Here is a 144,179-nt window from a genome sequence, read left to right as displayed (position 1 = left end):
TCTGTAAATCAAAGTGATGAGAAATGTACACATTGTTGTTTGGCAATGAGTAACTCAGGGCCATTAGAGGGGGGAAATGTGGTGGACATTGATGTTGGATCATTGTTATTGGGACAGTTGTAGATTGTTTGGCACAGAACTTGAACTCTGGGAAGCTTGACATGAGTAGCTAAAAGATGGATTTAAAATCAGATAGAATTGGCAAGAATTAAACATAAAGAGAGAATCCTAAAGGCTGCAAGAGAAAGGCAACAAGTTACATACAAAGAAAATCCCATAAGGCTATCGGTTCACTTCTCAGCAGAAACTCTACAGGCTAGAAGGGAGTGGCATGATATATTTAAAGTGCTGAAAGGAAAAAATTTACAGCCAAGAATACTCTATCCAGCAAGATTATCATTCAAAATGAAAGGAGAGATAGAGTTTCCCAGACAAGCAAAAATTAAACGAGTTTATCACCGAGAAAACAGCTTTACAAGAAATGCTAAAGAGACTTATTTAAATGTGAAAGAGAAGAACACAAATCAAAATAAGAAAATAGTCCAAAAAAGGCAATAAAATCACTGATAAAGGCAAAAATACAGTAAAGGTAGCAGATCAACCACCTATGAAGATAATATGAAGGTCAAAAGACAAAAGTACTAAAATTACCTGTTTCCATGATAAGAGGCTAGTGGATACACACACAAAAAATGAGGTTAGATATGATATCAAAAACATAAAATGTGGGAGGAGGGGAGTAAAAGAGTTGAGCTTTTAGAAAGAGGTCAAACTAAAGAGATCATCAACTTAATATAGATTGCTATATATGTACATTATGATATATGAACCTCATGGTAATCACAAACCAGAAACCTGTAATAAATACACAAAAATTTAAGAGAAAGCAACCCAGACATAATACTGAAGAAAGCCATCAAACCACAAGGGAAGAGAGCAAGAGAAGAAAGGAACAGAGAAGAACTACTAAAACACGCAGAAAGAAGTAACAAAATGGCAATAAGTATATATATATATATCAGTAGCTACTTTAAATGTCAATGGACTAAGTGCTCCAATCAAAAGGCATAGGGGTGGCTGATTGGATAAAAAAAGAAGACCTGGGGTTGGCCTGGTGATGCAGCAGTTAAATTCACATGTTCCATTTTGGCAGCCCAGAGTTCACTGGTTCAGATCCCAAGTGGGGACCTACACATTGCTTGTCAAGTCATGCTGTGACAGGCGTCCCACATGTAAAATAGAGGAAGATGGTCACAGATGTTAGCTCAGGGCCAATCTTCCTCAGCAGAAAGAGGAGGATTGGTGGCAGATGTTAGCTCAGGGCTAATCTTCCACAAAACAAAACAAAAAAATAAGACTCATATATATGCTGCATACAAGAGACACAATTCAGGCCTAAAGACACACAAACTGAAAGTGAAGAGATAGGAAAAGATGCTCCATGCAAATGGCAATGAAAAGAAAGCTGGGGTAGCAGTACTTCTATCAGACAGAATAGACTTTAAAAGAAGAACTGTAACAAGAGACAAATAAGGGCAGTACATAATGATAAAGGAAACAATCCAACAAGAGGATATGACACTTGTAAATATCTATGCACCCAACATAGGAGCACCTAAATACAAAGCAATTATTAACAGACATAAAGGGAGAAATAGGAACACAATAATAGCAGGAGACTTTAACATTCTACTTACATCAATGGATAGATCATCTAAGCAGAAGATCAATAAGGAACCATTGGCCTTAAATGACACATTAGAACAGATGGACTTAGGAGATATATTCAGAACATCCCATCCCAAAACTGCAGAATACACATCTTTTCAAATTTACATGGAACATTCTTCAGGATTGATCACATATTAGATCAGAAAATAAGTCTCAATAAATTTAGGAAGATTGAAATAATACCAAACATTTTTCTGACCACCAAGGTATGAAACTAGAAATCAACCACAGAAGGAAAATAGAAAAGCTACAAAAATGTGGAGATTGAACAAAATGCTACTAAATAACGATTGGGTCAATGAAACAATCAAAGGAGAAATCAAAAAATACCTGGACACAAATTAAAATGAAAATACAACATGCCAAAATTTATGGGATACAGAAAAAGTGGTTCGAAGAGAGAAGTTTATAGCAAGACAGGCCTACCTCAACAAACAAGAAAAATCTCAAACAATCTAACAGTGCACCTAAAGGAACTGGAAAAAGAAGAACAAACAAAGCCCAAAATCAGTAGAAGGAAGGAAATCATAAAAATCAGAGTGGAAATAAATGAAATAGAGACTAGAAAAATATCAAAGAACCAACTCTTGGTTTCTACCGGGGTTAAAGCTTTCGCAGGGGGTGACTTTATCAAGCCAACATCCCAAGAAAGCAGATAGTGAGAGCAGAGGGAGAAGACCTTGAGAGCACAGACAAGAAAGTGCCCCTCCACCCACCCACTCAGCACAGCTCCAGCCCCTGGGATCTCGGCTGCAGGCAGAAGGCTCAGAGTATGCGGCTCTTGATCCCCCACCCAGTGGTGCTAGGTGGTAACTGTGACTTAACAACACCAGGATGTGAAAAAACAGAGCCACTCCCTCTGGCAATATCAGATTATATTAAATTTCCAGACCAGAGAGAAAATGACAAGTCCCCAGGAATCAGTCCCGAGGATGCAGAAATATGTAATCTAAATGACAAAGAATTCAAAACCGCTATTATCAAAAAACTCAACAAGGTAAAAGAGAATGTAGAGAAACAATTCAATGAGTTCAGGAGCTACTTCACCAAAGAGATCGAAACTATAAAGAAGAATCAATCAGAAATATTAGAAATGAAAGAAATAAAACAAAATACAGATTCCCTGAACGCTCAAGCAGACACCATAGAGGGGCATATCAGCATAGTAGAAGACAGACATGTTGAAATGCTCCAGATAGAGGAGGAGAGAGAACTAAAACTAAAAAGAAATGAAGAAAGTCTCCAAGAAATATCCAACTCAATTAGGAAATGCAACATCAGGACTATAGGTATTCAAGAAGGAGAATGGAGTAGAAAGCTTGTTCAAAGAAAAAGAAAGAAAAGGGATCCAAATTGGAAAGGAAGAAGTGAAACTGTCACTATTTGCAGATGATATGATTTTATATATAGAAAAACCTAAGGAATTCACCAAAAAACTTTTAGGAATAAAAAATGAATACGGAAAAGTTGCAGGATACAAAATCAATATAAAAAATCAATTGTGTTTCTATACACTAACAACAAAGTAGCAGAAAGAGAAATTAAGAATACAACCCCATTTACAATTGCAACAAAAAGAATACAATACCTAGGAATAAACTTAACAAAAGAGGTGAAAGATCTATACACCGAAAACTATAAAACTTTGTTGAAAGAAATTGAAGAAGACACAAAGAAATGGAAAGATATTCCAGGCTCTTAGATTGGAGGAATTAACATAGCTAAAATGTCCATACTTCCTAAAGCAATCTACAGATTCAATGTGATCCCTATCAAAGTTCCAATAAGATTTTTCACAGAAATAGAACACAGAATCCTAAAATTTATATGGAACAATAAAAGACCCTGAATAGCAGGGTTGGCCCAGTGGCATAGTGGTTAAGTTTGCACACTCTGCTTCAGCAGCCCAGAGTTTGCCAGTTTGGTTCCCTGGCGTGGACTTACACACTGCTCATCAAGACATGCCATGGCAGCCATCCCACATATAAAATAGAGGAAGATGGGCACAGAGGTTAGCTCAGGGCCAATCTTCCTCAGCAAAAAAAAAAAAAAAAAAAAAAAAAGACCCCAAATAGCCAAAGGAACCCTGAGAAAATAGAACAAAGCTGGATGTATCACACTGCCTGATTTCAAAATATACTACAAAGCTATAGTAACCAAAACAGCATGATACTGGCACAAAACAAGCACACAGATAAATGGAACAGAATCAAGAGCCCAGAAATAAACCCAGACATCTATGGACAGCTAATTTTCAACAAGGGAGCCCAGAGTATACGATGAAGAAAAGAAAGTCTCTTCAATAAAAGATGTTGGGAAAACTGGACAGCCACATGCAAAAGAATGAAAGTAGACCATTATCTTACACCATAAACAAAAATTAACTCAAAATGGATTAAAAATTTGAATGTAAGACCTGAAACCATGAAACTTCTAGAAGAAAACACAGGCAGTACGCTCTTTGACATTGGTCTTAGCAGCATATTTTCAAGTACCATGTCTGACTGGGCAAGGGAAACAATAGAAAAAATAAACAAATGGGACTACGTCAAACTAAAAAGCTTTTGCACAGCAAAAGAAGCCATCAACAAAACGAAAAGACAACCTAACAATTTGGAGAAGATATTTGCAAACCATATATCTGATAAGGGGTTAATTTCCAAAATATATAAAGAAATCATACATCTCAACGACAAAAAACTAACAACCCAATTAAAAATGGGCAATAGATCTGAACATACATTTCTCCAAAGAAGATATACAGATGACCAACAGGTACGTGAAAGGACATTCAACATCATTAACTATCAGGGAAATGCAAATCAAAACTACAACGAGGTATCACCTCATGCCTGTCAGAATGGCTTTAATTAACAAGACAGGAAACAAGAAGTGTTGGAGAAGATGTGGAGAGAAGGGAACACTCATACACTCCTGGTGTGAGTGCAAACTGGTGCAGCCGCTATGGAAAACAGTATGGAGCTTCCTCAAAAAATTAAGAACAGAACTACCATACGATCCAGCTATTCCACTGCTGGGTATTTATCCAAAGAATATGATAATATGAATGCATAAAGATACATGCATCCCTATGTTCATCGCAGCATTATTCACAATAGCCAAGACTTGGAGCAACCTAGGTGCCCATCAAGGGACGAATGGATAAAGAACATGTGGTACATATACACAAAGGAATACTACTCAGCCAAAAGAAATGATGAAATCTGATCATTTGTGACAACATGAATGGACCTTGACAGTGTTACGCTAAGTGAAATAAGTCAGAGGGAGAAAGTCAAATACCATATGATCTCATGCATAAATAGAAGATAAAAACAACAACAATCACATAGAGACAGAGATTGGATTGGTGGTTACCAGAGGAGAAGGGGGAAGGAGGAGGGCAAAAGGGGTGATTGGGCACATGTGTGTGGTGATGGATTGTAACTAGTCTTTTGGTGGTGAACACGATGTAATCTACACAGGAATTGAAATATAATTATGAACACCTGAAATTTATATAACATTAGAAACCAATGTTACTGCAATAAAAAAATAAATAAAAATAAAAATTAAATTAAATTAAAAAAATAAAAATAAAATCAGATAGACTTGAGGCCAGGAACAAAACTTTTGATGTGACTTTCGCATTATTATCTTCTTAAGATAGTGAAAGGAATATAGCAACAGTAATCCCGTTCTGAGGATTAAGTTGAATAATGCTTGTAAAATTCTTAGCATAATATTGACATATACAAAATACTCAAGAAATGGGAGCTTTATTCTCTTACAGCTTTTCAAAATCAAGTGTGTTTTGTACGAATTTGGATATTTTTTTCCTGAAAAACAGCTAAACAAGAAAAAACTTCAGGTCTACTAAAGTCATTTCAGGAAGAATGTTTTATCTACTGTAAAAATTGGGCTAAGGAATAGAGATGAAAAAGCTATATTTTATCCTAGGAGAAGGAAGATCACGAAAAATTTTGCTTGTTACTTTTTTCTTCCCTTTTAAAATTTTCTTCTCTCTCTTATAGCTAGAGCTCTAGGAATTATTATCTAAGCCCCTTTTTAATATTTTAGTGTATGTCATCAACAAATATTCATTGTTCATTCAACTAAAAAGCTGAATTTATATTATCAATAATAATGATAATCTAAAGGTCTGTGGTGTTTCAATCCAGAAATATTACCTTCCCAAGTATTCAGAAAACTGTGAGGATTTTATTTTTACTATTATTGTAATAGGTTACTTTATATATTTGTTTATTTTAACTTGATTTTTAGTAATGATTTATTGAAAGAGTATTGCTTTCCAAACTGATATATTGCAGAAATATATGATGATTGTAGTTAAGCATGATACAAGTAAACTTGTGATAAAATTGGTATGATATACCTATGTTTGTTTCCTTGAGTAAATCAAGCTATAACAACCCAGGGAGCCAAAGTCTCAGAATGTCCAGGGATGGGATTGCCTTTTCCAAGGTAGTGCCCAATGGGCTCTTGTTGGATTCTGCCAGGTTCAGTTGACTAACCCATCATTCTGATTTTTGAGATGTGATTACTCCATTCATCCTTTTGTGGGATGAGGAGGTTCATTGACTCAGAAGAAGCCAAATTCTTTTCAATTCCATATCTGAATCCTTCAGGGATTTTTGTCACCTACCTGACAAGGGAGAGCTTTAGGGAAATATTTTCACTTAATAGGAAACTACATTCATTCATTTATGAATAGATGGACACAATATTCACTCAAACAATTTAGTTAGAAGAAGATGGACCGCCATCGTGTAGGGTGTGGTTGGAAACAGCATAGATGTGGAAGAGGAGGGGCGATCAAGGAGAAAGCAGGGAAATCTTCTGAGAGGTCAAGCTTGAGTGGGGCTTGGAAGTGAGAAGGGCATGTGCCCCAAGGACTTGACAACAACAGCTGGTTTCAGAAGTAAAAGAAGAACTGGAGCAGGCTGAGGGATCTCCTTGGAGAAAGACCTATTTAGGAGATCTAAATAGGACAGCAAATAGAGTGGGAAGGAAGGTTCACACTAAGCTAACATCTGTTGCCAATTTTCCTCTTTTTTATTCCTTTTTGTATGTGAGCTGCTGTCACAGCATGACCACTGACAGACAAGTAGTGTGGGTCTGTGTCCCAGAACCAAACCGAGGCCACCCAAGTGGAACATGCCTAACTTAACCACCAGGCCACCAGGGCTGACCCCAAATAGGGTGAATTTTGCCTAAACCAACAGAGTTGGAATTTTTGGACTTACTTAAAATAAATTCCTTCTTTTTCAGTTGACTAGAAATAATAATAGCTAATCTGTCATCATTAATATATACCAGGCACTGTGCTTAACCTCTAAACAAAGTATCACATTTATTCCTCACCATGACTCCCTGAAGCATGAATGTTCCCATTTTGCAAAGGAAGAAGTTTGAGACTCAGAGAAGTCAAGGACCGGAGTCATGACTGAAACCCAAATTTGTCTGGGTCCTTAGCCTGTACTCTGATTTGACTATGTTTTTATACTATTTCTCTGTAATTCAAAGGATGGTTCTTTGATATTCTTCTCAGAGTAAGAAAGCAGAATAGACAGAAGAAATCAACAGAGGTTCTTAAAAACTGAATTATCGGCATGGCCTTCTATGCTATTTCACCCACACACAAAGGAAACATATGCACTCAGCCGCTTACTCACAAAGCAGGCACATAAATGATTTATTCTTGCTCCCTGTTTTAACGGAATTATCCAGTAGAGAGGAGAAAAGGCAACAGCAATTCAGATTTTTATCTAGCGGCATATTCCCAGAAAACAGAGTTCATTTGAAGAGCTAAAGTAGAAATAGTTGTCCATACAACTCAGTTTTTTTACTGTTTGCTGTTTCCAGGTTTTTGGTGGTTTCTTTTTTTTTTTGCATCTGAAAAGGAGATTGGGAGCTTTGTTGTTAAATACTTTGGGTGTTGAAGTCCGTGTCTTAGTAGGTCAACGTTATAAAGATTTGCGGGTGGCTGAATTTGTTTGTGCTGAAGATAAGAAAGCAGGGAAGAACATGACAACTAGGCAAATACACCGTCAACTGAATATTAAGACCAAGAATTGAAGACAGTTTTACAGGTTCATTTTTTCACACCACAAGCTGCATTTGGAGCTCAGCTGAAAATCCCAGTCTTCGGATAGTCTGTATTTCCACCAGAGGGCAGTAATATCCTCTACTATATCATCAGTGATGGGGCGGATTCACCAGTCTGATGACCAGTGAGAGAGCGATTCACCTGTCTGCACTTGCAGAGCAGGGTGGATTTGGAACCAACCCCTGATAGAAGACAGAGCAGCAATATTACAGCAGGAAATCTAGAGCTACAAAGGATCTTAAATTAAAGTTACAACCAGAATAGTAAAATTGCCATGGTTTATTGAATTGGGATGGTATCCAGAACTCTGAGAACTGTTGATCCTGGAGGACGCTATCAACAGCCTTCAGTGAGACTTGTAGATTGGCAACATCTTTGTGTCCCATGAAACCGTGGGGATGTGGCAGATCAGAAAAAGAAGTAGGGATAGGCATTCCTTCTGAGGAGCTCAAATGTCTACATCACTTTGTCTTGTGCCACGGAGCAGGTCCCTTGTCTCTACTTGCGCTTGTCTCTCATTCTACTGTTGCAGGTTGGCTTAATGGAACTAGATACTGAGATGGAATCTGAAGTGCAAAATGCTTATTAGGGATCAATGCTTGTGGAAGGTGGGGAGAGAAAACAAAACTAGGCAGAGCCTGAAGCTGAACTGTGATGCAGGCCTGGCAAAGCCTTGGCCAACCTGGCAGGGAGCTCTGGAGCAAGAATTGCCCTTCAGTATCCTGCGTTAGGCTGAATTGACTTTATATCCCCTGGGCACTCAGTCAAGGATGTGAGCTACACAGAGACGCTGAGGAAGATGCTGAAGGAGATGTGAAGTATAGACTGTGTGAGTACCTCAAAGGGGCTCGACTGAATGTTTGTGCCCTGCTAAAATTCCTATGTTGAAGCCCTAATCCCCAATGTGATGGTATTTGGAGGTGGGGCCTTTGGGAGGTGATTAGGTTTAGATGAGGTCATGAAAGTGGGGTCCCTATGATGAGATTAGTGTCTTTGTAAGAATAGAGACTAGAGCTCTCCCCCTCCACGTGAGGATACAGCAAGAAGGTGGCCATCTGTAAATGGCTTTCACAGGACCCTGAATCTACCGGCACCTTGATCTTAGACTCCGAAGCCTCCAGAACTGTGAGAAGTAAATGTTTGTTTTTAAGCCCCCTAGTCTATGGTGATAGACGGGTGATTTATTATAGCAGCCCAAGGTGACTGACACAGGCCTTTTCCTATTATGACAGATAAATTCAGTCTTTGGATGAGAGGTAAATTTAGTAAAGGGCTTCCTCCATGTCATTCTAAAAGACTGCTTGTTCAATGCAAGTTTCCTAAAGAGTAGTTCTGCCCTGTGATCATGATAGGTTTCCTTTTGCACAAAATTACAGAGCTGAAAGAATGAGAAAAGCTTATCCAGGCCAACCTACTCATTTTACGTATGTGGATAGCGAAGTCTGGATGAGTTAAATAACTTGCTCAAAATTACACAAGTAAGTCAGTAGCAGAGCTAGAATTCAGATCTCATTCCAGTACTTTATGTAGTACTCACTCTAAATGCCAACATGTGCCAATTTGCCATATACTATTGCCAGGTATCTCCTGTAATTAGTAATGTCAGTAAAATACTAGCATCTGTAGAATAATAAATGACAATGTTATGGAATGTATCCATTTCTTATTAATAACACTTTTGTTAATAGTAATTTGGCCTCAATCTTTGTTTCACCTAATTTCCCTCACTCACTAAACTGTCTCCTTTTCACTGCCATAGACTGAATATTTGTGTTCCCCCAAAATCCATGTTAATTCTTCAACCTCAAAGGAATGGTTTTGGGGGTGATTAGGTCATAAGGGGGTGCTCTCGTGAATGCAACTAGTGCTCTTATAAAAGAGACACCAGAGAGCTCTCTTGCTCCTTCTGCCATGTAAGGACACGGTGAGAAGATGGCCATCATGAGCCAGTCCCTTGATCTGGAACTTCTTACCTTCTAGAACTGTGAGAAATAAGTGTTTGCCATTTAAGTCACCCAGTCTGTGATATTTTGGTATAGCAGCTCAAATGGACTAAGACATCTATAACTCTCCATTCTCTCAGCAGTTGATGACTCAATCTGGATATCCACCCTGGCGTCATTTTCTAGCTGTTGACATCTTTCTATCAAGGCCAAGTTTAAATGCTGTCTTCATTCTGTTTGGTTGAATTTTCCTTCACCTGGTGAGAAAGGAAGTATCAAGTGATGCAAGATTCTTCCTAATTGGAAGCCAACTGAGAGTAGATTTAATGGAACTCCGCATGCATGCCATTAGTGTGGGAGGCAAATGAGAGAAAAATAGGAGTAAGAGAGGAGAGGAGGATGAGAAAGTCGATAGCTAAGGAAAATTCGAGTTGTGTCTTAAGCCTATCCACGTTACAGGAATCAATTCCTACGTATGATAATGGGTTTTTGTGTCACACACTGTACTTACATTATTATACTTTGATCCTTGTAGCCACCAAGTGAGGTGGGGCACATTGTCCCATGTCACAGGTGGGCGAACTGAGGCTGGGATAGGTTAAATAGTTTGAACAATATCAAATAAGAATTCCCTTCCTTCCCTTCTTCCTTCCTTCCTTCCTTCCTACTTTCCTTCCTTCCTTCCTCCCTTACTTCTTTGCTTCTTTCTCCTTTCCTTCTATTATTTCATTCAATCTTTTAACACATATTCTTTGCCTATTATGTGTCAAACACTCCCATGTATGTGTGACCTACATTGGACTGTGATGTGTGAGAGAGAAATAAACTTGTATTTCTTAAGCCCCAGAGATTTGGTGGTGGTGGTTCTTTTTTTTTTTTTTTTTTATAGTCTGCCCTGACTAGGACAAAAAGAATTGGTCAAAATCTGTCTTTGTGACTTAGTACATTGAAAAAATTGGTATATAAGATTGGTTTTCTTCTAAAATGAGAAATACCTTTGAAATGCTTTGATTATGGCGATTGGAATGTGTGAGAGTTCACAGCAGTACTCACAGTTCTAATGGAGTGTTTCGCATGTTATATGTTTACATTTATTATTAGGCTAGTTTATTTATTTTAATTTGATACTTGTATTCTATTTGTACTACATTCAGTGCTTTGGTCTTCTCTCTTGTAATCATTTGTCTCTTTCTATCCATTTGGACTCTGTCTTTACTGTTTTAGTGTTTCTTTTAGTCTAGTAGTCTACTTGATCTCTTCTACAATGTTTCTTTAATTTTTCTTTATGATTTTTTAGAGTTCTTACTTACAACTTAGCCTTTTTATCTTTCTCACAACTTTAAAACTTTGATTGATTAAATGTTCCATGATGCATACAATTTTTGATTGAAAATATAAACACTCTGAAACACACTTTTAATAAACTCTTTAATGTGGTGTATTAGGTTCAAAATCAGTGATGCATGTTTAACATTACACGCTTAGGACATTCCAAAATTGATGTAAAAATATTAAGCCAATGCATGCTCAGAAACGCATTCAATTTTTTTTTGACCTGAGAGTGTCAACATTTATAATTTTTCAGGACTATCTTTCACATTATCACTGGTTACTTATCTTTCAGTTAGTGGATATAATCATTTGAAAACTCACTGAGCTAAATCCTGGGAAAATATAGGGTTTAGATTTTTTTAGGTGGTTCTTAAACAGCCCTATGAGATTATTATATGAGGAAGAAGTAAAAAGCAGAAAGACTGAAAAACACTGGAAACTATAGTTGTTATTTACTTTCTACTCTTAACAAAGCAGGAAAATAAAGGACTTATAGATTTGTTGGAAAAATAATTGTCAGAGGAGAAGATTTCTAGAGTGAACTCCACCAACGTAATTAATTAATTCAATCATTCAGTAAATTTGTATTGCGGCCGACAGCTCTGTGCTAGGCACTAGCAATATAACGACCAATAACACGAGTCCAGGCCTCAAGGCGTTCATAGATGGAGTCAGTGGGAGGTAGAGATGCGAGGAGGCAATTACAATACAATAGTTAACATCGCTAATAGAGCAAATACGGAGTGCCTTGTACAAAGAACAAACCCTTGACCTTCTTGGGAAAAACAGGGATGCTCCATGTCGGATGGGCTGATAATGAAAGGACTAACAGGATTTTGTAGAGGGACAGGGCATGCAATACTGATAAGGTAGTATGAACGGCTCTGGGCAAAGACAGGGAAAACCTTGAGGGTTTGAGAAACTGCAAGCAATTTGGTGTGCTTAAAGTACAAAGTGAGAAGAGGGAGAGGGTGCTGGAAGGGAAGGGTGAAGGTGGAGAAGATAAGACTGTAGGTGATACTGGGATGGAATCACCCTTAGGAAGTGGGATGTCATTGTGTGATTTTGACTCAGGGAATCATAGGATCACAGTTACATTTTAGGAAGGTCACCTGTCGGTAGGGTACAGGGTGGCAGATGTCAAGGATGAAGGCTGACTAAGGCAGGGCCAGAGGGAAAGAGAGGAAGGGGTAGAAAGAAAAGGTATTTAGGAGGTAGAATTGACTGGATTTGGTATTTCATTAGATATAACTAACAAGGAGGAAAAAAGAGTCCAGGATAAGTGTCAGTTTTCTGGCTTGGCTAATTGCATTCTTAACCTTTTTATTCATGACAATAGGGAATGCAGAATGTTATAGACTGAAACTGGTCCCCTCAAAATGCATATATTGAAGCCCTAACCCCCAACATGACTGTATTTGGAGAGAGGGCCTTTAAGGAAGTAACTAAGGTTAACTGAAATCCTAAGGGTGGGGCCCTAATCCAATAGGACTTGTGTCCTTATAAGAGGAGGAAGAGATCTCTCTCTACATTCACAGAGGAAAGGCCACATGAGGACACAAAGAGAAGGTGGCCGTCTGCAAGCCAGGAAAAGGGGTCTCACCAGAAGCCATCCCTGTTCGCACCCTGATGTTGGACTTCCAACCTCCAGAGCTATGAGAAAATAACTGTTTATTATTTAAGCCACGCATGTGTGGTATTTTGTTATGGCAGCCTAAGCTAACTAATGCATAGGGCATGTGGCAGGTTTAGGGGTGAGGTTCCTTTCTTATTTATTTACTAATTATTATTTTTTTATTGAGGTATAATTGACATAGAGCATTATATTCATTTAAGGTATACAACATCATAATTTGATATTTTTATATATTGTGACATGATCACCACAATATGTTTAGTTAAGATCTGTCACCATATATCATTGCACATTTTTTTTCTTGTGATGAGGACTTTTAAGATCTACTCTCTCGGCAACTTTCAAATATGCAATACGGTGTTATTAGCTGTGGTCACCACACTGTACATTACATCCCCACTACTTATTTTATACCTGGGAGTTTGCACCTTTTGATCCCCTTCACCCGTTTTACCCACCCCCTACCTCTGCCTCTAGAAACCACCGATCACTTCTCTGTATCTATGGGCTTGGTTTTTTTGGTTTTTGTTGTTTTTAGATTCCAGATATAAGTGAGATCATATTGTATTTGTTTTTCTCCGTCTGACTTATTTCACTTAGAATAAAGCTCTCAGGGTCCATCCATGTTGTCACAAATGGCAAGATTACATTCTTTTTTTATGGCTGAATAGTATTCCATTGTGTATGTGTGTGTGTGTGTGTGTGTGTGAGATATATATATCACATTTTCTTAATCCATTCATTCACTGATGAACACTTAGGTTGTTTCCATATCTTGGCTATTATCAATAATACTTCAATGAACACAGAGGTGCATATATCTTTTTGAATTAGTGTTTTCATTTTCTTTGAATACATATCTAAAAATAGAATTGGTGGATCATACAATAGTTCTATTCTTAAGGTTTTGAGGAACCGCCATACTGTCTTCCATGGTGGCTGCACCAATTTACATTCCCACCAACAGTGCACAAGGGTTCCCTTTTCTCCACATCCTCATCAACACCTGTTAGTTCTTGTCTTTTTAATGATAACCATTCTAACAGGTGTGAGGTGATTTCTCATTGTGGTTTTGCTTTGCATTTCCTGGATGATTAGTGATGTTGAGAGGTTCCCTTCCGAAACATTTGAATCAATCTGAAGTTCTTTTGGAACAACTAATGGAAGATTTCTAGTAAGTAGGTGAGTCTAGGGAGAGTTCTGGGCTGGAGATACAAATTTGGAAATCATTGGGTAATATGCATGGTAGCTAAAGCCTTGAAAATGGATGAGATGGCTCCCAAGTTAACATGCTGATTCGTCCATTCATTCAACAAATAATTAGTGAATATTTTAACGTATTCCAGGAATTCTTCTACATACTTAGAAACAGAGTGAACAAAACAATGATCCCTGAGCTTCTAGAGCTTGAAGAAATATAGTATACAGTAACTATGTTATTAAAGTAAATTATATAGAATATTAGAAGATTATAAGTGATACAGAATAAGACAAAGTAGGCCTGGGTAAGAGGGATTGGGAATGCTGGATTGGGGTTAAGCTGCAGGTTGCAGTATTTTACAGGATGGTCAGGAAAAAGGGATTTGAAGGAGAGAGGGAGATAGCAAGTGCTTACATGTGTGAAGAGCATTCCAAGCAGAGGGAACAGGTGGTGCAAGAGTTTGAGTCAGGGTTAGGTTCAAGGACCATCAAGTAGGCCAGTGTGGCATGAGTGGAGTGAATGAGAAGAGTGATGGTAGATGAAGCCAGAGAATTTTGGGTTGGGGTAGGTGTTCAGATCAAAGCTCTATGTAGGCCAAAGACTTTGGCTTTGAGCCTAAGTCAAATGTAATGTCCTTGGGGATTTTAAATAGACAGTGATGCTATGACTGACTTATGTTTTAAAAGGATCACTCTGGCTGCTTTGTTGAGAACATACACTGTAGGGATGCAAGCGTTGAAGCAGGAGTTCTGGGTAGGAGGCTATTGCAGAGTTCCAAGGGACTGAATTCCAGGTGCATTTTGAAGGTAGAGCCAACAAGATTTATTGCTTGATTGGCAGCATTTAAGAGAAAGGGAGGAGTCAAGGATGATGCCAGGAAGGATGGAGTTACCATGTACAGAAAGGGAGCAGATTTTATGTGGTTTTATTGGGCAGGGTGGGGTAAGAGAGAAGGAATTCTTTGGACTTGGTAAGTTTGAAGTGTCCATTCCATAGCCAAGTACAAATGCCGTGAAGATAGTTGGGTTATTTGAGTTGAGAATCAGGGAAGAAGTCTGTTCTGGAATTATAAATTTGGAAATTATCAATATATACGTGATATTTAAAGCTGCAAGACTAGATGAGACCACTAAAGGAGAGATGATGGATTGAGAAAAGAATGGGCCAAGGCTTGAGTCATGGGGTCTGCTAACAGTAAGAATTTGAGGAGAAGAGGTAGAAACAGCAAAGGAGATTGAGGAGCTATGACCAGTGAGGTAGAAAACCAAGAAAGTGTGGGGGTGTGGGTGCTGGGAACTGAGTGAAGGAAACGTAAAGAGAAGGAGGGACTGACCAACTGTGTCAAATACTGCTGATAAGAACTGAAAGACAGCTTCCTAGACTTTCTTGGTTCTTGTCACTCTTGGTGTCTCAGAATGTTTTTACGGCTCTCCTAGGCTGAAAGAAATACATAACAGTTTTGTTTATTAAGTAGTCTTGCCCAAATAACTTAATAAATACTTGCGACCTATCAACTTAATAGCCATTTGAAAACCTAACACACACACATTAAAAGAAAAAAACCTAAAATTTAGTTTTGTTCTTAAATAACCACAATTACCTTCTAATGGGATGTTTGTATATGTTGGACACTACACAACTTCTAAACCTTGGAATCTCTTTGGACCCCACTGTACTCATTTCCTGTTCCACATTGATTTTTACACAGTCCTTACTTTTTATCACAACAAATGCTAAATATCCGGTTTTGCAAAGTCTGACTTTGTTGAAAGGAAAGCAGTGCAATCTAACATCGAAACTCTGAACTAAGTTGAACTAGTACTTTGTGCTATATTTGACAGATGTATTTCCCTCAAAATTTGAAAGTGTCCCGTGGGGCCCTGTGAGTTTGCTGCGGTACTTTAGGGAGCCTTGGAACACAGTATGAGAACTGAAGTGCTGAGAATTGACCATGGGATTTTTCAGCAGGAGTCGTAAATAGGTAGACCATATATTTTATTGTCGAAACAGGGATAACAAATGTGAAAATAAAAAGGGGCACTATCATTATTAAGTTATGACAACTAGAGCAAACTCAGGTTGTTTGGAGAAACCAGGAGCTGTTAGAGTGAACCTTGATGTGAGTGACTTAAAGCAAGAATGGAAGAAGAGATATAGGAAACGGTGAGCGCTGAAGAAAACTGAGAGCTGAGAACACAGCCCAGGATTTAGGGAGCTGATGGAGGAAGAAAGAACAAAATAGTGGGAGGAAAGCAAGAGACAAATCAAAGGAGAAGAAAATTGCAAGGTGGCCATGTTTAATAGTATCAAATACAAAAAGGAAGCAAGATAAAAAAAATAACTGGAATGTGTACATTGGCACGCAAGCAAGACAAGCACAGTTTTTGTGGAACTGTGGGAGTTAAGCAGCATTCAGTGGATTAAGGCATGTGGAGGAAGAGTGGAAAAGAACAGTGAAGTAGATTTCACTTTCCGGGAGAGATGGCTAGACCAATCGCTAGAGAAGGTTGCATGGAAAAGGGCTGAATTACCTTAGAATGCAAGAGACTTGAGAATCACTTAAGATTTTTGTTTTTAAACATTTGGTGGGATAAAATCTCTTATCTTCGTAATTACTTTATAACTTTTGTAAGTGCTTATGGTCATGACTTTATTCCTGTGGGAAAAACAGCCTTAGAAACACTTCAAGGCCCATTTAAACTCTCTTCTCCTCCTCAGAGCTTTCAGAAATCCTTTGAGATTTACTCCATTTCATTCTTTTTGAAACTTGGTCATTTTCATTTTTGCATATCGTCCTTGGTTGATCTCTTATTTTTAGGATGTATATCTGGCTTTCCCAGTAACTGGAAACTTTCTGAACTGGGAACTTCCCAGTACCCACTGGGCATGCTCTAACTTTGGGCTCTTGCACTGGCTGTGTACAAGGACTCCTTTCGTCCCTGCTTCAGATCTGTGCTCAGATGTCCCCTTCTTAAGGAGACCTGCCCTGGACACACTTATGTAAGTTGCAACCTCCTCTTTCCTCATCCCAATAGCTGTATCTCAATCACCCTTACTCTGCTCCATTTTTTTATAGCACTTTCAATTTCTGATATATAACTATTTGTTATGTTTGGGGTTCATTTTCTGCCTTCCTCCAAATAGAACATAACCTCTACCATGGCAGGGGTTTTGGGAGGGGAGGGGGTGTGTCGGTGGAGGGTGGGAAAGGGGTCTCTTTTGTTCGTTGATTAATCCTAAAAGGCTTATACCTAGAAGAGGCTCCAGAAGTCACTTGATGAGTGAATAAATTTGTTCTTTATGCATTTCCTTCAACGGAGAAAGTCTGTCTGTGGCCTCAATAAGTCCTTGTTAATTTCAAAGAACTGACTTGTATTGGTTCAACATCTTAAAAGTTACATAAATTCCCAAAGCAGTGACAATTGCTTCTTTTATCCTTCAGTGCCAGAGCATACTTTTCTGTCTAGTTTGGGCAAAGTTTCTTTTTTTTTTTTGTCTTGAATGAAATGCTTATTGAAATTACATGGACTGCTTTTATGTTCCACATTTTTATTTAGAATTTCTTTAATTGATTTTATCTTTTTTATTTGTCTCTCTTTTGTCCCCTTATACTTTTCATACAGGTTGCTGCCTCACAATTGTGTTTGATGCTACTGGTTTAGAAAATAGAAAACCGATTTTTCTTTTCCCCAAAGAAATAGAAAACTTTCCTCTATAGTCCAAGGGATATACAGGAAGAATACAGGTATGAATTCAAAGCCGTGACTAAGAATCAGCATGCACTTTTCTTTTTCTAGAAAAGAAAAGTTGGAAAAGTTGAGTTCAGAAGCATTGTTTGGTGTGACTGAGTCAAGTGAGACTATGTGAAAAATACAGGCCCTCAACATCTTTTAAAGAAACTGAATTTTGCTCTTTCATGTAAGAAAAAGCACCCTCACCTTTATTTTTTAAAATGTCCTGAGTTGAAGTAAATAGGATCTATTTTTTCCATCAAAAATTTATATTTCTGTCTGATATTTTCCCTAATCCATAGAAATCAGCAGGACACCTCAAGAGAAATTAGTATTAAAATGCAAAAGCACTGTAACCTCTATAATAGATATTGATTTTATGAATTGAATTTAATCTATTTTCTCTTTCACTTCTTCAGGTAATTTACAGTTTTTATTTATAGTTTGTTATGTAGGAGAGCAAGAGAATTCCTCTACCCATTCTAGGTCCTTCTTGCTGGGCTACAAATTAAATTCACATGAGACAGAATAACAGGAGAAAATCAAACAAGTTTAATAACATGTATACATGAGAGAAACCCAGGAAACTGGGTAGCTTGGCCCTATGGCCAAAGCTGCCACCTTAAGTATTATCTTCAGCTAAAGTCAAAGGAGGGCTTTGCTAGTATTGGTTTGGGGTTTCAGAGGGGAGGAAGGCAATTTACATGGAGATGGAAATGCAAATGTTTGTTAAACAAATTTTGCTGGGCCAAAAGTAGGCTTGTTGGTGCCTTTCTATCGCACCTATTTTACATTACATTATAGTTACCTTATGGCGTCAGCTCCTTCCTGGAATGGGCCTTCTATGTTACATTCTTTCAGGCAGTTTGGGGGAAAGTCAAATGTTTTCCTGAGTTTTCTGAGCTTTTATTGTCTTCGGCTCAAAATAATCCACATACCAGAATGGTGCATCTTGGATCAGCCTGCCCTGAACCCCATCAGTTAACACATTAAATACTTCTTTTATGGTTTTGGTTTTGTGTATGCAGTAGTCCCACCTTATCTGTAGTTTCGATTTCAGTGATTTCACTTACCTATAGTCAACTGCAATTCAAAGATATTAAATGGAAGATTCCAGAAATGAACAATTCAGAAGTTTTAAATTACCTGCTGTTCTGAGTACTATGATGAAATCTCGAGCCATCCCTCTCCGTCCTGCCCAGGACATGAATCATCCTTTGTCCAGCAGATCCACACACTATATGCTACCCACCCATTAGTCACTTAGTAGCCACCTCGGTTATCAGATCGACTATGGCGGTATGGCAGAGCTTGTGTTGAAGTAAGCCTTATTTTACCGAATAAAGGCCCCACAGCACAAGAGCAGTAATGCTGGCAATTCAGATATGCCAAAGAGAGCCGAAAAGTGCTTCCTTTAAGTGAAAAGGTGAAAGTTCTCAACTTAATACGGAAAGAAAAAAATATCATATTAAACTTTATCATAGGTATGTACATATGGGAAAAAAACATGCTTTAGGTAGGGTTTGGTTTTTGAGGTTTCAGGCATCCACTGGGGGTCTTGGAGTGTATTCCCCGTGGATAAAGGGAATATTGTACATAATATTTTAATTATATTAAAGATGAAACTCCTGATATGTGTTTACTGCCTGCTGATTTGGTGTCAGTCACTGGTGTAAGCTAAGTTTACATTGCTGTCGGACCCCCTTAGTTGATGGGGTGCACTAGCCAGTGTGTTCAGGCACACCATGTTCGGTATATCATTACAGGCTTTAGGGTTTTGTAGGTCAGCCCATTGCTTTATCTCTTTTAATTAATAGACTTTATTTTTTAACGTGGTTTTAGGTTCACAGCAAAATTAGCAGGAAGTTTCCATATATTCCTTTCCTCCTTCTCCTGCACTCCCCCGCCACACACAGCCTGGGATCAACATCCCACACCAGAGTGGTGCATTTGTTACAATCGAATAAACCTCCACTGACACATGATTATCAATCAAAGTTCATAGCTTACATTAGGATTCGCTCTTTGTATTGTATGTTTTATGAGTTTTGACAAATGTATGATAGCATGTATCCATCGTTAGAGAATATCATACAGAACAGTTTCACTACCCTAAAAATCCTCTCTGCTCTTCCTATTCATCCCTCTCTCCTCCCAAACCTCTGGCAACTACTGATCTTTTTACTGTCTCCATAGTTTTGCCTTTTCCAGAATGGCCTATAGTTGGAATCATACAGTATGTAGCCTTTTCAGACTGACTTCTTCCACTTGGTAATATGCCTGTAAGTTTCCTCCATGTCTTTTCATGGCTTGATAGTATTTTTTTTTAGTACTGAATAATCTCATTGTCTGGGTGTACCATCGTTTATTTATCTATTCACCTATTGAAGGACATCTTGGTTCCTTACAAGTTTCAGCAATTATGAACAAAGCTGCTATAAACATCTGTGTGCAGGTTTTTGTGTGGACATAAGTTTTCGCCTCCTTTGGGTAAATACCAAGGAGCACGATTGCTGGATTGTACTATAAGAGTATGTTTAGTTTGTAAGAAGCTGCCCAACTGTCTTCTAATGTGGCTGTACCATTTGCATCTCTACCGGCAATGAATGAGAGTTCTTATTGTTCCACACCCTCACCAGCATTTGCTGTTGTCAGAGCCCATCATTTAAAAAGCTTTTTCTAATCTCATGTTAAGATTTCCAGAAAAGAGTCAAGAGTGAAAAGCCAAGGATCGATTAATATTTTTTTCCTTTTTTGAGGGAGAGAGAAAGCAGGAGGCGGGGAGGGGGAGGTGTGGGTGGGGTGGACTAAAGGAAGAGTGAAGGGAGGGGAGGGGAGGGGAGAAGAGGAGATGGAATGAGAGAGTTCTTCCCTTTCCTTTTGTAATATTTCTTAGTTGTGAGGTTTCCCTGGAAACTTGTAGACCATTCCAGGAAGAGAAAAGGTACTCACAAAATTAATAACTATGAAGAACTGTTTGAAGATGATGGGCGAGTAACAAGTGTCTAGATTTTTGGTTCTGTGTTGGCAAATTTTAATATTATTTATTTTGCAGTGAAGGATTAGAACTATAAACTTGACTTCATATTCACTTCTACTTGCTACTTTTTTCTTTGTTTTAATAGCATTCAAATCAGATAAGAGACTTTCGCTGTAACTTATACCAGCATTCAAGACTGATTAAATAACATATATATTGAATTCATTACATTGCATCCTTGACTTTTTGGAAAATTACTGTCATTAAAATAATTAACAATAAAAATAAATTCATAATTTCACAAACAATATAAATCATTTTGCAATCTCCTTTTAACATGAATGTGTAATTTTTACAGTACTCAAATTCTAAATTGTACTTATGGGAGGAAGTTGGCAAAATGAATAGAAAATATTGGCTTTGGAAAACTCAAGTAGTCGGGACACCTATTTCCCACCTGGGGCCCAGGTCAAAGCACTGTCTTTGGCAGGCTCAAGGGCCCTGCAGGCAGGTGATGGTTTGTGAACTTCAAGAAGCCTGGAGCTTTCACTTGGTGATTCATAAATCTGCAGACGTGTAAAAAGGGGTTACTGTGGGTTCATGAATTAAAAGTGTCAATGGCATCTCTTTAATTTCTACTAATAAAAACTAACAAATGAAGTCACTGATAATTTTGTACTCTTTTTAAATTGGACCAATGTGGTAGTCTCTGAATTGGGTGAACACACGATGAGTTGGAAGTCAAGATCAGAGGAGGCGCCAGCCCTGTGGTCTAGTGGTTAACTTCGTGCGCTCTGCTTTGGTGGCCCAGGGTTTTGCTGGTTCAGATCCTGGGTACGGACATGGGACCACTCATCAAGCCATGTTTAGGCAGCGTCCCATATAGCAGAACTAGAAGAACCTACAACTAGAATATACAACTCTGTGCTGGGGAGCTTTGGGGAGAAGAAGAAAAAAAAGATTGCCAGCAGATGTTAGCTCAGGGCCAAAATCTTTAGAAGAAAGAACAAAAAAAGATCAGAGGCGATGAGAATAACACACTCAGGACTTGGATCCTCCGTCAAGTTATTGGTCAGCTTAACAGTGATTTTAAGTGTTATAAGGTTTTAAATTGTTTTTATTCTCATATATTGTTCACTTTATATCAATAAAGGGTAAATAACCTAAGTCAGAAGAAAAAGGAATGCAGATGCTACAATGCAAAAAAAAAATAAAAATGTTGAGGAGTGAAAAAATAATCCTTCATTTTCACCTAAAGATAGTATTTCTCAGATCTTTACCTTGTGTCCATCAGATCAAATTCTTACTCAAACTTCAGGAAATCTCTTGCACTTCAAAAAAACAGTGTTAAAAGGAGAAAGTATAATATTTATAGACAATTTACTTTTTTGTTATTTGAGAATAAACATTTTCGGTAACAGCAATGCATTACTTGAAGATGAATGTTATTTTTTTAAAAGCCTATAATTCTCTCCTTTAAAACATTGTTAAAAATAATTCACAAAATTTAATTTTGTAAGTATAATGCCAATAAAACTACTGACACTAATTTAGCTAAAAATATGCAAGTCCCTTTGGCAGAAAAATGTAAAATTCTGATCAAGGGTGTGAAAGATGATTTGGATAAATACGTGACATTCCAGGCACTTGGATGGGACAACTTAATATTATAGAAAATATTAGTGGGGCAGGCCCCGTGGCCTAGTGGTTAAGTTCGGTGTGCTCTGCTTCAGTGGCCTGGATTCAGGTCCCGGATGCAGACCTACAGCACTCATTGGTGACCATGCTGTGGTGGCGCTCCACATACAAAACAGAGGAAGATTGGTGCAGATGTTAGCTCAGGGCAAATCTTCCTCAAGCGAAAAAAGAGGAAGATTGGCAAAGAAGTTACCTCAGGACGAATCTTCCTCAGCCAAAAAAAATATATATTATTTTTTAAATATTATAAAAATGTTACTTCTCCCCAAATTAATTTTAAATTAACGCAATCCCTCTCAAATTTCCAGTTGGATCTTTGAATAAGTTAGTAACCACAGTGTAAAATTTAGTTGGAAGAATGAAGATCCATGAAGAACGAAATCATCTTTAACAAGAACTGTGGAAGCTTGACCTCCCAAATTGCCCTACTTTTTGTAATGATTTTTCTCCTGCACTGTATGTACATCCACATACATATATAAATAATAAAAGCTAATAATACACTCTTGATTGAAGAAAATAGCATCTTAGATTTTTTTTTATTTTAAGCAAACCATTTCACTAGAAGCTTTCAGATATGATACATTAATCATTATGAAAAAAAGATATTTCCACATATGCCATAACTTATAATCAGAGCATGCATTGTGACGAACTTCAGCTTTGCTAACGAGGGGAATACTATTCTGGCCACTAGATTCCGCTTGTATGGTGTCTGTATTCGCTTAGCTAAGCTACTATCTTTTGTTTGACTCAGATCTCCTCAGTTTGTTGTAGTTCTGCCTTCACCTTATTAAACAGTGACACTTGACTTTCACATGTATGTGTGAATTGCCACAGCTTTGATTTGCTAACAAGGGCCTACCCTAGTGAGAAGTGTCACTGGATTACGTCCCCAGAAGTATCAAGTTCTCACTTAAACTAATAAAGTGCTTAATTAATGAAGCTGCCAATGGCAATTTCCTTTTGTAAAACACTGACTGCTGTTAGACCTTTCACCAGACTAGAAAATAACCTTGCTTTTTCCCATTGGAACTCTTTCTCCTAAACTAATAAGTCCAACTTTTAAAAGTCAGATCCATGTACTTACTTTTCTTCTGGTTATGCTCTCTCTTTGGAAAATATGAGAGCGACTGACTTAGGATGTACTTCAGAAAATGTATTAAAACAGAAAAAAAGAATAGAGCAAACGTTGCATAGATTCTTTGCTAAAAGTCAGATTTTGTGGTTTGTCTCTTCTGCTCAATAGTAGCTCCTTATCAGGTCAACATAAGACAAATGTGAGCTGCTTTAGAATACGCATGGTGCATTCTTATAGGCACATCCCATTGTCTCTATTCCTCCATCGTTTTTCCCTGCATTGGAAATTTGGAATGGAATTTGTAATTCATGTTAGTCATATAGTCCCCTCTTTAGCTAAGAATTGACAAAGGAAGACTTAGTTTACTTTCAGCCAATGTAATTTTCTTTTATTTGCTGAAATAATTGACAGTCTTTTGAAGAGAATTTAACCTACATACAAGCAATATCAACAGCTTTAGCCTACTATTGTAACTTAAATGTAAAGGTAATAGGAAAACACGAAGTATGAAATGAAAGTTTGAATCTGTCTAGAAATACATTGACGACTTGTTACTATAACCCAATTAAGCCCCTGATTGACTGGACAGAGCTGTGCCTTGTGGATCGGGTGGGTCTCCTATGCTCTCCCACTGCTTCCTGGAGGTCCCCATTCATGGCACTTACCACCTTGCTTGGTTTGGGTGGGCAGGATTTGTGTCTATCCTGTTCAGACTTATGTCCCCACTGCCCAGGCAGCATCTGGCCCACAGGAGGCTCTCAGTAAATATTTAGTGACTGAATAAATTTTCTTAAATGTACCTTTTGAAATTTGTTTTTTGAACAGAAACTATACCCTTGGGAAATATCTATGCATAAATGTGGAAGGAGGCTATATATAAATGTGATTAAGAGGATTTTCGAGTTGTGTAAGGGTCTGGAAAAGAGAAATATATATATATACTGTCATATGTTGGTGCAATGACTGCATAACAACATCGTGTGCAGTGCATGACTGTGTATATATATATAGAGAGAGAGATAGCCCAGATTGATTATATTATTCATATGCACATGATAAATAAAAAGCTGTCACCTGTCTGCTTTCTCATTTCTCCATCACCAAATCACTGGTATATTAAAGATAAAGTTTGAAGCAATTGCCGATTTCGCTCTGACCTTCTTTCCCCATATCCCATTGTATTATGAGATCCAGCTATTTTCCTCATTAAACTATCTCCTGAATATTCCATTTCAATATCTTTCTTATTTAGATTTAATATCCAGAATGCTCTCACAAGCAGGTTTTCCTACTTAAATATGCTGAACCCTGGAAAGTGATGGATGTTTCTGATCTATATGTCAAAGTGAAAAATGAGAGATGGAGCATATTAGGATTACTATTTATATATGCTTAAGATAGCAACTTCCTGTTAACGTATAAAAAATGTGGTGCTTTATATCATCAGCATAATGTGTTGATGAAATTTTCAGAAAGGGATGACTATAATCAAGTTAGTAAATATGTACCACAGTAAATATTTAAGGTATTAAATTTTTATTTTAATTGGAATTTTAAGATAAATTATTTTAATAAACTTTTGGGGAAAGATCTGATTTGTCCTCAGGCATTCATATTGTAAAAAGTGATTTAACACAGTCGACAAAGCTTGCAAAATCACACAATTCTTTATCCGAGAGGTATTGCAACTAATTAAGCATGATCATAGCACACATTTCTTTTTACACATCTGTTTCTTTCTTTGAATGTATTAAGCAAATAGAAATAAATAATTAAAATATGTAAATACAGACAAGGATTTTGAGGATACCTCTAGGATAAAGATAAATTAATATACGTATACATACGATGTTTTGCTATCCAATGGAAAATATCATATGAGCTAAATAGTTATGGAAATTTTAAGTTTATGACAGGAAATGTGAAGAACATTCTTATTACAAGTCATCCATTATTTCATTTTTTTAAAACTTAGTTAAAATTTATACGTATGCAATACCATATATGCAAGAAGCATTTCTAGGCATATTCCTGAATTCCAGCAAATAACGCAGACTTCAAAAATCGTTTTTTGAAAACACACTGAATTTGACCCTACCACAGATTTAAAATTTTAATAAAATATGTGCTGTGAATAAATGTATAGTTGATATTCCTGACCAGTGACAAAGTATGTTACACTGAGCATAAATCAAGTCTAAGATTTTCTTGTATGTAAGATTTTTTCCAGTCTGTCTGAATTTTAAGTATTCTCTCAGTTTCCTTATAAAGGCAAATTTGTTTTATGTTATGTCCTACTTTTTGATTTAAAAATAAGGGTGCCACAGATATATAAGAGTTTGACAAATTTTTAAATGTATAGAAAATTTTTCACATAGTTTATTGTACTTCTTAATTTATGTAACTGAAGAGTGGAAAATTCAAGTTCCTTTACTTCATTTGGACTATGTACCTGGACATTTTACATTACTCATATGAGAAGTAGTGCTTTGAAGTTGAAAGTATATGATAAACAAGTGGGCCACTCTTCTCAAGGGCCTTGGTTGGGTCTATCTCACATGAAAAATAAGTATGATTGTTTTACTAGCAGAATTACTCACCTGGATGATAAATGTGAATGCTACATTTGTTGGATTTTTAAATGTCTCCACCCTTGGGGGCCAATAATTCCTTTAGAGAAGCTATCTCATATGTCGTCATGTTACAGGAGGACTGGGTCATACATTCCTATCTTGTAACCCAGGATTCCATGTTCTCAAGGCTTTTTCTTGTCAGCTTGAATTACAAAGGAAAGACAGCACTATGATGTGGCAAACATGCAGATTTCTTCCTGCTCACACTTCAGCAGCCCTGTTTAAATCATGGAGTTGTAGTTCAGCTTTGATTCAGATCTGGGCTGTGCTGTTTGGTGCTGGGATTCTGAACTCCTCTCTTCCATTCAGAATTCTGTTGTGTCCAGGCAGGATTTATTATAAGTGTAGGGGAGGAAGACATTTCCTCTTCCTGCTCTGGGTTCTTCTTGCCAGAGAACAAATTAAAGTCACATGAGCCCGAATAATAGGAGAAAATTAAACAAAATTTTATAACATGTATACATGGGAGAGGCTCAGGCAACCTGAGCAACTCACCAAAATGGCTGAAGCCACCACCTTAAATATCATCTTCAGCTAAAGACAAAGGAGGATATTGGGCGTGGGGGGAGTCAGTTACGGGAGATTACCAGACAAGCGCAGTAAACAAGGGTCAGGTTATTATGCAGATTTAAGTCCTTGCCTTCTGCATTGATAAGAGTTTCTAGAGATAAGGTCATCCCCTCTTTTTCCTGTACAGAGAGGGAGACACCTTTGCAGACGGAGATTTCCTTTACAATGTAAATGTTTCTTAACAAAGGGTAAGTAAACTCTGCTTTTCAGAGTTTCTTTCTTGTCTGCAGTTTTTAAAAGTAACCAGCCCAAAATAATCCTCATGCCAAAGAGACATATCTTGGGGTGGCCAATTCCAGTCCCCCACACAAGGAACCTAGTTCTTGGGAAGCTCTCGTGGAAATATCACTATATTTGCCAACAGATTGAGTTTCCCTCTTAAGCTGATTAAGAGATTCTTTGGTAAAAGTGTGAGAGACCACAAGTTTATCTTAGGTTTTTTCCTTTCTTGTGCTTTTCACTGTTTGATGTCAACTGCTCCCCCTTCCCCCTCTTTCACTACCAGATTCCAGGCTTCTTCTGATAATAATTAACTAATCCAATCAATTAGTCTAAATGGACTGGTGGAAGGTCCTTTGACTTCTTCTCTCAGGATTCTTCCTTTCCACTTTAAAAAAAGTTAAACTTTCCCTGTCTGTTTTTTTAATTTAAAATTGCTTCCAGTAAAAATACAGCTTCTAGCCCTGATAACCCTAAAGCTGAGACCTTCTGGTTGGGAGAAAAATTCTCACGCTGTGGTTTGTTAGTGTGGGGGAAAAACACTAGAAGATACCTTCCTAGATTTCACCACATCTGGAGTTGCCCATTTGTTTCCATGTAGAGTGATTATCCATCAGTGAATATTGATGGGTTAAAAAACGATTATCTTGTGATCTTGGTTAACTTGTGTTGTCCACTAACTAAACTCTTTTTCTCAACCTTACTATGCTGACCCGCAAAGTATTGATTCAAATTTCTGGTCAACCAGAAATAGCTTAAAATACCCACAGAACTAGAAGTTTCAAAGTTTGGAAAGGAAAAGAATTAGAATCCATTTGCAACTTCTCTCACCTAGTTCTTCATACCTTTAGTAGGGCATGTAGGATGAGAAAATAGCTGATTTCTCATTGACGTTTGCTTTCTTATGTTAATGTTATAACTCTGATCTTTATTCCAACTCCATGAAACAGACGGGGTATGTATTAAATATGTTTTACAGATGAAGACTCAGAGCTTAAATGACACATGCAGGCTATCACAACCAGCAGAGAGCCAGATTAAACTCCAGGCCACCTATATGTGGATCTCACATCTTTCCATTACACAGTAGTACCAGCCACGGCTAATCTTGTGGGAAGGCTTTCACGGAGTGCTTGGCCTCATTGCTCTGTAGAAAAATTCAAGGCCAAAATGATTTATTCAAATTGTGCCATATAAATACATCACATACTGTATCACTTTTCTGGTACCATGAAGGCCATAAGACTCCCCTGTTTTTGTTCCATGGTTCTGGCAGTTAAGTGACTTATCCACTGATAATTTTTCCTTTAAAAAACTTTTAATTAAAACTTACTCCCAGAAAAACCCCAACTGGTAAATCACCTATTTGATTTTTAGTGTTTAATATCTCTTGACTTTGAAGGATTTCCAAAAGGAACTTAAGGATTTCCTATTTATTAGTAGTAACAATTAAGCATTTTTAGCGTATGCCAGTTTATTTTGCTAAGCACTATATATACATAAAACAACAATTATACTGAGAGGGATGTGCCGACTGCTAATCAAAAATCTTTCCATGTATTAACTGATTTAACCTCTCAAAACCCCATGAGGTAGGTGCCATTTCTATTCCGGTTTTGCAGATGAAGAGCTACAGCAGAACGAAATAAAGAACTTTGTCCCAGGACATAGCTAGTAAGCGCTACAAGTGAGATTTGAACCTGGAGAACGCGGCTCTAGGGTCCAAGCCATTGATCGTGATTTCCACATATTACCTATTACTATATATTCTGCATTAATTTAGATAGTAATCATAACAAACTTATGAGCTAAGATTTATCCTTGCTGTTTTAAATGTGATGGAACTAGAGTTTAGAAAGTTTGGGTAGCTTATCTAGAGTCTTCCAGCTCATACATACCAGAGCTATGGTTGACGCCAGGAGAAAATCCCTACAGTTGGTGCAGAATAAGGAGAGAGAACTGGGAAAGAACAGTGGGGCAGTGCTGGGACTTTCAGTGACCAGCAGGAGAAACTGAATGGGAAGATCAAGTAGACAGAGGGATAGATAAAATAACAACCTGAGTACAGACTGAACTGATGCTCTGACGGCAAGTTAGGATGATGCCAAATCTCTACGCATGAACTTGCTCATTTAGTGATATTATTTACTTGGCTTGAATTTTGCAAAACAGAGGTGAGAGAATGGAGTTTTCCATTTGTTGGGGTTGACATTAGATATAGAAAATTGCAAAGATAAACATTCCCAATTCAATCACGTGATGCAGAGCAGTGGTTTTCTAACAGCAACTTCCATACTCCTGTGTATACATGATGTTTTTACTGGTGGTAGGTGGGTACACATAGTTTTGGGGGGTTCTGAACAACTGTGTGTATGAGTGTATGTGCATGTGCCTGTGTGCACACCCGTGTGTGGTTATGTGCAGTCTAATGAAGTGTAGCAACCTTTTCTTAGAAGAGCTTTTAAATGCATAAAATAAAATACATAGGACCAAAGAAGAAACTAATTATATTGAAAACTTCTCAACAAAATATTTAAGGGGTCAGATGGGTGGCACAGTGGTTAAGTTCGTGCACTCTGCTTAGGAGGCCTGGGGTTCCCAGGTTCGGATTCTAGGCATGAGCCTAGCACTGCTCCTCAAGCCATGCTGCAGGGGCATCCTACATAAAAAACAGGAACATTGGCACAGATGTTAGCTCAGCAACAATCTTCCTCAAGCAAAATGAGGAAGATTGGCAACAGATATTAGCTCAGGGCCAATCTTCTTCACCAGAAAAAAAAAAAGCAAAAAAAAAATTTGTGATATACTAATATATTTGCTTCTTTATTAATGCATTAAATAATAAGACTCAGCATCAGGTCTCATAACCACCATAATTTCAAACTTATGGTGAATTTAAACAATATTATGAGATATATACAATGACTATAATGTGATACAAAAATATCTGAAATAACTGATTTCTAATAGTGGTAAAGTGATATGTACTGTGAATACTGCTATGGTTTGTTGCCTACTTTCATAATTGAAGGAAATCCTAAATTTTAGTTAGAATTAGTGAAAACAGCTGTAATTGTTTTCCGTTCAAGTTCCTGGATCTCCTCATCGCATTTGGTTGTTCAGGCTCTTATGTCTCTTATTCTACAAAGGTCTTCCCTACCACCACCTTCCTTTCATGCCATTGATTTGTTGGAGAAATCAGGGTATTCCTTTTGAAGGAAGTCCCCATTCCAGATTTGGCTGATTACTTCTCCATGGTGGTGTCTTCTATCCCCAATATTTTTTCTGTTCCATTTACTTCCTATAACTTGTCATTGGTTCTAGAGACTCCAGTAGGTTCATGTTCAATAATTTTTGACAGGACTATCTCACAGGTAGTACTGTGAACCTCCTAGGGCATCACATGAGGAGGCAGGTAAGACCGCTGGTTTTCTTACTTTCAGTGATGCTGAGATTTATCGGTGGTATCATATGGTGGCAGCCTTTCCTTCACCATAAAGGTCCCCATCAACTTTCACTTTATGTTTTTACTACCCATTAATGATCATTGCTTATATAGATTATTTCAATAGGAGTTGTAAAGTGGGGTCTAATTCTATAACTTCTTGTGCACTTACTAGCTGGGGTTCAATTTTTAAAAAATAACTTTTCATCATCAACTACTTGGAAATCTTATAACAGAGTTTCTATAAGAATGAGAGGCTAATGTGTGATTCTTTCTCTTCAGTTATCAATTGTCAGAGTCATCAATATTCAATTTTTGCATCGGGAGACACACACATACACGTTATTTATGTATCTGTGTGTCTGTCTATCCATTGAAGTCAGTGAGTCTTTTGGGTGCTCAAATTACTCCATCTAATGCCATTGAGAATCACTTCAAGTTGACACCAGTAAGGTGTGATGTTTTTCTTCATTTTTTAAATATAAGGATGTCCTAGGCTCCTCTTAAGTGTTCCTTGCCCTAGATAGAGGACCCGTCATTTTCCCCCAAGAGTCTTTTTCTTCTAATGGCAGATAGAAGCCACAATCTTGATGCTAGAGGAACTCATTGCTCCTGGATTTTCATTGCTTCTAGTTTTTTTCAGTGGACAGAGCTAGAAAATATGCATATTTGATAAGAGAATGATTAATCGTTATTTCATGCTAATATTTTCAAATCTAATAAAATTACAGAATTTTAAATGATTTTTGAAAATTTTATAGTTATTTTTTCTCTCACGCTGCACTATTATATCCTAAAAATGTTAACATTATTACTTATTTGCTTTACACTACAATATATTCATAATAGTTTCAAAATAAAAATACCAGTATTAATGATAGCAATAAGACCACTGGATTCACGTTAAGATTTCTTTGCGATTTACCTTTTGAGTATTTACCATCAAAGATAAAAGTCAAATACTTATTTTAAAATCATTTGAAGTAACTCCTTTTTTGTGTGGACATGCTGCCGACATGATGAGTGCAACTCTTTCGGTGTTTGCTCAGCTTACAGCAATTTTTTAAAACATTTCTTTTAATATTAATTTTGTTTTCTTTAAAATTAGATAAAAACATTGACATGATTTCAAAGTAAAAACTGTATAAAAAGATAGAGCTAAAGATTGATCCTTTTCTTCATCTTGTTCCCTCTTTCCTCCAATACGTAACTATTTTCGTTATCTCTTGGTTTATCCTTCCATTGTTTCTACTTGAAATTATAAAGAAATACAAAGATATATTGATTATTTCTCCCCCTCCTCTTTCCAACAGAAAAGGTAGCATTCACAAATACTGTCTGCACTTTGTTTTTTTCCTTCTTCATATACCCTGGAGGGGTCAGCCCCGTGGCCGAGTGGTTAAGTTCGCGTGCTTGGCTTCGGCGCCCCAGGGTTTTGCTGGTTCAGATCCTGGGCGCCCACTGGGCACAGCTCATCAGGCCATGCTGAGGCAGCATCCCACATGGCACAACTAGAAGGACCCATAACTAAAAATATACAACTATATACTAGGGGGCTTTGGGGAGAAAAATAAAATCTTAAAATATATATATATATATATATATATATATATATATATATATCCTGGAGGTCACTCTATATAATATACAGTATAGAAGTTTCTTCATTCCTTTTGATGACTTCCCAGACTATAGTTTATTCAATTAGTCCTCTAATGAAGGGCATTTTAATTATTACAAATAATAGTTCACTAAAGATCTTTGTGTATCTTTGGGATAAATTCGTAGAAATGGTATTTCTGGTCAAAGAGTAAAAGCATACCTAATTTCATAGATATTGTCAAATTCCCTTCAATAGAGATTGTGCAATTTTGCATCCATCCCCACCAGCCATGTACAGATGAGAGGGCTCATTTCCCAAAAAGTATGTTTATCAATTTGATAGGCAATTCTGAGGCAGCTGTTGCATGGACCTGACTTGCAAAAACAGTTTAGAAATTATTTACCAAAAAATAAAAAAGAGATCAGAATGTTGTTCATGACTGTTCTTAAAAAATTGATTAAACCATAACTATGTTCAATTTGATTTTGGAGTTTAAGAGATGAAATGTATTTATCAGATATTTCATCCAATTTATGGGAGACAAAGATTAGTAATCCATGAAATTGACTGTACTAGTACAACAAAACTCCCAAGTACCAAAGATGGGGAAAACATCGCTATCTGCAGCACAAACCTAGGATTTTTAAAAATAGGAAGCCACAGAAGAAAGAGCATGAAAAAATACACCAGTACGACTGCATTTTTGAGGGTCTAATATCTGTCAGTTTAGAGGAAACATGTATAGACATTTGTGCACTATTATTATTAGAGGCCTGACAACCGGGATCCAGTCTATAAATGAAGGAAAGTATAGCAAACAGAAAAGAAACAATTATATTGACTTCTGTGAAATCCATTTGTTAACATTAGAAGATGAGAATGAGTAGACACCTAAGATTGTGGGGACAATAAAGGACGTGCGTGCTGAGAATATTAGGAGTGATGAACTAAAATGTTAGTGCTGTGTTTTTAAGGGGGAGTTTATTGCTTTGCTGGGTTTTACCTAGGCTGACAAATTTACAGTACTGTTTAATATACACTAACTATTCCACTTATAATCTTAGCATTTTGAAAGACCTCTTTTTTTTTTTAAGTTCTACCAAAGTGTCTTGATGATAATTATGTTTTCTACAGATCTTTTCATTTACTTTGCCCTGTTTTCATTCTAGATTTAGTTCTTGTCCAGCCTGTTAATTCAAGTTCGTGCTCAGTGTCTCTAGACCCCCATCCATAAGGACTATCACTCTGATCCTGGAGCTTCTGGAGCCAAGTGTCTGGCCTGGCATTGCTACTGGTCTCCATGGAAAACCCCAGAGATCCTTTGGTGTGTTGAGAAGGTTGATTCGTGTTCTATAGCAGCTGCCTCTGAGTGAATTGACTGTCATCCGGTGTCAGGAGCAAATAAAGCTGCCTGTCTGAACTGGGGAGGTCCCTGATATGCCTCTGAGAACACTGCTGGGTTTTGCTTCTATAACTCCAAACAAGAGGCTGCTTATTCCATGACATTTCCCCTTAGGAAATGCATTGATTGCCTTCCTCAACCAGGAGGGTCTCAAAAAATCTGTAAAGCTAAAAGTTGATTCTGGTATTTTACAACCATGGCCAATGTTCCCTGGTTCTTCTACCCGGTTGATGGTCCATATGGCTACACTAGAAAAGGTCTACTTCAAAAGACAGCTCTAGGATGGCAGTACATACTTTCTAGATCTTTTAATAATCACTTCTACCATCTAAAACTTCTGATCCAGCCTCATGAGTTTGTTTGGTACACATATCACCTCGGTGATTAGATTTTATTTTTGTTTGTAATATCCTGACAACTCTAAGCCTTCATGGTGAACCAAAAAGCCGAAAATACATCATAGCCTTTCGCTTCCGCATCATTTTTACTTCTAAATCACTGTCACAGCTCCCCTGTTGTCTTCAATGCGGTGGTTACACCTCTCCTTGTTTCTCAATCAGTTGTGCAGGCCGCGCCAAATAGCTGGAAACACTCATTATTTTGTGTGCTGGGCTGATTCATTGCAAACAAGTTGGGCTAAGGTAAAATTCTTTTATGCTGTTGTGTAAATCTTTTAGAAAGAAGCTTTTGCTTCTTTTTGTTGCATATCTTTCGTGAAGCATGACACAGCACTTAATTTTCAATGAAATGATACGAAAACTTAGAATGTAAAATTGACCCGAACAGCAACTATTTCATAACATCAGAAATTACACTTTAAAGTCATCAGAGTACTTACTCTAACTAATAAGTACAAAATTAACTCAATTACAAGTGATATGCTTAACTTTTGTAAGGAAAAAGGGACAAAGAGTCATTTTCCTTTAATCAAGATTCTCAAGAGAAAAGCCAGATTCGAAGGGTCAAATCTCACTTAAAAAAATTTTTATTCATGCGTTGGTTTTTAGAGACTAGATCTTGATTTTGAAGATACTTTTCTGGGAAATGTATAGAAGGTGTAAAATTATGGCATTTACTTAGTTGGAGCTTAGAGGGTATTATGAAAGTTGACCTTACCTCAATTTCTATTTTGAATCTATGAGCTATTTCCTCTTTACATTGTAGGACCGGGGCTTAAGAACTATGTAAAATGTGTTTTCCAGTTACCTTTCTTACCAGGCAGTGATGTAAAATTTAATGATGAAGCTTAGGAGTAGGGATTTGGAGGGCCATCCTCTTTAAGGACAAAGACAAATAATGACTGTTGAGACACTAGCTATAAGCAGGAGGTCTGGGCTGAGAGGAGCTGGTTTATGGCGGCATGGGACAGGGTAGTCTCAGAAATATAATAAATTCTAAATTGAAAGAAGAGAAGAAAAATATCATTACATTTTGTTTTTATTGCTACTGAACCTTGAAAGGGCTCTGCATTGGAGAAACCAGGCTGTTTTATGGGCTCAAAAATAGAACTTGATTGAGCTGACTTACATTATATGCTATTTTCTGTTATTCTAAATTTGCCCTTGGTTTGAGTTTTTACGGATTTTAGCAGAGACCATCATGGGAAAGGTTTTGAATACAGATTAAAATCTGAAATGAAAATAAAAAGAGCTCAGGATGAGTAAGGGCAGTGAACCATAAAATTGAATAAAATAAATAAAAACCAGATAAATTAAATTATAACTAACAAACTCTAACTGGGAACAGAGATTATATGGAAAAGGGAGTCGTAGGAGAAGCAGAAGCACTCTGGGCAACTCACGAAGACTCCAAATGTAGTGTTTTCACTGTCTGGGCTGCCTTTGGCTTATTTGTAATGTGTACCCAGCTCTGCACTTCACTCTGGGCCTGGGAGATCTCATTACTTCTCAATTTGGCCATCAGATCATTTTGCTTGCTGAATTCAGACAACTTTTCAAATATTGGTGGAGTCTTTGTAAATCAGGAAAGAATGTTCTACAGCAAAACAATGTAACTAAGTGGTGCTTTCCCACACTAGACAAAAAATGGTGGACCTAGCCAAGCCTTTAGCTGAGGAAATAGGCCTTTCCCCTGAATCTGACATTGGAAGGGTTGGTTGGAGTGGGTGATAGTGGTGATGGCAGTGATGGTAGCGTTGAATTGGAGATTTAATAGCTGGGATGTGTGTGGTAGTTTCACACACATTTGTTCAGGGTTAGGAGGGAGGACAAGAACTGAGAGGAGAGGGGCTGTGTCTGCAGCTCTGGGTACGTGACTGCCCACTGATTACTTCTAAGCCTAATTGTTAGAAGTCACTGAGAGCCCATCCTGACTGAACATGGCTGGAGGAAAACCTGAGGTTCATTATTTTATTCTACTCCAGGGAAGTAGATGTCAATATCTGCTAAGACCTTTGTTTTGGTTCTTGCAGCTTTTCCTCTTCCTAGAGATGTACTGGGAAGGAAATTAGTTGATTTTCCTTATCACCATTCCAATATTTAACATCTACTCCTCAATGTTTCTGCTTAATGAGACATTTCTTATCAATTTTTTTTCCTTATTAGAGTAAGTTGTTTATGTCCCTGTTTATCAACATTCTTTTTACGTGAGGAATTCCACTCATTTGTAAAAATAAATATGCTTCAACTGGGCTAATAAAATTGGTTTATTTGTAGGCTAATATTAAGGAAATATGACCTTATATCTCTGTTTGGAAATAACATTTTCCCAATTGTAATGGACATAGAATTTCATACTAAGGATTGGCTCTGATTCATGGTAGGTGTAACTGGTGGTCTGTTTTTCATTAATACAATGTTTATTAATGGGAGCTTTTAAATGTCATAACATCATTTGATTAAGTACCTCATGATATATTGTTCTGAAGGTAACTATATTCCCCATTTCACTTATTGTTAACATTGGAATTAGATCATTTAAAAAAATTAATACATTTTATCTAACCAGTTTTAGATTTATGATCTTGATAATAAAGAGTTTGAAGTTTCGATCAATATTGGTTCTTCCTCAAATTAGGCTGTTGACCTCAACTATGATGTTGAATTTATAAATGATACATTCCTTCAGTTCAGAGTAATAAGAAAGAAGACAAGAACAGTACTGCAAGGACTGTTCACATAAATATGCTCTTAGTTTTGTCCTTAGAAACAACACATGCTTGGAGAAGTTATGAAGGATATTGAACGAACAAGCTTAGGATGTTAGAAATATATAGTTTAACTTAAAGCTATGTGTAGGGTAGGAAAAACTTTTTATTTAGCCCCCAGTTAAATTGTGTATTCAGGAGAATTGAGTTGTAAGGACGATTGCTTTTCACAGCTTTAAAATTCTGTGTTCCTTTACAAAATTTAAATTTAATTGAACTGGTACATAGTATATGTGCAATTAATATCAGTTGTTATTATTTTCACTGGTTTTACTATTAATCAGTGATTTTTGAGCATTGTAATAATCAAAAACACATCCAAGGTAATGTGATTATTTTTTAAAATTTAGGCCACATTATTATTATTATGCAAAAGAATATAGTGCCATATTTAGCTTTGGATTTCCAAGTAGGTCTACATAACCCTGACCATTCAATTCCTTTCAATATATGGCCTTGAATTACCATGAATTACAGTGTGGTTATGCCTATACAGAATGTAAAACTATCCTTGGTTCAATAACTCAGATGATCAGCTTCTGGTTCTAATAGTGCCACAGCTTTCAATGTTGACAAAGCTCACTTAGCCATCTTTATTCCATGGGGCTACACTGAGTTCCTCACTGTGGTGGATTAAAGATGACCACAAACAGGGGCCAGCCCCATGGCTGAGTGGTTAAATTTCCATGTGCTCTGCTTCAGTGGCCCAGGTTCACAGGTTAGGATCCCAGGCATGGACCTACTCCACTCATCAGCCATGCTGTGGAGGTATCTCACATACAAAATAGAGGAAGATTGGCACAGATGTTAGCTCAGGGCAAGTCTTCCTCACCAAAAACAAACAAACAAACAAAAATGACCACAAATACTTTACAGCTCCTCCTGTCAAGAGGTGGAGTCTATTTCTCACCTCCTGATTTGGGGCTGGTCCTATGTTATGCTTTGAACAATAGAATGCAAGGGAAATGTCATGTGACTTCCACAATCAGGCCTCAAGAGGCCTGCAGCTTCCTCTCTCACCCCCTTGGACCATTTTTGCCACCATCTGATGAAAGTCTACATAGAAAGGGAAGCCCAGCTATTTCACTTATTCCAGTCATTCCGGGTGAGTCCTCAGACTTATGAGTGAGGCCCTCTTATACCATCCAACCACAGCTAAGCTGACAGCTGATTCCTTTCTGACCACAACGCATGCCAATCCCAGTTTATGCCTATATTAGAGGTAAGATCAAAATCACTGCCTAGTCAACCAACAAAATCATGAGAAATAATACTTTTTTAAGACACTAAATTTTGGGGTGGTTTGGTATGTAGAAATTGATAACAAGTAGAGACAATTTGTTACAACAGCACTCCCTAGAAATAGGGTGTCATTGGCAACAAAAGCATAAATTATTTATCATTGGTTTGGGGACCTGATGACAGGCAAAGGCTGGAAAAATGGTTGGGAGTTTGTTAGCAGAGGTTGATGGGTGGTGAACAAACTGTTAACGGAAGCTGAAAAGATGGCTACCCATGTTTTGTACTTTTGCCTACAATAATTTGGAAGCTAAGAAATATATCTAACGAACTTGTGTATCTGTGAAAAGAGGCATAATTTTGAAAATATTAATTGATCTCTTTTAACTGTATATAATGTTGTAAGAAGAGAAAAATACAATAAACAAGGACAACACAGTTTTTAAGCAGAATTTAGAAAAAATATAGAAGGCTAGCTTTGCTGGTTGTAATATAAAACCATTCCTCATCCTCATTCCTCCAGCAAGCAAAAGATTCCCAAAAGAAAGAAACAACCGTAAGTAAAGATTGACAAGTGTGTGACTATAAAGCCATTGTTGAGACTATGGAAAGATTTAACATTGTGCCTGATAGACCCTCTCAACCAGACAAAAGGGCTTCTAACAATCCTAAAGGCATTTTCTGACAGCACTATGCCCACAATAAAAAGGGCACTGTCTCAAAAAGAATCATAAATATGGCTTTTGGAACATAGAGTAGACCCCAATCATATTTATAAAAAACCCACAAAGATTTTAAGGGCAGTATATGAGCCTGGACTAGAAGAGCCAGAGATGGTTCAATGCAAAAAGATATCTCTGAAACTGTACTTTCTCTGGCCAGTAAGTAGGACTAGATAGCTACTCAGCTATAAATATGGGCCACTTTTTTAAGGATGAAAGAAGGATCTCTCAAAGCATGAAACCAGGAGTCCTGAGGGGGACCCAAGAGTCATAGGACAATGGATTAGGGACCACTTCTTAAGGAATAGAAATGGACTTGAATCAAGAAGCATTTCCTACCCCCAGAGTAGGGGACCCTGACAACATGTGCCTTTGGATTTCAGAATTACTGTGGACTAGAAATTGCTTGTGCTCCTATTCTTCCCCATTTTGGTTAGGGATGATTACTGCAATTCTGCTATGCTTGTTCAGTCATTGTATGCTGGGTACATGTGAACTGATAATCTGTCTTTGGAACAAGGTGCCTGTACCTGAGTAGCCTCATCGTGATCATGAGATTGTGGACGTTGAGTCAGAGGCTATAATGGGTTGAACCTTTTGAGGATCTTGGGAGAGGGAAACTACTTGTGCATGTGGCTGCGATATAAATAATTATTGCCAGAGTGTTATCTATAGTGGATTAAAAACTAGCTACAAAACTTTTCAACTCCTCCCATCAAGAAGTGGAGTCTAATTCGTCATCTCTGGACTCTGGCTGACCCTGTAACTTGCTAGAACAAATAGAATGTGACAGAAACGTTGTTGTATGATATCTGACCCCTGGCCTTAAGAGGTCTTACAGATTCCACTCTTGTATCCTTGGAACACTTCTGCACTATGTCGGAAGCCTGGGATGAAAGGGCATGTGGAAAGAGAAGCCCAGTTATTCTGTCTATTTCAGCCGTGTTAGCCAAGGTCTCAGATTAATCAGCTCCTGCCAAAACCCCAGCTGACTGCACCTACATGTGTAATCCCAGGCAAGACTGGCAGAAGGACTGTCCAGACAATTGTGAGGAACAATGCATTGTTAATATTCTAATTCACTCAGTTTCGGGTGGTAGGATGCATAGCAATAGGAAACTGACACAATAACCTTGAACACGGGCTCCCAGCCTCACGTTCTTGGTCACAGAGGGCAGAGTAAAAGAGAATGTGGTGGCTAAAAAGCTCACAATCATGGAAGGAAAACGAGCTCAAAGCTTATGCCTTACAGAACCAGGAAGTGGTAGTATAACCTTCTCAGGGATAGAGCAAACATCCAGAAAGAGACATTCTCTGTAATCAGGAGTATAGTCTTTGGGTCGGCTGAACCGGGGTCCAAATCTCTGCTTTTCCATTTGAGTTACTGTGCAAACTCGGGAAAGTAACTTCAATTCTCTAAGCCTACCTTCTGTTTTTTTACTAATGCCTGAATGAAATAATGTAGGCAAAGCTGTATTCGCTATAAATGGTAGTTATTTTATTAGACAGTTAAAAAGCAGACTCTCACTTTCCTTCACCCTGTATCACAGATATATATTTTATCTTCTTATCAATACTTGAAAATTTTTTATGAATGTGTTGGTTTATTTTATGTGTTTATTATCTTCTACTAGAACAAATTATCCACGAGGCCAGGACCTCCATCTATTGATTTCCCTTCAGCATCCCCAACATAGAATAATTGGTGCTCAATAAATATATGCCAACTTACTGACTAACTGTAAACTTGCATATACTGAAATTTCACTACTTATATACATTGAGAAAGCCACATACAAAAACAACCTTCAATAAGTTCACTTTTACTCTTTATCTCTTCTGTCTGCACCGTTTCCCTTGATAATGGTCTTTCTGGCTACCTCTGTTCTGCAGACCTCTTAAACCTCCATGGCAAGACTTGACACACCCCAATTCCATACTTTCAGCTTCCTCTAGGACAACAGGAACTTATTATTCTGTTAGTCCTTCAACTTTACAATGTCCAAAACTTAATTCACCTCCATACCCCAACCAAATTTCCCAGTGTTCTCCCTTGTTCATCTTACTTCTAGCCAAACTGGGCTACTGGCTTTCTATTTCTGGGACCTACTCTACACTTTTCTTCCTTTCCACATTTATTCAAACTATTTTCTCTCTCTTGAATGCTTTTCTCTCCTACCTCTGTTTATCAAAATTCTTCCCGTGTGTAATTTACTTTCTCACGAGCTTTGCCTGATCACAATACATGGAAGTATCTCTCTTTCTTTTTAACTCCAGTAGCACCAAATCTGTACTTTTCTTTAAAGTCTTATATCTATATTTTGCATCATATTCCTTTACTTTATTATCTTATTTATTTGTCTACATTTTAATCTCCTTTATGTCAGAATCAATGTCTGGTTCATTTTAGCATGTTCCACACATCCAAGCATGTAGTAAATCTTCAAGTAAATATCGGTAAATACTTGTCCATTATCCTATCTGTACATTTTAGAGATGCAAAGATATAGCAAGACACAACTGGACTGAAATTAGTGAAATATGGAGTTTCTTCACTTAAACTAAAGAGAATGCAAGAAGTGTCTCAGGAAGGAGGATTTGGTCCATCAGCGCTGCGAAAGATGAAATAAGATGAAGACTGAGAATTGAACATGGGTTATAGCAATAGATGTCATTGTTCATCTTTTAAAAAAATTGTTTTATTTTGTTATAGTAAGAACACTCAACATGAGATGTCCTCTCTTAGCAGATTTTTAAATGTAGAGTATGTTATTGTTGACTATAGGTACACTGCTGTGCGGCAGATCCAGAGCTCATTGTTCATCTTGACAAGAGCTGTTGCAGTAGGGTATTGTGGAGGTGAAGGCCTGAGAAGAGTATCTTCAAATGCAAGTGGGGAGAGAAATTGGGAAAACAGAATAAACAGCTCTTCTTGGAAATTTGATTTTAAGGAAGAGAGAAACGAAGTGAAATGAGAACAGGAGAGGGAATATAGGTTTTTTTTCTTAAGATGAGAAAAATAATGATGTGTTTATATTGTGGTATGAAAGATGACGTACGAAAAAGAGAGGAGAAAGGCGGTAGTCCAGTGAATCGCCAGAGGAGTTAATCTGTGGAGCGCAGGTAGTCCATCCAACACAACAGACGAGAAGGTCAAGTCAGAGCACACGGCACAGAAACAGTCGACTTGGTGGCTGCTCTAAGTTTAAAATGAAATTCTTTTGAAACTGCTTGGCAACATGTCGGAGGTTCTATACGTTTAGACTGAGGCGTAAAAAAGCGATCAGGCTCTCTCCTCTTTAGCCTGTCATTCTATAGAAGTAAATCCCAGAAACCTGAAGAAAGTAGTCCATATGAATTAATAATAGAAATGGGATTAGAACTGAGATTTGCTCTCTTTCTCTTTGGATAGCACTTCCCCTGTATTGCCTTGTCCAAGCAGACTTTCATCCTTTTAGGAAAGTGTCCCAGCTGCGTCAAGCCTGGTGGATGAGGCTGTGGCTATGAGTGTTGCTTTGATATCCCCTGTGGCAGGATGGGAACTCGTGGAGACCAGTGGCCCTGACGCCCAGTGGTCGTGTGTGTGCTACCATTCATGTTTGTAGTAAACATATCCTCTATGTCCTTACTCCACTCCCATTAGTCAGCTTTGTAGGGCTTCCTCCAGGGATGTGAGAGTTAGCATGCACCCAAAGAGAGAGGGGAAGGAGGAAGCTTCCTATGCTCTCTATAAAACCTTTCCCATAATAGATACTCATTACTTTTTGTTGCATCTTCTGTTTTCTGCCAGTATAGAGAGAAAATTATATTTTCTCAACATTCACTTGGTGCTTGTTATTGAGAATAAGGAGGAATAAAGATATACTACCTGCTCCCAAAAGGGCTAACTAAGACAGCTAAGAGAATGAAAGAAACGCCAAATGAAGGTGTGAGGAATGTAGAAGGAGATTTAAATTCTGACGAGAATTACGTAAGACCTCAGGGAGGAGTTGGTTGCAATGAGGCCTATTGTGTTTAAGGAAACTACGTAAGAAAGTCACAGAAGAATAAAAAGACTCTGGAAATCTTCTGGTTTTAAAAGGCAAGTATGACAGGAAGTACAAGGAGGAATTATGAAATGGTTTCATAGTTTGTATCAATATATAGCCCATATGTTACTGTAGAGGAGGAAAGAGCTTTCCTTGACTCTCTTAGAGTCCCTGGCTGGGTCTGAAAATTAAACTGACGAAGACAAATTAACAGGAGAAAAACATACAAATTTTATTGAATTTTTACATGTACAGAAGAGCTTTCAAGAGAGAATGAAGACCCAAAGAAGTGACCAGAGCAGGAAGCTTTTTTATCTTTTAGACAAAGAGACAATAAATTTGACAAGAATTGACAATACAAAGGGGTTGGGACTAGCAGTAGTAAATGGTGAAGAAGTAGCTAGAAAGATAACGGTTGGTTTGACAAGGTTTGTTTATGTAGATTTCTCAGCCCCAACTTCCCTGTCCCTGGTATGAGAATGTCTTTCCTCCTTCTGGTACAGGTCGTTGTAGGAACTAACCTAACTCTGGTAGAAGAGTTTACTCTTCCCTCTAGGGCATAGTCTTCGAGAAGCTCTTTTTCCCTCCATGCGCTCCTCTCTCAGATAGTTATGTGATACCTACTATATGACAACATATTCATTTTTAACAGATACACAACAATTTTAATGGTATGTTTGTGACAATGTTTATTTCTATTTTTTAGCATAAATCCTGAGGTAGAAAATTATTTCCTTAAATGTATTAAAGAGAGAGGTTTAGGGGTGGGGTGGGAAAGTGGTAGTGCTATTGATAATTTGTTTGAAGACCTAAGGAGAGCCTTCTATTTTGAATTAGAAAAGATGGCTCTGAAAGTTTCTCTCACACCTGTAACTGTTATAATACTAGACTGAGCACACTGATACCAATTTGTAATAAATTGGAATATTTCAGCATTAAAGCTTTGTACTTTGAGCATTATGGATAATGTGATTGGAGGCATTCTGGAATGTACTCAGTAGTATTAACTGTAATACATGTAATTAGAATTCCATCATCTATTCATATATCCAAAAGATACATCTTGCCCAGACCAACTCCGTTTTTCCCCCACATTCTAAAAAGATAATATTTCCTTACATAAGTCACCATGTGTGCCTCTCTGGTTAGTTGAAAAGAGACATTAAAATATATAGAATTAATGTATAGATACATTAGAATGTATATAGAATTACATATAGAATTAGAATTATATATATAGAATTAGAATATATAGAATATATATAGAAATATAGAAATAACATATATATTATAATATAATACATTACATTATAATGTAAATATAAAGAATTAATAAAAATGAGGAATTTCTTATAACAAATACATTATAGAGAGCTATCTCTTTGGAAAAAATAAAATACTAAGGCAGTTTTATTTTTCTTTTAGTAAACTTTGATTTTTATCTGCTCTACTCAATTTTCTTTCATTTATAAAATAGTTAAGAAGAAAACAAGATGGTATTATTTTATTTTATTTTTTATCTGATATTATTTTAATTGCACTCAAATTATTTTAGCTTCATTTGAACAACGAGAATGCTGTATATGAATATCATTTTAAAACTCAGTCAACATTGTTGTCTTTTTTTTATTTTTTTACTTTTTAGAGTCTAGTTTGTGGACTGATAAAGTCTTAGTTTTTAGTGTTTAATGTAGGTAATTTCTAAATAAATAATGAAATTTCCTCCTTTATTCAGGAAGGTTTTTTCCTTCCTTTGCCTTGTTTTATAAATAGAAATATAGATTATAAATATAATTACATATAGTTAGTGTTTAGGAAAGGGAATGAGAAATAGGAAAGAATATTTGTTAACGTGGTTTATGAAATCTTGAGTGACTGCGGACCCTCTGTTGTAGCCGCCCCTGACGCAGGAAGGGTTAATAATCACTGGAAAAGGCTTGCCAACAAACTGTGACCCGGAGGTGAGAAGGCCGTTAGCCAATGATGGGTAAGACCTCCAGGGGGAGGCAACCTAAGCCAGGCACTGGTCGCCCGGGGGCACAGATGGAGACACCGTATAGGGAGCAGGAGGGGCCATTGCCTAGGAGGACTTGCATGCTCCGAGATAAAATATACGAGAACAGCAATAACATGATAATATCAAAACAGAGGCCGAGGGAGGGCTCCTTGAGAAATCACTAAGAATTCTTGGCATTCGCTAATTGCATTGTCCAGAACACCTGTGTATGTTTAACAGCTGTAAGCTATGTATATATTGAAATGCTGGTTATAATAAACTCAGAGCGGCCATCAGCGCTCTCTGCATCTATCCTGATGTGTACATTGGATTGCGACACCGACATCTGTAATGGTGCTAACCCTTTGAGGATGTTGGGAGTTATAACAAGAAGCAAAAGAACGAGGACTGACACAGCTTATGCCTCTTAAATCAATTATTCCAGTCCTAGTGAACTGGCAATAACAGCTCACAATATGCCACAAACTTATGGCAACCCAGCTGTTTTAAAACAACTGACATGAGAATTCTATGGTTAATGGTTAGACTCTTTTTCTGCTAAGGAAAAGGAGGCCATAAATGTGCACTTAGTAGAATATATATAGGGGGTTGCGTCTCAGGTTTGTGGTTAGAACTAATGAGACCTGTAGCAGGTTACCCTTGGTTCTGCTTGCCTTATACACAGTATAAATAAATGATATTTCAGATAAATCCAGGAAAACCAGATTCCTCTATAAATAGTAGCATAGACTTTTTGAAGAGTCATTGATAGTATACTACTAAAGCTTAATTGATAACGTTCTTTACACAGAAGAGTCAAAGTCAAAGGATTTTTCTCAAATGATATTTTCTGAGTGATAAAGTTACATTTAAGGTTGATGGCAAATTGAGCTAGAAAATAATTCCTTACCTCTAAGGGATGGCGACTGTCCTTTAGAGACAGGCACCATTGTGGTCATAGCTGCTGTTAAAATGTTGAAATGTTTCCATAATATTGTAAATAGCTGTTCCCTGAGCTGGCCCTGGGTCCCTCTTGTTGATCTGTTGCCCTCCTCAGCCCTCCACCAGGACTCTCAGATCTCCCTAAGTTCTAGCAAATGACTGCTACCTGTCATCTCTGGGGTCTTCAGGTCTCTTCTTCAGCTCTGGCCCATGTGGGTTCTGACTGCTCAGCATGTCCTGACCTAATGTTTAATATTTTACATATAAGCCTTTCTGAATAATTTCTTTGGAGCTCAAACTCTCAGTAATTTCTTAAGTACTATTAATATTCCTTTACGATCTTTGAAGCAAATATATATGTATTTTTTTTTTTTTTGAGGAAGATTAGCCTTAAGCTAACATCTGCTGCCAATCCTCCTCTTTTTGCTGAGGAAGACTGGCCCTGAGCTAACATCCATGCCCATCTTCCTCTACTTTATATGTGGGACGCCTGCCACAGCATGGCCTGCCAAGTGGTGCCATGTCCACACTCAGGATCCGAACCGGCGAACCCTGGGGTTGCCAAAGCGGAACATGTGAACTTAACCGCTGCGCCACCAGGCTGGCCCTGAAGCAAATATTTAATAGTCAAAGTAAGAGCACATTTTTTCCTCTCCTTAATTTTCTTACATAATCTTTGAGGCAAATGATTACTATTGATGTCATCAATTAATCAGAAAGCACTACAGTAGCATTTTGGTCTTTATTTCAGGTCTTTGTGGCTAAGTGAAACTTTCAATGAACTTTCAGGAAATTAAATGTTGAGGTTTTGATACTTGTAAGAGAAAAAATGAAAGAGAAATCTTGTTCTGAGGCTTCTGGTGACTTGAAAAATTAAATGTGTTTTCTTGTTTATTAGGGTCTGAAAAAACTGTGTTCAACTAAGAACACAGGGAAAAGATAATAAAAGCTTTTTTCCTATTGGAAACAGAGTTGATACATACTGGTACTCTTCATATACAGTACCCTTCCTGCTCATAATAGTTTCTCCTGACCCTGCACCTTCTTGGGCGGTGATATGTGCCCTGTGCTGCTCCTCTATCAACGTGTACTTGTTTCTCTCCACACATCCCCTTGTGTTGTAATTACCTAGTTGTTCCTGCTTCTTATTCCTCTGTGTATTTTTCCAATGCCCAGAAGGGTGCTTGGCACTCAGGAAATGATCCTTCAATGAGAAGGGGCCGGAGGAGGAGGTAGAGAGAGAAACACTAAAAGAGCAACAATTTCCACCAAACGTAGTCAATGTTGCTCCTTAGCAGCCATCTCCTCCAGTGGATGAGAAACTCCTCTGGCAGGAAACCTGAGAGCACCTTCCTCTCCTGTGGAATAGGGCTAAGAACTAGAAAACAGGAGAGGGTGTGGTGAGGTTATGGGTCTGGAAGCAGAGTGGAGCCCTCCCACCTGTGACTGCTGTACTGTCACCGCCTCCACCATCAGTCTCTCTTGTCCTTTAGATGATTCAACTGTAGGGGAGGAAGACATTTCCTCTACCCTCTCTGGGTTCTTTTGGCCAGAGAATGAATTAAATTCACATGAGACAGAATAACAAGAGAAAATTCAACAAAGCTTTATAGCATGTATACATGGGAGGGGCTCAGGCAAGCTGAGCAACTCACCAAAATGGCTGAAGGCTCCACCTTAAATATCATGTTCAGCTAAAGATAAAGGAGGATGTTGAGGGTGGGGCGAGTCAGTTACAGGAGGTTACCAGACAAGCACAATAAACAAATGCAGATTTAAGTCCTTGCCTTTGGCATTGATTAAGAGTTTCTAGAGATGAGGTCATCCCCCCTTCTTCCTGGTACAGAGAGGGAGACACCTTTACAGATAGAGATTTCCTTTACAATGTAAATGTCTCTTAGCAAAGGGCAAGCAAGTTCCACTCCTCAGAGCCTCCTTCCCGTCTGCAGTTTATTGAAAGTAACCAGCCCCAAATAATCCTCATGCCAAAGAGACACATGTTGGGGTGGCCAATTCCAGGCCCTCACATAACCCTGGCTTTCACAATGTAAACAGGTATTCTAGGACAAAAGATTTCTTTAGTCAATTACCTTCGAAAAATGTCACATGCAATAATCACCTCTTGGAGACACATTGTCCCTCATTAAAACTCTGAAAAGTCCCACCAAAAAGAAATCTAGCTGGGTTTGAGGAATCCAACATTTTCCAAGTTTTCTTTGAACACAGATGACTTTTATTTCAAGAAATACCTACTCCCATTTCAAAAGATAAAATGTTGCACAAAAATTTGAGAAGGCAAAAGTGACTGAATCCTGGCATTGTTATTTGGGTAATTTTAGGCAAGTTATATAACTTTGCTCTTTCTGAGTCTGTTTCTTCATCTATAAAATGGAATAATAGTGCCTTCCCAGAGGGTTATTGTGAGGACTAAATGAAATACCATATATATTATACCCAGATCACAGCCCAGCATTTAGCAAATACTCAATAAATATGAATTGCCATTTCCTCAGCTCCCCTTATATTGTCTTTATTTTCTCATCCCCTTTTATGCTAACTTTACAAGATTTTTTTCGGACCAGAATTTAAGAGAGGAAAGAGTTCCTTGTATAAAGTTACCCAATGACTGTCTTTTTGCTTCTCTGTCTGGCACAGGTGGGAAACAACTCTTGGAGGCCCGATTTTTCTAATCAGTTTATACAGATGATGACTTCTGTCCCATCCACTCGTCTGTGGATTTGATGAACGTGACCATCCATCCTTTAAGCAGGACACGAATTTTGTTAAATATGGAATATTTTCCAGAGATCAATCCCCAGTGGTAATGTGTGAATATAGATTCTTAATACCAGAAATCTGATTATTGAAAGAAAAAGAGACCATGAATAATAAGAATGATTTTCTATAAGGGGTTATAAATTTACTCTCAGATCATTTTGGTTTATCCTCATAAAGGCAAGTTTGAAATTTTACATCCACTCGAATTTTTACTGGTCTGCCTTTTACCCTCATAACATGTATTGCACTTTCTTTTTCTTTTTTGGCATGTCATTAATTGCTACTGGATCTCATTGAGATAGAATAATGAAATGATAATAAACTGCAAAAAACATAATATTTCTTTTTGCTGTTGCAGGCATTTAGCAATCTCTATGGAGTTCAGCCTTTTTATATGTGCAGAGAGAATGATTTTAATGCTCATGGTGTTCTCCTCTTGAATTCCAATGCCCAAGGTAATGTGATTGTCTGGTTAAATTATAAAGAAGCAAATGCACAATTTAAATGCTAATTTTGCCTTTTCTCCCTCTAAGAAATACTTATTAATTAGAACAAAATGGAGTGAGGGATTGTTTACGATTTAATATTTCCTTTCAGAATGGAAAAATTTTTAGTGAAACATATACAGTCATCCTAATATATTACAAAATGCTAGTAAGACACATAGTACTAAAGACCTCTCACTCAAGAAATCAAGAGCAGTGTTAGAAATTTCATGGTAATCCAGTGTTGCTGCCTCTGCCATGTCCTCTCAGCAAAGTAAACACTGCCAAGGCCTCTTTCCTGCATTATATTGGTCTAGAAATATTTTAAATGTATTAGCTCTGTATCAGCTTTCCTTAGAGTGCTCAGGCTTTGAACTCCCCCTCTCTCTTTCTCTCTCTGTCATGTGTGTGTGTGTGTGTGTGTAAATGCAATAAATAATTGACTCGAACTCTTCAGGAAAGAGAACTGTGAAACATGCAGATTTGGAAAATCCTGGCAAACACTTAGATGCTATTAGAGCTATCAGTAGTGCCTAATATCCTTAGATAACTGGCCAAGGCAGCATCTAAATGGTAGAAATACTAAAATAGTGATCTCTGCCACTTACTTTATTTGTGCTTATTGTGTATTTTGCTTTGTTCCTCTCAGATGTCACTCTGAGCCCATATCCTTCTTTAACATTCAGGACCATTGCAGGAGTACTTGATTTCTATGTTTCTTGGCCCCACTGCTGAAAGTGTTCTCCAGCAGTAGCCAGAGGTGAGTCCAGCACTGTAATTCGTGCTCAAGCTTTCATTGCTCTGTCTCTGCGGGAGGGGAGGAGTGATTAGCATACCTATGAATTACCACTTCTTTAGCCTTCTAATCACATGGCTAATTGTTTCTTCTGACTTGATTGCAATTTCATTAAATAAGGGTTTTAAACCATGTATTTCTTATCAAGGTGGTGTGCTTAACCCTTTGAAGAGAGTCTTGGAATAATTCAGCTCGAATTTGCCTGAAATAAAATTATACCTTCCATAAATATTCTAGATTTCTAGATTGCAGTTTTTCTTTCTGCCAAACACCTCAGTTCCATTACTTCTGGTCCATCATGCCATCTGTCACTTGACACTTCTCCCTGAATATTCCCCTCCCAGCCACTTGGTTCAGTGCGGCCCATTAGAACTGGGTTTTGAGGAGTCAGTGTTTGGAGGAAAATCTCCTGATAGGACAGAACTCACGGAAGATTGTGCATTAGTGACCTTGGCTTACCATCCATACTCTCCTTTCTTTTTGCCCTTCTTCTAGATCTTTCCTTTCAGGATCTAGGTGGAGTTATTGTCATCTCTGTCCCCCTCCCCTGTATCTACCAGGCATTTGGTATGCAGATAGTACCCAAGATACACTGCCAATTTGTTGTTCATCCCTCCTCAAACTGTCATTCCTCAAATGACCTCTTTTGTCTAGGGTGACCTAGTCAAATACCAAAATCCACAGGGATGTTTGCAGTTCCAAATAGGATGCTTGGTAACTCAAACAAATAACTGTCTAACAAAATAATCAGGTTTTATACTAGGTGGATGGGGAAAGTGAGGCAGAATTGTTTTGGGCCATGGGAGGGCTTTAGCAGAGCTGTTTAATAATAACTAGAATGCCTTTGGTTATGACAGCAGGCAATTCAAAATGTAATGACAAAAGCCTTTGCTACCGCAATCCAGGAAGAGAAACGGGACCTTTCCTTTCCAAAGATTTCTCAGTTCTCTTAGAGAATGGGAGGAGCCTGATGGAGGCTCCTGGGCCAAGCTGGAAACAGGCCTGCACCAAATTTTGTGGCTTCAAGGGATCCCGAATGAATGAATCCCTTGTCTTTCCCAAAGTCTACAGAAGCTTCTACATGGGGTTTAGAAAAGATGGGATTGAGAAAAGGGCCATGAAGGGGTTGAGGAGAGGGCTGCAGAAAGCTGAAAGTGACGGCCGTCCTCCTGTCTCTTGTATTCTTATTTCAGTCCTTTCTGCTTCGGGTTAAGACTGTAATAGGGGGTTAAGGGATTGGAGTGGTAACCCCCCTCACCCTGCCCATCTTGCCTAGAAGAGGCGTGGTTTGATTCTAAAAGCCTTTAGAATAGCTGGCAAAGGTGGTGAGAAAAATCAAGCAAAAGTTATTCCCATTTACTTTGTCTCCTGAGCTATCTCTCACTTCCCTGAACAATGGATCCAAACCTGACAGCTTAAAGGAAATAATTTTTTTTTTTTCAGTTTGTGCCTTCCTTTCTTTTTTTACTTCTTTTGTTTGGTGAGGAAGATCAACCCTGAGTTAACACCTATTGCCAATCGCCTTTTTCTTGCTTGAAGAGGATTGTCCCTGAGCCAAAAGCTGTGCCAATTTTCCTCCACTTTTTGCATGTGGGATGCCACCACAAGGTGGCTTGATGAACAGTGCATAGGTCTGTGCCCAGGATCCGAACCTGTGAACCCTGGGCTGCTGAAGCAGAGCACACAAACTTAACTGCTACATCACCAAACCAGCCCCAATAAATTTTTTCTTTCATCTTATTTTCATCCTGTTATTGATGATACAAACTTCCCTTAGCTCTCCTAGTGTTCTAGGGGAGATGATGACCTAGCTATATACATCTGGATAGATGGGATTTTGAGTCAGAATACCAGTACCAGATGGCCTGGGTTTGAATCCTGTCTGCTTCTGATGTGCTGTGTGATCTTGGGCAAATTACTTAACCTTCCTATGCCTCTCATTTTCCTTATCAGTAACATGGGGTTAATTATAGTACCTACTTTATAGGGTTGCTGTGAGAATTAAAGGTGATAATAAAGAGAAAATGCATGTAAATCATCCATGAATGTCTGAGAAATTCCATACAATGGGCACTTATCTTATTAGACCTCTCTGCAGCTTGCTGACTGCTCTCGTTGAACTCCACTTGCTAGGCTTGTGAAATACTATTTCCTGGTTCTCTTCTAACTCCTCGGGCTGCTTTTCCCTAATCTCTTGAAAAACGTTTTACTCCCCCCATAAAGTCAATATCCCTCAGAGTTCTGTGCTCTTTTCAAAAAGGACAGTTTCCCAGCCATGACATCACCCTTTATGTACACACCGATGAACCACGTGTCCTTATCTCCAGTCCAAAGCTTTTCCCAGAACTCTAGCATATTTCGTTTTGTCTACTGAAAGTGTATACTTCAGATCCTACAAGCATCACAACATATTCTATACAGAGTTAATAATCTCTTCCTAAACTTCTTACTTGAACTAGGTCTTCCTGTTATCTTCTGAGTTGATGGAATCATCAAGAACCCAACTAGCCAAACAAGAAGCTTTAAAGTTATCTTCTCTCTCCTTCATTCTCTACATCCCGTGGGGTGGATCAGTTCTTTTGTGCTGTCTCCAGCGCTCTTGCCTTAATAAACTCTCATCTTCCCTCCTTGGACTATTGTAATGGCTGGGGAACTGGTTATCCTGCCTCCTGTTTGGTTTTCCGACAAACCATTCTTCACAGTTTTGCCAGAAGGTACTTCTAAAATGCAAATCCCATCTCTCACTCTTCTGTTAAACATCTATCTAAATATCTAACTAACTCCTCTGTTAATTATCTAAAGCAGCGTTTCAAGTAGAAAGATAATACAAGCCCCCTATGTAATTTGAATTTTTTTAGCAGCCAATTAAAAAAAGAGTAAAGACAGGTGAAATTCATTTTAATAATGTATTTTATTTTGCCCAGTAGATCCAAAACATTATGATTTTAACATGTAATCAGTTAAAAAATAATGATGAGGTATTTTGTATTTTTTTCATACTAAGCCTTTAAAAATCTGTTGTGCATTATTTTACACTTACAACATATCTTAATTTGGGCTAGCCACATTTTAAGCCACATGTGGCTAGTGCCTCCCATATTGGTCTGCAAAAGACCAAAGAATAAAACATGCAAATTAATTTGCATGGCTTATGAAGGCTCTTCGTTATCTTCTCCCATCCTACATCTACAGCATAGTCTCCCACCAACTTCTTTATAAGCTCTATACTCCAGCCCTACTGAAAATTTTCATGGCCTACAGTGTTCTTACCATCCATGCTTTCCCTTTGCTTGGAAGAGAACTGCATGTCGTATACTTGGTGACCAGCTGGCTCTTTACCCCACCTTCTCTGTGAAATCTTTCTGCTACTGCTGAATACCCAGATACTTACTCTACTTGCACACTTCCCGGTTCACACATGGTACAAATGGAAGCTTCTGTATCCAGGGCCTCCTAGTCTTAACTTTCCAACCAATCCAGGTCCTCTCTCCAATCCTGTTGATGAGGATTATTTTAGGCTGGTTACTGTTAAAAACTGCAGATGAGAAGGAGGCTCTGAGGAGTGGAATTTGCTTGCCCTTTGATCAGAGACATCTGCATTTGTGAAGGAAGTCTCCATCTGTGGAGGGTATCTCCCTCTCTGGACCAGGAGGAAGGGGGGATGACCTTATCTCTAGAAACTCTTAATGGGGACGGCAAGGACTCAAGTCTTGTTTATTGTGCTTGTCTAGTAACCTCATGTGGCTGACTCCCCCCACCACCAACATCCTCCTTTGTCTTTAGCTGAAGATAATATTTAAGGTGGTGGCTTTGCCATTTACTTAATCTGGTTTGATTCTTATCTAAAACTTATAGGACCACCCAATAACAAGACCCCACTGGCAGTGATACCATTTTAACGACTCTTTTTACATATTCTTTCCTTTGTCTTGTAAAGAGATAACTCACATACCTATGCCTTAAATTTAGCCCTACCCTCAACCCGTGTTTGCAGCAACTCTTTACTGTCCATGGGTCCTGTCCCCATGCAGCAGCAGCTCTTTACTGCCCATGAGTCCTGTCCCCATGCTATTCCACACTATTCTCTAAATAAAAGAGCACTACTGCCAGACCTTGAGAGTCCAAGAAATCTTTCTTTCAACTCTTCAGCTTGCCGACCCCACATCACTGTGAAATCAGACATTGTGGAATTTATCCTTGGTTGGCATAAGGAAAAAGCATATTTGAATTAGTTTTTTATTTCTTTGCTTTAATCCATGTTCTGAGCAATTTATTTTTATTATTTTGGCTATAATTTACAAACCTGCTTTTTTAACATAAACATTCAAAGCTTTCTGAAATTATATTATTCATAGTTGTATTCTATTTCTTTTATAATGTCAAAATCCCAACAAAATTAATCTTGAGGAATGAAGGCTTTGTGGAATTTCAATTAATTAATTTGCTAATCATTCTTTATTTAATTAGCTTTTCCTTACTTTTTAGTTATAACACCAATGACTTATAACAAGTTTCTAGCATAGTGGGACATTCTTTTATCTTCATTTATATTTTTAAAAAGAACATCTATGTTTCTAAATAAGCATACCTTTCACAAATATTATGGATTGTTTATGGTGAAGTCAAGGAATACTTTTCTGAATATGTTCATTTTTAATTACATAGGCACTATGCAAATTTGTTCTCCATGTAACAGTGTCAAATGATGCAGAAGTATATTCTCAAATCCTCCTGCTTATAGCACAAACAACCATTTTTAACAGTTTTATAAATATCCTTCCTGGGCTTTACTATGAATTTACACACACACATTTGTATTTTCCTTTCCTGTATAAATGGGGTCATACCAGAACTATTTGTTGTGTGTGAATTTTTAATTTACCTCTGTGATGGAGATCTTTCCACACCAGTACACATAAGTCTACGTCATTTTTTGACTTTTTTTTAGAGCAGTTTTAGGTTCACAATAAAATTGGGAGAAGGTACAGAGATTGCTCATATATTTCCTGCCTCCACACATGCATAGCCTCCCCCATTATCAACATCATTCCCTAGAATGGTACATTTGTTACCAAGGATGCCCCTACATTAACACATTATAATCACCCAAGCCCATAGTTTGCCTTAGGGTTCACTCTTGGTGTTGTACATTCTATGAGTTTGGACAAATGTATATTGACATATATCCATCATTATAATATCATACAGAATATTTTTTTCGCATGTCCCCCTTTTTTTTTATTGAGGTAACTTTGGTTTATAACATTATATAAATTTAAGGTGTACATCATTATATTTCAATTCCTGTGTAGACTACATCATGTTCACCACTCAAAGATTAATTACCATCCATGAGCACACACATGTGTCTATTCACCCTTTTTGCCCTTTCCCCTGCCTTCCCCTCTAGTAACCACCAATCCAATCTCTGTCTCTAAGTGTTTGTTTGTTGTTGTTTTTATCTTCTACTTATGAGTGAGATGAAACTGTGTTTGACTTTCTCCCTCTGACTTATTTCACATAGCATAATATCCTCAAGGTCCATCCGCGTTGTCACAAATGAGTGGATTTCATCGTTTCTTATGGTTGAGTAGTATCCCATTGTGTATACATACCACATCTTCTTTATCCATTCGTTCCTTGATGGGCGCTTACATTGCTTCCAAGTCTTGCCTATTGTGAATAATGCTGCAATGAACGTAGGGGTGCATGCATCTTTACACATTTGTATTTTTGTGTTCTTTGGATAAATGCCCAGCAGTGGGATAGCTGGGTCATATGGTAGTTCTATTCTTAATTTTTGGAGCAATCTCCATGCTATTTTCCATAATGGCTGCACCAGTTTGCACTCCCACCAGCAGTGTATGAGAGTTCCCTTCTCTCCATATCCTCTCCAACACTTGTTTTATACAGAGTGTTTTCACTGCCCTAAAATTCCTCTGCCTCTACCTATTCGTCTCCCGCCATCAGCAGCCATTGATCTTGTTACTGTCTCCATAGTTTTGCCTTTTCCAGAATGTCATATTCAGTTATGTGCTGCATAGCAATCTTTCAGTCAACAACAGACTGCATATATGATGGTGGTCCCATAAGATTAGTACCATATAGCCTAGGACTGTAGCTATACCATTTACGTTTGTGTAAATACACTCTATGCTGTTTGGAAAACAACAAAATTACCTGAAAACGCATTTCTCAGAATGCGTCCTCATCATTAAGCAGTACTCGACTATAGTTGGAATCGTACTGTATGTATGTAGCCTTTTCAGATTGGCTTCTTTCACTTGGTAACATGCACTTAAGATTCTTCCAAGTCTTTTCTCGGCTTGATAGCTTATTTCTTTTAGGTCTATATAATATTCCAATGTCTAAACATATCATAGTTTATTTATCCTTTCACCTACTGAAGGGCATCTTGGTTGTTTCCAAGTTTTGGCAATTATGAATAAAGTTGCTATAAACATCTGTATGCAGATTTTTGTGTGGACATAAGTTTTCAACTTCTTTGGGTAATACCAAGGAGCGTGAGTACTCGACATATGATAACCGTATGTTTAGTGTTTTTTTTTTTTTTAATATTTTATTTTTCCTTTTTCTCCCCAAAGCCCCCCAGTACATAGTTGTATATTTTTAGTTGTGGGTCCTTCTAGTTGTGGCATGTGGGATGCTGCCTCAGCATGGCTTGATGAACAGTGCCATGTCCATGCCTAAGATCTGAGCCGGCAAAACCCTGGGCTGCCGAAGTGGAGTGTGAGAACTTAACCACTCGGCCATGGGCCGGCCCCCATGTTTAGTTTTGTGAGAAACCACCAAGCTGTCTTTGAAAGTGGCTGTACCATTTTGCGTTGCCACCAGCAATGAATGAGCATTCCTGTTGCTTCATATCCTTGTCAGCATTTGGTGTTGTCAGTGTTCCACATTTTGGCCATTCTCATAGATGTATAGTGATATCTCATTGTTATTTTAATTTGCATTTTCCTGGTGACATGTGATGTAGAGCATCTTTTCAGGTGCTTATTTGCCATCTATTTATCTTCTTTAGTGAGATGTCTGTTAAGGTTTTTGGACCATTTTTTGATCAGGTTGTTTATTTTCTTATTGTTGAGTTTTAAGAGTTCTTTATATATTGTGGATAATAGTCCTTTTTTAGATGTGTCTTTTGCACATATTTTCACATGGTTTGTGGCTTGTCTTCTGATTCTCTTGGCATTGTCTTTAGGAAAGCAGAAGTTTTTAATTTTTTTTTTAATATAACTCTTTTTTTTTAAAGATTTTATTTTTTTTTCCTTTTTCTCCCCAAAGCACCCCCGTACATGGTTGTATATTCTTCGTTGTGGGTCCTTCTAGTTGTGGTATGTGGGATGCTGCCTCAGCGTGGTTTGATGAGCAGTGCCATGTCCGCGCCCAGGATTCAAACCAACGAAACACTGGGCTGCCTGCAGCGGAGCGTGCGAACTTAACCACTCGGCCACGGGGCCAGCCCCAGAAGTTTTTAATTTTAATGAAGTCCAGCTTATCAGTTCTTACATGGATTGTGTCTTTGATGTATCTGAAATTCTTTTTAAAAGCTGTATTGATTGAGGGGCTGGCCCAGTGGCGCAGCAGTTAAGTGCACACCTTCTGCTTCGGCAGCCCAGGGTTCACTGGTTCAGATCCCGGGTGCGGACACTACACTGCTTGGCAAGCCATGCTGTGGTAGGCGTCCCACATATAAAGTAGAGGAAGTTGGGCACGGATGTTAGCTCAGGGCCAGGCTTCCTCGGCAAAAAGAGGAGGATTGGCAGCAGTTAGCTCAGGGCTAATCTTCCTCAAAAAAAAAAAAGCTGTATTGATTGACATTTAAATTGATTTCAGTGCTTCACCATCACAGAGAAAGTAGCAACAAGCCCCTTTGTTCAGATGTCTTCAGGTACGTGCATGCTTCTGTAGGATACATTCCTACAGGTGAAATGAGTCAAGAATATGCCTATTTAAAACTTTGATTGATATTGCTAATATTCATCCGCCAAAAAAAAAAGCCTACCAATTTCCACTTGCATCTAGAGTATAAAGGATAGGAACTGGACTTTTAGACACTGCAATTTGTGGGTTGCAAGAGCACTGGGTCAGGCATTGGAAGAACTGGTTCGTATTCCCCTTTCTGATGCTCTAATTAGCTCTGTGACATGGCATGAATCACTTAACCTTCCTGTCTCACTCGGCTTTCAAGCATGTAGCAGAATTCAACATGCTTAATATGCAGTTTATGAAGACCGCATTTCTAAATCAACCTGACAAATATTCTGCTTGCCTAAATTCCTTTAGAATGGAGCCAAAGAGAAAAGCTTAGAGCTCCAAGACGCACTCAGATTCTCGGAAACCAGCCCTGCATTCACTGCTTTGTTGCCTGAATGCTGCTTTGCCTCAGAGACCGGCTTTTGGCTGTGTGTCTACGGCCGGGAGTGAATCCAGGCAGGTGGCAGATAAGCAGTTAGAAAGAGGAGCCGGGGCCAGGGCGTGGCACAGATCCACTTGACAAGCATTCTGGGAGAAAATGCTGTGCTGCCAGACTAACCTGTTTCTCAGTATTCACAGGCGGAGATTTTCCGTAATAAAATTTTCCATAATAAAAGAGCTTCTATTTCTCACACGTGTGCCAGAACAGGATTCAACCAGTGACTCAAGTTAACACTGTCTTTTACCAACATTACTGTTACTATTGTAAATGTTTGTTTGGCTTGCATACAGTGGTACTGTGGGGTGGCGGAGATAAAATCAGGTGAACCTGATTCCGGGTTTTGCTGGAAAAGTGAGAAGAAGGTGATTAGAGGGTCAGCTGCAGCTGTTTTCTTTCTCCCTTTCAGATACTCATTTCAAAGAGGAAAAAAATGAGAAGAATTCTGAAAGTGAGAGGAAGACTGCTAAGCGATTCCCTTCTTACGCTAGGTATTTTCTAGGCCACCGGCTCAACAATGGTACTGTTCATCGGAGTCACCTGGTTTTGAAATAGATTGACGTGAGATGGGGGACTCCCAGCGATTCTGATCTAATTGACCTCGGGAACGACCTGACATCAGTTTTAAAATCTCGACAGGTGATTCTAATGCACAGCACAGAAAGTCAGTGTTCCAGTCTTCCGGTACCCAATATGGTAGCCACCAGCCCCATGTGGCACTGAACACTTGAAATATATCCAGATAGACTGGAGACATGCTCAAAAACTTAGTATAAGAAAGTATTTATTCTCAGAGTCCTCTTCTATGCCTACAGCTCTCTGTGAAATCACTGACTTCCTTGTGGAGAATGTAATGAGCGTGGAAAGAAATTCACTGACTTCTCCAAAGAAGAAAACAATCATGTAACCCTGAATCCTATGGCATCAGACAGCTTCTTTTTTAATAAAATTTTTATATCAAGGGAGAATCTGAGAGGCATAATAGTAGTCAATATTTCCCCAACCTGCTGGGAGTTTTAAACTCACCATTTTTCATAGCAGTTGCTCCTATTTCCCAGGAGTGGGAAAGCCAAGCAAAATTTCCTAAGAATAAATATACAAGGATATAGGATTTATCCAAAATTTATCTAGAAAGGAAATCTGTGAATGAAATCCACCTTTTGTTAGATAGGGTTAATGCATTGCTTCGTAAACTTTGAAATTTTACTGCTTTTTATCTTCATCACTTTAAGGCTTTGTTTACCTGTTTCTTCCCAGCTATGTTCTGAGAAGATGAACTATGCGAAAAGAGGTGTGAGTTCTCTGGCCTTTACGTTCCCATCTTGCTTGCTTCCCTCTTCCTTCGATATCTCTCTAAGTGGGAATTGAGGAAAGGCCCAATCAGATAGTTTTGGGGGAGAATTTACACTGTTACCTTTATTACCAATTTTGTAATTCTAAAAATTGCTTAGCATTATAAAAAGGAAGCTACAGTTCACATTTGCATACAGACATGCGGGGCCACAAAATAGTTGAACTTTGTGACACAAAGGAAAAATTCATAAAGGGATTGTTTGAAATGATCCTCTTTGCTCAATGGTCACCAAGAAAATCGTTGTTAAGGACATCATGCAGACTTCAGGAGATCAAAAGTACAGAAAGTGACAATACATCAGTTTTTTGACAGTACTCAAGTAGTACTCTGAGTATTTTTGATTTGGGGTCTTTTTCTCTTTACAGAATATGAACTTGCAAAGCTTCAATTTCAGAAGTCAGAGTTTTAACGATGTTATAGTCCCCAAATCCCTTCTAAACTTTGCTTTAAATTCTACGTGAAAAAGATTAAACTTGACGTAAACCTACTAGGGAGTTAGGTTTTCTGACATGTTTATAGTTTCGCCTCTAAATCCTCTATATTTCTCCATTGTTTTCATTATTTGGGATGTATGTGGCTCAAGATGACTTGAGTCTCCCCTACGCCTCAGTTTTGTGTGAGCTTGCAATGGGCCTTTGGAATTTTCGTAGAAGGCAAATCCTGGGCAGTTCAAGGTTGGGCTCAGAACTCAATTGTTGAATTTTGCTTGCCTATATACGACTCATGGGTATTTGGTCAATTTATGTAACTGTTTGTGCTTCAACTTTCTCATCTTTAAAATTCAAGTTATAACTCTCCCTTACGTAGTTCTTCTCAAGATTAAGGGTGTCTATCAGTGTCTATGTAGGTTTATGTATGTAGTAGGTCAATGAGCGTTGACTCTCGTTCTTATTATGAAGTAGTTTGTTAGAAATACAAAAGATACTGAATTTGTGCTTTCTTGGCTGACTGACACTGCACCCTACAAGAGAGAGGCAGCTTAATTTAGGATGCTGACTCTCCAGCCAATTCCCTAAGTTTGAATCCCCTCTCACCTACTATTTGTAAGATGTTAGGCAAGGTTTTAAATCTCTTGGCCTCAGTTTCCTCACTTGTAAAATGGATTAATCATGGTACCTACTTTATAAGATTGTTGTAAATATTAAATGAGTTAGTGCAGGTGAAGACCCTAGAACACAGATCCTTACACATAGGAAAGTGATGTAAGTATGTTTTCATCCTGGCACATCTAGGTGCCCCATAAACGTACTATTATGTTATTGTGTTGTGGTCAGAGACAGCTCTGATTCTTGAGAGGAAGTGACAGTTTAGGGGAAAGGAAAGAAAGGCTTGTGAATTTTCCTAGGATAACATGATGTACTGAGTTATGAGAAGCCAACAGTACATGTATTGGAAGGATGAATGTGTATTATCAAAATTATGGAAATAATCCAACTTGTATTTTCCAGATACTTTACCATGTGTTTTATGAGTTGTTCCTTATAAAAACTTGAGAGCTATTCGGGACAGACATTACCAATCATGTTTGAAAAAGGAGGAAACTGAAGCTTGAAGAAGCTGAATCGACGTGTCCAGGAACACAGACTAGAGGAGCGCCACAAAATCATGGCTTTTATCTCCCAATTTGGGTTATTTTTATCACTATATCACATTGTCCACATACAAAATGATATTAGTAAATGACCATAAGTATTTTCTAGATTCTCCAAAATGTTCATTTAACTTCACTGTTTTAATCCCTTCCTGAAGGAATTTTCCTCAGGGAAGCTCATTCCAATATACACAACCTACACAGATATATCTTTGAAAAGAGGTTAAATATTACTTCTTCAAAGCTATAGCTTTAAATTTGGAAGAACTGGGAGCATTTTTATCACATGTAGTTCTTATAAGCAAAGCTCTTGGGAATGTATGTATATTTAAAAATATAATCGTCAGGTAATCGGGCTGTTGATATATTCTATGTGCTTCTAAAAGTGTATTTTAAATGGCAAAGGTTATTGTTTCCTCTGAAGCCACATTGGCCTCAAGGATAATGACATTTTTATTTTGTGTGACATTGATAATGACTTATTTGAGAATTTCTCACTTTTATTTGAGAATTTGCATAGTTACACACAAATTGTATTACTATTCTTTTCACCTTGGTGGAGAAGCCACTAAACAATTGTTTTTATTTTGGTGAGGAAGATTGGCCCTGAGCTAACGTCTGTTGCCAATTCTCCTCTTTTTGCTTGAGGAAGATTGACCCTGAGCTAACATCTGTGCCTATCTTCCTCTATTCTGTATGTGGGACGCCACCACAGCATGGCTTGACAAGTGGTGTGTAGGTCTGTGCCTGGGATCCAAACCTGCGAAACCAGGGCCGCTGAAGCAGAGCGCCTGAACTTAACCACTACACCACTGGCTCACCCCCATCCTATTAAACAAGTCTCAGGATCTCAAGGTTAGGTTTACACTCTTTAAGTGTACATAACATCTTAAAGTCAGCTATTTGGTGGATTGCCTGTGTAGTGTTCTAATTGGGGCATAATTTCAGAATAATACTGAATTTATTTTATTTACTTTAAGTTTGTCTAGTTTTCAGTGTCTACTGCTATATATTGAAATAAGGCCTTGTCTCTTACACAAGCAACCATTTATAATTTATTGAAAGCGTACACTTCAGTTGATAAGGCGTTGCTCGAAAACCGCATGAGTGCAGAAACACAGGGGATTTAGGTAAAAGGAATTTAAAATAACCCAGATCCTATTTCCTACAACTTAAAGTTCTTTCAGTTTAATGACGTCTGCTGCTTTCCCCCATGTGCTCCCTCAGGAGATGGATCAGCCCATCTTACAGAAGCTCTAGAGTTCCTATCAATTTTTTTCTGTTTATTGCTAGATGATTCACACAGTTATTTTTGGACCCAGAAAATCAAATTATTGGTTTAGAAAAGCCTTAAGGTTAGGGCCAGGTAGCCTGTCCAATGGGGCTCTTTGCAGTTCAGTCTGTCGCTTGATTTTAATTCATTTTAATTCACTGTGCCTTTTATGACCACACTCAAAGGGGTCTTTGAGGCAGGGAACGCAACTCAAATGCTTATGGGCTGGGCTGCTAAAATAAACAAGTAGACGGGGTGGTGGGGCCTGTGGCAAATGGAGAGTAAACACTCCTGCCAGGAATGGGAAGGGTGGGGTGGGCCGGGCCGAATGTCGTCCTCAATGGGATACTATGTTCGTTATTTTTATTAGTCTTTTAGGCATATGGGTTCCACATTCCTTCTGAATGTCACCAATCTCCTGGAACCTTACTTGCTTCTCTAACCTCTGTTCCCACTTGGAAACAAATGGCTCTGTTCCTGATGCGTGATGTTTTTGTTGATATGGGGCAGAGATGTGGAAAAGCTCTGGTTGCTCTCATTGAAGTATCCACCCACTGCCTCTGTTGCTGGCCCCAGAGCTCAACATCTGACCCATCCATGCTCAGGGCATGCTCAGAGCCACTTCCACTTTTTTCAAGAGACTTCTGTGTGTTTTCTTTTCTAATCACATCCCGCTGATTTCTCTCTTTCAAGAATTCTCTTTGGTTAATGTTCACCAAGGGTACCTCTTATGGTTTTCCAATTGATAAATTGAATTCATAAAAAATATCTTTTCTCTAATGTTTAGAGACTTGAGGTGGGAGATAGAGGTTGCAGGAAGTGTAACATCTTGAATTACAGCTCACCTATTTCTATTTTAGAGAAGGTAGTCAAATTACAAAAGAATACATACGCTGAGTATGCAATCAGCATATGGTTTTTAAAAATCATCCTCACTTTTTTTTTCTTAGCTAGTGCCTATAGACTATTTTGTTTTGGTGTAGCACAAAAAACCTGTTTACTTTAGGAAGCTTCTCATTTTTCGGTTGACCTTTTCCTTTAACTGGTCTTCCTGGCATTGCACATCTTACAATGCCTCCCAGCAATTTCTTTTTTGATTTTTTCCGAAAGCTTATTCTACTTGGGTGGCTGAAATCTGACAGAAGTAGAATGTGGAACTAATATTTTAAAATTAACTTATGCCTACATGCTGATGTGAAAGAGTTGAGTGACTAATCTTAAAAACTCGTATATACAAAAACGGAAGCGATTTGGGAGGGTAGCATAGAAACAAAATTCAAGAGCTGTGCAGAGGAAGGGGACAAGTAATAAAGTGGCTCTAGCTATTTGCCACCTTTAATTTTCACCTTTAGAAATCTGAGATCATGAAGAACAAAGATCTAGACATCTTTATTTTTTTTATTTTTTAAAGATTTTATTTTATTTCCTTTTTCTCCCCAAGGCCTCCCCGTACATGGTTGTATATTCTTCGTTGTGGGTCCTTTTAGTTGTGGCATGTGGGACGCTGCCTCAGCGTGGTATGACGAGCAGTGCCATGTCCGCGCCCAGGATTCGAACCAACGAAACACTGGGCCACCTGCAGCGGAGCGCGCGAACTTAACCACTCGGCCACGGGGCCAGCCCCTAAACATCTTTATTTTTATTGGCCTCCCCAGAGTTCATTACAGCTGCAGGTAGGTAGTTGATGCTCAGTTAATGGTTGTAGAAAAGATGAGGAACTATCACCTATTTCAAAGATTTAAATTATTTGAACATACAGAAACCTACAAATATATGTAATTATTAGAGTAGCTGATATTTATTGAGTACTTAGTATGCAAGGCATGGTTCACGGCTTTTCTGTTTTATCTTTTTTTCATTCTCACCATGACCTCATTGTACGGATGAGGACTAACTAATGCGTAAAAGTGAGGACACACAGGTGACAAGCAGCAGAGCAAGGATTTGAATCCAGGGATGTTTGCCTCCACAACCCACACTTGCAATGTCTACTTTTCAGCCAGATTGAGGAGTTCAAGGCCAAATCTGTAAATGAACAAGCCAACAAATAATAACTGGGGCCGCTCAGGTAAAATGTCTGGGCTTCTTGGAGATGCGCATTTTAGATTTTTGCATTAGAGAAGAATTTCAAGTTTAGGAAGCAATGGTTGTTTTAACTCAATGAATAGTTTCTTTCCATTCTTTGTTTTTAAAATTGATACAAAATCATATATGTATATAATAATAAAAAACCAGGGGCCATCCCAGTGTTGTGGTGATTAAGTTCATGAGCTCCACTTTGGCAGCCCGGGGTTTGCAGGTTCATATCCCAGGCATGGACCTATGCACTGCTCATCACGCTATGCTGCGGCAGAGTCCCACATACAAAATAGAGGGAGATTGGCACAGAGGTTAGCTCAGTGGCAAATCTTCCTCAAGCAAAAAGAGGAAGATTGGCAACAGATCTTCCTCAAAAAAAAAAAAAAGAAAGAAAGAATGAAAAAATATCCAAGTTGTACACATTTGTTTAAAATTAATAGATAAAAGGTCATCCTTTATCTTTCCTCTAGTCTCACTCTGCTGATGGAGGCACTTTTAACCATTTTTGCTTGTATTGTGCTTCCATATCACTAAAAATACATTTATAAAGTGTTTCTTCTGTACCAGTCTCTATATTAGGTGCATGGTATATAGGAATAATCAACTTCTTGTGGAGATAACTTTCTACTGAGGAGATGATAATAAACAAACAATGAATAATCTGGGTAATTTTTGAGAATGGTTAGTGCCGTGAGGAGAATGATATGAAGTAATACATGGAATGGTGTGGAAAGGTGATAAGGGGAATTTGGTTGACTTGTTTGTTCACCTTGGAATTGTAGGTCTTCCCTCTTTTTATTAATTAATTAATTAATTAATTTATTTATTTTGAGGAAGATTAGCCCTGAGCTAACTCTGCCACCAATCCTCCTCTTTTTGCTGAGGAAGACTGGCCCTGAGCTAACATCTGTGCCCATCTTCTTCTATTCTATATGTGGGACGCCTACCACAGCATGGCTTGGTGAGTGGTGTGTAGATCTGCACCCAGGATCCCAACCAGCGAACCCCGGGCCACCGAAGCAGAGCATGCAAACTTAACCACTATGCCACCAGACCAGCCCCTTGGTCTTCTCTTTCTTGTTGGGTTTTCTCAAATATCTTGCGACCTTTGTGTGACTAATCTTGTTTATGAATGAAGGTTCAGATGGATTATTAGAGGTGTCCTCCACTCTTCCTCCATGAGAGGATCAGCTCTGGGCTTCAGGAATGTGGGTAGGGCTGGTCAACAGGCAGGCAGACCAGCTTCACTTTAGGGTCTGTGGTTTGTGAAGCAGGGGTCAGCTGTCCCCTCCCCACCACCAGGCCAAAATGCAGAGGGATTTCCTTCGAGGTGCCTACCAACAGTAGAAACATTGAAAGAACTATCTGGAATATGCAGGTAAGAGAAATAAGTGAAACTTCCTGGTGAGAGAATTTTGCCTCTAATCAGCCTCATTGGATTGTTTCCACAATGGAATGTGGATAGAGTATGTACAGATATTCTTTTTTTTCCAGGAAGAATGCCAAATTCACGTTTATGTACAACTTCCTGATTGCTAAACATTGAGCCAATCTTTTTTAAACTCGTCACAGCCAAGCGAAACACACTTCAGGGCCATGGGTGTGTGACTTCTGCCTCAACCCACTACTCCCAGTATATATATATTTTTGGGTATCACACACATAGAAAATGAGAATATTTGGTGGCACATTGTAGTAAACAGACAGGCTACTCACCTGGGCTGGGACCTCTGATTGCCTCAGGCCCCACTCACCTTCCCTGAGAACTGAGAGGATCAGGATCTCAAGACACACACAGCTAGAGTGACTGTATTCAGGTGTTTGTCCTCAACAGTCCCAATTTACAGCTGTTGTCCCAGTGATCTGGTTTGAACAATAAGTCTTATGGTCACCCTACCCATAACCCATTCATGGCACACAATGGTTGGGAAGTCTTAGGAGTTTGCTAGTTCCATTTCTTTAGAGAGAAATTCTATGTTGGTCTGGTGGAAACTCTGTTGCTGTTCATGAAAGGAAGATGGGGTAGGGGCAGCTAAAACTGAGCAAAATTGCCAAGAACTGTTCTTAATTAAATACTTTGATTTCTGTTCCACTACACCCCTCCATTTCCACAACTGCCTACCCTGAGATTGAGTTGCTAAGAACTCAGCCAGAAGGAAATCTCTCACTCCTACTGCGTCATTCTTCCGTTTCTGTTCTGGCTGATACTTCCATTAGCTCTGGTTATTCATGAATAAAATTCCACCTGCTTTCTGTGTACATAAATGTTTTAAGTCACGAGCGTGCAGATGTGTCACCCCTATTTCTCAGCACCGTTAGTGAATTGATTCCTTTCTGAAATTTTTTCTTGTGATTTTAGTAGAATTTAGGTACAGAGGGAAGAGAAATGTGGACATTCAATTCAACGTGTCGATCCAAAAGCTTTTACTACTCTTTCTTACTGACCCAATTGAAATTGGAAAAATAGGCCCAGTGTCCTGTTTTCCCTCTTGTTCTCTTTATAGGGTTTTGCATGCTTACTAAGGGCAGAACTTCTAACTATACGGTTGTTAAACTGTTTGAAGTTGAGCCCAATTTTATCAAGATTATTGTTCAAATGGACTCAGAGATCTTGATTGATCTTGGCATGTGGCAGCGGGGTCATCCTGCCAGTCAGATCCCAGGAGTTGCCAGGCTATCCAGATAAATTAGATGATGGCAAAAGTAATATATCTATCATCTGTGTGATAGAACTTGTATGCTATTCAATATCAGTTCTACACTTGAATCCTGGCTAAAGATCGCTCTGAGACTGGACCTATTTCATTATCTTGCTCTTTTTATTTGCCTTTCAAGGTAGATTTTAAGTAAGACGTTTTAAAAAGTTGGTAGTGCACTTCCCCTGACATTCTCTACAGCAGGTGCCACAAATAGACATTATCAAATAGATTAGCAGCTAAGTGCCAGTGACATTTTATAATCAAGGCTTGCCAGTGCTTTTGAAATTAGGAGTGAGAGAAGAGGAAAGGATTAGAAACTGTCATTTAAACAACAAGCCTTTGCCCATCTCTAATAAGCTGCTTCTTTTCTTGCCTGGGAGTTTCCTAGGAAATGTGCTGCCTGTGACGCAGTGGGGCCAACATCAGCTGCTTTATCTCTTCGCCTCCTGCTTCATTGAACAGGCAGCGCACAAACCTGGGATACTGGTCAATAATTTAATTTTGTTATCAAGACTGGGGAGTTTACCCTGTTAAGCTAAACCCTTTAAAATGATCACATCATCAATCACACACAGACACTGCAGGAATGACCAAGCAAATGGTAAGGAGAAAATCAGACTTATGAAAAATTCAAGGAGTAAAGCAGGAAGAGGAGCTCTTGTTCAATTTTTAGAAGCCAGTTACTAGGGAGTTGATTTTTTTTTCAGTGAAGAAGGTTGGCCCTGAACTAACACCTGTTGTCAATCCTCCTCTTTTTGCTTGAGGAAGATTGGCCCTGAGCTATCATCTGTGCCCATCTTGCTCTATTTTTTGTATGTTGGATGCTACCACAGCATGGCTTGATGAGTAGTGTGGGTCCGTGCCCAGGATCCGAACCTGCAAACCCTGGGCCGCTGAAGTGGAGCACACGAACTTAACCACTACACCATCAGGCTGGCCCGGGAGTTGATTTTTATGATGTTTCCTTGTTCAACTGTTGGAAGATATATTGTTATTATTCTTTTCCTGAACCAGAATTATTGCTGGATTTAACATTGCAGCATTACACACTATATATAATAGTGTCTTTTGTGAATGGATGGAAAGGAAAGGAATGTCACCCGAAGGGGAGGGGAGCTGTCCAGACAGACTTTGTACTTTTCATCAGTATTCAATCTTTTTTTAAAATTTAGCAGCAGCATTGAACCCTAGAAAACTATATGGCGAATTATTCAGTCCATACAAAGACACCAAACAAGACACCCGTACAAGTGGATCTTAACGGACAGATTCTCGCCAAATCACTTTTGGGAATTGACTCAGAGGGCGTGGGTTGGAGTTCCACCTTTGCCTCTCACTGATTAGTATGGACTTGGCTGTGTAGCTTAACTTGTGGGGGCTTTAGACTTCCCCTGTGCCGAGAGGGATGGTGGCACCAGGCCCGCCTAGTCACAGACTTCCTATGCACACCTCGTAAGAAAGTAAATAAAAAACCCTCTGGAAAGCATTGAATGTGAGATAGTAGCAGTGGTATTTTTATACCTTTGTCTTGAAACTTGACCGCTAAAAAGTGTGTTAATGCTGTGTACATAAGCTGGTGCCTCACATAGGTGTTTCCCTTGCCGTTGGAGCTGGCTGAGGTCTTAGTTCTCTCAGCTGAAGCTGAACCCAGACGTCTACGGCAAATTGATTTTGTTTAATCCCAATTTCTTCTATCATTGATCAGTTGATTTCCTAAGCTTAGCAGAGCTAGGAAATACTTAACAACGGAATTCTGATATTAGTAGGAGTTGTGTTCTTTGGTTATATTACATTTTAGTCTGAAATTCTTGATGTTTTACTCACCTGTGACATTTTTTTTCCTCAAAGACATTTTTACGGCTCAAAGGAAATGACAAAAAATTTTCTGCCTTCTACCCAGATTCTGGTCCTCGTTTAGTTTGACTCCTGCACTTGGAGCTTGTGAAGCTATCGTTTACATCGTATGGTGAGAAAGCAATCAGCTTTGTGTATCTGCACTGTCCAGCTTTGAAAAAGGCATGGCTGCTTCAAGCTGCTATGTAATTTAGGTTTCCTGTCACTAACCAATACCACTCCTGCAGCTAATTTAAGAACGGTTCACCCACTCAGCTTTTTATAGCTCCCTCCTACATTTGTTACTAAGAAAAAAATTTAGGCAAATATCACATCTTGAGTCATGAGGTCTGTGTCTCATTAGAAGTCCTTGAATTTCAAAGGAAGCTTCAGGGTGAATCCACACACACAATCAGCCCTGAAGCTTATTGGGCTGAAAAAGCGAAAACCACTTACTCAGCTTCTGAGCTTGGAATTCAAAGGCATTGTGTTTCCAAGGGCTACACACAATTGGTATGAGGTCACTGTAGTCAATCATAGAGGAGGAGAGAATTCAGTGAGAATCCTGTCCAGCCCCTTTGTAGATTGAAAAAGAAAATGGATCTCTGGCGAGATTGTCTGGCTTTCTTAAAGGCAAGCAACCAGCCCTTGGGGGCGGAACTGGAGTCAGAATGCACAGAGCAATGCCCTTTCACTACTTCAAGGAGCCCAGCTAAATTAATTGCTGCTCCACGTGCCAAGCTTTAAGAAAGCTAAGAAATGCAAGAATTTTGCCTGTTGGAATACTTCATTTCCCAGTAAAGACTGGTCTGTTTGACTACTGTGGGAATGTTGATCAATGGAGATGGGACGAAATCTACTTCCGGCTGTGAAATTTAGACTTTTTGAAGTCCAAACACAAGTGGAAAAACGTAATCAAGCCTCTCAAATTGTTATCAAATCCAATCAAAAGAAAAGAAAACTTTTCCACCTCAATGAGCAGCTATGTCGAGAAATGTCAACTTGAAAATCAATTTGTTTATTTACGAAAAGTAAATTAATTCTTCCTGCTTCTCTGAACTGACTTCTTTAACCTCTGTGTTAAGTGCATCTTTCTAATTGAATGACATTGGGTAGAATAAAGAATCTGATGATTTGTTTAAGAGACAAGAGAATTAGCTACATCTTTGCTTAGTACCCATGTCCTTGCTTAGTACTAATGAGCTTTTTGGTTAACAAGGAAGTTTTTCCTTTCTAATTAATACTTCCAAAATTATGAGAGCAAAATAGACCTCACTCAGTGGAGAATGGTAGATAACTGCTGAGCAGATAAACCTTCATAAGTCCTCAGTCCTTATTAACCACGTATTTATGGAGCAGGCCCACAGAAGTTTGGGCATGAGAATTTTTCTAAACATATTGGAGGAGTATTTGGAAGGTAATTTTTACTTCTACTTCTCTACAAGGGACAGATTAATAATATAGGGATGCTTTTCTAGTTTAAAGCTTAATGTTAAAAAGTTACTTGAAGGGGACAGCCTGGTGGCACAGTGGTGAAGTTCGCATGTTCCACTTCGGTGACCCAGGGTTCGCTGGTTCAGATTCCGTCTGCAGACATGGCACCGCTTGTCAAGCCATGCTGTGGCAGGCATCCCACATATAAAGCAGAGGAATATGGGCACGGATGTTAGCTCAGGGCCAATCTTCCTCAAAAAAAAAAAAAAAGACAAGAAGTTACTTGAAGCAAATTGGTAATGCATTTGAATCACACTATAATCTCATGTAATGGTAGCATCCTGGTGCAGTGGAAAGAATAATGGTTTTGGAATCAGAGAAGCTGACTCAACTTGTTGATTGAGAGAGCTTGGGAAAGTTACATAAGTTTGCTGAGCTTCAGTTTCTCATCTGTTCAACTGAGGTAAGAATTCTTATCTACAAAGTTGTTCAGATGGTTGCATGAAAGGTTTTTGAAAAGATATAACAGGACCTAGTACATAGGCAATCAATAAACAAAAAATTATTCTCATATTAAAAATTTAATTCAGTGTAAGATAAAGCGAGGAAAGCACCATAGGGTTAAGATAAAGTAGGTAGTAACGGCAAGCTTTCAACTTTTTCATTCCTCTGAATATTTTAATATTCTGTTTTAATCAAGTTCTATTAAGGTTAAAATTCATAATGTAATTATTTTTTGTTAGCCAAGCTAGTGTCTATTAAATTTTGACTTTAATTAAATGTCTTGGCCCGTAAGAGTGCTGACTGTTGAGCAGATCAAAAGGGAAAGACTCAGAGCTGGAGGAAGAAACGAAGGTCATGGAACCCGTGTCGTGTTCGGGGACACGCGATTAGTAACAATGATCACATTTCTAAGAGCTTTCTTCAAAGCAAACCTAAAATAGGTACTTAGAAATAAAATGTCAGAAAATGCTTCTATAAAAGAAAATAAGAATATTGAAATTCAGAAAGTTAAAAGAAGCTTAAAAGAAAATTAAGCTCAGAAAAAATAAAACGAACATCGTTACAAATCAGCTAACATCAAAGCTGATCTGCCATCATCTAGGGTGACTTGTTGGCAGTGGTCTTTTGCAACAAAAGCCGGCCGAAAGCAGTGAATTGGAGAGCTGGCCCCATGCGTGTTGCATGTGCTCCAATATAGGATTTGTAATGGCCTCTTTCCTTACTAGATCAATTCTAAACATGTTGACCTAAATGCTCACATCTCCAATGCAAATTTACCTTCTATTATTTCCAGTATAAATTCTCTACTCCAGTCAAGCCTGTCTTCTGGCGTGTATCTTACTCGTGCCTGCCTGTTCCTCTGCACATTTCTGTTCACTTCCCTTCCACCTACAAAAAGTTATACTTCCCAGTTCTTCTATGACATCTTTCAGCTTACGTCAGCTTATTCTAGTCTTTTCTTTTTTTACTCCCAACCCCATGCTACTTTCTATCTGTTCTAGACATTTTGGCACATGATTATCCTCTAACCATAGAATTTGATATTTGTATCATGTATGTAATTCTTTACTCACCAGCGACCACCCAGAGGGCAGGAATCCATACCATATATTTAATCAATACCTATTAAATTATTTGTATTGAACTGAATAAAGAGTACAGTTGTAGCAAAAATCTGGATATTTATTATTGCGCTCTATTTCTTGTTTATTTCCCAAAGTTCTGATATTTGAAAATGTGTTCACATGCAGTAATAAATAGGCTTTCCATCAGAATCTGGAAATGAGAATCTTCTCTTTTTTTTGAGGAAGATTCGCCTGAGCTAACTGCTGCTGATCCTCTTCTTTTTGCTGAGGAAGACTGGCCCTGGGCTAACATCCGTGCCCATCTTCCTCTACTTTATATGTGGGACGCCTGCCACAGCATGGCTTTTGCCTAGTGGTGCCATGTCCACACCGGGGATCTGAACTGGTGAACCCTGGGCCGCCAAGAAGCGGAACGTGCGAACTTAAACTCTGCGCCACTGGGCCAGCCCCCAAAGATCTTCTTCTCTCTTATTAGCAGTAATTACATCATCAGGAGATAAAGCTTTCGTACTGGCTTTGCTGCTTCTTTTCTTTCTGCTTCCTTCCCTACCATCTTCTCTCTATTCCCTCTGTCACATGATATTTATTATCCACCTACTTGTACCAGACACTATGTGAGGCAACTTATATGTGTCTCCCTTATTTTCTCTGTTTTTCACATAACTTCAGCAAGTCTCTAACATTCTCTGAACCTTGATTATTCCACCTGTAAAATGGAAAGTATCATATCTTGCAAGGCTATGGAAGGATTAGATGAGATCTCGCTTTCTGCCCTTGTCATCTTTAAAGTACAATCATCCGACTTCTACAGTCTTTCTTGCTTCCACAGTCTTTTACTCGAAGGGCAAATGATCCATGCCATAAAACTTTAGGTACCTAGTTGTGGGAATAAGATATATTACCGTTCTCTTTGTTATTTCAAAATTCCAGGGAGATTTCTAAATGTGATTTTTAACTAAAATCAGCTAACTATAATAAGGATTTAATATTTTGCCTATGGAGAAGCAGCCATGTCATTTTGTAAAATCAGGTGTTGCATGCCAGGAGAGGGTACATTCATCCATGCTGATGCTAAGGATACATCTGGTAGAAGAGGCGTGCTCATCTTCGTATTTTGAGATGCCATTAGAACATAGGTAGGTCAAAGTGATTTTAAAATATAATTCTATAATCTGTGTTTTTTCTCTTACCTTTTCAAATTCTATGTTAATTTTTAGTTCTTTTTTCTTTTTTTTTGTGTGAGAAAGATCGGCTCTGAGCTAACATCTGTTGCCAATCTTCTTTTTTTTCTCCCCAAAGCCCCAGTACATAGTTGTATATCCTTGTTGCAAGTCATTCTAGTTCCCCGATGTGAGATGCCACCACAGCACGGCTTGACGAGTGGTGCCATGTCTGTGCCCAGGATCTGAACAGGTAAACCCCAGGAATTGAGGAAACAGCTATTCTTAGCAATTTCTTTTTATAAAACTAACAGATATTAACCAAACTGTCTCCGTTAAATACTTCCACCCATAATTACATCTCATCTTCTAATTTTCTCTAAGGTGTTACATCTAGAAAAGCATCATTTTCTGACATTTTTCTATGCTCTGCCATAGTCCGCTTAAGTCAACTTATCTGGAAAGACGGGATTTTTCTTATTTTACTTTTATGAGCAACAGGCATGATTTATGGAAACAATTGCAAATGGTTATTATTGTCAAAATTTTGTCATGTTGATGAATGATAAAAATAAACTAGTGCTGTAGTTCAGAACAAAAAATTGCTAACTTCATGATTTAGGAGAATGTGAACTGCAAATCCTGTTTATTTTCCTGTCTCTGTTGTTACTTCTCAAATGTGTGGCAGGGGCACATTACCTCTCCTCCGTGAGCTTCAATTTTGTCACTAGCAAAACTGGAAAGATACTTTATAAGAATTCAGTTGCATAATGAATGGCAAGAGACTAGTACCTAGTAGACACTCAATAAATGTTAGCTGTGCCTTCCAACTAGGTTTCGCTAAAATGTCTCATGTTTTAAAATGGATTCTTTGAAAAGCTCCTGTAATTTTTATATTTCACTGTGTTATATCATCACTGTGTTAACAGTGATGGTTGTCCAAGAATGATGATTTTTGGACTTGTCTTATTTTCAATCTCTGCCCAGAAAAATATAAGCCAAAGAAATGTTAAGACATTGAGAACCTTGTTTTTCTATGCCTGAGTCTGGTGATATAATGTTCTAGAGACAAACATTCACCAAGTTCTGTGGAAGTCAGTCCTGACTCAGGCTCAGTCAACTTATACAATGACTTTGACCGAGGATTTGTAACCTTGGGTCCATGGATAAGTTTTAGACCCTTTGTGAAACTCTTTACCCTATATCTATTTTGCATTTTCCAAGAGACAGGGGCCATGGCTTTTTATCAGATAATCAAATGCATCTATGAGCCAAAAGTTGTTAAGGATATTACTTCCTTAGGTTTTCAAAATTGTAGATTGCCTAGGAACTTGAGAACCTGATAGTCAAAATACTAAGTTTAACAAAGCTATTGTAAAATTATGGAAGGAAAATAGAGTTATAATTTTCCAGAACATAGATATTTGTATCATTACTCCCCAGAGATGCTTCAATATTAGAGATAAGAGAATGTCTTGTGCTGGGTGGAGAGTGAGTAAGTTAACACAGAAGGTAAACCTATTAGTGTGTAGCTGGCCACAGAATTACTGATCAGGAGCAGAAGGCCTTTGCAAAACTTGGAAAGGGCTCCATAGCCTGTGATACATGTTGAAAATGAGACTGGTCTTTTTCATCCTTCATCTCCCTTATTTTGCCTAAAATCTTATCATGGGAGATACATTCTTTCCATTGAGAAGGCTGGCTTCTGAAAATCTATGTTAAAATACATACTTCTGTAGAAATGATTCTTAAAAATCTATTCTGTGAAGTCTATTCTAAATGTGTCTTTATCTCATACTAAACATGGCCTCTGCCTTAAAGAGAGAAGAGTCTAGAAGAGATGAAATATTTACATAAATAAATTGAAGTCAGTGTAAAACGTGGAAAGTGCCATAGAAAATTATAGAGTAGTATAGGAGTACAGAGGAAGAAGAAATTACTACGTAAGTTGGCAGTAGGGTTGAGGGTTTACAAGTAGGAGGAGAATGTGGGAGATGATGGTCAAAGGGTATCAATTTTTCATTGTAAGATGAATGAGTTCTGGGGATCTAATGTAAAGCATGGTGATTACAGTTAATAATACTATGGAAATTTCTTATGGGCGTAGATCTTAAGTGTTCCCACTGTACTCGCACACAAAAGGTAACTATGTGAGGTGATAGATGGGTTAATTAGCTTGATTATGGAAATCATTTCACAGTGTCTACGTCTGTTCAACCATCATATTGTACACCTTCAATATACACAACCTTGTCTGTCAATTATACCTCTATAAAGCAGAGGAAAACAAGAAGAGTAGGAACAGAAGGCTAGGAGGATAGAGAAGCTTCTGTAGAGGAAGCCACATATGAACTGGCTTTTGAAAGATGCAAGATATTTGGATATGTTGATATTGGGTAAAAGGGCCCTTTGGGAAAAGGAAACACTGTATTTTGGAATATTGAGACAGGAAATTTGTGAGGTGTTATAATACCTGTGGCACAGGATACGCAAAGGAAACAGCTGAAAGTAATGAAGCTTCCCAGGACCACAGGCAGAGAATCTCTGGGTACAGAGCTTACCATAGATTCACCAAATAGTTTCTTTTGAGTCTCTAGATGACTTTATGTCAGCACAGTTCACCCACATGGGCTTTCTATTTATAGCTTCTTTGGCAAGTATCCCAGACAACCTGCTCCTCTCGAGAAAATAGACATCTATTTCCCCCTGTTTGATATTTTTACTCAACAGTAAGAGAAAACTCAAGGGAAAGTAATTCAAAGGGAACACTTGTAGATCCTCAAAATGATAAAGAGGATGAGACTAATGGTCTCTCAAGTTGGATGCTGGCTTGTCTTAGACCTCACTGTGTAAGGGTGAGATGAGTTAGAAAATTTCTAGTTTGGCTGTGGACATTTTACAATTGTGGAACTAAAGAGACACAGTTCTTTTCTCCTTCGACATTGGCATACGGTGTAAATATAGACTAGAGGTACTCCCTTAAAAGATTGTAACCGAAAGTTCGGTCTCTGAACCCGATGCCAATCCAAATAACGAGAACAGAGTCTTGAGTGGAAGAGGAAAGGTTTTTACTATGCCAGGCACTGGGAGCAAAGCAAGGGCTCATGCCTCAAAAATTGCAGCTCCCCGATGAGGAATGGGTAGTGATTTTCATTTGGGGTTTTGGGTAGGGGAGGGGGTGCATGTAGCTGTGCAGGCTGGCGTTTCCCCACCAGCCTGTGTTTGGCCTTGAGAGGCTGCTTGCAGCAAGGTGGCGGGGAGGGTGAGATAGGAGGATGGCAGGTGGGCATCCTTCGCCCTTGTCTCTTGTCTCGTCTTCCTGTTTGAGGCGGGTTCGAGCGCCGGGAGTGAGGAGTTGAGGTCTGGGAAGCCTCCGCTCTCTGATATTCTTGAGACAGTGGCTTTCCTGGCAAACTCAAGGATATGTGATTAGCTAAACTTTAGTGTGCCTCCAACTCCAGGCCACCTGGGCTTTTAACAATTTGTAACTCCCATTTAGTTGTAAAGCTCAAGGAGTCCAAGTTTAAAGAAACAGGTATTTACATATGAGTGGAGCTAGAGAAGCAGGAAAGGGGGTGGTGGGTTTTAGTTTTAACCCCATATACGCTGGGTTCAATGTGGGGGAACTGATATCAGGGCTGATGTTAAGAGCCTGTAACAAGATCACCCTTGGCTTTGTCTCGCAAATTAGGTCATTTGCTTGAGCATGAAAGAAGCTAAAGACTTGATGTGGTTTAGGAAGGCAAATCAGTTAGTAAAATTGAATTGTTAGTTAAGGTATGGTGACTAGTCATGTATATCTTTGGTTATTTTTTACCTCTATAACCACACCTGATCTGAAGGGAATAATTAAAAGGTGAATTAAAATTTACCAATCTATGGAGTGGGGCGAAGGTGAGGTCCTGAGACTACAGTGAGCCACCTTATATGTTCTCCATTAGTAAGTGAAAATGACCTTTTCAAATTAGTTGTTTCTTAAACAATTATTCAACATAATGAAAGAATGCCCAATAGAAAACTACACAATCCAAATTAGTCCATCTTATTAATATGCACATACACGCACATTTTGGGAGTAGGGACAGAAGAATCTCTAAGTGAGTGTCTGTAATGGTCCATTAGTTGTCTTGTAGATATCGATGCTGTCTTACTCTCCAAAAGCTCCATTATTGTGGATTGGATCCTTGCTCATCAGAGCAAGATGCAGAGCAGAGATTTAACCTCAAGTGTTGGGAAAACAGAGAGATACCATGTACCTACAGTGGGAGCAAGTAGCATCATGCTATAAAAGCTCAGAGTTTTTATAATCCTAATATCTTGGTCCTAGATATGATTACTGTTGCACATTGGCACTGCTGCCTTCACCCAAATGGCTAAGTTTTACTTAGATAGTGCAATGGGGAAAATTGGTTTGCTCAGAGTACGTAAGTTACAATGACTATTTCTTTTTGAGTTTATCAGTACACATTTGCATACCAGAGAATGATACTTACTTGAATTTGTATGTTGTATAAAAGCTATGGAAAGCAGGTTTCTGTCTTCTCACCCACAGGCCTAAATGGTACTTTGTAGGAATGAGTCGTCATTGGTTTTTAGTGTCTGCTTAAAAGTTGAAGATATACATTGGGGCTGCCAGTATTATAAGTTGCTCATGAATGAATTGTCAATGAGAGCCTGACCTGGGGATGTGAACAAATGATTGAAATTCAAATAAGAAATACCAGGTCTGGATAGGCTATGCAGATGCAGGATGAGGCTGGAAAAGACAACACAATTTTGTTCAGAACGTTCACAGAGAGTCATAATAAGTTAATTTAAGACTTAGTTTTTTCTAGCTTTGATGTATATTTATAAAGTCTTTCCTCTTTACTCTTTTCTGTCATTAGTGGATGAAGTAAGATCTTTTATTAAATTTTGATTCAGGACTAAGTAAGGGTGATGGTATCTGTTAGGGGGAGAGGGGAGGAGAGAGGGAAGCAGGTAGAGTTTCAAGCTGTGGGTCTCAGTTTATTTAGGACTCAGCATCTGTAAGATTGTTTTTTTCTAAGAGAATGTCTTGAAATAGCTCAGAGGATGACTTGACCATCAAGTTCAAGAACTTGATGAGTTTAGATTATACGAGAACGAGACCCATTTTCACTGTGAAACACTTTGTGAGAGATCTGTTTGCAAAGAGCTTTCCATTGGAGTCCATTAGCAATTCCCCAGAGAAATCCCACAAATTAGGCCAGGACATTTCCCATCCTTGGTCAGAAGGAGGAACTGACCCAGAGATGGTAGTGGAGTATTTAACAGATTAGTAACCGTTAGGAAGAAAGCTTTCAAATCATAGAGAGTTTCCAGTCTGTTGCTTAGCTTCCTCAGTTCTACTTTCTTCCTTTCAAAAGTTCCTATAAAATATACATATGGGTAAAAAATAATTAATTATAATTCTCCTTTCAGTTGCTATAGCAATGGCAGTTTCTTATCGCATCCTTCATTCTTTCATGCCCTTCTGAATTAATTTAGCACAAAGCAGCTCAGTTTTAGAAATAAAGTCCTTTAAAAATAGGTATCAAGTATTATTAGAGGGATTTTGCGACGTCCAGTTGAGGATATCTGCAGACTTACTCAGGGGCGATGGCCTTGTGTATAATTAGAAGGTAGAGACTGCTCCTCCACTGGGCCCCTCATCCCTGCTAGGAATTTTCTCTTTTGAGAGCAACCAGTGGGAGTACAGATTAAGAACTATATAGAATAATATTCAGAATCCTTTTTATGTAATTGTACATCAAAAAGTGGATTCAGAATCTCTTAATTCTCCCCCTCCCTCCCTGCTTTATTGTCTCTTGAACCTTTCTGTTTTCTGATTATGCCTAAAGGGAAAAATAGGAATGTTAAAATAATTGTATTCAAAATGACTTGTAAAGTCCTGAAAAGCAAAGATTAGTACTGTTGGCACTTAATATACTTGTAATATAGTAAGTGATAGGCAATCTGACTATTCTAGAAGATAAACACCTTTCTTCAGTTGCTAGTTGTCTGTAATTCCTTTGATATTTGAAGTAGAATATATTTTAATAAAGTAAAACATTTCAGATGTTTATATATTTATAGATAATTTGTTAATTTAAAACTTCAGCAAGTTAAGAAATTAATAAGTTTTTCTACTTTAGGGAAAAATAGTTTATATTTTATCAAAAAATCATAACCAAAATCTTTGCTGCTACTTATTAGCGTAAGAGAAAATTAATATAATTAATTGAACACGGCTTGTCTCGTCTCCCTGCTATTGACCATTTGTATTTATTCACCTAAATTTTGGTCCAACTATAAGTCATCTTTATTGAAATGAAGTGGAACCCACTATAGCTGTCGTATAGAATTAAAAAACTTAAGGAATTAACCCATTGTGTTTACCCAACTTTACTGTATCAGTTAGCATCTCTCAGAGAAGCAGACCCACTGGGAGATATATATTTGTTACAGGCATTGAACCTTACGCATATGTGTGAACTAGTTGGCTCTCCAAATATCCCATAAGAATCTGTGTTATGGTCCATTCTAACTGGAAACATACAGGAAAAAGAATTCTGGGAGGGGCCGGCCCTGTGGCCGAGCGGTTAAGTTTGCGCGTTCTGCTGCGGCGGCCCAGGGTTTCGCTGGTTCGGATACTGGACGAGGACATGGCACCGCTCATCAGGCCATGCTGAGGCGGCATCCCACATGCCACAACTAGAAGGACCCACAACTATGTACATGGGGGGACTTGGGGAGAAAAAGCAGGGGAGGGGGGGCGGAAAAAAGATTGGCAACAATTGTTAGCTCAGGTGCCAATCTTTAAAAAAAGACCCCCCACAAATTAAAAAAAAAAAAGAATTTTGGGAAATGTAGTGCAGCTAGCCAGGTTGACACATGACAAAGCCACTACATGTGGTTTGAGATTTAAATACTTCCTTTAAACATTTAGAGATTAAAAAAAAAATGTAAAATGCCTCAATTTACCTCAAGCTTCTTGCAATTGATCTTTTATTATGTGGTTTAAAAATCAGCCATTAGAACTATTAATAATACAAATTGGCAAAGGACATAAACTTTGCCAAACAAAATATTGCCTCCTAAAAATAACGATCAATAAACCATATGGTAATATAAATTGCATGTATATGCTTTGTTATTTTTATTAGACAGTATAATATAATGACCCAAGATCTGTGAAATCTGACAGGTGGAGTTTGAACTCTGGCTCTGTAAGCTGCTTCTTGAGTGAACTTAACTTCCATTTCCTCCTCTGCAAAATGAAGATGATCATATCTATCTCCTAGGATTGCTAGGAGGTTAGTTGAGATAATGTATGCAAAGCTCTTGGTGAAGTGCCTGGGATACAGTAATTGCTCAATAAATTAGAACTATAATAATTGTTATTAACAGTAGAATGTTCATCATTATTTTGTAAATATTTTTCTGCTTTACTTAGAAAACAGTGATTGACAGCTTTGACCCTATTTTGTTCAAATGAAATTCCTGACAGCACTCTGCCAAAAGGTGAATACAGAGATACTAAGATGCATTTTGATACCTTACTGATTTTTCAAGTCTGTGAATGTTAAATCCGCCGTGCTGAAATGAGCTTTCTGCTCTCCCTCACAGCTGATTTCTTTCGAATCCAGTGGACAGCACAAAGGCAAGCACCTGGTAAGCAGTGAAGCAGGTGGAAACTCCTGTGTTCAAACAGAAGGCTGCTGTTTGCCACCACACACTTTTCTGGTCCTTGTCACCCCTGTGCAAAGCTGCTTTATTTGTAGATGGTCGAAAGCCTGAAGCCAAATAATAAGCAAATGCAATTAGGGGAAACGGATGAAATTTCCTTACGTGAGACTTACTTTTCTTTACTCCCCAGGCTGCAGAATTGTAATTGTTTGTAGAAGGAAGTAATAAGAGCAAGGAAAATTTTTCTGGCTTTATACTATAAAATGAGTGAAAGAGGCAATTTGTAATCCACAGTGGGTTTATTTCATCTGCCTGGCGAAGAAATGTTGTGCTTGTATGGCATGGTAAGCCATGAGGATGAACTTGCATCCCTCTCCTTTCTGTCAAGAGCATCGTTTCTAGGAAAGCCATTCTACTCTAGGGAAACAAATCTAAAATTTGGTTAGGATCAAAATAGACTTAGTGAAACTTATTCTTACATTAAGACGTTCTAAGAGCTTGGAGCTGTCCATTATAATGATGGAGAGAATTTTATCCCTTATCTTCTCAGCAATTCTCATCAGGCATTCCTAAAGAAAGATTTAAAAATATAGGATGACTTCAATGGGGTTTAAGAGGTGTGGAAGTTATTAGTCTTGGAATCAGAAGATCTAAGCTTGAGCTGCTGTTTTGCCCCTGCTGTTTTTCAACCTAGTACTATTCCCTTATGATCTTGGACCACAGAGTCCTCCACAATGAAATAGGAATGAGAACATTTGTTCTGTTTATCACATGGTATTGCTAGGAAGATTAAATAATGTAATAAAATGTTACCCAGGTAGGTACCACCATGTATGGAGAGACAGTAGCGGCAGTACGTAGTCTACTCTTCAACTAACAATGGTTTAGTCTCTACCGCTAAACTAACAACTGAAAAAACAGACCACTAAGGAGCTGGAATATGCCTCGAAGTAAATTCAAATATTTACTTTGAAGTGTATTGTTATGTCTTATGTCAGCATGTGCTGCGTGTGGCTAATGGATTTAAGGCTTTTTATTTAATGTTATTAAATGCATATAGTGTTATCTATAATAATTATATGTTACTTATAGAGACTTCATATTTCATATATAGCTTCATCTTTCAGGCCCTAGATGCCTAGAGAATTCTGGATGACCATATGGTAGAGTGGCTGCTGTGATGCTCTCAGGGTAGTATGAGGACTGTTTCTTGACATGTCAGAACATACAGTACAGGGAAGCTGGTACACATATAATTTCAGTTACTGTGGAACAATAAAAAAATATATTTCTTTATTTCCTTAGATGTTTCCGTATTGCTTCCTACCGTTCAGCGTGCTTTTGCTTTTTTCATTTTTATTTGAGTCTTGCCACCAGTCTGAGCTCCATGCTTTCGCTGGCCCTGGTCCATAGTCCTTCAAGCACATCTTGTTCTCAGCCCTCATATCCTGGCTGCCTCCTTCTCCAGTTTCTCCACTGTCTTTTAGGGGAGGTGTTTGCTGTGCTGTTCACAAGGTGGAAATAAAACATTCACCACTTATTAAAAAGTGAGAATGAAAGAAAATGGATTTAAAAGATAGCAGAGAGACTAAGATTAAATGTAGCTGCAGAAGACTCCCTTGGCTAAGGGCTGGAAGGTTCAGCCGCTTAGGCGTTCGGTGTGCCCTGAAGGCAAGACAAGCTCTGTGTCTGGAGGTGGAGTTACGATGAATAGACATGGTCCCTTCTCCCCAAGAGCTCACAGTGTAGTGTAGGAATTCTCAAACCTCGCTCTGCATCAACCACCCAGAGGCCTTTTAAAATACAGGTGTCTAGGTTCCACCCTCAGGAATTCTGATTGGATTATGCTGGCTGAATTAATCTAGGGTGGGCCCTGGATGGGGCATGTATTTTCAAAAGCTCTCCATGATTTTAATCTTCAGTCATATTTGAGAATCATGATTCTAATCAGTTCTCATTTTCTTCTTTTTGTGCTACCAAAGCGGAAAAATCACGAAATCTCCTTTTTGACTCAGTGCCTCCATCTGTAAAACATGGATGATATCATTGGCTCCTTATTCACTCATGTCATAAATAAACATTTATGGAATTCATATTCTGCGTTAGACATTATAATAAGATCAAGGAGAGAGATGAGTCACCGTATCTACTGTAAAGAGATGTAGGGAAGAAAAAGAAAACTTTAAACCTGCAGACCTGAACAGCTTTTGACACTAACTTTCTGTACACAGCCGACAGAAACTCTCTACAAATTGATTGATGAAATCGGTTCCTGCACCTGAGCAGCTGAAAGCCTCTGGCAACAATCACGTGGTTGTGCTGACAAGTGTCCCTTATTTAATTTCCAAGCACACTACTCTGTCTGGCAACCCTACTAAATGTCCTAGACTAGTGTATTTACAATCCCACTCACAGAGACTATTATTTCACACCCTCTCTTCTAAAACCTCCAACACCACTTCTACTCGACTTTCAGCTGTTGATGTGACTTATTATTTTACAGACAAACAGAAGCCAAAAAAATAGAAGCAATTAAAAAAGAAACGCATTGTTTTCCAAGTATCGAATCTATCCATTTACCTGCATACATGCCCATCTGTTTTGTTTTTCTCCTTGTTAAGGTTGTTCCTGCTCATATCTAAGTGCAACAATTCTTCCTGTGCTCTAAGTCCACCTGCGCACTCAGATGCGGAAGCACGTCTGTCAGTTGTCTGCACGGCCAGCTGCACCATCAATTTATCCCTCTCTGCCAGGTCCTTCCCATCAACAAACCTGCATTAATAGCACCTACCTGAACAGAACAAAACAAGAATATCCTCCGAGGAACCCACGTCCTCCTCCAGCAATTCCCCCATCTCTCCGCTCCTCTACTCTGTGGGACTTTTTGGAAGTGTCTGTATGGGCTGTCTTTACTTCCCCACATCCCATTTTTCCACCACATTGTAGTCAGGCTATTGTCCCCACCACTTTCTGTAACTTCTTCTCAAAGTCACAAGATATAGTCATCAAGTCTCTGTTCTCATCTAAGTCAGCCTCTAGAAGGTATTTGACATGGGTGGCTGCTTCTAGAAACATCCTCTTCTCTTTCCTTGGTGTCTCTGCCACCACATTGTCCTAGCTGTCCTGCTACGTAACTAATTGCTTGCTTTCCGTCCCCTTTGCTGATGTCTTTAAATGTGGAGTCTCCCAGAGGTTAGAGCTAGGCTCTCCTTTGGTCTCTAACTGAACTCTCCTTTGTCATATCTTCTGGTTCCATGACTTTAAATACATCTATTAAGGGAAAATCTCCCAGTGTGTACATCCACCTTTCTTATGCCTGGTGCTCTCTCGCCACAAAGCTGCTCTGGCTCCTTCTTTAGTCTTTCCCATCTCAATTAATAGAATTAATTGTTCCTGTCCTTCAACTCCAAAGCTAAATGCCACCCTCAATTCCTTTGTTTTCTTCATCCTACCATATCAAGTCCATTAGAAAGTTCTGTTAACAATGTCTCCAAAACGTATTCCAGTCTGACTCTTTCAGAGTCACCGCATGACTTCCTTGTTCAAGCCACTCTCATCTCCACCTGGACAATGCACTAGCCTCCTAATTGGTTTCATGATGACCATCTTTGCTTTCTTCTGGAGTTGTCAGAGTGATTTATAAAAAGCATAAATTTGAGTATATTACTCACTTTAATGGCTTCAATTGAAATTTGAATATAAAACATCTCCTTTCAAACAAATCAACTTTAAAAATGACATTTTTGAGAACAATTAACGAAATCTGGATGAGCATTTGAGGGTAATAAGGGATTGTGGTTAATTTTGTTAGGTGTGGTAATGGTATTTTGGTCATGTAAGAGATTGCCCTTATTTTTAGAGACACATTTAGGGGTGAAATGACATGATTTCTGGCATTTTCTTTAAAAATGCTATAGCACCTCATCCCCCCAAAAAAGAAAGAAAAGAAGAAAAAAAGATAGATAAATATTTATGACAAAATGATAATTGTTGCTTCCGGTTACGTGAAAGTTTATTATAGTATCCTCTCTACTTTTGTATACGCTTGACAAAATAATGTAAAGTTGAAAAACAAGACAACTAAAAAGTTTCCAGTTCCTCGTTATGGACATATGTGATTGGATGTCTGCTGCTTCTCTTGCATTCCACTTTCCCTTTTGTTTGCCATAGTTTAGTCGCGCTTGCCATCTTTTCCTCAGCATGTCAAACCTCTGCACCCTCTGCTCCCTCTGCCCTGTGCATGCTACACGGCTGACTTATTCAAGTCTGACTGCCAGAAAGGATTTGCCTAGTATTCCTCTGGCCCCCACCACAATACATTTTATTTTTCAAAATCATGCTATGTTGTTTATTTACATCTTTATTGTTAGTTTTCTTCTACTGGAATTTAGGCTCCCTGAGGCAGAGAACTTGGGTCTAAAACAGTGCATAGTGGGTACTTAATAAATAGTTGTAAATGAATAAAGTGGATATTACTATTTAATCCATTTTAAAAATGATGAAACTAAGGCTAGAAAAAGTTACATAATTTTCTTAATGTCCGCAGATATTAAGAGGCCGAACTGAGATGTGAACTCAAGTTTTCCTGATTTGGGAGCCTTTAGACCTCTATTATATTACTTCCTGGTGGAATGGATTAAGGGGAGGGGGCTGGGGGAGAATAATCACCTACTCACAAAACTGAAAGAATTGCCTTTACAGGTATATGCTTTATAAAGAAATTCCATGGCTTTTTTTTCTTAACCCCCCAGAAGATGTATATTTTAGCTGTAGGTCCCTCAAGATGGCTTGATGAGTGGTGCTAGGTCTAAGCCCACCATCCGAACCAATGAAACTCTGGGCTGCCTAAGCGAGCTGGCCCCTCCATGGTTTTAATTAGATTCTCAAAGGAGTTCTTGAGTCCCAAGATCTTCATCATTGTTTCTTTGGTTGCTACTAGGGGTGACTTAAGGTTACATGCTCAACAAAGTAAGGGGGGTTTAAACTGCTTGCAACTAAAGCATTACGTTATCTAGTCTTGCAGACCCACCCTGTGAACATGTAACTAACTGTTTTGGATTTAATACTTTTTTTATAGTCCGTCAATGTGTCTATAAGCCTCCATATTGCTCTCTGAAATTTCAGCTGTGTCGATGGGGCTATAATAGCAGAAATGTGCTGAAAAGAAAACCAGTTGAATGTTTAAGACAGTATGATATTCCTTTACTTTATACGTGGGATGCCTGCCACAGCATGGCTTGCCAAGCAGTGCCCAGTCTGCACCCGGGATCCAAACTGGCGAACCCCAGGTCGCCTAAGTGGAACATGCTCACTTAACTGCTGTGCTACCAGGCTGGCCCGTGAAAAGTATTTTCTTGTAGAAATTTCAGTTGTTTCATTATGAGTGCAATTAAGCATCCTAAACGAACAGTTAGCCACTGATGATTAAGTAGCTAGGCACTAAGGTTTTTTCCTTTTTGCAATTACTGATTATAGCTTTAGTTGTTTAATGCACCCATTGTTAACTGTGCTGCTTAAGCAATATGCTGTCTGACTCCCACTAGGCTCCTAGAGATAACATCCCCCTGGAGCCTGGCTCACCATGGTGATGGGTGGGTGAGCTGTTTTTCAGGAATTAGATCCCCTTGTTCACTTCAGGCCAGTTGAGACCACCAACTCATCAATGGGGCCCATGTAGATATCTGATAAGCAACATTTTGACGTCAAGAGGCTGAAATCGCCACCTCAGATCATGCTAAAGCCGCCATTTTGTGAGCATGCGTCCTATGAAGAGGCGTGGAGTCTGACTACGCTTGCACAGATCATCAATGACCTCACCTCTCCTCACCTCCAATCACCAACCTCCACATTTCGGACCATCTTGCCCTCCTACTCTGTAAACATCCCTGAGTCCCTATGTTCAGGGACGACTCCTGCTCTGGCTCCCTTACATGCCTGCCTTGTGATTAAAACCCCCTCTCTGCTGCAATCTCATCATCTCAGTGCTTGGCTTTCAGGGTGGTGGGCAAAAACGAACCTGGTGTGTAACACATCTTTTTTATAGTCTTTCTTCGCTACTTCTATTTCTTTGCGAAAAATCAGTTTACATTGTTTGTCATTTTCCTATTGGTGAGTTTCTCTTTTTTATTATTGATTTGTAAAACATTAATTCTCTTCTGAGTGTGATTCCAAATATGTTTCTAGGCTCTTTTTCTTCTAACCTGTGTAGGGGAGGAAGACATTTCCTCTTCCCAAATGTGGGTTCGTCTGGCTGGAGAATGAATTAAATTCACATGAGACAGAATAGGAAGAGAAAATTAAACAAAGCTTTATGAGGAACCATGGCCCGGGGCCTTTCTTCCCGAAGGAAGAAAGGGCACCGAAGAAGTGGGGTGCACAGAGTGGTTATATACCCCCAAACAGGGTGTTTCACATATGATTGAAATGTCCCTCCCACAATAGTCACAAGATTGCCCTGTCGGCACAGTGCTTGATGGACACAGCTGGTAGTGGTCTGCTATCTCGGTGGGCGTAGCAGGAGGCAAGTCGATTGTCTGGAGCTGGGCGTCACAGGTGAGCGCAGCAATCAGTTCCTAGCCTGAGGAAAGATGCTTAATCCTTAAAGAAATGCCAACGTTGGGAGGGGTAGGGAAGTTAGTTACAGGAGGTTACCAGACAAGCACAATAAAATGCAGATTTAAATCCTTGCCTTTGGTATTGATTAAGAGTTTTTAGGGAGAAGGTCATCTCCTTTCTCCTTCCTGGTACAGAGAGGGAGGCACCTTTTACAGATAGAGATTTACCTTACAAATGTAAATGTGTCCTAAGGAAGGGCAAGTTCCATTCCTCAGAGCCTCCTTCCCTGTCCCAGTTTATCAAAAGCAATCAGCCTCAAATAATCCTGATGCCAAAGAGACATATCTTGGGGTGGCCAATTTCAGGTCCCTACACCTGTTTATTGTGTCTTTTGCTAGACAGTTTTAAACCTTTATGTAGCCAATGTATTCTTTTTTCTTTGTAGTTTCTGCCTTTGGTGTCGTGTTTCAAAAGGCCTTTCTTACATTTCTAAAAATAGATTTCTATATATTATTAGAGAATTTTTAAGTTTTTTTAAGCATTTAAATCATGAATCTGTCTGCTTTAGTTTTATGTATGATGTCAGATAAGAATTCCATTCCTGGGCCACTCAAATTCACATCCTTCTCAAATGCAAAATACATATATTCCATCTCAATAGTCCTCAAAAATCTTAACTCATTCTGGCATCACCTTTAAAGTCTAAAGTCCAAAGTCTCTTCTGAATATCATCTAAATCAGGCATAGGTGAGAGTCAAGGTATGACTCATCCAGAGGCAAATTTCCTCTCCAGCTGTTAACCTGTGAAACCACGCAAGTTATATGCTTCCAAAATATGATGGTGGGACAGGCATGGGAAGGACATTCCCATTCCAAAAGTGAAAATAAGAAGGAAGAAGTGATGGGTCCCAAATGATTCCAAAACCCAACAAGACAAATCCCTTTGGATCTTAAGGCAGGAGAATAATATTCTCTGGTTAGATGCTCTGCCATCTAGGCTTACTGCAATGGCAGTCTCACCCCCACTGCTCCGTGGGTGGCCCTGTCCTTTTGGCTCAGTGTGGCACTGCCTACACAGCTCTCTGTGGTGCACCCCACCACCGAGTGTCTTCTGCCAGGGCCTCACCCACACTTCTGCTCTCTGCAGGAGGCTTCACCACAGGGCTCTGCTAGGCAGCTGTCCTGCTCTTTGAAACCAAGGAGGAGGCAGCCTTGCACCCCAGGGCTGTGTACTTTGGGCCTGTGGTGAGAGTGGCAGCAGTGATGATCTCTGAAGTGCCTTTGGGTCCTTCTGCCCTTTTCTTGAAGGATAGCACAGTTAGCAGCTGAATAGCTCTGTGGTCCTGTCTTGTAGAATCCAAGAAGTCTGCCAGCCTTTCTTCATTTCATCCTGCTTTCTTCATCTACTTTAGTTCAAACTGTCAGCGTCTTTGCTAATATAATCCCATCTCTATTCCAGGCCTCTGCTGAAATGGCTGATTAAATTCATGAGTCACACCCATAATCTCTTTATCAAATGGTTGCTCAGCCACATCCCTGGTCTTCTCTTCAAAAAAAGCTTTCTCACTTTTTGCAACAGAGACAGGCTGAGAATTTTCCAGATATCCAAGTTCTGATTCCTTTTTGCTTAGCAATTTCTCCTTTAATTCATCTCTCTCTTTTAGAATTTTACCATAAGTAGTCAGGAGGAACCAAGCCATTCCTTCAATAGCTTTGCTTAGAAATCTCCTCAGCTGAATGTCCAATTTTATCACTTACAAGTTCTACCTTCCACAAACCACTAGAATGCAGTTCACTCAAGCTCTTTGCCACTTTATAAGAAAGATTGCCTTTTCTCCATTGTCCAACAACATGTGCCTCATTTCTGTCTGAGATCTCATCAGAATGGCCTTTACCATCCATATTTCTACCAATATGCTGTTCATAATTACTCACATATGCTCTAAGAAGATAGAGACTTTCTCTCCAGCTCTCCTCTTTTCTTTTTGAGCTCTCACCAGAATCACATTTACTAGTCTCTCCACGACAGTCTTGGCTTTTTCTAGCAAGCACCTGAAGACTCTTCCAGCCTCTACCCATTACACAGTTCCAAAGCCACGCCCACATTTTTAGGTGTTTGTTACAGCAGCACCCCACTTCTTGGTATCAATTACTGTATTAGTCTTCCCAGGTTGCGGTAACAAAATACCATAGACTGTGTGGCTTAACAACAAAAACTTATTTCTCACAGTTCTGGAGGCTGGGAAGTCAAAGATCAAGGTGCTGGCTAATTTGGTTTCTGATGAGGACTCTCTTCCTGGGTTGCAAATGGTCACCTTCTCTCTGTGTCCTCACATAGCAGAGAGAAAGTGAGGGCAAGCTCTCTGGTTTCTGCTTATAAGGGCGCTAATTCCACCACGAGGGACCTAATTACCTCCCAAAGGCCCCATCTCCAAATCCCATCACACTGGGGGTTAGGGCTTCAATATATGAATGTTTGGACAGTCACAATTCAGTCCATAGAAGGACTATAACTTATTTTTTTCCAAATGGGTAGATAATAAACCAAATATCAGCTATTGAAAAATTTAGTATTTCTGTACTACTTTGAATACCATTTTTATCATATGGTTAATTTCCACATAGACATCTATCTGTTTCGTATTTCTCAGTTTTGTTGGGTTGCTATGTTTTTCGTTCCTGTATCTGGTGTTATCTTACTTAGTATGAACTTAGAGTATGTTTATTTAGGCTGTTTATTTTTCTAAAATTCATAAAATTCAAAATTCATTTTCTCAAATTTGTACCATTTACCTGGGCTTCCAGGTGAAATACAGAATCAAGTTGCAAAACATTCCATTGGAAGTTGGGTTGGAATTGCTTTGAATTTATATGTGAGTTTGGAGCAACTTGAGATCTACATAACATTGAGTCTTCCTATACACAAACATTCTATAGCTCTCAATTTATGTCTTCTTTTCTATTCTTCATGAACTTTCTATAGTTTTCATTATATTATTTTTATGGCTCTTGCTGACTCTACAAATATATTACAGTTTTGTTTCCATTATAAATGTAATTTTTATATTTGCTAATCCCTATATTTGTATTGATATAGATTTATGTGTGAAGAATAGCTAAAATTATAAAAGAACAATAAAACACTATGATTTCGTGAACAATTTCATGATTGGAAGATCAGTGGACAGGAATGTGGGACTTTATTCCCATTCTACTAGAAACTTGTTATATACTTTTGCTATGTACTTGGTTAAGTTATTTAATTTCCCTGATTCTTAATTTTTCTTTGTATGACTCAAAATGCAAAATAAGGCCCATCTATGGAGATTTCTTTATCATATTAGGGGATTTGCATTATTTAGTTTGACTTCCTTTCCATGGTTGGCCTGGTCTCCAGGAAGTTCGGTGTTTCCAGACCATACCAACCCCAAAACAGCAGGATGGTGGATCCAGATGTGTACAGGATTTAAGAACATTCTTGACTATGATGGGATCTGGATTATAAATCCTAATTTATTATTTAAAAAAGAACTTTCCCTGGTGAAAAAGTGAAGTGTTCGTCTACTTGTCATTTTTCAGCTCTATAATAAGCCAAAGAAAGTGAAAAAAAACTTCTTTCCCTGTTTCCTTATCGTCTCTGCTTCAACTCCTCTAATGCACCACTGGAGAGAAGAACTACTTCCTCCAAGACTGGTGGCATCTTGTCTGCCTCTGAGTCATTGCTTCTTCTTACTCTGGATGATGCATATTTACGCTTTCATTATTATTCATGCCTACTCTGTGTGCGGCAGTGGGGAGGCAACAGTTGAGGAGATAGGCTGACAAACAAGTTATTGTGTGGCCATGGCAGAGCAAGCACCGGATGCAATGGATACACAGATGAAGGGCATTGAACTCAGATCAAGTGAACTCAAGTGTGAGGAAGTCCAGGAAAGCTTACCAATAGAGGTGATGGCTAAGATGAGCACTGGCCAACGAATGGGAGTTAGCTAAGGGAAGGAGGGTGTGGGTGTGGGTGGAAGTATTTCAGGCAGTGGGAAGAGCACGGGCAAGAGAGCAGAGGAGAGAGACCCTAAGGTGGTACTGATGTAGTGCTATTGGGACATTAGCAAGTTGCATGCCTAATAGGTGCCACTCCACCAGAGAGATGCTTGTGAACAGAATCATGTGGCCAGAAGACTGAAGACTAGACAACTCCTGCTACTCAGCAGAGGAGATTTTTCTCTACATGCAGCATAGTTGGTTGTTTCTGTGTCTTTGCTCATGCTCTCCTTCCTGTTTCCCTCATTTCTACATTTTCAAATTCTATAAGCCAATCATCACGCGGCCTCTGTATCAACTTCTTCATGAAGCCTTGATGAGTACTCTCACTAGAAGTCATTCTTCTTTTCTCTTATTTCAACAAACACCTATTTCTCGAGTACTTACTCCAAGTCAGGAGGCATTGGAGATACACTTAGAAAAATTCTTGCCTTCATGGAGCTGACATTTTTTTGGGAGATATAGACAATGAACAAGGTAAATAAGTAAAATGTATAGTATATTGGGTCATAGTAACTATTAAAGAGAAAACTTAATCGGCAAAGAGGGGGTCTTAGTCCATTTGGGCTGCTATAGTAAAATACCACAGACTGGGTAGCTTATAAAGAACAGAATTTGTTTCTCACAGTTCTGAAGGCTGGAAGTCCAAGATCAAGATGCCTGCATAGCTGGGTGAAGGCTCTCCTCTGGGTTGCGGACTTCTCGTTGTATCCTCACGTGGTTGGAAGAGGCTTTAGAGCTCTGTGGGATCTCTTTCATAAGAGCACTACTCCCATTCAGGAGGCCTCCCCCCCATGACCTAATCACCTCCCCAAGGCCCTACCTCCTAGGACCAACGCCTTTAGGGGTGTGGATTTCAACATATGGATTTGCGGGGGACATGAACATTCAGACCATAGCAATGGGGTAGGAAACTTGGGAACTTAAAAAAACCTGGAGTTTAAATAGAGTGGTCAGGGAAGGTGATAACTGATAACAAAGGGGAGAGGCTGAGCTCTGGGGATGAAAGGGAAGAGCAATCAGCCAAGGGAACAGCAAGTGCAACAGCCCTGAAGGAGAACATGTCTAGTGTTTTCCAGCCAGTGTGGCCGGATCACAGTAATCGGGAGACAATCAAAGAGGAAAAAGTCAGAGGGATGTTGAGGCAGTATCACAAATGGCATCATGGACCAATTGTAAGGTCTTTGGCTTTTACCCTGAGTAAGATGGGAGAACAATGGATCCTTTTAAAAGGATCATTTTCTAGGAAGACTATAGGAAGGCAAAAGGCAGTATGAAAGCAGAGATGGATCCAGGTTTTAGGAAGCTTTATAAAATTTGGGCAGCTGTCTTTAAGAATAATAATAAAAAATTACAAATAGAATTTTAGGTATAAAAGTATGAAGAGGTCATGCAAAAAAGGGACCATGAAATTATGTTTCCTTAGCTTCCAGATAAATCTACCTCTGGGTCCATGTGGAAAAGAGACCAGTTAAAAAGTATTGTGACAATCCAGGCAAGAGACAATGGTAGCATAGGACAGTGGGAATGCAGTGAACGAGACACGGTCAGATTATGCATATATTTTGAAGGTATACTTGACAGGACTGGTCGACAGATTAGTTGTGAATTCTAAGAAAAAAATTAATGTTAGATCCAAGTTCTCTAAGCAATGTTCATTCCTTCTCTGTTTTGTTGAGTTGCTTCAACCACATTTAAAATACTATGAGCTAAGTTATTTATTTACCAACGCCGTCAAATGCTATAAACAGTTGGCTAGGCTTTACCAGATCACGTAACCGAAGTCTTTGTGACTTGTAATTTTGGCTCTTGGGTCTTTCTGGATTCCATTCATACTTTCTTACATATTTCATGTAAAAAAAAAAGAAGAATGATTTGTTTCCACAACCAATGGAAGATTGGAATTGCCATTCACAGAGCAGGAATGGGTGGTATCTATTTCCGTTCTGTGATATTTATATATTTGTGAAACTGTCACCGACTAATTACCCTGAGGAACTCAAGGGAGGTTTCGGAAGCATTTAACTTCCTCCAAACTGTATTTCTTTTTGTTATGTTAAGAGATGCGCTCACCAACCACTCTGAACCAGACCGGTCCCACCACAAGAGCAGCACCCACAAGAGCCAAGAGATGCCAACTGAGCCTGCGCAAGCAAACTCCCACCTCTCTCTTTTGAATATTCATTTGCCATCATAAATAAAAAGCCCCTGCTTTCCTGTGCTGGGGGACAGCCACGACTTTGGAAATGATTCCACGTGGCCTCCTATTTGCTGCAAACAAGCTCTAGTTTGTGTACAACTACTTCTGGTGGAGAGTCTGATTTTAACTCACCAGGAAGCGAACGCACTTTGGTTCAGTAACAAAACGGCTGCTAATTTGTCAGTATATATTCCGTGAAACTGGAGGCACCATCTTGTTTAGTGCTATGCCTCACAGAGCTCCTAGCTCATCATCTCACACATTTGGATACTCAAAATATGTCTGTTGAATGAACGAATTATTTTTATGTGCTCTGTTTCCCTGATGGAAAGTAAGCAAACTACGCTTGTTATTACACATTGAGTTCCTATTTTATGTAGGGATACGAATGAAGCAGCCAATTTCAAACAGGCCAGCAGCCAGGATGTGAAGAGAATAATCTGAACTACCAGCCCTATGTGCCTACTAAGTACACTGAAAGTGCCAAATGATTTTGAAACATTTTTATGGCCCCTGGAGAAAAGTCTTTTTAATGACATCAGTTTGTCTTAGGAAAATATTCGTTTCCTTTCATAGCTCACCAATCTAGAAATTATCCAGAAAAATCAGAACATGTATACGTAGCTACTGCACTCCCATGGTGGGAAGGCCTTGGAATGTCTGGGAGCTCCGTCCTCACTTGCCTGGGAAGGATGCAGAGGTTCCTTTCCTTGGCTATCTCATAAGGAAGCAGGGAGCTGTATTTGCTGGTATGGTGTGGCAGTTGACTCTTAGATGACCAAGTTCTTCTCTTTGGCTATAAGATCTGTTCAACTTATAATTTTCACAGTTTTTGCTATTCCCGTAATTAATCTTGTACAATTGAAAATGCTATGAGATGGAAAAGTTGTGAAGATTTAATTGAGAAATAGAGTTTTGCAGTCAGACTAAGAGAGGTGTATCCTTGACTGCAGACTTTGAGTGATTATAGTGCTTCGTTTACATTTCCTTTGAAATGACAGCCATGCACATGTGCAGTGATTCAGTTCCCAGTGAAACCAGAACAAAAGGGAAAAACAAAACTGAAATCAAATCTACTTTGGAGACCTGCTAAACCCTAAAGTCTCATGCATCTTCCTTGAATTCTCAAGATACTGACCTCCCTCCACATGTTACTTGCTAGACAGAAGAAATGGCATGCAAAAGTCACTCCCTTCTCTCTTTGTTGTGTGAAATCTCTAGATGAGAATATCAAGTAGGCAGCAAGATGTATAAATCTGGAGAGAAGCGATCTGGGCTGGAGATGAAAAATTGGGAATCATATGCATAAAATTGATGTTTAAACCCACAGGATGGATGAGTCAATGTGTTATGAATGACAGAGCATAAAAAATGAACTTGACAAATGGGCCCTCCAACCCTGAGCCCTGAGTGGACCCACACCCCAACATTTAGGCTTTGGACAGAAGATAAGATTCAGCTACCAAAACCAAATGGAAGTAATTGAACAGGGGCGAGGAAAGGCAGGAATGAGTAATGTCTTGTGTCCCAACTGAAGAGACTGTTTTAAGAAGGATGACGTGGTCAATTCCATCAGATGCTGCCAAAAAGCCAAGTAAGATGAATGCCGAATGTGCCCAGGGTTCAACAACATGGAGATTGGCAATACCGAAAATACTAGTTTCAGTGGCGTAGTGAGAATGGATATCAAACTAATCTCAGTTAAAGGTGAAAGGGAGGGGCCAGCCTGATGGCACAGCGGTTAAATTCGCACGTTCTGCTTTGGTGGCCCTGGGTTCGCAGATTCGGATCCCAGGTGCCGACATGGCACCGCTTGGCACGCCATGCTGTCATAGGCGTCCCACATACAAAGTGGAGGAAGATGGGCGTGGATGTTAGCTCAGGGCCAGTCTTCCTCAGCAAAAAGAAAAGGATTGGCAGCAGATGTTAGCTCAGGGCTAATCTTCCTCAAAAAAAAAAAGTGAAAGGGAGATGAGGAAGCAGAGCCAGAGGTGGAAACAGATCTTTGGCAGGTTTGGCTCTGAAAAGGAGTCCAAAAATGGGGCTGTAGCTGAGAATAATGTGAGTACAGAAGGATGCTGTTTTACTGTCTTTGTTTTTTATGAGAGATACTAGATACTTTGTTTGCTGTTAGGAACGAGCCAGTAGACTAGACAAGATGGTAGTGCAAAAGAAGGAAGAGGTAACCCAAGGACTGAAGTCACTGAGAAGAGAGGCTAGGATGTTATTAACTGTGAAGGGATGGAGCTTTAAAAGATCAGGAACACCTTACTGTTGCTGGAGGAGGAGGAAGAACCTGCATACAGATACACATGGACTTATAGTTGGGTGGTGGGAGGCTAAAAATCTCCCCATTAGAAAAGCTTCCATTTTAAAGATTTGTGCATTGGTGGAAGTGATAGGGGAAATGGGATTGAATTTGGGGAGTGAGTAGAAAGTTTGAAGAGAGAGGAGAAGATATAGCACAGTCATATCAGAGCATGGCTAAGCGAATTTGTGACAGAAGCATGGTGGGATTCCTAGGACGTATTGAGAATTCATTTGTGGTTCGCACTCTTGAAGCCAAGGATGAGGAAGAATAGAGAGAAGGAAAAGGTCAGGGAGTCAATGGAATCACACACAGTAATTCCGGCAACAAGATGCCTGTGACCCATCGTGCCCGGTGGTATGGAAGCGCTGGCCCAGCAAGGCAGCTCGCTGGAGGACAAGCAAGGACACAAGGAATGAGCACAGGCTATAGTGTCACACTAGCTCCAAATCCTAGCCTAACCCCTTTCTAGTCCTGTGAATCTTCCTTGACTGTAAAATGGGGATATGAACACAAAATTTGCACTGAGCCTAAAGCCTGAAGACCTGATGCAGCCTCAGATGAATATTCTTATTCCCGGTGCTATTTTTAACCATTATTCAATTTCTTTTTATCTCTTTTACAATTCAACAATCTAAGGTTTTACCATTTTGTGTAATCTCTTTGATTGGTAACTGTTTCTGATTGTATATAGTTCGGCTTTTGAGATAATTAGGAGTTACATGCTGGTTAAAGTACAGGAGTCCTACAATTACCCACTGCATTCCAGTGGGTAATTATCTACATTTGTTACATTTTTTTTTTTCTTAGTGGCTGAGCAGGCTGGCTCTATTATGATATAGTTAGTGCTTAAAATGTTCTCTCAGGAGTGAAGGAGTACGATGACACTGTTGCCTTCATTTACAGGGCGTCAGAAAATTATTACACAATGTCTAGATTCCAGTGTCATTGTTTTACATGTACTACAAATGGCTTGAACATGAGCTAAGTAGGTAGTTACATTTAAGCCATAACTGTTGGCCAAGGTAAGGTGATTCAGCTGTGCTTTATATATTAAAAAAACATTAAAAGTTTCATTAGACTTATTCTCAAGTGTGCAGATTTGGAAATTAAATGTCAAGAGTCTCTATCTCTCTTTAGAAATACATTATTTTCGAAATAGTAACAGGTTGGGAAAAAAGTTTATGGTAGAAACAAAAATGCTTTAAATGGACGTGATTTTCTTCCCTACCCCCTTTCCAGGGAGATAAAGCCTTTTAGTATTTATGATCTTATGTATCTTCAATATATCATGACAGCTTTAAGTGATATTAACATCTCAATTTTGAAGATCTAAAAGAGAGGCAAACTTTTCAAGGCAGTAGGATCCAGATTAGAACTAGATTTCCTTGTGTATGAGACTCCTCCCATCTTTGCCATCATGTTGGACAAAATGCATTTTTTTTTATTGAGTTATTGATAGGTTACAATCTTGTGAAATTTCAATTGTACATTAATGTTTGTCAGTCATGTTGTAGGTGCACCACTTCACCCTTTGTGCCCACCCCCCACCCCACCTTTCCCCTGGTAGCCACTAAACTGTTCTTAGTCCATAATTTTAAATTCCTCATATGAGTGGAGTCATACACAGATTATCTTTCTCTCGCTGGCTTATTTCACTTAACGTAATTCTCTCAAGGTCCATCCATGTTATTGCAAATGGAATGATTTTGTTCTGTTTTGCAGCAGAGTAGTAGTCCATTGTATATATGTACCACATCTTCTTTATCCATTCGTCTGTTGCTGGACACTTAGGTTGCTTCCACGTCTTGGCTATTGTAAATAATGCTGCAATAAACATTGGGGTGCATAGGACTTTTGGGATTGCTGACTTCAAGCTCTTTGGATAAATACCCAGTAGTGGGATGGCTGGATAGTATGGTAATTCTATTTTTAATTTTTTGAGGAATCTCCATACTGTTTTCCATAGTGGCTGCACCAGTTTGCATTCCCACCAGCAGTGTATGAGGGTTCCTTTTTCTCCACAACCTCTCCAACATTTGTTGCTATTAGTTTTAGATATTTTTGTCATTCTAACGGGTGTAAGGTGATATCTTAGTGTAGTTATGATTTGCATTTCCCTGATGATCAGCGATGATGAGCATCTTTTCATGTGCCTATTGGCCATCAGTATATCTTCTTTGGAGAAATGTCTGTTCATGTCTCCAGCCCATTTTTTGATTGGGTTGTTTGATGTTTTGTTGTTGAGTTGTGAGGGTTCTTTATATATTATGGATATTAAGCCTTTGTCAGATATATGACTTGCAAATATTTTTTCCCAGTTAGTGGGTTGTTTTTTTGTTTCAATCCTGCTTTCATTTGCCTTGAAGAAGCTCTTTAATCTGATGAAGTCCCATTTGTTTATTCTTTCTATTGTTTCCCTTCTCTGAGAAGGCATGGTGTCCGAAAAGGTCCTTTTAATACTGATGTCAAAGAGTGTACTGCCTACATTTTCTTCCAGAAGCCTTATGGTTTCAGGTCTCACCTTTAGGTCTTTAATCCATTTTGAGTTTATTTTGGTGAATGGTGAAAAAGAATGGTCAATTTTCATTCTTTTACATGTGGCTTTCCAGTTTTCCCAGCACCATTTGTTGAAAAGGCTTTCTTTTCTCCATTGTATGCCCTCAGCTCCTTTGTCAAAGATAAGCTGTCCATAGATGTGTGGTTTTATTTCTGGGCTTTCGATTCTGTTCCATTGATCTGTGCACCTGTTTTTGTACCAGTACCATGCTGTTTTGATTACTGTAGCTTTGTAGTATGTTTTGAAGTCAGGGATTGTGATGCCTCCCATTTTGTTCTTTTTTCTCAGGATTGCTTTAGAAATTCGGGGTCTTTTGTTGCCCCATATGAATTTTAGGATTCTTTGTTCTAATTCTGTAAAGAATGTCATTGGGATTCTGATTGGGATGGCGTTGAATCTGTAGATTGCTTTAGGTAGAATGGACATTTTAACTATGTTTATTCTTCCAATCCATGTACATGGAATGTCTTTCCATCTCCTTATGTCGTCATCCAATTCTCTCAGAAAGGCCTTATAATTTTCATTATATAGGTCCTTCACTTCCTTAGTTAAATTTACCCCAAGGTATTTTATTCTTTTTGTTGCGATTGTGAATGGTATTGTATTCTTGAGTTCTTTTTCTGTTGGTTCATTACTGGAGTATAGAAATGCTACTGATTTATGCAAATTGATTTTATACCCTGCAACTTTGCTGTAGTTGTTGATTACTTCTAACAGTTTTCCAACGGATTCTTTGGGGTTTTCTATATATAAGATCATGTCGTCTGCAACAGCGAGAGTTTCACTTCTTCCCTCCCTATTTGGATTCCTTTTATTCCTTTTTCTTGCCTGTTGCTCTGGCCAGGACCTCCAGTACTATGTTAAATAAGAGTGGTGATAGAGGGCATCCTTGTCTCGTTCCTGTTTTCAGGGGGATGGCGTTCAGTTTTTGCCCATTGAGTATGATGTTGGCTATGGGTTTGTCATATATGGCCTTTATTATGTTGAGGTAGTTTCCTTCTATGTCCATTTTGTTCAGAGTTTTTATCATAAATGGCTGTTGGATCTTGTCAAATGCCTTCTCTGCATCTATTGAGATGATCATGTGGTTTTTATTCCTCAGTTTGTTGATGTGGTGTATCACGTTGATTGATTTGTGGATGTTGAACCATCCCTGTGTCCCTGGTATGAATCCCACCTGATCCTGATGTATGATTCTTTTGATGAATTGCTGAATTCTGGTTGCCAAAATTTTGTTTAGAATTTTTGCATCTATGTTCATCAGTGATATTGGCCTGTAGTTCTCTTTTTTTGTGGTGTCCTTGTCAGGTTTTGGGATCAGCGTGAGGTTGGCCTCATAGAATGTGTTAGGAAGTGTTCCATCTTCCCTAATTTTTTGGAATAGCTTGAAAAGGATAGGTATTAAATCCTCTCTGAAAGTTTGGTAGAATTCCCCAGGAAAGCCATCTGGTCCTGGGGTTTTATTCTTTGGGATGTTTTTGATTGCTGTTTCAATCTCTTTCCTTGTGATTGGTCTGTGCAAATTGTCTGTCTCTTCTTGAGTGAGCTTTGGGAGATTGTAGGAGTCCAAGAATTTATCCATTTCCTCTAGGTTATCCATTCTGTTGGCATATAGTTTTTGTAGTATTCTCTTATAATCTGTTGTATTTCTGCAGAGGCTGTTGTTATTTCTCCTCACTCATTTCTGATTTTGTTTATTTGAGCTTTCTCCCTTTTTTTCTTTGTAAGTCTGGCTAGTGGTTTGTCAATTTTATTTATCTTCTCAAAAAAACAACTCTTTGTCTCATTAATCCTTTCTACTGCCTTTTTCGTTTCAATAGTATTTATTTCTGCTCTGATTTTTATTATTTCTCTCCTTCTGCTGATTTTGGGCTTCATTTGTTCTTTTTTCTCTAGTTCAGTTAGGTGTGCTTTAAGGTTGCTTATTTGGGATTTTTCTTGTTTATTAAGATGTGCCTGTATTGCGATGAATTTTCCTCTTAATACAGCTTTTGCTGTATCCCGTATGAGTTGGTATGGCATGCTATCATTTTCATTTGTTTCCAGGTATTTTTTTATTTCTTCTTTAATTTCTTCAATGATCCATTGCTTGTTCAGTAGTGTGTTGTTTAGTCTCCACATCTTTGTGCCTTTCTCAGCTTTTTTCTTGTAATTAATTTCTAGCCTTATAGCACTATGATCTGAGAAGATGCTTGTTATTATTTCAATTTTTTTAAATTGGTAGAGGCTTGCCTTGTTTCCCAACATATGGTCTATCCTAGAGAATGTTCCATGTGCACTTGAGAAGAATGTGTATTCAGCTCTTTCAGGATGCAGTGATCTATATATGTCTATTAAGTCCAATTGTTTTAGTTTTTCATTCAGCTCCACTATTTCCTTGTTGATTTTCTGTCTGGATGATCTGTCCATTGATGTGAGTGGGGTGTTGAGGTCCCCTACTATTATTGTGTTGTTTTAACATCTTCCTTTTGGTCTGTTAATAGTTGCTTTATGAATCTTGGTGCTCCTGTGTTGGGCGCACAGATATTTATAAGCGTTATTTCTTCTTGATGAAGTGTCCCTTTGATTATTATATATTGTCCCTCTGTGTCTCTCTTTACCTGTCTTATTTTGAAACCTACTTGGTCTGATATGAGAATTGCAACACCTGCCTTTTTTTCCTTGCTATTTGCTTGAAGTATTGTCCTCCACCCCTTCACCCTGAGTCTGTGTTTGTCCTTGGGGTTGAGGTGTGTTTCCTGGAGGCAACAAATTGTTGGATCGTTTTCTTTAATCCATTTTGCCACTCTGTGTCTTTTTATTTGAGAGTTCAATCCATTCACATTGAGAGTGATTATTGATGCATGTGGACTTAATGCTGTCAATCTGTTGCTCATTATCTTGTTTTCCTGCGTTTCTTTTCCTGTGTGCTTTATCCTACCCATTTAATACTGCAATTTCTTATGCTGGGTTTCTTAGATTTTTCCTTATTTATGATTTGTGACTCTGTTCTGTACTTTATTTTAGTGTCTACCTTGAAGTTTGTATTTAGAATCTCGTGTATAATATAGTCTATTCTCCGGTGGTCTCTTACTTACTTGACCAATACTGATTTAGACCCTTTGCTCTTCCCCTCCTAAATAATTATTTTCATTTTTTATTCCAACTCGTCTTATTAATTTGTAGTTAGAGTGCTAAGATCATCCTTGTTTTGGTAGTTTCCTTACCTTTACCCTAATGCTATAATTGAATATTTGCTATCCTGTTCTGGTTCTATCCATCGGTCTCCCTAGTCTGTGGCTTGTGTCCCCTTTCTCCCTTTTTTCTTTTTTAAAGTATGAGAGCCTTCTTGAGGATTTCTTGTAATGGAGGGCTTTTAGTTACAAATTCCCTTAACTTTTGTTTGTCTGGAAAAGATTTAATTTCTCCCTCATATCTGAAGGAAATTCTTGCTGTATAGAGTATTCTTGGCTGAAGGTTTTTATCCTTTAAAGCTTTGAATATATCACTCCATTCTCTCCTAGCTTGTAGGGTTTCTGTAGAAAAATCTGCTGACAGTCTGATAGGGGCTCCTTTATAGGTTATTCTCTTTTTTTTCTTACTTCCCTGAGTATTCTCTCCTTATCATTCCTATTTGCCAACTTTACTACTATGTGCCTTGCAGTAGGTCTTTTTACATTGACAAATCTAGGAGATCTAAAACCCTCCTCTACACACATTTCTCTGTTGATCCCTAGATTTGGGAAGTTCTCTTCAATAATTTCATTAAACACACTTTCTGCTCCATTTTCCTTTTCCATATTCTCGGGAATTCCTATGATCCTTATGTTCTTACTCCTCATTGAATCCATTATCTCTAGGAGATTTTCCTCATTTTTTTAAATTCTTAGTTCTCTTTCTTCCTCTTTCTGGCACCATTCAGCCTGTCTGTCCTCGATTATGCTAATTTTCTCCTCTATGTTGTCTACATGGGCATTCAGGGAATCCGTATTCTGTTTTATCTGGTCCATTGTGTTTTTCATCTCAAGTAATTCTGTTTGATTCTTCTTTATGATTTCAATCTCTTTTGTGAAGTAACTCCAGAACTCGGCTTGTTTCTCTATCTTTCTCTCTACCTCATTGAGTTTTTTGATTATAGCTGCTCTGAACTCATTATCACTTTGTTTACCTAATTCCAAGTCCTCAGGACTTAATTCTGTGTTTTTATTGTTTTCCTTCTGGTGTGGGGCTTTTATAAATTGCTGGATGGTAGAGGAGCGGTTTTTTCTCATGGTGGTAGATTTCAGTTGCAGTTACAGCCTGTCACCACTAGATGGGGGGTCGAGAGCGGCGTGTTAGCTCTCCGCCTTGGGGCAAGATGGCTGGGCCCACTGGCTTCGCTGGGGGGGAGGGGCTGTTACTCCCACCGCCGGTCTGGGTTCAGATCAGTTCTGTTCTCTGGTCTCCCAAGGCCCTTGATTGATAGGGTCCCCGCGGACGGAAGCTTTCCCCCCATCAGCGGGTCTCCACTGAATCAGCGGCAGGAGTCCTGAATGATCCCCCAGTCGCGCGGCCCCTCCTCCGCTCCTTCCCGACCCGCGCCGCAGGGATCGCAGACTCTAGGGGAGGGAGCAATGTTCTCTCCTACCGTTCCAGCGTCTCCAAAGGTGTAAGCAAAGTTTATGATCTCTGCCTTCTTGGTATTGTAGGTCTCTAACGAGCTGGCATTATTTTTGTTCTCTGAAATTCAGTTCTTCCAATCTTTTGTTGTATTTTGGAGGGGAGAGAATCCCGGGTCAGCTCACCCCGCCATTTTTCTGTAACTCCCAAAATGCATTTTAAAAGTCATAAAAGCTAAAATTAATGATTCCAAAGGGAAAAGCCAAGAAACTACAGAGAAGTAAGGGTAGGGCAGCTCACAGAGGGGCTCCTTACAAAGGAACCCATTAAAGCTGCTGTAGAAGGAGCTGCCTTTGCGTACACTTGTTTTAAGTCAAGCCTTTGTGATGCATACTGGATAAGTTTTGAGAGAGATGATTTGACTTTGAGAGTCTCTGAATCAATGCATGAAGGAGATATGGAGATGAGAGAAGGTGGGAATGCCAGCGCTCTTGTTCAAAAATTAGGAACATCTTCACGGCTCACGCTTTCCCAGCAGGACCACTGTTGGAGGCATTATCACCTGTAGACAAACAGCCCCTTTAACACTTCCACTGCAAGGCTCAGAGTGGGGCTGTTGAAAGAGCAGTGTTTGACCAGGTGTCGCAACTCTTGCCTCAGTGCTGTGTGAGTGCCCAATGCTACATGGCTTTCAGCATGTGACACACTCTTTTTACCCTGGTCTTTTAACTGTCTCCCCTTTCCCACATTGCAGATTTTTACACTCATACTATGTTGGAGAACTATTAAGAATATATGATAAGAAAGATCTTCAAATTTAAGACCTTGTGTTTTAGTAGGATGCTATTAGTGTGATTAAGATCACAAAGAATATGATGTAGTCACGTGTGATCACATCCACATCTAATTCACTTATTCCAGGTGTTTAACATGGTGACAGAGTCAGGGAGTGGGGAATTATCATGAAGAGTAGCTGAATCTCAGCTTCAAAAAGTACAGTACTGGGAGACTAGACATATACCAAGAAACAGTAAAATGTAAGGCAATAGGATTAAGTACCAGAGGGAATAGTACATTTTTCACATTTAGCAAGTTATTTTAAAAGAAGTTGTACTGAATGCAAAGATATTTCTTTTCACTTCAGATGAATGCTTCCCAGCTCAGAGAGATGGCAACTATATGTTCCCTCTCAAGTCTCCTATAATTGGTACTACCCTATTAGGAACACTTAGAACTCTTGCTATGTGGATTAGTTTTCTATTACTGCCAAAACAAATTACCACAAATTTAGTGGCTGAAAAACCACACAAGTTTATTACCTTATAGTTTTGTAGGTTAGAAATCTGATGCAGGGCTCACTGGGTTAAAACTCAAGGTCTTGGCAGAGCAGCATTCCCTTCTCCTTTCCAGCTTCCAGATGCTTACCCACGTTCCTTGGCTCATAGCCCCCTTCCTTCATCTTCAAAGCCAGCAATGCTGCGTCTGTCTCTGACTCTTCTTCCATCTCCGCATCCTTCTGAACACAGCTAGGAAAGGTTCTTCCCTTTTAAGGATCATGTCATTAGATTGGACCCACCTGCATAATCCAAGCTACTCTTCCTATCTCAAGCCCCTTAACCTCAATCACATCTGAAAAGTCTCTTTTGACAAGTAGGGTAATGTATTCACAGGATTAGGATTTGGACAATTTGGGGGACCATTACTCTGCCTACCACTTCATGACCCTAATCTTTATTAGTATCTAGGCTTCTTTTGCTAATATTCAGATTCAGGTGACTTTTTCCTGACTTTGGTACCAAATTGTGCACAAACCTTTTCTCAACCAAATTATTACGTTTCTTGAACTTGATCATTTTCGCAAAATTCCTCCTCGATCTTTTCCTGCTAAGCCTGATAACTTTCTTACTCATCAAACACTCTGGATTTCATAAGACTCCATCCTAATGTAAATCATGGCTATGCAAGAAGTATTATATTACTTTATTTCCTTTCAAATAAATCAGATATGTTTCTCACCTCCCCTCTCAACCTTCGCAGGTGGAAAAATCTTCCTCAGTCGCTACTAGGGCACTCTTCTCTCTGCTGTCAGTGTCATGGAAAGATCCTAATGGTCTTAGACAAAGAAAGACTATTTGAGGAAGACATTTTAGTCTTTGGTTTCTGCTGAGATGCAAGCCCAATGGTCCGAGCCCAATGTTGGCCTGAAGTCTGGTCCTTCTGTGTTTCTCTGCACGCATGTGGGCGATCTTGGCAGAGCTTGGGAACCTTGGATTCTGCAGATCTAGGTAGCTCTCTGAGGTGCTCCACATACTCAGGTCCCTTCAAATGTCCTTTCTCTCGTCTCTAGGGTACCATTAGAGCACGGAACAAAAGAGAGCACCCAATCTACGCAATCTCTGTGCCTTTCCTAGTACTTTAAAAATTAGGACCTCCTAATATGCAAACACCTCTTTCTCTTACCCCTGCATGTAGTTTCCTTAAAAAGAAAGGAAATACATTTCTGCAGGCGAGACTTGGGGATAAATTTGTCTGCTGAGAACTACTGCCTTTCAGAAAGACTTCATAAACATCTGTTGAAATAAAAGCAACATCTTGAAATGCTGGGGAGAAAAATGTTGCTAGAATGAAACACAAGTTAATGACTTGATCAATGATTCCTCCATGCTATTTGTTACTTGCTGTTACAGATGTCTGTCATTCCAGGGCTGAGTTTATTAGTTCTTCAGCTAAATATGCACAGCAGCTTCACCCCACATTGCAATAAATGCCTTGAGATTAGACTCCATAATTTTAGGCTAAACAAATAAACATAGAGTCCTAGTAGATTGAGACTAGACTTAAGGGTCTAAATTGTACAAGAAGAATATGTAAAATAGGGAATATTTTTATTTTATATGAACTAATAACCATTAGTAGTAATATTTAATACCAATATTAGTAAGAATGTTTACTATTCATCATACAATAATTAAAATATTAAGTAAGAATAATGTGACAGACTATTATTTATACTTATTAATTTATTTAATTCTCACAACGTACCAATGAAGTAAGAATTACTGTTAATTTAAAAGTCTGTTAAACACCTCTATTGTGTCACACAGTGTTCTAAGGTTTGGTAACAATCTTAGAACAATGGGATAAGGAAAAGGTTTTGCTCTCAGAAAGCTTATAAAAAAAATTACTATTCCCATCTTCCAGATAAAGAAACTGAGGCTCAGAATAGTGAAGTACCTTACTCAAAGTCACAGGGTTGTAAATGGCAGTGCCAGGATTGGAGGCTGGGTCTATCTGATTCCAGCTCTGGGCTCTTTTATCACCATGCTTTGCTGCTTATAGTGAAAATGCACACATCAGGAAATTTCTCTCTAGAGGTCCAAGCTAGGCAGGACTGTCTCATAATAGGCAGAGTCTAGGTTTGAAGCTGGCCGTAGAAACCAAGCTTTCATCTCTGATTGGAGTTTGACAGAATTCAATGCAAGCAGGCAGACAGGTACACACAACCTTTCAGAAATGCTCATTTTTATAATCTCTTGTCAGTTTGAAAACCTCTTAAATTCAGTGCCACTTTACTCAAATAATGCATAAGATTATAAAGCAGGACAAAAAAGCAAGTCCTTTTCATACTTCCCTTTGCATTACAGTAACTGTTGTTGAGTTAGCATGCCGTATAGCCCAAGACATGGGGAAAAATAATTTTTCAATTCAAGGCAAAATTTTCTTCAAACTTAAATAAAATGATAAAAGTTGCTACATTAAAAAAACCCTTCTTTTTTCAAGTGCTTTGAAGTGTCTATCCTTAGAGAGTATATCTTTTAAGAACCATTCTGAGTTATTCTCCTTTTTAAATTTTAGACTTTATGCAGCAAATTTTTCTCTATTGATCTTGCTTCAGCTATGTAATTCAAATATACTTCAGAGAGGAGTATTGTTTGGTCAGTTGGTATAGTGTGACCAAAAATATATATTTTGAGGGGTGCCTACAGCGTGCAAGGTACTGTTCTTGCTTATTTACATCTCCTTCACCCCTGAAAGAAATGGCTGAAGTTTCAGTTGTACAAGGTGAATAAGTTCTGGAGACGTGCTGTACAACGTAGTGCCTATAATTAACAATACTGTACTGTGCACTTAAACATTCCTTTGAGGGGGTACATCTCATGTCCTCTTACCACCAAAGGGGAAAAAAAAGGACATGAGGAAACGTCTGCAGGTGATGGATATGTTTGATTGTGGTGATGATTTCATGGGTGTATGCATATATCCGAAGTCATGAAATTGCGTACATGAAATACATGCAGTTTTGTGTATCTCAGTTATACCTCAATAAAGCTGTTAAAAAAACAGAAATGGAAAAACGGAAGAGGATGGATTAATGCTTCCTGTGAATAGCTTTTAGAAAACAAGGGTTAATCTCCAGTTCCTTCTCTACAAAAACTCAACTTTGACTCTGTCTTCTTCGTTTCAACACCAAGTTAACTCAGAGGGAAGAGGCCCTTCCTGTTCTGATCTCTCCTTTCCAGAAAGCCAGAGTTTCTGCCATCAGTAGGTGATCCTTACTCCCTTCTGTGGGTGTGCAGAGGCACAGACGCTTACAGCAGGTAGAGAATGTTAGTCACACCTAGTATTCCCACTACTTAGCTCTGACAATGTTCAAACTTTCTTATATAAGTCTTTTCAGCATTGAGAAACCCTCAAGAAGAAAGTCATTATTTAGTCTGGCAATTTTTCCTTGTATTTAACCTAAACTTTCTATACTTTAAAACCTATTTCCTCTTGTTCAATTTTTTCCTAGAAATGGGAAATAATTTCCTACTTGTGCCCTGTATGAGAATCTTTTATATTCTTGATGAAGGCTCTTTTGCTCTCTGGTATGCACAATATAAGATACTAGACACCCACCGTCAGCTTTGTCTGTCCAAGGGCCTGGGCATACAAACCTAAAAGACAGCTGTCCCTAAGAAGCTCACAGTCTAGTGAGGGCGACCAACACGCAAACATAAAGTCAAGCACAATCAGAGACTTCCAGGTGATGATGGCAAAATGAAGCTACACCCAGAATTTTCCATCCCCAATAATTAATAAAATGGGGAAAAAGTATAAAATCCAAAATTTTGTCAGTAACAACCAAAAAAGGAAAGGGAATTCAGTCTTACTTCATTATCTTCAAAAGTGGCAGAGGATGTCCTATCTTAGATTCCCTAGAAAACAGAGCCCAGGCAAAAGGTGCTTTTGGGGGGGTGGGGGAGGAGAAGAAATCTCCAGGCAGGAAGGATAAAGGAAAAAGGCAAATGAGGCAGCGGTGGGGAGGGAAAGCAAATACAATGTAGCATTTTACTAAGTTAGCTGCAGCTACAGAAGAAAGTACAACCAGTTGTCACTCATCTTAATTTTTGCCAATCTGGTGAGTGTGAAATGTCAGTTCATTATGTATTCAATTTGCATAAATCTGGTTATAAGTAAGATTAAACATTTTTCCTCTTTATTCACTTTTCACATTTTATTGAGCTGTTCAATGGTTTTTCCCATTTTTCTATTTGGCTATAGCTTTATTATACTGATTTTTCAGTTATATGTGTTACAAATATATCTACGAACTTCTTTTTTCCTTTTCTTTTTAAGATTTTATTTTTTTCCTTTTTCTCCCCCAAGCCCCCCAGTACATAGTTGTATCTTCTTCGTTGTGGGTCCTTCTAGTTGTGGCATGTGGGACGCTGCCTCAGCATGGCTTGATGAGCAGCGCCATGTCCGCGCCCAGGATTCCAATCAATGGAACACTGGGCCGCCTGCAGCAGAGCGCGCGAACTTAACCACTCGGCCACCGGGCCAGCCCCATACAAATTTATGGTTTATCTTTTCACTCTCTTTTTGGTATCTTTTGTTGAACACAAGTTCCTAACTAAACTACTGTCAAATTCATCAATCCTTTTTATCAATTTGTAGCTTAAGAAATATTTTTGAACCTGAGATCATAAAGATATACTGTTTCAAAAATATTTTGTAGCTTTGCCCTTTTACTTCTTTGATCTACTTGGAGTTGACTTTGAGCAGTGTGATGTAACAGTCTAACTTCATTTTTTTTGTATGTGAAGAAAAAATTGTTCCAGAACCAATGAAAAGTCTCTTCTGTCCCCTGTTGCTCTGCAATGCTTACTTTTTCTTATGATAGATATGCAAATCTACTGTGTTGCTCCTATCTGCTTTTTCTGTTTCATTAGTTTACGTTTCTCTCTCTCCACCAATTTGACACTATCTTAATTTCTACTGATTTATAATGAGCCTTAAAATAGTGTGGGAAATAGATATTCCCACCTTCGCCTTTTCAAGAATGCTTTGGCTGTTGTTGGGCATTAAATCCATAGGTCAACATGGAAAGAATTGACATCTTTATAATACAGAATTTCCAATGGGATAAGTAGAGTATTTTTCTTCCTTTTGTTTGTCTTTTAAAATTACTTTTCATAAAATTTTGCATCTTTAGGAAATTTTTGACTTATTTGGTTAATCTTCTATTTTCTCTACATTATTAGTACTACTTTAAGTGCTTCTTTTTAATCATTTCACCTTGTGTTTATTGCTGATTTATAGAATGTAATTGCTCGAGTTTTGTATATTGATTTTTTTAATCCAGAAAACTTGCTATACTGTCATATTGATTCTTACAATTTATCTGTTGATTCTTTAGAATTTTCGATGTAGACATTCACATCATATATGAATGATGCATAGCGTTGGTTCTTCCATTCTAATCCTTTCACCTTTGATTGATTTTTTCTTGCCTTATTGCACTGGATAAGAACTCCAGTACAGAATTGAACAGAATTGGTAAAAACAGTCACCCTTTTTGCTCCCTGTCTCGATTAAATGTTTTTATTATTTTATAATTATGTATGAATTTGACTATAGGTATTTTTGTAGATAATCTTAACAAGGCTAAGGAAGTTTCATTTTATCAATATTTCACTGAGAGATTTTTGTCATGAATGAAGTTGAATTTTATCAAACACTTTTAAAAACATCTGTTAAGATGATTATATACTTCTTTTTTAATATGTGAATTATATTGATTGATTTCCTAATGTTAAATTAACTTTGTATTTCTGAGACAAATCCAACTTGGTCTTGATACTAATAGCCAACTATGGCTCGTAAATTCAAAATGTAATTACAATTTTTTTGTCATGTAATTGTAACACTGTTGTCACTAATTGAAAAGACATTCAATGTCTTCAAGAAGCTCATAGACTAGTGAGGGTGACTAATATGAAAACAAGACAAATAAAATATAATAAGGATATTTAAATTATACTAAGAATGCATATTTATCTTATTTCATCTTTAGATATCACAGATGGACTTTTGGCTGAGGAAACATGTGCTAATTCCAAGATCATCTGAGACGTCATTATGATACATGTTCTCTGTTTGGCTGATCACAGCAAGACCTACTTTCTAGTGAGTAGTTTGTAAATATTCTTGAAATATTTTGTTTTAATATCCACAGATTATTATTAAAATATCCTTTAAGAAATAGGAAAAAATCTGTTTAAAATAGATGTTACATGCTATTATATTATTTCTTAATTTTCTCAAGGAATAATAAATAATCTTACTCTTCTAAGGTTTTATCTTGCTGATTTATTTTTACTAAGTGTTCTCAATGATTTTACAAACATTTTTTTAAAACCTATTGCAATAGCACAAAAGCAGAGCAGAATGGTCTTAGTAGAGACATAAAAGCTTGTCTAAGACAACTAAAGCTAAAATCTTGATTTCATGCAAATGTTAGAGAAAACAATTTGGGGGCAATTTTGTAGAAAGTAGTTGTTAATAAACTCTACAGTTTTTAGTTAGTATATTCACAAGCACTGCCTTTATCTTACTTTATCACCTCTGAATAGAGCCATTTTAAGCCTGGTTAAATATGAATGGGTCAGGTCCCCACCATTAGAGGCATAAGTTGGGATCTGTGCACGCCATTACACTAAGTGCGATGCACTCAAGGCTTGGCAGACAGTCTTCTCTCCTGGAGTTAACAACCCCAGGTCTTGAAGCACGCTCTCAGGGACCACCTGATTCACGCAGCTCCTCTAGATGAGGGTGGGCTGTGTTACACCATTTCTGTCTTTTCCTGTGTGTGTCTATTGGGAGACTCTCCTAGCCTGCATTAGCAGAACTAGGTTTACGGGTTCAGGTATAGAACACACTGTTTCCATTTACTGCATGCTTGTCCGTCTAAAATAGGTTTTCATTCCAATTCAAGTTTATTAGAATACTTTAACAATTTGTCATAAATATGGGCAAAATATGTATGACTCTCGTAGAGTCAGCCTGTTTGATTTGTAAAGTGAACTGTCAGAAATACCGGTTTTAAGGTATGAGGATCAAGATAGAACTGATTATTTTGGTCATATATAAATATATTCCATTTTTATGCTTTGGAATACAGGCATTTTCCTAGAGCTATGAATTCTAGAAACTTAGTAAAATTTGTTTGGTGAACATGAAAGATAATTGTAGAACTGAAGAACATAAAGGTCATTTATTCAGACTCTTACCTACCATTGAAAAACTTTTAGGTCTTGATTTGACTGAAAATGAAATGAATAAACATATAGTAAACTAGATAGACAGCGTTCTGAATGCATATTTTTAAAACGTGGCTAACCGAATACATCTGCCAATATGTTACTCTTTTACTAGTAAAGAAGTTACCTTTAAATAACAATACCTAAAAAAATAGAATCATGTGTCACTGATGTAAAACGAGGAGAAGTTAAGTGGCTTACAACTATTTGAAATTGACTTATCCTATTTTAATAAGTCATTTCAAATTTTGATTCAAAAGGCAAGGAATCACTTCTTCAGATTTCAGAATGTACCGCTCACACCTAGGTTACCTAAGAAACTGCTAATTGTGTTTAACTGAAAAAGGAATTTAGGCAAGAAGAAGATGAAGAAGAAGGAAGAGAAGGAGGAGGAGGAGAAAGAGAAAGAGGAGGAAATTTAGACATAGATTCCTCTTCAGGCTCGAAAATTATATTTCTGAACACTTTTCTTATCTCAGGGATAAAATGAGCATGACTTCCAAATTCTGAACTGAATGAAATTCGAACCATGAAAATTAATTCCCAGAAGGCATAAAAATAGTTTTAAGTGGAAGCATTAGCAAGATTCACATAGACAAGGCATAAAGAGTGTTGACTGAATTTATTATTAGAGCTTCTATCATTCAATTTAATCTAACAATTCAATCTTCTTTTTTTCCTCATTATTTTACCCCTGAGGGACAAAATGATTAGTCCTGGAGTTCTAGGTAAATAATGGCTAAAACTGAGATTCAAGCTGTCTAACCAGGGTGAAGGAAATCTGGGGCTGTCACTGCCAGGCACAGCTTACAAAGGGCAGGAAGGAAATGAGCTTTCACCAAGCTCTTCCGTACTAGCTGTTGTGAGAGACGCTTTCATATACATATTTAATATTGTTTTCATTTAAACATTACAACAACCCTGTGAAGTTAAACATTGTTAGTCTCATTTTATAATGAAGTGACATCCTCAGAGTTACGTATATTTTACATGGAAGAGCTGGATGGAGTTGAGATCTGTTTGATTTTGATGCCTATTTCAGTTAATTCTGGATTTACAGGTTTGGTTAAAAATATAAGTTAAATTCAAACAGAAGAATAACCAAAGGAAAAATTTATAATTGTGCTGCTAAAAATCTATGCAAATATTCCTTTTCATATACATGCAAGGTTTTACTAAGGAAATGTAATCAATTATCAAAAGAAAATTACTGGCATCTCCAACACTAGTAGAAAAGCCACCATGGCTGCATATTAGAATCACACAGAATTTTTGAAAATGCTGATGTCCAGGTCCCATTCCTAGAGAGTCTGATTTAATTGATCAAGGATGGTGCCTTGGCATTGCTTTTTTTTTTCTTAAAGCTCTCAGAAGTCTCTAATATACAGCCATGATTGAAAAACCCTACCCTACCTGCATTATAGTATAATTCATAAGAAGAGTTTAGTGTGGAAAATTTGGTTTGGATGTTTAGCATTGGCTTTTAACAGCTTTTTCATGAAATGTGTAAAACAGTTTATATGGTCATTTGACTTTTTATTCTCTTCATTCCCTCCATTTCATGTTTACACAGATTTATGCCTGTGATAAAATATTTGAATTAAATGAGACTGGGAACTCTTCATATACTTGCTTATATAATTGTTCACATACTTACTTAGATCATGTGTTTCCTTGGGGGAAAAAAAGGACCTTTTTAGAATAATACTGAAGAAAGTTTTTCTTATATTTTCTCCAGTGCTTTCCAGAATGATACAAGAAAGGAGGCATTTCTTTGGAGTCGTTTGACATTTGTTCCGAGCAAGAACTATACTAGCTATTGGTTGGGTGATAACTTTTCACATCGGAGAGATATGCATATGTCAATCACTGGAATGCTAGAATTTAATCTCTTTGGAATTCCATATATAAATTTTAAAATTAAACAATCAATTACATTAAAGCCTATATCTCAAACAATATTATCTGGAGGTGCAAAATCTACTTCTATGAAGGTGAAATGCACTCAAGTAGTTTTCAGGATGTTATAAATAATACACTTCATTTAACCACTGTAGAATTGCCCTCACCCTACGCATATCTCAAGAATACCACATATTTCTTAATTATTATTGTTTTCCCTTTATTTTACGTACTTAATCGTCGTAAAACTGGACAAGTTTATTTCCTTTGTCATTCACCTCTGTGCTTACTCCATCCACAACTTTTCTACAACCTATTTTTATGAGCTTTACAGATAAATGGGGAAAAAAGAAGGGATAGGCAATTTGAAAGGGGATAGAAAGTTCACTCGGAGGTGTCTCCACCTTCTATGAAAGGAGGAAGTGAAATTAAACCAGCAAAATACTCAAAACACAAGTAAAATATTTCCTCTTATCTGAGCCCTAGTGATAAAGAAAAAATTTAGCTATTAAAGAATTTGCTGCTGTGTTAACAAATTCAACAGTTTTATTGTAGCGGATTCCCCATACCACAATGACTTTTTTACAAGAAAAAATACAGAGCAATATTTGTCTTATTTTGGAAAGCTGCAAATGAAATTGTCCTAAACTTCCAAATTTGGTGAGAATTGCATTTGTCGTTCAAGTGATGGATTAGGTACCTTCAAAGAATTGCTAAATAAATATTGAAAATGAAATATAGCTTCAAGTTTTGTCTGGACCAGAAACTAACAGAGGCAAAACTTATAAGCAGCTTCAGTCTCAGAGAGGAAGGGAGTATGACTTGGTCTTTTTCCACGGAAGATCTTATAGTTTTAAGAGAGTGTAGATTACGACCTCCGTGATTTGGGAAACTAACGTTTTTATTACAAGTGATATGTCTTCTGACTCCATGCTTTATTTCTGCATGACTTTTAGCTTACAAACTTTGACATCAATTGAAGTTTTGGGGTTAAAGATTATATTTCTGAGAGAGCAAGAGGGGCTCTGGAATAAAGCAAGTTGAAGACTGAGAGAGACCTTCATTAGATGTCAGAAAGCAAAGTAGCCTCAATTTTATATGATAAAAAGGAGAGCATGTCAGGGAAATAACACTTGGCCTTTTGTTCCAGCCTGAGGGCTTAGCCAAGGCTCTTATATTAGCTAAATGTTCTGTGTCTTTAAATTCTTATATTGAGACAGGAAATTTATAGCACTGCACTTTGGGGAAAAAAAGCATTTTTAGGTATATTGGATTACCCAAAAGACTCCTAGCTTATACCATGATGTAGCCCATAGTTTTCTTTTCATGAAAGCTGGACAAGAAGGACTGTTCACTATTTTATTCCATATGCTCTTCTCAAAGAGCATTTTAACACTTTCAGATTCCATAGGCTGAAAATGATATTTTTGCCGTCTTAAACATGTTTGTTATTAAAAATAGCATAACCTGAAATATTTCAGTGTTAGTTTTATGTGAAACTTTGTAAGTGATATATTTTGAAGTCACAAAAATTTTTCCCCAGATTGGAGCTGATATAAGTGGGTTTAATGAAGAGACAGCTTATGAACTTTACCTGAGTTGGATGCAACTTGGGGCATTTTATCCCTTTTTTGGAAACCATAATGCAATTGGAAATAGGCAGGTGAGAATTAATATGAAATGATAACTGCTATATTCACTATGAACCTGTAGTTAGGAACTGGGGTTAGAAAACATATATATATATATACATATTCATAAAAATGTGAATCAAAAATCAAACTGTTTTTCAACCTAGGTCTGGAAATATTTGGTTGGGGTTTTTAAAAATTTGCATGTTATTGATTTTGTCAAGAACTGTGAGAGAATGACAAGAAATAAATGTTGGAGAAATAGCTTTTCTAAAATTGTTCTTGAAAATGCATTGTTTATAATTTCTAAAAGAGGGAGCACATTACATTATTTTAAATAACCTGTGAACAAATTTTGCTTTCATAACACAAGGTAGCTGCGGATAAACCTACGTTATCTTCAGTTATTCTTCCTTAGCAGCTCAGTAATCTACCAAATTTCAAGTTTTTTTAACGGGCAGGCATATATTACAGTATGATCTGATATAAGATTCTCTCTTCAGTCTGAAGGCAAAATCATTCTGCAGTCAAATGGCTGTGAACTTGCCCTGTCTCTTGAGGGGAAGGTAGAGGAATGATTTTTCATGTAGAAATGATTTGAAACTTTGCTGTTAGCTAGGCATACAAACTATATACTACACACTGTGATATGTAAACTTTATAGGATGAATTTAATTGAGACACAACTTTGCAATGACCTACCACTGAGAAAGGCTTTCAAGTAGAGAGAAAGAATATTAAAAAATGGTCTGCTTCTCTCTAACTCCACAAAAAAGAAAAAAATATATAATACTTTAAAAATTCCCATTTTAGGTAATGTCTATTGAAATGTTTCTTTTTATAGGAAAAAGACCCTGGGGCGTTTGGAGAAGAGTTGCTGCGATTTCCTGTTCTGCATTAAGGATGAGGTACTTCTTGTTGCCTGACTTATGCACCCACTTCTACCATTCTCCTGTCAGTGGAATTGATGCATGAGTAAATAACATTTAATAATTGTTCTAGTCTTAATTTTCTACCACATAGATCCTGGAAGCCTAGGTTCTCCTACTAAGGGAATTATTTGGGGGATTAAAAAAAAATTGGGCAAATCAGTTTTTTCCCCCCTCTGACTGTGATTAGAAGTAATTTACAAATTTCAAGAATTTAGTTAGGAAAATACTTTCAATTAACAAAAAGCAGAGGCTGTGTCTTGCCATCTGAATAGTATGGAATACAAAAAAAGGATGAAGTACGACCCTGCCCACAGAGAACTGCGAAGATCACAACTAACAGATTTGAAGGAAATTGAGTATAATCTAGAATGTTACACATTTATGTCCTGATTGTGTGGCATAGGCTATGAAGTGCTGTAAAAATTCAAAGAAAGGCAAGATCACTGTGAAATGAAATAGGGGCAGCTTTGTGAAGGGGTGGGGCTGATGCTGGAGCCTTGAAGGCTGTTCAGGATGTAAAAAGAACAACAACAAAACCTTAGACAATCTGATTACTTGGCACTGTTTTGACCCTAGCTTTAATGCCCCTTTATCTTTCGGTCAGGCGAGACAACTGACCCCAGTTGCTTCTTCATTTGATGGTTAGATTTTTATCTCTAAACACTGCTTGGTACCCTAAATCTTTCCCTGTTTTTATCTTTTGGGTCTTCTTGGTGTTGATCACCATGAACCTAAGGTGGTTGAGTAAGACTAGTTATTTATGCAAAGAGGTTAATTTGGTTAAATTAATGGTTTTTCACTCTAAAAGTCTAGATTTACATCAGGTCCTCAGGTTCATGAAATTGATGGAGCATTCCTTGGGGGCCAGCTTTCACGATTGCTCCGGTCTTAGAGGGGTAAGTACTAGAATTTTATATGGGTACAATACAGTTATTTACAGCAGTTTGCATTGGTGCCATTTAATACTTACAACCAGTCCAGGCTTCACATATTCTCTTATTTTTCTTCCATCATTTTCGTTCTTATGTTTGAAAACAATGTATTTATATGTTTATTTCACCTTCTATAAAATATACCTCATGTTAAGTAAATCTGAACAAAACACAAAATACATGTTTCTGCCATTCAGAGATTCTGAAATTGGTTTCAAGATAACTTGCAGAAGTAAGATATTGAGCCCCCCAAATATATGCCACATTAAAAGGAATAAAATTCCTTTTTCACTGATGTCAATGTAACCACAAGGAAGCCTATTCTGAGAACATCAGTTGTTTCATTAGCTTTTTCTTAAAAAAATGGAATTTCTGATTCAAATCCAGTTTTCCTTCTCCCCCAGAAAGCTGTCTTACCCATACTTTAGCCACAAGAGGAGGCGATAACACGACTGTAACTGGGGAGACCGGAGGGGAAAGCCACATATGCAAGAGAGGGGGCAGGATGGGCGGCATGAGGATGATTTGTCAACAAATCGGTGCAAACCTTCAGGACCAAGTATTAGGATTCCCAGAGGTAGAGAAAATACTTTCAAGGCTGTCTGTTTATTATGTCGAACTTTCCTAGCTTTGGTGAACTTATCACAGCTACACAAGGACTGAAATTGGGCCTTCATGGGATTCTTCAAAGCAACTATTTTCTATATTTCTGGATTGTTCTTGATGTCACCACAGGTTTATATATATATACATATAATACACACACACACACACACACACACACGTGTCCTGTACTTAGTAAGAACTCAAAAAAAATTTTTAAATAAGTTGATGTGTTCCATATTTTACATTTTTTCGTAACTATATGACACTTGCCATTGAGCTAAAATGCCACAAAGTAATTGCATAGTTAGTAATAGAATACATCTACATTGTGGTGAGATATTAATATTTTGAAGTATAGCAAACCCAATTAGGCTTACTAGAAATCATTATGAACAGTGTACACTAAAATTCTATAACCCAGACATGAAATATATTTTCTGAGAGATCAGGCGCGTTTCATGGAGATTCTCTAGCTCTACCATATAATCATGTATGAATTGACTAGCACTTGGTTTTAATGCTAAATAATGTAGGATTCAATGTCCAGAGAGCCGAATGTATTTTTACTGGAATATTTTATTTTAACAAAATATTTCGAGAAGTCAGATGTTTTCTTTTTTCCAAAGGGAGCAAGATCTGTGTGTATATTTTCCTGAAGCATCTTGGTTTGACTTTTATACAGTATGTCTTTTAGATATTTTATAGAAAAATAATATAAATCCATGAACTCAGAGATTTATATGATATTTTTTTCACTGTTTTTATATGACCTCTAGACTCTTGGACTGGATAATTCTGGCTTGGTTATTTGTGAAACCCTTTATTTAGAGTTGTTTGCTCTTCTCAAAATAGTAGAATTGGGCCATATATAGATTGGCAAATATTTAAGATGTGAGATGGGATGAATTTTTATTTTTAGAAGCAGAGTAGACATTTATTTTATGCAAACATTTAAATTCTTAAAAGCAAATGACTCTCCACTTTGATATTTCTTTATAAAGGAGCATAATAGAGATGATACTCCATGAATCAGGCGCTTTTTCTTGCAAGAAACATAAACCTATTCAAGCTACCTCAAGTATGGGATTCATTACAAGGATTCATATGAACTGACAGAGGAAATCTCAAGGAAATCCAGGAACAATGACTGTAATAGCACCGGATTTCATGGAGAAATTCAGGATTCATTTGCACAGGTTTGTGAAATTTCAACCCAGTGTAGCGCCATTACCAGTGCTCAGTATTCCATAGGACCATTTTTGTTTTATTAACAACTGGCTTCCAAAAGGCTTGTAATGGACTCTGGCCCAAGCAAGAGACTTAGATTTTTATACGTTCTTCATGCTTCTATGATAAGTGGTAGGCTCTTTCCATGTTTTATAGTTCAATTTCCCAAGAAATATAACATCATTGATCTAACTCATCTTTTCCACCTGGCTACACCTAATCTCTTAGGCAGCTGGAGCTTTGATCTCAACCATGAGGGACAGTGGTGTAGAATGCGGGGAAGCAATGCGACACCTCTACTATAGAGCAGTTATTTTAGCTGAGTTCACTTCTCCCATTCTTTTAGTATGTTTTGATGAGCGTTAACTACTCTTGCCCAGTCTTCAAGAAATCTTTATGGGTATATGTTTTGACTATACACATAGGACTAATCCCAAACTGGAAGGAAAGCTATGTGATTTATTTTTAAATTATCAGTTATTGTGACTGGGGGAAATGGTATTAAAAATTCTCCATTCTTGTGGTCAGGTTATTATAATATCTTAAATAATTAAATCAATGATTTTCAAACAGTATTCTGTAGAGATGCATCATAAATTTCCATAAATATTTGCATTTTTTCTTAATAAAATTGAACTTTTAAAAAGAGTATAATAAAAATGCTCACACAAAAATGTTATTATATCAAATTTTAACATTGGAGCTTAACATCATGTTAACTTGAATTTTTGTTTTGACTTTTTTTTTTTTTGAGGAAGATTAGCCCTGAGCTAACTGCTGCCAATCCTCCTCTTTTTGCTGAGTAAGACTGGCCCTGAGCTAACATCCGTGCCCATATTCCTCTATTTTATATGTGGGATGCCCACCACAGCATGGCTTGACAAGCAATGCCATGACTGCACCCGGAATCCGGGCTGGTGAACCCCTGGCCGCTGAAGCGGAACATGCGCGCTTAACCGCTGTGCGCCACTGGGCCGGCCCCTGTTGTTTGACTTTTTAGTAAATAAATGTGGTTATAAAGTTGAACTTCTGAAATAAGTATATACTAATGAATGCTGTTTTTATGTGTTTTACATATTAGAGTTGAAGTTTTTTCTTTTTTTAACACTTAATCAGACATTTAACTCACCCTTCCTGTCAGTGAATTCCATGGATGTTTTGTTGAATTTAAACAGAAGTTTGGATTTAAACTTTCTGTGTCTCCCGAAATGTATTACTTGTTACCAGTTACGTCGTTGAAGTGGTTAACTCTGGCCTGTTCAGTGCTGGGGACGTTGAGTACCACCTTCCTGGTGGAAGACGTTTGTTGAAGCTCCTGCGCTTCTGGGTGTAATTCCTCTTTTCATCTATTGAGGATATAGTCTGCCAACACAGTTTCCAGCCACAACAACAGTGCTGAGGTAACAGGAGACTGAGCTAGGGTTTGACTTACCTGTTATGGTGGAACTTCCTGCTTGGGGAGTGTCTAAGGGGAGCTGTTGGTGAGTAGGAGGCCAGTGCCGGGAAAGTGGCTCCATCTGTAGTGAAATTACCAGTCTATGTGTGCGTTTATCCATGTGTATGTCTGAGTCGGTGTGTGCGTGTGTGTATATGAGAGAGAGAGAGAGGAAGGGAAGAGAGAGAAGGAAGGGAAGAAAAAGGGAGTAAGAGAGTTTAATAGGTGATACTATGTTTGAGTATTTTTGATCCAGTTCCAAGCTATCCTGTCCTAAATATCTTCCTATTATTATTTTTAAGACATCTAGTGATTTCTGATTCATGAATTCACTCCTAGGTTTTATCCTAAGGCTACGTCAGGGTCCTCAAGCTTTTATCTATTTAGGTTATATTTAATTAGTCACTTTTTCTCCATAGATTATCAAGTAATCAAAGATTTTTTCTAGCAAAGAAGCAGATTTTTAAGCAGTAATAATTAGTTCATATTTCTGTTTTACATCAAAGATTCATAAGAGCAAATCAGAACTTCTAATCAGCATTAATTGAATATAAAATCAGCTAAAAATATTCAATATTATTAGAGAGAAGTTTTGGCTAGACATTTTTGAAATATTAAAAAGTCCCCTGGAACCACTTGAACTAGATACTACTCGATCCATACTCTCCAAGCAGTAACTTGAATAATAGGTCCATTTGAATTTTAACTTAGTTTATTGTCTATTGACAAGTAAGAAGAGAGAGACTCAATCCTAACTTTTTACTTCAATAAAACAATTTAATGAAATAAGTGTATTTTATGTGAAGCCAAAATATTCCCCTCAAGAAATTCTCACTGTAACTCAACTTCTCCACAATTAAGATTGTTTTATCACTTGCATTGTGTAGTTCTTTTGTCATTATGCACTTTTCTCTTGCTGAGTCGTAGGATCAAAACCTTGAGTCTTGCCCTCCATTGTGGAATCGCAAAAACAGCGCACATGCATTCTAGCGTCTTTGCTCCTGAGATGTTAATACAGCTCCCAGCAGAGCAGACTCTCCAAATTACTATTCAAGCATTTTCCTGGGGTCCCATTGGTCATACTTTAAAATCAGCTGCCATATTCCCAGATCCAATGATTTTGGTAATTCTGTTATAACTTTCTCCTTGTTGTAGACAAGCCAAAGAGACTCAGGGTGCACCTTCAATTAGCATGGTATAATAATTATTTTATCACCTTACTAATTATAAAAACCTTTACTTTTATTCCAGTGGAAGGCATGTTAGAGGTCTGCGCTATAGCTATCACTCCCCCCTCCACGCCCAGATCGAGCTATTCACAGCAGAAATAGGTTACTTAAGGTTGTTTTAAGTTTCCTGTCAGTGGATGTATTCAAGGATAAACTAAATGGACAGTTGATAAAGATGTTTAAGAAAGAACTCAACATTTTTCTAGATACTGTTTCTATGAGATGGATGGAGTTAGGTCCTTCTAACTTGGAAAATACAATTTTTACTCTTTTTTATACAGCTGTCTGAAAACTTTTGGCCTCATAAATGCTCTGGATGAACAGGGAGAAGCATCCGGTTCCTTTTTCTGAGATGATGCTGACTCTATTGGTAAGTAGACCAACATGTGCAACAGTTGAAATGTTCTGGGTTTCAATATGACTTTACTTAAAATGAAAGATTGGAGACTTAAAACAATACCACGGGGAAGATTCTGCTTTCCCCAACTTTACTGTCGAGGAACCTGAAATTTTCCTTATATCTAGCCACTCCTCTGGGTCAAACAACGCAAGTGAGACCATTATCTCCAGGAAGATGCTGACAAAATACACTATGGTTACCTGACAGGAGAGAGCGTTTATGTTATTAGCATGCTAAAATAAAACTTTTCTCATTAATTTATTCTCACTTCGGAAGGAATGGAGATTGCAGTCTTAAGGAATCAAACTTCCAATGGAAATTTGTAAGAACTTGGCTCTGGTGGCATAGCTGTTAGGCTGGAGGAAGGAGAGCTGTTGAGATTCTGCGCTGAGGAGACGTGGACCCTCATGTGAAGAATGATGGAGAGGAAGAGATATAGCTTAAACTGAGAAAACAGGACAAGAGTTAGCCGGTGAAGGCACAATATCAGTGATTTTGTTTATTTATTTATCTCTTATTATCACCACTTTCTCCTTCAGTCTAATTGCATAGATCAGCAAACTATAGAAAAGGTTTTCCTTGGAATAATAGAAATGAATCCTATGTTAAGAAGATAAATACTTACTATATACACTGATAAATGTGTTTAAAGGAGCCACATTTTAAAAATCAAAAATGGGTTTTCAAGGAAATGGGCGCTATATCCCAGAGACAATAATGCTTGTGAGGTTACGGCTAAGAACATTTCTTCTGTCCCCATATTGGTTGACTTCACATCCATCTTTCTTTCCTTACCTGTCACTCATAAGCAAGAAAGATTGAGAAGGGAATTATTTTTATAAGGAAGATGAAAAGGTAGAAAAATAGAATGTGAAGCTAAATAGGAAGATGCACTCCTAATCTGACATGTGGACGATAGGACTGGTTCTTCTGTGGTGGAAATTAAGAGAAGGGACAGAAGCTGCCAATGCCTGTATTTCCATGATAACCAGCACTGCTTTGTGTCCTTTTTCAGTTTTCTTTTTTTTTCGGTGAATTATCTCAGGAGGCACTAATTAAATCTCTTACGCTTGAAAGAGATTGTTTTTTAATTTTAGAGAATGGGGATTGAAATCAAAAGAATATTGGGAAACAGAGAGAACGAACAATGGATGTGTCTGTCTGTGATTGTGTGTTTGTGTATATGGACAGTAGAAAGAGATGTGTGAGGAGGTTGTCTACAAAGTTGTTATTGCTGTATTCCTCTTTAATACATCAAAGTGTGGAAATCGTGTCTAAAAAAAGCTCCTTCCTATCTATTTTTCCATATAAAATAAGGATGGAAAATGGGGGGAAACGTGGGAGGCATAGTAAGATGATGAGGTCTACTTCACCAGGTTAACTTTTATTTTCCAAAGAGTGTCATGAGAAATGTAAGTTTGATTATTTAACTATTTTTTGCCCAGTAATTGCTAGGTAATTTAGAGGATTCTAAGCAAAAGGATTAGGCCAAGACCTTATGGATTTGAAACTTAGTTGATCAGAATTTAAATTTAAAAAGTAGTAAAAGATAAAATTGACCTTTATTTTTCTAATGTTAATGCTTATTTTACAGATTCTATTGAAAGAGAAGAGTGCTTCTATTTCAAATACAAATTCAGTAATGGAAATTTAGACATTCGGTATTTGCTGTGACTTAATGGTTCATTTTTATGAAGAAAAATATGTTCCAAAGGATTTTAAAAATAAGAAGTATTTTGATGTATTGGCAATTCTACAAACCACATTGCACTGTATACGTCTGTGCAATGCCATCATTTATTTAAAATTCTTTTCTCTGCCCCATAACAAGAGAGAGTTCTGGAAGCAACTGATTAAAAATGGCTGCCATGGAATTGCAACTGTGACATATGGCACTATTTAGATCCTTGGTTTCACTTCAAAGCCAAATGTTGTTTTTGTGAATGTAGATACCATCCTAAGCGACAAGATACATTATAATTCCAATAGGGTAAGATTTAAACACTATTGACTTAAAAGTAAAATTTCCCTTATTAAATCTCAAGTGCTAATAGTTGATTTTTTCCCTGAATGTTTCTCCCTTGCAAAAACCACAGATCACATTTCCAAAATAACAGCTTGCATGTTTCTGAAGCTCAGGGAGGAACAATTAGCATAGAGTTGTATTTCTAGATAAAACTGTGCCCAAGTCAGGGCTAGGAAGTTTGTTAGATTAAATGTCACAGATGATATCATGCAAGGCTGGTGTGTTCCTCAGCAGACGTAACATAAAGAAAGGATAAGTGGGTAGCTAAAATAAATGAGAATAAAAGTTTATAGAAAATTAGAGGTTGCAGGTTCTGGAGGGACTCTATTCCGTTTCCTTCATTTAACAGATGAGAAAACTGAGCATCAGAGAGGTGAAGTTACTTATCAAGGTCATGTACTTTAATAACTAACAGAGCTGAGTCTTGACCTTGAAACGCCTGATATTTCACAGCTCTTACCTTCTACTCTGTTCTATCTGGAAATTGAACTTTTATTTATTGTGCTCCTGCTGAGCTTGAAAGTATGTTTTTGCTATAATAAATACATGCTTATAGGTACAAGACATGGTCCCCACCCCTAAAGAATTTGATAGCAGGTAGAATAGACACCAAAGTCCTGTAATAGGAGAAGGGATCTAGAGACTCCAGAGCCCCTGAACTCTTCATTGCATTTCTAATACCTTATCACACAATACAGCACAAGTAGTATTAAAAACTAACGCTAATACCAATACAGAGCAGTGACACAGAGCTCAAGAGACTGAATTTCCATTTTCTTTTTTTAAATTAAGAAACAATTGATACAAGGTCATTTGAATAATAATCCATTCAAAACTTACCCTTCTCTAATTGAATGGTTTTTCTCTATGAGGAATTTTGGTGAGTAAATTGTTTGATATCTTAATCATAATAGTAATACTTTACTTGCAGAAATTCTTGACTTATAATTTATAAAGCACTTTTAGCGACATGATTCTCTTTGATTCTCACTATACTCCTGGGAATAGATCTGTATGGCCAATATTATCATCCAGATTTTAGAAAGGGAGAAATAATGTCTTCGGATGATCTTACGGTTAGTAATGCAGTGGCAGGGGACCTGAGCTGCCCTTCTTCTCCCTCTATGCTCTTTCTCTTTTATAAGTCCTTGATAAATTAAAAGGGATTTTGTAGTCAATAAAACAAGAACACCTCCTTAGAGAAGTTTGTTTCACAAATTTTGGTTTTGTGTAGTATGTGTGTGGCCGATCTCGTGTAAGAGGAAAAACCCCCAGAAGAAATTGATAAAGTTCTGTAGGATACAAAGACCACTTTTGAATAAAATAAGTTGTTTAATTGAAAGCTTTCATAGACTTACATTATTAGAGTCTGTGAATCACTTAATAACTGTAATTTACTTCAATTTATATATATGTATACATATTATATATAATATAATTATCACAAGTAAATATGTAAAAGTTATCCCTTAACATTTGATTATCTTTATAGCATCATAAATTAATTCTCATGACTTCAGTGGTAATTAAATTTCTTTGCATTGATGTACCTTTGCTAATGTATGTCCTCTCTTATCTGCTACAGAAAATTATTTTATGACTATCTCCACCTCTTTTCCAGGAGCTGACCATTTTATTTGAGTATTGAAAAAATTAAAAAAATAACAACCCAAACAACAATAGTGAAAAGATATCTACAATAGTTATTTACAACAATTAAAAATTATTTGAATAGTATGAAAATTGTGGTTTAACTTGAATAGTGATAGAATTAAAATATTTCAATCTTGCGTGTTGTCTGCGTGTATTACTCAAATTCTCTGACAATGTCTCTAACAAAAGTTGGACAAAACGCTAGCTAAAACTTCTCCCACCTTATAAGGAAGGATATATGTTGAAATGATGAGCTCATAAGTAAGATTATGTTTTCTGGTCCTCAAAGCAAGTCTTTGAGAAATTCATTGTGGAGTTTCTAGTTGAATAGAAGGCTTGTGAATCCAATGAAGCTGAGTTTCTAGCAAAAGGTAACTTTTTGTAAACCCTGGCTTTTCTGCAGAAAAAGTTGTTTTTCGTTTGTGGTGGTTTTTTAAAAAGATTTTATTTTATTTTTTTTCCTTTTTCTCCCCCGGTACATAGTTGTATATTCTTCGTTGTGGGTCCTTCTAGCTGTGGCATGTGGGATGCGGCCTCAGCGTGGTTTGATGAGCAGTGCCATGTCTGTGCCCAGGATTCGAACCAGCGAAACACTGGGCCACCTGCAGCGGAGCACGAGAACTTAACCACTCGGCCATGGGGCCAGACCCTGTTTGTGTTTTTTAACTTGGGAACATATAATTGATTTGCATTTCAGATTACCTGAATTTTTTCTTAGGAGTAAAATAATAAAATACAATTTTTGGTTTTTGTGACTTGAAGAAATCTCTGAGTACAAATTTACTAGTGGGAGGTCAGGTATTTCAAGAAACAGTTTATTTAACTTTTCAAAGCAGTGGAATAATCATTTACTGCATCAATTTAATTATTCAATGGTAACTAGAGTATCGAAGTTGGAGGAAACCAAGAGAGAATAAGGTCCCAGGAGCCAAGTGAAGAAGGCCTTTCATGACTTTCATGGAGGAAGGAGCAGACCTCTGGCTAAAGGCTGTGGATGGGTCAGGTAAACGGGCGCCGAGAAGTGACCACTGGGTTGGTCAAGGTGGATGTGGTTGGTGAACATGACAAGAGGGCATGAGGTGGACTCGGGTAGGCCCAACGGAGAAGGTGAAAGAGGAGTGAGTATAGACAAACATTTGGAGGAGCTCTGTTGTAAGTGGCAGCAGAGATCAGGCAGTAGTTGGAGGGAATGTGGGTACAGGTTTGTGTTTTTTTTTTTTTCCAAGATGGAAGCTTTTCTAGCATTGTTGATAAGGAAAATGATATTAAAGATAAAAATTGATAACAGGGATAAGAGAGGGTAAAACTTCAGGAGCTAACTGCTTAAATAAGTGTGGATGGATGGATGGAATCTAATGCACAGGTGGAGGATTTGGCACTAGATAGGAGCTCAGAGAGTTCACTGATCTCAGAGGATGGAAGCCAGCATGGGTGTTGGTGGAGATATAGGCCAATTTGTACAGTTGGTGGTGAAAACATGTGGAAGTTCTTTTTAATGGCTCCTCTTTTCTCAATGAGATAAAAGGCAATGCCATCAGCTGAGGATGAGGATAGGAAAAGAGGTATTGGAAATTTGAGGAGAGAGAAGAAGGCTAGAGGGAGAAGAAGAGTAGATTGATGAAGGAGATGTAATGGGACTGCTGCTAAGCACTAGGATCCACTTAAAGTGAGACCAGTCAGCAGTGCTTGTGATTTCTCCAGCCTAATTCAGCTGCTTGGGGGCAGGTGGGAGACAGTAGGAGAGCAGAATTTAACTGAGGTGGGAATTTACCAGGGGAATAAAAAGAAGGAAGAGAGGGGCAAAGAGGCTGAAGGATAAAAGAGAATGATTATAATGATGGATCTGGAATCTAAGCTTCTTATGGAAAGAAATGAGAACATGCAGGATGTGAGGAACAGAAGAAAAATGGATAGGGTCAATAGATTAGAAGTCCTAGTGAGCTGGAAGATTTGCGGGAGAGAGAGAGGTTGGGAAGTTGGCAGTGGGAGAGTAGGATTCTTTATATGGGCAGTGTCTGTTAGAGAAATGCTGGTCGTGAATGTGCTGTGTTATGTGGATGTTTTGGTTTTTGTCTGATTTAAAAATAAACTGTAGGTAATAATTTGGTGACGTCTAAAATCTCTGTTTAGATGTACTCTCTTTTTGATCTTAAGACAGAGTCAAGAACAAATCCAAACAACAAAATCCACTACACTTCTATTAGAATGGCTAAAATCTTCTAGAAATTGGTAATATCAATTGCTGCTGAGGACGCAGTGCAACGAGTACTCTTATTCAGGAAAGCAAAATGGTAAAACCGCTTTGGAAGACAGTTTAGCAGTTCTTATAAGGTTGAACACAGACTTACCATGTGACCTAGCAATTATGCTCCCAGGTATTTACTCAACTGATTGGAAAACTTCTGTCCACGTAAAAATCCACATGAAAATGTTTATAACATTTTTAACAGTTTTGTTCGTAACTGCCAAAAACTGCAAGCAACCAAGGCTGCCGTCAATAGGTGATAAGTGATGTTAATAGTATGTTCTCTGGATATGTTGCATTGAAAATGACACTTCGCCTGTGATCTTCCTCCCCCAAACCTATAATTCCAGTCTAACTATGAGAAAAACATCAGACAAACCCAAACTGAGATATATTCTACAAAATACCCAATATGTACTCTTCAAAATTGTCAGGATCATCGAAATAAAAAAAAGTCTGAGACACTGTAATAGTCTAGAGGAACCTAAGGAAACAATGATGACAAATGTAATGTGATATGTTGGATAAGATCCTGGAACAGAAAAAGACCATTAAGGGAAAACTAATGAAATCTGATAAAGTATTGAGTTTAGTTAACAACGATGTGTCAATATTGGTTAATTAATTATGACGAGTGTTTCCTATTGGTATATTAATTATGACAAATATATCATAGTAACATAAGATGCCATCAATAGAGGAAACTGGATGCAGGGTATATGGAAATTCTTTGTCCTATTATTGAGATTTTTCTGTAAAATTATTGTAAAATAAAAAAGTTTATGAAAAAGAAAACATATGGAGCTTCACAAGAGTTCACATATTTGCCTGAAATTTGACATCAACTTCCCAGCAGGAGTCACTGTAGTCACTGTTAAATTATCTCTTCAGGTCACCCCCATTTCAGCTTCCCATTCGTTATGACTTCCTCCAAAGTTGCTGTGACACCAATATGGCACTTGTAACAAAGGAACTAGCTATCTTAAGCTTGTACACAGTGTAAAACAATTATGGAAATATAATGATCTTTTTAATTTCAAGAGCTTCCAGCTGTTTACATTATTCTAATGAAACGATTATTGAAATCCAGACGGCTCCAGTATTAAATTTATGTTTGACCCAGAATTATAGAGACGTAATAAATATGGTGTGGATATACTTAATGATATTCACAGCTTTCAACTCCTAATATTGTCAGCATGGGATAAATAAATTCATTTATTTAAGAGATTTGTCCTGGGTCTCCTGTGTGACAGGCATTGTGCTAACCACTGGGGATACAAGGAGCGAAAAACATCATCTTAGGCCTCCAGCCTAGTATGTTTCCATTTTCTTTAAGAAGCCATGTCAGGGCCAAATAGAAGAGAGAGGGTGACTTATGGCAAAGACTAAGTATCTGGTTAAACTTTTCTAAAGGCCCTGACACTGGTACTGAGTCTAGATCCCCAGGTCCACAAGGTCTTGGAACAGAATAAAATTTCCCTAAACCCCTTGCAGGGACTCCTGCAGGAAGGGAGAGACAGCGAGGGATTTTTGAAAACTGTACTCTGTCTTTGATGACCAAGGGAAAAGGCATCAAACATTTCTCACTGTTGAGGAACATCTTACGCTGTAAACTGACCCCCAGAGATGTTTGAAATTTCCAGAGGGAACTTTCAAAGAACTACCTAAAACAAATACTTCTTTTCATGAGAGACAGACCACACCACCTGGCAGCGTGTTGCATCCCCTCAAAATGTCACATCATGGCTGTCTCCTTGAATGACTCTTCTGCTATAAGGATCTTTCAGGTGACTCTATTGAATTCTTAGCTCTTTGAAAATATCGAAGCTCACTCGTACTGCACTTTCCAAAACAAATGTGATTTTATAAAGAGATTGATTTTAAAACATTTTAAAACATTGAAACTAATCAGTTGACTATCACCTTTAACATGTTCCTTAAACTGTCTTCTGACACTTTCTTAAATCAATCTTCCTGAACTTTTGAAAACTTGAAATCACTTAGAACTAAGGCACAAAATCTGTCAGTCAAAGCCTTTATGGTTTCTTTGGCTGTTTGGTTCTCATAGTATATAAGATTAGCATATTTAATTTAGTAGAAATAAATAATATTCAAAAAAAACCCAAATCAATGGAGATATTATAGTTGTCAAGCCTAACCATACACAGGAAACATGGAATTAATTTATTTTCAAATATATTCCAAAGACCAGTTACTGCCTATTCTCAACCTACAGAAAATGTGAATTCATTCAAATCATAGTTCAAAATAATATTACCTAGGTCCACTTCCAACCCCAGAACATGTAATGGGGTGAGCAACATGGAGGCTATATCACAAAATGTATTTCACATATTGATCGTGAGTCAATTTTCCTTATTTACAAGCAAAACAAGGCCCTCTGCTTATTTTCCTCAGTGAACTGGTACAGAAAGCAAACTCACTCTGCTTTTCCACACCAAGGAAAACAAATGATACCACAATTGGAGGGAAATTAGTGCCAATTAAGACAATTGTGCAGCTGTGAAAGAGGGCACGTTTATACTTAGATTCCTGCCCTTATGGTATGCTTAATAATGGCAAATCTAACAATATGATGTATAAATCAAGGCTGATAATTTCCAACAAACTTTTAACTTTTATTTGATAAATGGTGCTATTTTTATTCTGGCTCACAAATTGGAACAGATTTGTGTAAATTATTTAAAATGCATTCTGGAGAGTTCATTGTAGCATCACATTTTTCCATTTGTGTTCCTCGTTCCATCTGTCTTTTTTTTTTCCCAGAGAGAATTCTGTATGTGTTAAAATAGATCATTTCTTGAGGAGTTAATTATGTATAAGAGAAAACCCAACTGTGAATGGATTGTCATCATCAAGGGTTTTACTCCTTAAGTGCTTTCTTATACATGGTAGTAAAGTGTTCAGACCTAGGCAGACACAATGTCAGTAGCACATCCTACATCCTTAGACATTTTGTCCATGGGTTTGTAGGCAACTCACAGCCAAGCAAGCAGAAAGGATCCCAAACACTGAACGAAAGTATATGAAATGAAATGTTCATGCTGCATAGAAGTAAAGTATAGACCACGTTTCTTGGGTAAACATGATGGCGTTTGTGGGAACCCATGTTAAGATAAAGTGGCTCTTCTGGTTGGTAAAAGATTTTGTACATAAGAAAGATTTCAGAAGTTTTCAAGTGAAGAAAGAAAGTCATCTTGTTAAACCAAGGAATTTTGAGGGGACACAAAGTAGAAAGCAGCAAGCACTTTCAAAGCAGAAAGTGTTGAAAAACTTTCTAAAAAGAGGGAAAGTGGCTTAACATAGGGAGGAAAAAGGAAATGAGAGAGTCCAAGATGACTTGGAAAATGGCTCTGAAGCAGATGAAAAGAGAGTTGTACACTATTTATAATAAAATGGGAAAAATATTATGTCTGAATTAAGAGTGGATGAGGTCAATTTCTTGGTTACAAAACTCACTGTAGAGCTGAGCATGATGAAGAATCATAGAGAACTGAGATGTGGATGGAACCCAAACTCCACAAATGGCAAAAAATTATTGTGGCTGGATAAACATCACAATATACTGCATGTGGTTGCTCATGGTTGTGGGATGTATAATTACGTGTGTGTCTTTGTGTGTATGCGGGGGTATAGAGATACACACACACACAATTCAGTCCCCCTCCCACACACAAATGCAGATGTTCAGTAACAAGTCTGGGGGGCTTAAATAAATATTGTATACTTTTAACTTGCGGACTCTTTAAAATAAGTAATGTAGGTATGAACATAAATAAAGCACAAAGGAAAGTATTATGGAAAAGGGAATTTAGGGAGGTCACCAAAGGTGCCCTCTGGCTGCACTCAAAGCAGCATCCTGCTGGAGATGTACCACAGCGTAGACTAAGCCTGTGATTGCGGCCGTGAGTCGGTCGTTTGATCCTGGTAAACGTTCCCTCTGAGGAGGTCGTTTCAAATGTGATTAAAATTCTCTGAAGGCATTCATCTCTACTACAGTTGTGAATAAAAAAGATCGTATGCTTTTGGACTTGAGGGACTACCAGATTTACTCTCCAGCCTTAAAGAAGTGAAAAAAACAGACAGCACATATGAAACAGCAGTTTTCAGGCAGTGCACGCAGGCAGTGCAGGACAGTGATCCCTGAGGAGGTAAGTTTTAGTCATGCTAGGCTTCCTGCCAGGAGAATTTCCAGGCCATGGCTCATGGAGTGGACTCAGCACAGCTCAGTTGACTCCAAGTCAGGAGACGGAGTCTGGAGCACCACAGAGGCCCAGACAGCTATAAACTAGCCTAGGATTGTTAGAGTCAACAAAGTCAAATATTGTTTTAGAAATTGAATTTTAACCTACTAATCTACACATCTACTCTACTAAACAAAACTAATCGAATTCTAAAATACTTCCTTTTCTTCAAATCCTATTAAAAAGTATAATTTCTAATCCACAATAGTTCTTCCCCAAATCCAATTCCATCACAACAGGGGTTATAACTTGTCGAATTCTTCACTCTCCCCTTCAACTCTCCAAACCCTGGCCAGAGGCAAGAGCGGTCCTGGCCTTTGCTCTGCTGCTCCCTTCCTCTCCTCCCCCTTTAGATTTTCCCTGCCCGTTCCCCATGTTCTCAGTTCCAAAAGCCCAGAAGCCATATTGCCTGAAACTCTCCTTAAAGGAAGGGAACCTGAGTGGGAAAGATTCTCCTAAGCAGTGTTGGTGGAGGAGAAAAGAGAGAGAGCAGGAAGCAAGCAGGTGAATAAATCTTGCCCTCTTATAGAAAGATACACGGTCGAAGATACTTCTCATCCTTTTTTTGCACAGAATTAAATGATCTCTTCAATGAGATGTCCTAATTCCAAAATAATTCTAGGTATTCGGCAGAAAGACCAGTGCTGAATTTGCAGTTCACAATGTTTAAGATGGATCACTGTGGCCAAACCACTAATTAATTCAACTCCAAGTATTCCCACAGTCTTCATTCGGAAAAAACAAATTGCTAGAAGGGAATCTTTTGATAATTTTCTGGCAAAACCTAAAAATATTGAATTTATTTGAAGGGAACAAACAAATTTGGAAGCTGGAACAACATTTGAAGCCTCCATTGTTTCTTGAATAACAGGTTATTTATTTCAATCAGATTCTGCACACATACAAAGATGCCAGATTCCTCCCACATAGATCCTGTGAGTAAATAGGAAGCTTTCAAATAGCTCTTATAACCAATACTAAGTGAAAAGTACAAAGGTGATACAGAGCAGATGGAATTATTAATATGATGATAATAACTCATGAAAATTTGTTCATCTCTATAGAAGAGATGGATAATCAAATGAGATTACTGCACATTCATAAACTCTAGCTGCCAAGTTCTGAGTAAAAGTTCTGATTGCAGTTTTGAAGCATGAATTTTAAGCTGAGTGTTATAACTGAGGATAACTTTTTTCTTGAAGAAAAAATATTATTGAAAAAGCAATATAAGACCACATTCATATTTAAATTCTTTGATTTAAATGTTACCAGCCAAAGAAACTCAGAAGATCAGAATAATCTATAAATGAGAACTTTTTCTCCTCAGAGCCTTGATGCTTGTCTTAACATCAAACCAAATACAAGTGTTGCTCCCACATTTCAGCTTGGATGAACTGAATAAGCAGTATCTAATTGCAGAAATAATTAAGATAATTTATTTACATCTTCTCAGACATGATTAGCAATAAGGCAGAAATAGGACTTGTCAAATGGCAGATGCAAGGTTGCACTGAAATGGAGGCAATCTGGTTACCTATTGTAGTGAACAACGTTCATGCTAGGCCTTGAGTAAAGGCACATATCTGTGCTGGGAGAAGTCATGAGACCTTCCAATGGAGGAAGACAAGGAAAGGAGATCAATAATGGCACTACTGGAACTAAATGGAGACAGGAGAAGAGAGATGACAGAGCACCCAGGTTTCACCACGTAGGAAGTGTCCATTATCAGCATTCTTTGACAGTAACCCCAATGAAGAAAAGGGGGAGCAGGTGTGGCCTCATGTCTTAGCCCCTCTCAACAGAGCCAAGGCCATCTTTCTGGCACTATACATTTCCACTAAGTAGCAAAACAGAGAAGGTTGCTTGGGATCCTTTGAACAAAATCTCTCTCAACACTTGGTCTTAGAGCCAGAAAGAGGGGCCCCTATAGCCCCATTCACAACACAAAGCAGCTGAAGTGTGTGCTGTAGGAGGGGTGCAGACTGTGCTTTAGCAGAACAAGTGAAAGCCTGACTCCCTCTGTTGAAAAGATGCAGGAAAGTGTTAAGGTTTGGGGGAGGAGGACAGGAGGCAGGGCCGGTGGAAGCATTCTTTAAACGCAGAGCAGGTTGTTAAAAGAGAACAGGAAACAGGGAGTTTTCAGGAAAGGGAAGGGAATGAGCAGAAACAAAGATTTATAAGGCAAATGTTTAAAATGTTTGTTTTCAGGTACTTTGCCAGTTTTTCCTTATTATCATTTTATTGAGTAAATCTTCCTTTCCCTACTGATTTTTGTCATTACTCTAGTCATATTTCAAATTTTTAGATGGACCAGTTTATCCAGTGGGATAGCTGAACCATCCCATTCCATTGATTAATCTCCTTTCGGGAATCTCTATGTGACTAAATACATACACTGGCCTCTCTTACTTGATGTCAGTAATCTGTGGCTGACAAATCAGAAGTTTTGTGTGAGAACACTAACCAAGAACCTATAATTCATTATTTTAAAATAGAAAATTGGGCAGCCTGGTGGTGTAGTGGTTAAGTTTGCATGCTCTGCTTCAGCAGCCCGGGGTTCGCGGGTTAGGATCCCAGGCACAGACCAACACACTGCTTGTCAAACCTTGCTATAGTGGCGTCTCACATGCAAAATAGAGGAAGACTGACATGAATGTTAGCTCAGGGACAATTTTCCTCAAGCAAAAAGAAGAAGGCTGGTAACAGATGTCAGCTCAGGGCCAATCTTTCTCACAAAAAAAAAAGAGAGGAAAATTGCAATGCTTTATATACCATCCCAAATTTCCAGAATTAAACCAAAACCCAGCAAATATATATATAAATAGCATACTGTATTGTTAGGATCTACAGTGCTTTAAACATGGCTTCCTGATCTACAGTGATTGTTTTAAAAAAAATTCAACAGTTGCTTTTTAAGGAGTAACGTAAAATTTTCATGAAATACCATGATAAACATACAGGAAAAAGTCTCAGTAGTAAATAACTTTGTTATAAACAAAGCAGAAAAGAGTAATAAATACAAAGAAACTTCCTGTAATACACTTTATTTACCAAGTAAAGTGGGGATTTAAATGTAAAAGTTGTGAATAAGGAGACTTTAAATGCACATTCATGTAGTATGGTTTTCCAATGTCTAACACACGGTTCTGACAATCTATCCAATTGTCTGTGGAATGTAACTATTTTTCACATCCTTTTTTTAATACGTTGTATTGAGTTGGGAGGAAATGAATATATCTTTTCCATATAAACATTGTTAAATAAAACAAGAATTAATAGATACTTGTATTCTACACATTTGGGTGTTAAAAACTAATAAACATGTAAAAACTGATGAAATATGAATAAAGTTTGTAGTTGAATTCGTAGAATTGTACCAACATCAATTTCCTGGTTTTGACAACATATGACGGTTACATGAGATGTTTTCAGTGGGTGAAGCAACGTGAAGAGTAGATGAGAATTCTGTGTTATTTTTTCACAGCTTCTTGTGAGTCAAACTATTTCAAAATAAAAAAAGTATCTTAAAAAAGCATTAACTGGGAGGGTATTGAGTGGAGGATGTCTGCATTTTGTTGATGTTATTGACTTAAGATATTGGGCTTAAATTAGGTTCACAAAATTAGTGGAACTATTCTTTCAGCTGAAATGGGGAGGGGGGATTAGAGAGTTGGGGCTGGCTAACCAATCAGAGCATCACATCTCCCCAGCCCCTGTGATTGAATCAAGGTTTTGCATAGGTCTCAATTGGACCTACCTAATGAAATGTAACGAGATAGCCTTTTTACCAGGATCACTGAGAGAAACAAGTTGTCTTCTCCAGTGTGACTGTTGGTCTTCATAACGACGTGAGACTAGAGCTGAATAGCTGCATATGATAAATGAAGCCAATGGAGGAGAAGGGGAGAACCATGTGAACTTCTGGGTCAAGACTTGCTTTTAAAATATTATTTGAAATGGGGGATGGCCCCATGGCTGAGTGGGTATCTTTGCGCACTCAGCTTCAGCGGCCCAGAGTTCGCCAGTTCGGATCCTGGGCACAGACTCACGTACTGTTCATCAAGCCATGCTGTGGCAGCATCCCACCTAGAAGAACTAGAATGACTTACAACGAGGATATACAACTATGTGCTGGGGCTTTGGGGAGGGAAAAAAAGGAAGAAAAGAGGATGATTGGCCATAGATGTTGGCTCAGGGCCAATCTTCCTCACCCTCTCCCCCCAAAAAAGCATACCTTTAAAAAAATGGAAAATATTATTACACTAAGATTTTTCAGTTTTTTCATGCAATACATTTTCTGTTTCAATCAATTGATTGAGTGTTCTGTTACTTGCAGTCAAAAAAAGTCCTGACTCAACCAACTGTTCAAAAGTGAATAGTGTGAATACACTTTTTAGAAAGGAAGTGGAAGAATTTTATATGTTGATATAACACACAAAATATGAATGTAATATAGACAACTTCAGTGACAGTAATGTTTAAAAGCTTTTAATTCTACTCATAAAATACCTATAGCTTTTGTTTTGAGACAAGCAGTCCTTTGAGAGACACTTCCTTTTATATGCAAATTTCCTTAATAATTAATATTTAAAGAACTTCATTTGAAGAACTCCATTTAAAGATGTGTAATAAATCATACTGAAGATAAACATATATTTGTACTTATTAATTCTGAACAAAAGCCTGAGTCATTTTATGAGGAAAATGCAAAGTGTATGAAAGTCAACAAAATTTAGCTTCACTACAGGACTACTGAACCAATAACATATGAGGACATAAAAATCTTCTTCCCTGCCTAATTGCTGTCTCTTACACAGTTCCCTGTCATTGTCCACATACCTGATAACTTTTATCTAGCCTGCAGGACCTCAACATTCCTGTGGTTACCCATTCAAAACCTGACTGCTCGGTTCTTGATCTCCTTATTTCCTACTTGAAATTCTATAGAATATTTACAAAGTTCCTAGTCTTCATGTGCAGTGAACTAGAAATTTTCTGCCCTCAAAGAGTTTATTTTCCACTGGGAGAGACTTGAAAAAGAATAGAGAACTATATACTATAATGTTGGATATCGTGATATGAAATGAAACGAAATATTGCAAAGACAAAGAGAATACTACTTTAGATAGGTCAGGAAAGGATTCTGAGGAGTGACATTAGGCAAAGATTTCAATGACTTAAGGGGTGATCCAGGCAACATCTCACAAAGAAATTATCAGAACAGCAGGATATTGTACCTGAGGCAGAGCCTGCTTCTGTTGGAGAAAGAGCAACAAGCCCACTTCTGGAGCAGAGGAAAAGAGTGACAGGAAATGATCTCGGAGAGGTAGCCAGAAGCTGGATACATATGGCCTTTTAGATGGAAGCAATAACTTTGCATTTGAATTTAATTCTAAAAAGCCTTTGAAGGGTTTTGAACAAGAGGAGATACAAGATGATTTGCATTTTAAAAAGATTGCTCTGGTTGAAGTGTGAAAAATAGGCTATTCTCTGATAAGAGGAATAAGAATGATACGAGTGGTAGCAGGAAGAACAGCTAAGTGTTGCATTAGGCAAGGAGAGAAGTGGTGGAGCCTTAGATCAGAATGCGGAAGTGGAGAAGTTTGTCATCTTGGTCACACACTCCTGAGGTCACACCCACTGCCTTGTCAACATTAAATCAAGTCTTCTGCTTGCAACCAAAAATTTCACAGCATTCCACCTTACTTGATCAATGTGTCCAATTATGATCTTTCTTTGGCATCACCACGGCCTCCAGCCTATTAACCCCTGAGCTCGTTTCTGATCCATCAACCTTCTCCCTTCTTTACTGTCCTCCTTATCCAGCTTAGATTGCAAGTTTTCTTATTAAGTAACACTCATGCTAATATCTGTAACATACTTGCTCATCTCACCAATCTGCCAAAAATTCAAAGCTAAATGACCCTATTATCTGCTTTCTCTATTTTTGTACCACAACTTTGTACCACCACCCAACACACAGCACAGAAAAACCTGGCTATCATCCGTAATACATCCTCTCCCTTATCTCTGATACCCATTTCCGGTATATCACCAAGTTCTCTCTGTCTAGGATCCTAAATGTCTCTCAAATTAATCCACTTCTTGCTATAAGTCATCACTCTTGTCAAAGTCATTTTCAACTCTTCCCTGACCTTCTTTAAGAACCTCTAACTAGTCCTCCACATTCTTGCACCCCTACAACACAATCTCGTAGATGAAACCAGAGTGGTATTTTTTATAATCACGTCTGATCATGCTACCCTCTTTGGTTTAAAATTTTTCAATCAGTTGTTCTTGGGATAAATTTCGTAGAATGGCCTATGTAGGAGAGGAAGATGTTTCCTCTATCCAAAGTGGGTTCCTCTGGCCAGAGAACGAATTAAATTCACATGAGACAGAATAGCAAGAGAAAATTAAACAAAGCTTTATGAGGACCATGGCCCGGGGCCTTTCTTCCCGAAGGAAGAAAGGGCACCGAAGAAGTGGGGTGCACAGAGTGGTTATATACCCCCAAAACGGGGTATTTCACATGTGATTGAAATGTCCCTCCCACAACAGTTACAAGATTGTCCTGTCAGCACAGCACTTGATGGACACAGCAGGTAGTGGGCCTGCTATCTCGGTGGGCATAGCAGGAGGCAAGTCTATTGTCTGGAGCTGGGTGGTCACAGGTGAGCACAGCAATCAGTTCCTAGCCTGAGGAAAGATGCTTAATCCTTAAAGAAATGCCAACGTTGGGAGGGGGAGGGAAGTCAGTTACAGGAGGTTACCAGAAACAGGAATAAGATTATTATGCAGATTTAATTCCTTGCCTTTGGCATTGAATAGGAGTTTCTAGAGAGAAGGTCATCTCCTTTCTTCTTCCTGGTACAGAGAAGGAGGCACATTTAGAGATAGAGATTTCCTTTACAATGTAAATGTCTCTTACAAAGGGTAAGTAAATTCTACTTTTCTGTTGCTTTCCTGTCTGCAAAGGAACCAGCCTCAAATAATCCTCATGCCAAAGAGACATATCTTGGGGTGGCCAATTTCAGGTCCCCACACATGTGTTTGTTTGTTAGCTTGTGGTGCACTTAATAAAAAAAAATGTCAAAAAAGAAATGAACTATTGATACAAGCAAAAAGATGAACGAATCTCAAAATAATTATGCTTGGTGAAAGAAATCAGACAAAAAGATTACATACTGTATGATGCCATGTATATAAAATTTTAGAAAATGTAAACTAACCCATAGTGAAATACAGCAGACCATTAGTTGCCTAGGAACCAGGAGGTGGGATGTGAGTAAGGAGACACAAGAAGGACAGATTACAAAGGGGCACAAAGAAATTTGGGGAGGTGATGGATACGTTCATAATCTCGATTGTGGTGATGGTTTCACAGTTGTATGCATATGTCAAAACTTATCAAATTGAACACCTTAATTATGTGTAGTTTATTATACATCAATAATACCTCAATAAAGCTATTTTAAAAATGCATATACCATTTCACCTGGCAACTTCAATTCAGGAATCTATTCTACAGAAATATTTCCAAGTGTGTGAAATTTTGTTTGTCCAAGGTTATTTGTTGCACCATAGTTAATAATACCAAAAGACTAGGAACAAATTAAATGTTCATCAGTAGGGAACTTGATAAATAAATCTTGTTTTACAATGGAATACTAGTCAGGCTTAATAAATAATACGTTCCTTTTCTTCTGCTAGGAGGCAATCTCCAATATGTTCAGTAAGAAAAGGCAGATGCAGGGGCCAGCCCCACGGCCGAGTGGTTAAGTTTGCATGCTCCAATTCGGCAGCCCAGGGTTTCGCCGGTTCGGATCCTGGGTGCGGACATGGCACCACTCATCAAGCCATGCTGAGGCAGCGTCCCACATGCCACAACTAGAAGGACCCACAGCTAAAAATATACAATTACGTACCAGGTTTGGGAAGAAAAAGGAAAAATAAAATCCTAAAAAAAAAAACAAAAACAGATGCAGAACAGTGTGTATGTCATGTTAACTTTTGAATTAAAAAAATTAAACATATATGTTGTCATATTTACATGTATATATACACATACATAAATTTAAACTTATGTTTTTCAAAATACCTATGACAGGGTCCACATCAAATTGATACTAGACATTTGTTTCTAGCCTAGAATGTGGATGATTTGGAGACAGAAGCATGAGGGATACTTTTCACTACATACCCACTGGGTTTTCTTCAATTTTGATCATTTCTTTTTCAGAGCCACCTCTGTATAATGCTTAATCTAGCCATTGCGTTTTATTCCCTTTAAAATTATTTTACTTCTTATCATATTGGAAACCATTACTAAAAGGCAAAGGACAGAAGATTAGCATACCTTTGATTAGTATTGCCTTAAATGCTATCTATAATACTTCTCCTGCACACTTCCACCTAGTTAAGCAAATCTTTGGATGTAAGTAGACTCTAGCTAAATGCAGTAGTAGCAGAGATTATCCAAGAGGACAAACGACATCATCGATATCGGAGAGACAACAGGAAGATTTAGGCTTCTTAAAAACTCAATAAAACGGAGGAAGTCTTCTTGGCACCAGAAAATTACATCCTCTAAGGCTTAGACATAATTACTATTATATGACCTTGATCACTCAGTTAAAGGAAGACAGCTTTTAGCCCCAAATCTTTGTTATGATACACACATTTAGCTGAAACTTTTAATTCTTTAAATATTTAATAAATGTTTCTTATATCTTTGGGAAAATATTCTTGCAAGTCAATCATACCAACTATTGCTCATTTTCCATTCTTGGCTGGCACCCTTTCCACCTGCAATGACCACAAAAGCAAGTTGCTTGGAGGTATGTCTTCTCTAACTTCTCTTCCAACCATTTCTTTCTTTCTGCCTCCTTCTGTTTCCTTTTCATAAATTATTAGTGTCACACTATGCCACGGGAATTTTAGCAGCCTCTGGGATACTCTGTATTTTGGGGATAGTAGAAACTCTCTATAGGGTAGAGTAATGACCTTATGGCTCCTATTCATTCTATCTGGTATTTATAGTATTTCAAAGCGTACTGTCTCTCTATGAGGAACTTTTAAAATTAGTACAAGTAAACTCATGTTTATGCCAATAATGTCAACAGACAGAAAACAAAGATTAACATTCAATTTTTATAGTAGTTGATTCCATGTATATTTTAGAATTGCTTACCTTTAACAAGGAGCCATTAAAAACACTTTCCTTTATGTCTTAGGTTTTGTTGTCCATAGTGGTACTGGTAGTAGCATTGGTACGCTTGTTTTAAGAAGCATTTCTGGTGTAATTCATTGTATTAGCAGGGTATTTAATTGTTCGGATTACAAAGATTGACAACTACATTGGGTTTATAAAATTAAAAAGAAAAAAAAAAAATGGGGCCAGCCCCATGGCAGAGAGGGTAAAGTGCTGCGCACTCCATTTCAAGAGGCCCGGGGATCACGAGTTTGGATCCCGGGCGCAGACCTACTCTACTCATCAGCCATGCTGTAGAGGCATCCTATGTACAAAGGTGGGGAAGAGTGCCACAGATGTTAACTCAGGGCTAATCTTCCTCAAGCAAAAGAAGAGAAGGACTTGCAATGGATATTAGCTCAGGGCAAATCTTCCTCACACACATACACAAATTATGGTATCTTTCCCTTCTTAAAAAAGTACAAGCATTTAGAGAATTGCAGATTGAAAGGACACTTTTTTCCTGTTCTTTTCAAGGGACATCATCCTTCCACTTTGTTTTTATCATGGCTTTCTTTTTATCATAGCCCCAAATAGCAGGATACTACACAATTACAACAGTGGAATGTTAGATGCTCCTTCAGTGTGACTCCCTTTTCATAAACCTGCTGCTTTTTTTTTTTTTTTTTATGAGGAAGATTGTCACTGAGTTAACATCTGTGCCAGTCTTCCTCTATTTTATGTGGGATGCTGCTACAGTGTGGCTTGATGAGCAGTGCTAGGTCCACACCCAGGATCCAAACCCGTGAACCCTGGGCCAACAAAACAGAATGCATGAACTTAACCACTATGCCACCAGGCTGGCCCCATAAACCTGCTTTTTTTCACTCAAGTGGTAGCTCCATAACTCTAGCATTTGCAAGCAGATGCTGAAGTTCCAGATAGTTATTTAACAACTATGTAAAAGGTCCACATAAATAGAATTGCTTAAGGAAGCAAACAGTTGTATGTCGTTCAAAATACATAGTCAGGGGCTGGCCCCGTGGCCGAGTGGTTAAGTGCACGCGCTCCGCTGCAGGCAGCCCAGTGTTTCATTGGTTCAAATCCTAGGTGTGGACGTGGCACTGCTCATCAAACCACGCTAAGGCAGCATCCCACATGCCGCAACCAGAAGGACCCACAACGAAGAATATACAACTATGTACTGGGGGTCTTTGGGGAGAAAAAGGAAAAAAAAAAAAAACTGTTAAGTTCAAAATACATAGCCAAACCAGTGGGGGGAAAAAAACCAAAAATTTAAAAGTTCAAATAAGCCCTCTTCCTGTCAATTGAAACCGATCTGTACCCTGCCCTCCAACAATTGCAAAATAACAATTGCAAACACAAACCATGTCTTCACTCAAAACAAAATAGCTGACAAAAAAAAATAATGAAGCCAGCGCCCAAAAGATTGTGGCTGTGTATCAGTCAACTGAGAGTGACCCAAGGCATCTGATTGCTGAGCCCAGGGGCTGGCACACAGTTATTTACAGCAAACATGTATTGAATGAATTACAAATGGAAGCTCTTTTTTTTTTAATGTAAGAAAAAAAAAAAACTGGCAGTTTACTAGGAGGCAGTATGATATTTCAATCCAGAGAGGTTTTAAAATCTAAATTCTAATCATAAAGGTGTTTTGTTTCCCTTTGTACAAATGTATTACAGGCTGCTGAATGGCATTTTAGAGTATACACATTAAGCCTTTCAGAGTCTTGAGTGAAATTTACTTTATCAGAATGCTCCTTAAGCCATGAAAGCCAAAGTGGAAGTATGTTAAAAACATCATTTAATCCTCACCAAAACCTTGTGAAGTAGGAATTGCTAAATTGGTTTTACTTTTTTTCAGGTAAGAAAATTTAGACTTAGGGAGGCTCAGTAACTTATCTAGGTCACGTATCTAGAGTAAGTGGCAGATGGCTCCAATCAAATAACTCCAAAATTTGGATTCTTCTCCCCCTAGCACATTATCTTCTCTTCCCTCATACTTAATCTGTTCCTCCTCCGAACTCTCATGGCATTTATTATTGCTCATAGTCACTTAGCTCTGCTGATGCTATGTTTTTTGTATCGTTATCTGTTTCCTATTCTATTAATTTCTATTCTTTTTTTCGTTCTTTTTTTTTTCTTTTTGCTGGGAAAGATTCACCCTGAGTTAACATCTGTTGCCAATCTTCCTCTCTCTCTTTTTTTTTTCCTCCCTAAAGCCCCAATACATAGTTGTATATTCTAGTTGTAGATCCTTCTAGTACTTCTGTGTGAGCTGCTGCCACAGCATGGCTACTGACAGACGAGGGGTGTGGTTCCATGCCTGGGAACCAAATCCAGGCTGCCAAAGCAGAGTATGCCAAACTTTAACCACTAGACCAGCAGGGTTGGCTCTCTATTCTTATTTTCATTATGTTGTCTTATTTGTCTTTTGCCTTAACTCTGTTCACATTTTTTGACTTAACTTGATGCTTAGTTTATGATTTATTGTTTTTGTATTATAATAAATGATTTAAGGCTATAAATTTCCCTAAAGCACTGCTTTAGCTGCATCCCACAAGTTTTAGTATATAGTACTTTGATTATTGTTCAATCCCAAATATTTGTAAATTTCATTTTGAATTCATCTATAAACAATTGATTATTTAGGAGTCTATCTTTATTTTTTCTCCAAAGAGGTTTTTTTTTAACCTCTTTATTATTAATTAATAATTTAATTGCAATGTGATCAGATAACATGGATTATGTGATAACAGTTTAGAATTTGTCAAGACTTCTTTTATGGCTTTGTATATTATGTGGTCATTTCAAGAATTTGTCCCTAAATCTTTGCACATCATCATAAGAGGCCTTGATAGGCCACTTAGTCTGTATCCCACCTGAGATCATTATGGATAGATAGATGAGTCTTCTCCCAAAGATTATTTCTATAACTCAGTTCAAAATTCTCCTATAATATATCTGCTTTGGTGGAAAAGGAGATTCAGTAAATAGGAACAATAACATCAAAGCTAGAGCTTATGTTTA

At 38.2% G+C, this 144,179-nt stretch overlaps 3 long non-coding RNA genes across 3 annotated transcripts; all 3 read left to right on the top strand.

Annotated features, from left to right (window-relative positions):
• The first annotated feature begins 48,083 nt into the window (after positions 1-48,083).
• Positions 48,084-61,721, top strand: LOC138924911 (uncharacterized). Its single transcript, XR_011440257.1, has 4 exons — positions 48,084-48,249; positions 48,565-48,661; positions 49,341-49,451; positions 58,331-61,721. It is a non-coding gene; the product is annotated as an uncharacterized lncRNA (long non-coding RNA).
• Positions 61,722-80,409: 18,688 nt separating this feature from the next.
• On the top strand, positions 80,410-116,811 carry LOC138924910 (uncharacterized). Its single transcript, XR_011440256.1, has 4 exons — positions 80,410-80,607; positions 110,204-110,316; positions 115,827-115,890; positions 116,723-116,811. It is a non-coding gene; the product is annotated as an uncharacterized lncRNA (long non-coding RNA).
• A 451-nt stretch (positions 116,812-117,262) lies between these two features.
• LOC138924909 (uncharacterized) lies at positions 117,263-121,932 on the top strand. Its single transcript, XR_011440255.1, has 3 exons — positions 117,263-117,423; positions 118,454-118,648; positions 121,625-121,932. It is a non-coding gene; the product is annotated as an uncharacterized lncRNA (long non-coding RNA).
• The last annotated feature ends 22,247 nt before the right edge of the window (positions 121,933-144,179 follow it).

The sequence above is a fragment of the Equus caballus genome, chromosome 6 (genome assembly GCF_041296265.1).
Source record: "Equus caballus isolate H_3958 breed thoroughbred chromosome 6, TB-T2T, whole genome shotgun sequence".
Classification (NCBI taxonomy): Eukaryota; Metazoa; Chordata; class Mammalia; order Perissodactyla; family Equidae; genus Equus; species Equus caballus.
This window is presented reverse-complemented; position numbering and strand designations above follow the sequence as displayed.